We start from the raw sequence: 144179 nt of genomic DNA on the forward strand, positions 1-144179 counted from the left end.
GTTAAAAAGCACATCTCAGAACAAAATACGAAAATATTTCGTCCAAAAATTTAACATTCCACCCAAAGCGACATATAAAATTTGTTTTCCCTACGAATTATAATCATCAAACAAGCCCATTGCCCCAAGAAATGTAATAATTCAAGTAAATTGCTGGTATTAAATGAGCACCTATTTGTTACCTTACTCTTGAGGAGCCAGGATTTTTTGTTAAATTTCTTTCTTTTTGTTCGACTTTTGAGTAATTTTTACTTATACCAAATCTATCATCGCGCTTCCGATATTGCACAGAATTTTCATTTCAATCATGTACTCTATTTCAATTATAAAAATCATCAGGAGAGTAGAAACTGAGGGAAATCAAATCAACAGTAACATTTACCTGCCCGTTTGCCACCTGTTCTATAAAAAAAAAACGAATCTCGATTTATGAAACAATGTGAAGGCGGTATTCGAATTATTAGTAATTGCGGCACTTGGCTTTCCTCTCGACCTTCATCCGTCCTTCCTTTAACACATCTACGTTCCACACCATACAACGTATAGTAAGATCATATAACTTTAGATAAATAGGCCCAAACTTTGATCCCTTTTAGTAAACGATGCTTGAGAAAAATGTTTTGAAAAAAATAAAAGCATTTTTGTGTATTTACCGATACATTTGCTTGATCTGGATTATTGGTTCACGGACGTATCCAGAATATATTACAGGGATTATATTGAATATATAATAATATATTATTAGGTTTATTAAATAGTGTCTTAAAATAGCCCTTTTTCCAATCAGGTACAAAATACAGTTGACTTTAATTTTACAATTTTCTTCACTTTTCCTTAATTTCCTGTTCCTGTGTCTCTGGAATAAAAAAGTTATTTTTTATGTCAATAATTTTTTTTCTTAACACAAATATAGATTGAATATTCCTTCTATACCGACATACTTTTACTGATCTATTTTATTTACAGTTATTCATCGAATTACATCGAAAACTAAATGACAAATAATTGTGTATCTTATTTTTGTTATTACAATATTTAACTGATGCAGAGTACGTACCAATATCATTACTTTCCTCTTCGTTCCAAGATTGTCTTTCTGATGTCGCAAATAAGATAAAGAACAAATTGGTGAAGAAGTAGACAGCTGATGCCAAGAAGAATACTTTACGCCATTCGCCCGGGTCAGACTATGAAAAATATAATGTTTTTAATTTTTAATTAATTGTAATAATATAGTATCTATGACACAGTTTGCTTTATTTTAAGAACTGTTTAATTCGAGTACTGTTATTAAAGGATTTAATTCCTAGCAATATTAAAACGAAAATATGTTACGACGCGCTGTAGGTAATAGTACGCTAATATAAAAGTATAAAGTAAATGTAAATGTCAAATTAGATTCATTTTATATTTCTTTTATTTTTTTGACGTTCATAAGTGTATATTATGTTACCTATATGAATAAATTATTTTTGTCTTGTCTTGTCTATATTCTATAGGTATTATAATCAAATTTAGTTCAATAGTTGACAACTATACACTGCATTAGAGTTTACGTGATTAAGATAAACTTACCTCATCTTGAACGATGACCCCGCATACCAGAGGAGCGATGATTGAAATGATATTCGCGAAGAAGTTTGAAACGCCCATCAGATTTGCACTAAAGTTAGGCGCTAAATCGTTCAGTACCAACTGAAAATATACTTTATATATTGTAAAAATAATACATTTTCAGTTATAAAAAACATTACTTATGTGGTCACTACTTACCATATAACCGGTATATTGACCAGCATTAACACCAACTGTGACAGTAAGCATCACCACTGCCAATGTCATGTTTCCCTCGGGAATGTAAGACAGACCAATTAAAGCCACCGCTGGACCCCAAAGACCTGGAAAACAGCACCTATATATGTTTTCTCCTCAAGGGCTTAAAAATAGTAGACTAATTACATGATTATAAGACAAAACGAAAATAACTCTAAGAATGAAGTCTTACTTTCTTACGTCGTATCTCTCGATGAAATCCAATTTCTATAGTAGTTCTTTCAATGCCTGAAACTTACTAGGATTCAGGTTATACTACTCGGCAGTGATATTATATGGTATGAAGGGGAAGCTATATTGTTAATTATTGGGTTTTGTATGTTAAAGAGATGGAAAGAGAAAGAGAGGTAGACCACAAAAACGTGGGACGACATTAGACAAGTCGCGGGAACAACATGGGGTAGAGTGGCCAAAGGCCAGAATGGAGAAGATTGGAGGAGGCCTTTGCCACCTGGCAAACGGACACGCAAAAGTGGAAGAAAATAACAATCTACGAAAAAAAATAATAATAATGTTATGTCCGAAAAAATGTTATTATAAATATATATGTCAAAACACTTTGTTAACTATTAAAAATTTTGCCTTACCTATTGTATTTGAAAGTTTCCTTGTATTGGAAACACTTAGCCATTTCTTCCGCACGATAACGTCGGTCATGATCCCCATAGGGAAGCTTAAGGCGTACATCGCTAAATATGGCAGCGAAGATAGTTCTCCGTTCTAAAAATGTTGAGATCAGTCAGAATTATCAACGCAAATAAAAAATCGGCTCGAGATTTTGTTTTGTTCATTTTTTTAGGTTATTCGTAAAAAACTATGAATATAATGAAAACGTTACATATTAAGATTCGTTTGTAGCTAAGAAAGTATAAATTTGTGTAGTAAGTAAAGATAGAGTTAACTAATCCAGCCAAAAGCTAATTGTAGACAAATACCTGTTTTAAATTCATGCCAAGAACTTTGGCCATATACGTTGGCATTTCAGTCATCAGAGTAAAGAAACCCCAGTTTTGACCACAATGACCGACTACCGCTGCCCAGAAGGGTAAACAAAGTAGAATCTTGGACCAAGGTGTTTTTAATACCTAAAAGAATATATATACTATAAACATTTTGTTACTGTCAATTTCTACTATGCTATGAAAATATTACCTACCTTTGGTTCTCCCACTCTTCCTAATGAAGACCTTATGTAATGTGACTCTTCTTCTGATATGCATTTCGAATCTTCGGGCCCACTTGCCCCAATAAACAAATAAACAATAGTCCATATTAGTCCTAGCGCTCCATCAGTATAAAAGATCGCCTGCCAACCCCAGGCTTCTGCGAGGAATCCAGCTGCAATAAGCTGCAGGGCGATACCAAGTTGGGCTCCTGTAATACACACACATTCACTTAATACTTTGCTTTCTAATAATATAAGGAAGTATTTTTAGATTGAACCATACCAGCATAAATAATAGTTGTCAGCGTTCCCTTTTCTTCTAGAGGCACCCACTGACTAACTAGATGGTGCATAGATGGAAAGACAAACGCTTGAGTAAGACCTTGCAGAGTTCTGCATACTATAACCATCTGCCATCCACCCTACAAACAATAAGTAATCTTTAGTGTAGCCAAAAAAGTTAGAACAACATTAGAAATTAAAGTGATATGATCATTCAATTGTTGACTTAAGAATTTAGTAGCAAATTACTCTAATGACATCACCTAACGAAGTAACGCGATATCCCAATATCTGATACATATATATGTCCCATAGCAGAAATTCAGAATTTATTTAGAAAAAAATATATTGAATTTAATAGCACTAACTGCTTGTCGTGGTAGCCACTGGTTTTTTTTTTATTGGAACAGAGTAACTGGTTGAGATTTGAAATAATTTTTCCTACTTACTGCTTTAGCCAGAATTGGCATGAGAAGAGAGATCAAAGAGTTGACGGATACAGATATCGTTATAAGCACTTTTCCTCCAAACCTTCTAGCTAGAATACCACCAGGAATTTGCAGCACCACGTAGCCCCAGAAAAACGATGAAAGGATCATCGATTGTATGCTGTAACTCCAGTCGAAATACTGAAATTAAATTATTTTGTTCTCCTTGAATCAATAATTACATAGTTATCGATTATCATGCAAGAAGACCGGATCTTTCGTAAATATTTAAGTTTTTTTTTTTAAATTATATTACACATTTTCAATTTATTAGTAATAACCTTAAAACATGTAGGTAATTCTTTAACAATTTTTATGCATCACACTTGAAAAGTATCATACCTATATTTATCTATTCATAATGTATTCATATTAATTACATATACCGCTAAAAATGAGATGCATTATGTTTGCAATGTAATTAAGTTTTTACACATAGTTACTTAGAACCAAGGTAAAGGCAGCGGTTTCTTGATTGTGTGTATATATAGCCTTATTTAATTATATTTTAAACACTTTTTATACTTTACGTTAGGCTCCCGTATGTCCTATGCGATTTTGACATATGGGAGTCATACTTAGTTTTATGTCTTAACTTTGAATCTTACCAGTATGGTACAGTATGAGACGATCTCAATGTTTACTAAAAAAGAGATTGTAATCATAGAAAAGGATTGCTTTTTGATATGTGACTTAAATATTATACTTAAACATCTAGATCGTCATGAAGAAGTATAAAGAAAAAGAAGAAAAGTTTGTTTATTGGTAGCACTTATGTCAGGAATATTTTTTATAGCAAACTGATACACTGTGTACTGGATATGTTACCCATTTGTATGCTTTTAATCGAGAGAAATTACGAGACCTACCTAGTACAGCCCCAACTTAGAAAAACAGATAAGGGAATGTTAAATGATATTACTTATTTTTCTATACCACTATGTCATAGTTAACTTTAAGCATTCATTGTCACATTAATTAACCTGCACAGATGGCTCTAATGGTCATGGTTACCCGTCTTGTTAACCTTTAGTGTTGCCAATCTTTTACAATATTATTGTATAACGTATATAGCTGCTTTATTTATATATACATTGTTAAGGTAATAAATGTACAATAACATGTATATAATGCACAATATTATCGGGCATCGGGATGAAACTTTGCTTAGTTCATCCTGAAGGTAGTATATAAGTTATACAACTTCAGCCTTCTACCTTCGCCGGGAATCGAGATTCAATATCTGTATTAAAAATTGTTATATACACATAATCCAATTGCAATCAAATTTATTTTTTCACTTCGTGCTAGAATAATTCACATAGACAGTTTAAGTTTAAACTACTTTAATTTCTTAGTAATTCTAAAGCAGTTTTTAACTCCATTGGAATAAATTGAGTAAATTAGCGAACTAATTCGCATCACGTCAGTACGTCTAGTCTGTTAACTATTAAAAGTTTGAATAAAAGTAACTAACCAAGTTCTATAACAAGAATTCATTGATTAGTTTTCCAATTGCTTTTCGCAAAACGTCACCACAATGAAAACAACAGATATGTTTAATTGGTGATTTTTGAATTGGCGAAAAAAATACGTGTGTGTTAATGTACACGAGTTAGAAGTTATACTTCTTTGTCGTAACAAGATAACAATATTTTCACAAATTTTATTTTTCGCCTTATTCTCCGATTGTAGTAAAGATTATACTCACAATACTAAAAAAACTAAAATGTTGACTAAACCTAACTTCAGGGTGTTGGTTCTTTAAGACAATGTGCGCGCGGATCGTAAAAAATTACTCACATTATTTTTCTCAAACGCGCCAAAAAACAATATAACTTCAAATATTAATTTTATAAAATGACGTCTTGTTCTTAGTAGTTGTATAAAATTTTCCGATCCCTAAGGTCTATATTTTAATGTCCCGAGAACTGCCACACCCATTTTGATAACCTCAATAAATTAAACTTAACCCTACATATTATCTAATTTATCAACGACTTAATGAGTATGTTACGATTAAAAAGTATTTTCATGAGAGAACAAGACACATCTGGTCAACTGAGAACCAGCGAAATAAGATTTTGTGTTGAGAAGATAAAACTATTTCATAGTCAAACACAGTAGTTTTTTTACATATGGGAGTCAAACTTAGCCCTAAATCTAGACTCTGTATGGGATAAAAAAAGGTGTTAGTAGACTGTGGCTTTCGGGAAAATAAGTTTTTGGTAGAACATAAGGCCCTGATATTGAGCGGAGAAGAAACTTCTCATCCACTTAGGAAAAACCTGAATACGTCCTCTGTGCATTACAAATTCATTTGTTAGACTCTTAAATATCAAATTAGTATACAATAAAATATAATCATAACATACAACTTCTTATTTATCTTTAATAAAGAAGTTAAAAAAAATTGTTTATAGTTTAATATTGACCTCTAATTATCTGTATTTTGGTTTTATTTTATGTTGTTTTAATCTGAGTACATGTGGCATTGAACTATGAGATAAGCGTTTCTTGCACAAAAATGTGAAATTCTATAACAATTTTATGCGCACAAAACTTAGTCAATTTAATTAAAAATCATTTGGTGTTTCTAGGGTTGACTTGTGTTCGATTTAAAACCTGTCTAGTTTGTTATTAATTTCTGTATGTTAAAATAATATCTAATTGGAATTACTTCAAACTTTTTTGATCGATTTCAGGTTATTTAACGAAATTGAATTTACTGACGTAGTTTGCATTCTTTCAATCGTGTAAATTAATGTGCGTGAAGGCAATTCTGACATTTTTCAAATTTTTTTTTAGTTCTACCGATGTACACGGCTAAACAATAAGAAACGGTCTGCAATAAAAACAAAAGGACTATTTTATTAAATACAGTAAATAAAATAAAAAAAATAAAAAATATCCTTTACGTATAAAATATTGTAGGAATTATCTCTAGCAGCGGCGCTTGCAATATTTATTCTAATATTTATAGGTTTTAAGTTAATTAAATGTATAATTATAAAACCATTTTAGGGGTTGAAAATAATAAACTAACGCAGTCAAGTCAACTCCAGTCATGTGTTTCTAAATTCATATATTCGCGTAAAAAGAAGATAGTATTATCATCATACAAAATAAGCTAAATGGACATTTTTATCATTTATCACATCTGTCTAAGGATAACTTTCGATAATTTGTATTATGTCAACTTACCGTGTCATTTTTCTCATTTGTCATATCTACTATGGCCATACTGATATTTACGCGCATACTATAAGCTAAAAACATAGCCATGAAAAGTAGAAGTGTTTGGACATGACGAACCCCAAGACCTTCTGAAAATAAAAGAAATAAAATTCACATTCAAATTTTGTATATATATTTTATACAAGATTTGAATCATAATAAAATATATATTCATAGAAGATTTGAAAGTAAAATGTGTTTTTTTGTCCAAAGAAATATATTTTCCGTCATAATCAATTTCCAATAAAGTAATTAAAATAAAAAAAAAACACGTGGTAGAAGTGAAACCTCCAAAAATTTTGTTTTCAAGATAATCAAACAAATGTTATTTTAATTTTTAAATACATCATTAATTTCGTTAAAAACTTATGTCTGTCGCTTTTGCGTTTCATCGACTTTCAAATTTTAATTATTTTAGTATTTATCAAAATTCACACACAATGACAACGATGCTAAAGATGTTTTCATTTCAAAAACAACGCGACTAAACATTATTACGTAAGCCTTCTTTTGTTTTCATTTCATAATTAGTTTTTAAATTTATAACAAGTGACGTTTATTACTGCCAACTATATATTATATAATTAGTTTTAGCCAACAGTATCTACGTCAAAAATCCAATGTTTGTTTTACACCTTAATAGAGGAAAACATTATTTGAATAAGTGTATTCATATAAAAAAAATAGTTTTCAAGTTCGCGTTTTTTAAAAATTTAAGTGCGTAAAATTGTCTTACGTTTTTCATACATACAACGTACAATTACTACAGCGAAAATTATTTTGGTATTTTTTTCTTTGTGCACAGCTAAAAAGACGACAGTTTGCAAAATTTTTGAATACTGGTAGTTATTAAATTAATTTTTTGATGTTACGTGGGTCTAAAATATTTTTCTATTCAAACTCCCTTTACTATTATGAAAAACATTCAACTTACTCGGTCGAAGGCTTATGCTATCCACAATGGCAACCATTATTTTATAATATCCAATTTGTCATAGCACAAGAAAACACGGCCAACACCAGGCCGGTTTATAAATAAACTGATCGAGACAGTATGTATGATATTATTATACTTGTATTATCTTTAAGCAATAAAAATTGTATAATCGTAGTTGTTGTATCACAATTAAGCATTTAATTGGATAATCAGTAAGTATTGACTAATTAAAACGTATTAATATCGACAAGCTTTTAATTAAAGTACTGTCTCTTTAAAATAAATTTAAACTGATTCACAAAATCAAATTACTTTTAAAATATTAATTACAATATTCACAGTAAGCCCGTCGCGACGGGTGGCCGAGTGGGGCGTGCCCCACTCAAGTAGGTATATTCTAGTGTACGGGTCAGGCTGTTGTTCTGCATTTCTTTGCAGTATAAAAAATTTAACTAGCTACGCTAATGATCAATCATCTATAAGGCCAAAGTTATCAGAGAAATTACACTAACCCCACTAAACTTTTCGTAAATTGGCATCGAGGAAATTCCAGTATTTTGAGAATGAATTGTATACATGTTAGTTGAAAAGCAAAATTTTAGTACAAAATAATTAGAAATAAACTTTTGAACTTAACAAGATTCGAGTGCTCTTAAACGACTTTTTATATAAATGTTTTATAAATATTTATTTCAAGATACCAAAGTGCATAAGTTTATCAACGAGTTTAATAACGAATATTACCAGACAGACATATTGCTAATGAAAAAAACGTCTGAGATAGGGAATTTGTGTAACTTATGTTTTTATAATTATTCAGAATATTAAAGAATGTTCTGTACGAAAAAGTCTCACTGTTGGGTCATTAAGAAATAATAAAATTTTTGTATAATAGTTTTGTTCGCTACTTTGATATACAGCATTAACATAAACTTTGTACACATTTTTTTTTTAAATTCATTTTAGCATTAAGATTAGATGAAAACTATTCTATTATTATTGTTGTGTTCCATTTTTATTTAATTTTTTTCTTAATTTTTCTTAAGGCCGGCAACGCACTCGCGAGCCCTCTAGCATCGAGAGTGTCTATAGGCGGCGGTATCACTTAACATCAGGTGAGCCTCCTGCCCGTTTGCCCCCTGTTCTATAGAATAAAAAAAAAATATTTTGCTCTTTAAATACTTGCTTTAACAATACATAAATAATCATATTAATACCCATTCCATTCTAATAAAATGTAGGGTTATTTTAGGAAAGTGTAACTTAAGTAAAGGGATAAGAACCCACTTGATCCCTTTTCCTAAAGACGCGTATTATACCCACATGTAATGAAAGTGTGTGAATCTCATACTGTGTATAAAAATGTCCTTAAAGGACAAGAAGCAATCGATATTTTTTCAAATACATCTAAAAATGGATGAAATTCTATAAGACCGAAAAAAATATTACTTACTTCATTGGCGCAGAAACCCAAAGTCAATCTTGGCCTCCAAGGTAAGGTAAGGTAAGGTAGGTGGGCTCAGTTTCCGCAACTAGACTCGAAATTGGTCCGTTTTGCGTAAAGCCCTGGCTACTTAAGCCAGCCCAGCTCCTTCCAGAAGCACAGAAGTCTCCTGGGCACTTCACAGGCTTCTCGGAGCGACCTCACTGTTCCGAGGATTTCTTTACGTTGTTTAGCCACAGCCTCGCATTCCAGGACTACGTGGGTGACTGATTCCTCTGCACTGAAACAGCCTCTGCACAAGGGGCTGTCTGTCGCGCCTAGGACAAATAGATGTTTATTAAGGAGACAATGGCCCGTTATTGTCCCTATCATTGTTTTGAGATCGGTTCTGTTTAGGTTTAGAAGTCGCTTAGTCAGTTGTGGGTTCACCGCTGGCAGAGCCATTTTGGACTGCCTGTAGTCTGAACTATGCGACCATCGTTGATTCTGGATTTCGACGGATTTCCGGATAATCCACGTTCGAACTAGCGAGAAGGGCAAGGGAAGGAGCGGATACGGGCCATCCGGCGTCATTCCGGAGCCTCTTCTCGCAAGTTCGTCGGCAGCATCATTGCCGAGAGAGCCACTGTGTCCTTTTATCCACTGCAAGGTAACCCTATTGGTTAGTGTTAAAGCCTCCAGTGCTTCATGACACTCCAGTATTAGTTTGCTGTTTATCTTTTTGTTTCCGAGCGCCATCAGCACGGATGCACAGTCGGATACGAGCTTAATGCAAAAGTCATTAACTCCTAACCGCTGCACGGCTCTGGCTGCCTCCGTTAAGGCGACACATTCACATTGAAAGATCGAGCTCTGTGTGCCTAGGGGTAGGTGTATGTTGATGTTGAGATCAAGAGAGAATATACCAGCGCCAGAGCCACACCCTGTCTTTGAACCATCTGTATATATACGTAGCTCATTCAGGGTAGACTGATCACGTTCCTCTTCTCTCAATTGTATGTGATAGTTCCTGTTGAAAATAAGTTGACTAGTGATTCTGTCACATGGTGCAGCTATAAGAGGTTGGTACTCTATTGCCTTGTTCAGAATCGCTGTGTGTGCACTATAGTGATTCTTTCCCCACAGGTCCAATACCATAAGCCTGATGGCAGCTAGTGCTGCCTCCTGCTGTATGTGTAGGTCCAGAGGTACGATTCCTAGGGCTATCTCCATTGCTGCAGTTGGTGTAGTTCTCATGCAACCGCTAGCAGCGGACAAGGCAAGCCTTTGGAAGCGTCTGAGTTTCGTGATTGCCGTTTGAAGCTCTGTTCTTGGCCACCAAACTAGGGCTCCATAGACCAGCATTGGCCTGATAATGGCAGTGTATAGCCATATAGTTATCTTCGGCGATAAGCCCCATTTCACGCCCATCAACTTTTTGCATTGATAGAAGGCGATCGTTGCTTTGTTTAGTTTGTGTTCTAGGTGTTTGTTCCAGAGCAGTTTACTATCCAGAATCACACCTAGGTACTTGATTTCATTCTTTAGTATGAGTTCTGTGTTGAAGAGTTTTGGTAGTCTGTACGGTCCAAGAACTCTTTTGTTTGTGAAGAGTATTAATTCTGTTTTTGAGGGGTTGACGGAAAGCTCGTGCTTGTTGCACCATCTCTCAATCACTTTGAAAGCCTTTCTCATGAGGTCGCATAAGGTGCTTTCAAAGGTACCCGATATTAGAATAGCTATATCATCCGCATAACCCACTGTATAAAGATTGTCAGCATTTAGTTCCGTAATAAGTTCGTTTACAACTAGGTTCCACAATAGCGGCGACAAGACTCCGCCTTGTGGACACCCTCTGCCGACAATGCCTCGTGTTGTGGAGTTAACGGTGAACTGTATAGCTCGTTGTTTTAACATGTTGTTTGTCCATTCTATCAGGGTTGATGGTACTCCACATTTACCTAGTGCTCTGGTTATACTCGTAAAGTTAGTTTTGTCAAAGGCGCCTTCGATGTCAATAAATGCACCAAGGGTTGACTGCTTTAGCTTTAGAGAGTTGCCAATGCGAGACACGACGTTGTGGAGTGATGAGTCTGTTGATTTACCTGAGCTGTAGGCATGTTGATTCGGGTGTAGGAATTTGGATAGCGATACCTGGCTGCGTATCTCCAGGTCTCCTAGCCTCTCCATCGTTTTTAAGAAGAAGGAGGTGAGGCTTATTGGCCTGAAGGATTTCGCTTGGGTATAGTCCTCCTTACCCGGCTTCGGAATGAATATGATCTTTACTTCCCTCCATTGCAAGGGTATGTACCGATGTGCAATACAGGCTCGGAAGATAGAGACAAGATAGTCTACTATTGCGTTCCCACTCCATCTTAGTAGACCTGGGAAGATGCCGTCTAAGCCAGCCGCTTTGAATGGTAGGAAGGAGTTGATTGCCCACGTTACTTTTTCTCTAGTGATTATTTTGTGAGCTACATGCCAGTCTGAGTTAGCAGTGGCTCTTTCTGAGTATGGTTGCCAAGCCTGGTCATTGGCAATCGTACAACCCGGAAAGTGTGTTGCCAGTAGTAGTTCACAGGTTTCTGTGTCTGTTTTTGTAAATGAGTTATCAGGTTTTCTAAGACAACCGATCGAGTGATGGGGCTCTCTGGAAAGGCATGATTTCACCCTGGTTGCCTGGTTGTTGCTTTCAATACTGGTGCAGAAGTGTCTCCAGCACTCTTGCTTCCTAGTACGTAAGAGTTTTTTGAATCGCCTTCTTGCGACTGTGTACTTGTCCCAGTCGGTAGGTAACCGTGTGTTCCATGCTCTATTGAACAACTTCCTGACCTTCCTACGGTGTCTCTCCAGTTCGGGGCACCACCAGTTATGCCTACCCCCCCACCTTGGTGTGGTAAGGGGACACGACTGTTCATAGCAAGTCAGGAGTAGGGACGTTACGTTGTTTACATGTTTGTCTATATCTAGTATGTCTATGGTGGTTGGTATCGTTATTTTGTCTACCTCAGAACTAATTAGTCTGTTGAATTTTACCGAATCGGTTCTGTGAGGTATACGTCTTGGTTGTGGTTTAGGTAGCTCCCCTTTAATTGCAAAGCGGATCCACCTATGATCCGAACATGATAGCTCACTGGAGACGTGCCAGTCCTGTATGTGATCTGACAGACCAGCGGTTACCATGGTTAAATCTATTATGGTTTGTGAGCGTGCGTTGATAAAAGTTGGTTCTGAGCCGCTGTTTGCTAAGATAAGATTATTGCTAAGTATAAAATTAAGCATATCCTCACCTCGAGCGTTGGTATTAGCATTACCCCATAGGGTGTGGTGCGCGTTGGAGTCTGCCGCGATGATTAGCTCCAGCTTCTTGGCCTCCAAATAAACCTTTGCCAATGGCAGCGTGCTACTGGAAACAAGGAGGTCGAGGCCTTCGTAAGCGAGCCTATCATAAAAGCTAAAGCATAGAGTCTGAGTAGGTCTAGTCATCGTTAAAAAATCCTTTCATACCTTTTTGTATATCTGCTTGCTACGTCCGGTTATTCACTTTTTTATTACTGATTTCATTGTCATTTCATATTAATTGAAGCTTTTAGTTTAAAACCGATTATTAATAGAAGTAACTTAATATATATTATGAAAAAGTGATAAAATTAAAGTTTTTTAGTAAAATTATTCATCTGCAGTAAACTGCTCAGGTTGTTTTAAAAGCATCTATTTGTACATAGTTTTCAAGTTACAACAGTTACGAATAATTCAACAATTTGCAATCATTTTTCCAATACATGTATCATGTGATATATGCACCAACATGCCTACAGGCTTTTGGCATAACGTTTACAAATAAAGTCTTTAAACCTATGTATCATGCAGGTTTATGTTGGCTAGGACATTGTGCATGTAAGGCATGTTGTATTTCATTTTAGTTAATTCTAATATACCAAATAACTAATTATTTATTATTATTTAATCAATTACCATCTCAAATTCGCAATATTGGAGTGTTTGACAAATTCAAAAAGGCAGTAAAGATGCATGTTAGAATGAACATAGTTGACTAAAATTGTGACGGCTAATGGCGACGTGTATTTCGCTCGTATATAACTATATATACATATTAATATTAAGTTTCTCATGTAAATAAAATATTTCTGTTTTGTAATGAGAAATAAAGTTCTTTAAACATACTAACCTTGTAAATGTAATAATTAAATTATATTCCAGAGTCCATTTAGGCAGGGTTCCGACGATACTGGCAGCGTTCCCCCTTTAAATAGCTAGACTTATTCTTTGTCCGAGGTATCTGCCAGCTCTTCGGTTAATTTAATTAATTGAATTTTTATTGATTTATGTAAGGCAGTTTATGTTAAGAGAAAGTATTAGAGAAAACCTTTTTGTTACGTTCAATGTGTACGGATAATGCAAAAGGATAAACGAAATATCAACGTAATTTTTGCTGCTTCACTGAATTTAATAGATAAAAATAATGCAGTGGCATAGTGATAGCATATTTTACCTTAAATTTAGTTATGATGCATGCTAGAGTGTACGTAAAATCAGTGAAGTGACTTATAGTAAATCAAGTCTTCATTGGAGTGTTTAATTTCGTACCCTAAGAACTGGATAAACTAGCCTTTAAAATAGTCACAAAAATAACGACTATTGCATAATGATAATACACAATTAAAAACCGTTTTTAATATAGGATAATTCATGTACTAATAAAGTCAGATGACTTCGATTTTTGGATTTGATTTATTAATAATATAATAATTTGCTAATATAAATAAAAACTTATCTAATTTGAATAGTACATGATTAATATAATTGTACGTATGCCCTAAAATCATTGGTTAATTCTTTTATAACAGAGTAGTTGACAAAAACTAGTCTTATACTGTCAGAAACGTACACGCAAAATGTTGAGGATACATATTTTTAACATCCATTATTCACGTTTGGTGCAAAGTGAAAATAATTTCCACTTTAGTTTAAAGTATACTTTCTCTAGGGAGTTTAAATTTATTTTCTTGCTTCGTTTGCGGCTCTAATATCTTCTACCATCTGCGTTTTCTTTACTGTGAATCATGTACAAGCCTGTCGGGCATCGTAGTATATACGTATATATATTGTACATATATTCTTACAGAGATCTACATTCTACGGAGAAATTTATATATATTTCTACCGGTTTTTTAAATGTAATTATCTATTTTTCATAATAAAGTTTTTGATATACTTAAGGTATATTTTTGAAAACCAAACTAAAATAGTTGCATACAAGTGTACAAATAAGCCTCGATGATGCCTTGAAAAGAAGATATAAATTAATAACAAAGTCAAAGTCAAAAATCCTTTATTCATATAGGTAACGTAATGTATACTTATGAACGTCAAAAAAAAGAAATATCCATTAAATGCATCTAATTTTACATTTACAGCCAGTTCTCAAATCAATAAAGGAAAACAAATACTTTATATACAATTGTATATTATTTTCAAGTGTGCGTAGTTATTAGTTTAGCTTAATATAAAACAATTGTAGTATTTATTTTACAGTAACATATGCTATATACAATCAAAACCGTTGACGACATCGTTTTGATCAACATATCGGTTATATTGACCAAAATTAAAGGTCCAGGTTGAATTCTATTCTATTAGGTACTTAATAACAACGTCATTGGCTGTTACGACTGTCGGTTTTAACGATCAAATATGTGTAGTCCGTTCGATGTCGTTATAACAGATTTTGACTGTATTCTTAATATTATAAAACTAATAACAATGTTTGTTATTTCCCCTGTAACAAGTCAGTCATGTACAAAATACTATTTAAAATACTCATAGCCTCTTCATTTTTCTTTTACTTCCGGTTTGGTTTCTGAAAACAAAATGTTGTTTCATCTTCTGCACTCAAAAACTCGGAACCTCTAAGAACTCACGAGGTCTGATCGAATGAAGTATTTCCGATGGGATAGTAGTTGGTTCATAATGGTAGGACATAGAAAATAGTGCCTTAAACGTGTGTACTTAACAAAATAGTTGAGTAAAGAGTGCTGACTAAATATTTGCTCCAAAAAATTTTGTGGGCAAAGACAAGAAAATATATTATTTATTATACTATATATATGAGTCAAATACAATTAAGTTGCCTCCCTGGCAGAGGAGCAATAGACACTCGAGCCATCGGCGCATAACAATAAACATGCCAGGGATTTAATCAGCTATATGCCAATTTTTAGTGTTCAACACAACTTTGTGAACGTAAAATGAAAAAATAACATAAGATGGTAAAAGTATGAGACAATCAAAGAGTTGAAAGTGTGAAAAATTACAAGCTTTAATAAAAAATATGCTTACTTACCAATATCATTTTCCTCCGATTCGTTCCAAGGTTGTTTTTCAGATGTTGTGAATAAAATAAAGAAGAGATTGGTAAAGAAGTACACAGCTGACGCTAAGAAGAATACTTTACGCCATTCAGTTGGGTCCGACTGAAAAGTGACATTATGTACAAACAACTTTTTCTATGAAGACAGTGACATTCTCTTACAGCTATATTTTAATAAGTACGTACCCGCTGTAGGTACTTTCAACCGATGCGTAAACCCTATAACCGGCTCTTTTTGCTTTTAAATTTAATTTGATGTATGACATGGCTATTTACACACTTAGTTAATCATAATGTATAAATACGCGCCCTTGCGATGTAAATAAAAAAAACGTGGCTTTTACCTTTAGATCATGTTCAGATGGCCAAATTGTATTTTTTCATTAAATTATCGCGACTAGACATCGTGGTATTACGTACCACCGCACACAGAGATAAAGTCTCAAGACGCAGGCGAACGCGCGTTTATACACATTAAGTGCTCTTTTCTCGGATTCGAGTGGAGCGGAGTCATAGTAACGGTGCCGCCCACTCGGATCCATGCAAAAACATTCATATTTACTTAATCAAAATTAGCCATAAAAAGTTTTGGTGTCCGGCTATTACTTTGTATCTATTGTTTAAGCATTCCATGTCTTAATAGATATGTAACGTCCGTTTTTCTGTTGAGCGCGCGCTTCCATTGTGGATGCACTTTTTTGTTGCGACTTGTATCGTATTCGACTCTGAATATATGTAATATAACCACAAAATAATAGCTTTTTCTACGTTCATTTTCTAAGTACTATCGAAACAGACTGCGAGCTCACGCGCTGTAGATATTGTCATGTTACATACAAGGCCATATATTCTGTGATGAATTTTGAATGTGAATTTGAAGATCCATATAATTCCTACTCATCACATATTTAATTATTAAGTGCTTATAAATATATAAATAAAGATAATTTGTGTCAATTTATTTGTCTTTTGAAATTACCTCATCCTGAATGATGACACCACAAATTAGTGGAGCAATGATTGAAATTATATTAGCAATGCAATTTGAGACGCCCATAAGATTTGCACTGAAGTTTGGAGCCAAGTCGTTAAGTACCAGCTGAAAAGTAAGTATTATTATTTTCTTATTCTCTTATTACATTATTATATTACATCGCTGTATTTTAATACTTGTAGTGAAGAAATTGTCATATCTCCATATTTATGATATAAAATCAATATAAGAAATTTAATTCGTAACAAACACTCAATAAATAGTTAATTTAGATACTCCTTCGTGTATTTTTTTAAAGGATTTTATCGTCTTACCATGTATCCCGTGTAGGTTCCAGCATTGATGCCCACAGATACTGTAAGCATCACTACTGCCAATGTCAAGTTTCCTTCTGGGATATAGGATAAGCCAATCAGAGCTACTGCGGGACCCCAAAGACCTGTCGAAGAAAATTACTTGAGCGTCGCAATTCAGGGCTTGTACATGTTTTTAATTGCATAACTTAAGTAGATATTTTTTGTGCTTATTAGGCGGGTCCAAACAAAGCAAGCAGCTTCACGAGGCATTTGCGCAAAGCAGTTCGGTAAGTGTGGATGTGCTTCGGCTGAGTGCGCGCGAGCTGCCATGGGCGAACTACCAAGCGCCCGAGCTATCGAATGTCGCCTTTTTGATTTGTTCAAAGGCGCCTTATTCGTTTGCAGCGCGTAATCTGGAGGCTCGGACTTACCGCGCGCGGCCGCCTCGCGATGAGCCTGATCCTCCGCCTAATCATGATTAGTAAGACCTTATATCCAATTATACTTTTGACTCACTTTCAAATAGGTAATTGTTTTATTATGGAACAATATAGTGCACGTGAGTATTCAGTGCTGAACAGTGAGTGAAAAACAACAGAACACAAGACCAGTGTCTTCCCTCTAATAGACTGTAAGTAGTGGTAATTGACACTTTCTTATGTTAAAAATGCTTATAAATAAATTATTTTAAATTACTTATTAGTCTTGAGTTAGATTAGCTCATATTGCTCCATTATGTCTTAGTAAAGACATTTCATTCTTACCCTTAAACAACATAATTTTTTTATATATATTTATGTTTGTAGTATAGTATACCTATAGTATTTGACAGTTTTCTTGTATTGGAAACACTCAACCATTTTTTCCTGACTATAATATCAGTCATAATTCCCATAGGAAAGCTTAGTGCATACATAGCAAGATATGGAAGCGAAGATAGTACTCCGTTCTGAAAAGAAAAAGACATTATGTACAGATTTGGTTGACACGAATGATGTAAACTTGTTAATCAGTCAAAAGTCCAAATTAAAATAAACTTCATTTATTTTTGTTTAGTGGAAATTTTCTTGAAGGTGGAAAAATAAAAACATTACATTTTTGCAAATTGCATAAAGTTCCGGATCACGTATGAGGTTGCAAACTTTGTAAATCCATCAGAATAGATGTTTTCGAAGTTTGCAACCAAGTTTCAAAACTTTTGTAATTATTCCGAGACCACCTTACTCGAAAAAATGACCACGAATTAAAAATAATTATAAATAAACATGTTCCGGTCAACGTAAAAGGTTGCAAATTTATACAATCGTTCGGTATATTTTTCCGATATATGTGTCAAATTTGCAGAACTTTTGGAACGTTTTCATTCAGTTTAATTAAAAAAACCATTAATTTTCGATAACAAAAAATGTTCCGTACACTTAGATTGGTTGCAAATTTAATAAGTTAAATTTATATATTATTATTATATTAATAAATTCCAAGTTTGCAGAACTTTTGGAATTTTTTTCACGACCATACAGCAAAAATTAATTTAATTGCAATTAAATTAATTCCGCAGTTAACGTACCTGAGTCAAATTCATGCCAAGTACTTTGGCCATGTACGTTGGCATTTCAGTCATTAGGGTAAAGAAACCCCAGTTTTGACCACAGTGCCCGATGACAGCGGCCCAGAGTGGTAAGCATAGTAGAATCTTGGACCAAGGAGTTTTAACTCGCTGGAAGGTAATTTAAAAACATTAACTTAGTCTGCCAAATAGAACTTTTAAGTTGAAATAAAGTTTCAAAATTTGTTACGCTTCTACACTTAATATAGGGTGTTTTGATGATATTTTAGAAATATGGCATACTCTTCGCTAACTTTATGATAATTTATAAGTTAAAAATATAAATTACCTTTGGTTCTTGCACTCTTCCCAAAGAGGTGCGAATGTATAAAGACTCTTCCTTAGATATATATTTTGAATCCTCAGGTCTTCCAGCGCCGATAAATAAGTATATAATTGTCCAAATGATCCCGAGTGCTCCATTAGTGTAAAATATTGCCTGCCAACCCCAAGCCTCTGCCAGGAAACCCGCTGCCATAAGTTGTAGGGCGATACCAAGTTGAGCCCCTGGAATTTAAAATCTATGAAAATTTTTTTAATTAAAACCGATTGATTTTCATTACTATTATTAAAAGAGAGGTTTTTAAAATTTAGTGTAATTAAATTATTCTAATAATATTCATGTCATGATAGGTATAAATATTTTTACCAGCATAAATAATTGTTGTCAATGTTCCCTTCTCTTCTATTGGTATCCATTGACTGACTAGATGATGCATAGAGGGATACACAAAAGCTTGCGTCAGACCTTGAAGAGTTCTGCATACAATGACCATTTGCCATCCACCCTAAAAATAATGAATGTATATAAATATACATTTAAATTAAGAAGTTATCTGAATAACCTTATATGATTCTATATAGCATCACATTCCAATAAATATTGGTTTAGAAAATAAAATTAGTGTATGATAAATATGTGTTAAAATAATAATTTATTAATGTTACGCTATGAACAGCTCCTGCTTTGATGATTGAAAGAACAGAAGAACGGAGTATATAATTGCCCTAATAAGTTACAACTTACGATCTGCGCCAAAATTGGCATAAACAATGAGATCAGAGAGTTCACAGAAACTGAGATGGTGATCAGCACTTTCCCTCCAAATCTCCTCGCTAGTTCACCTCCAGGAACCTGCAGAAACACGTAGCCCCAGAAGAATGATGATAGGATCATAGACTGGATACTATAGCTCCAGTCGAAATACTGAAAGAGAACCATACAGTTTGCATGTAATCGAAGAATATAGCAAAAAGGTTTTACGGCCAATAGTATATCAGGGAATAACAGTAACAGATTGCATTCGGATATTATTTTACTTTTTTTTATTTTTTTTCATTGAGGGGAATGCATTTCCGCACAGAGTGTGGGGCTCGCTCTAAAAACCCTACCCACTAAACCCCTCCCACCAATCACGTCACTGTTGGGGTAACTTGGGGTCGCGTAAGCAGAGCACAGTGAGTGTGAGGAACGTCCTTGAGTTGTTATGGAACTGACCTCTGTGATCAACCCTTTGGTTAAGGCCATCGTGCGATATTTTTAAACTAATCTTTATATATTTACAATCTGTTCAAAAAATTAACTAAATTGAGGTCAATCGATGTTCATATGTTTAATTCAACATCATAATAAAATTATGCATAAACATGTCTTCTAGAGTTATATAGTGAGGACCAGTATAGCTGGGTCGAACACGTTATTATGTGAAAAGGTCAAAACAAGTTAGCTTGTAAAAAAAAATCTTGTTGATAAACAATTGACTAACTCCTTTAGAAGGCACGAGGATTGCAGAGTTGTCTCGTTAACCTCCATAAAATACTCGATTTATACTTTGCAAAGAGATAAATTAAGAAATGGTAATATGGTAAATTTATATGTTTGAAATAAAATTTGATTTTTATTATTACTAATAGCCAGCCAAGATGTGGGTTTCGTTTTTACTTTTGTTTGCAAATACGATTTTTTTTTACATTACGCCGATTCTGGTACAGGCTTTGTAGTGGTCATTCGAAGGTTTGTTTCTATTAAGGAAATATAAAATTAAATATGTTTGATATAAATTCTCTCTATTCGATTCTCGGTGTATAATAATAAACGCCTGCTTTGTTACAACAATAACTAAGTATATTTCCAACACTTCTTATCCTTAAACAACCACACAGCTTACAATTTAACGTCCGTCTTCGTCAAGCGGATCGGTCCGAATAACCTCACTTATTTTAGATCGTATCAAGACTACCCTTCATTATGTTTGTCACTGTCGGTATCGAGTCAATCAACTAACTTACATCGAGTAAAACATATTAAACAAATACAATCATCAAATAATCTATACTGTAAATTATAAATATTAATTATAAACATAATAAAATTGTAAAGTAATAACATATCATCATAAATTCGTTACATCGTGAATCAAGTACAATCATCAAAATAAAGTAGCTTGTAAATTGAATATAAATATTATTTAAAAATAAACGTGATTTAAATAATAAATTTGTAAAATAATAACAAGTAATCTTAAATTCATTACATTCGGCCGTCCGACTACGTGCGATCTCCTGACGCACGGTATATAATCATGGTAAGGTTTTATAAATTCAAATAAGTACACTAACAAAATATTTTAGTTTCATGTGACCTAATTGTAACCTATCTATACATTTGGTTTTTATCAATTATTCATTACATTCATATAATCATGGTAAGCTTTTATAAATTCAAATAAGTACACTAACAAAATATTTTAGTTTCATGTGACCTAATTGTAACGTATCTATACATTTGGTTTTTATCAATTATTCATTACATTCGGCTATTATTTTCTTATTTTGGACGTTGGGGGGAGAAGCTGGAAGACTGCTTGCGTTTCTTCTTTGATCACTTTTTGTGTCTCTTAGACTTAGTTGCTGCTTTGGTGGACGATCGTGAACGCTTTCTCTGAAGTTCGTCATTACGAGTAGGCGAGCCTTCGGGAGTCATCGCTTCATCAGTATTCATAACTCAAAAATAAAATATCATTTTATCATGTTAGTATATCAATTCATTGTCTAAACGTACTGAAACTATATGGATATTTTTAAAACATTTCAAAATTAAGTATTTAAAGAAATAAACTTCATTTATTTGAAATTAATCCTTGACTGAAAACAAAATACAATAATGATCCTTTAACGTTGAAGCGCCCTAAGGGGCACGAAGTATTCTATAGGCATACTTAACTTCTTATTTCAGCACGTTTTTCTTCTTCTAGGTACACATGACCTCTACTCCAACATACTACACGCTCACAGAGACATACATAGCCTCGAGTATCTAAAGCACACATGGCTCGATAGGCATACATAGCCTCTAGTAGCTGAAGCACACTTGGCTTCCTATTGTAGGCACACATAACCTCTAACAACTGAGCACACATGGCTCGATAGGCATACATAGCCCCTCGTAGCTGAAGCACACTTGGCTTCCTATTGTAGGTACACATAACCTCTCACGACTAAGCACACATGGCTCGATAGGCATACATAGCCCCTAGTAGCTGAAGCACACTTGGCTTCCTATTGTAGGTACACATAACCTCTAACGACTAAGCGCACGTGGCTCGATAGGCATACATAGCCTCTAGTAGCTAAATTACACTTGGTTTCCTATTGTAGGCACACATAACCTCTAACTAATAAGCACATATGGCTTGCTATTGTAGGCACACATAGCCTCTAACTCAAATCAAAATTTATTTATTCAATTTAGATACGACTTAGGGTATGCTTATGAATATCAAAAACGTTTACAAAATTCGCGAAAGAGCAAAACTATGCCATTCGTTCGCCAAACTAAGAGGAGGCCTTGTTCTAAGGAGAACGGGCAAGAAACTCAGCAAGTTTTACCCTCCCTCTATCTACATACAATAATTCAAAGGAAAATGTCATAAACTACAACGTCATTTAAGTTACATAAGTGAAAAAAATTAAATACAAATCTGTTCTGTGATTTACCACATTCACCATTACATACATGTTCACAACACTTCCAAGATTACAAAACAAATTATAACAATATAATTAGAACTATTTCCAAGCGTTTTTATCTTCTAGATAGTCATTAACTGTGTAACGTAATTATAGGTGTTTGTGAAGAAAAAAAAAAAATATCCGCAATCTCTGAGCTTCTTATCATCTACCTTTAAAAATAATGAATTATTAAGGGATTTAAGGTTTTCCAGTTTCTCTATAAATTATGATATTCCAAGTAGTTTTAATTTTATTACTTGAATTCTTAATTTTCTTACGTATATGCAAGGCCTTTTTATATTTACAGACTTTTCTAAAAGTTTTGGAATAATTTCTGACATATTTTATAAACACTGCGTTGTGATTATATTTTTTTTTGAATGCATATAATTCATATAGCCTATTCCTACTCTTATAAATACCACTCGTGGCCCAGTCATCAAACTTGATATTTTTGTTGCACTTTGCAGTCTAATGGGTAAACTAAATCAAACTCATTTTGAATAACATTTAAAAAAAATCTTTTGCATTGACTCTCCGAATTATTTAGAATTGAGTAATCTAACAACACAGCACAAACCTTGGAATTAACGTTATGCCTAAAACTTTCAATGCGACTTTTTGTGAAGGGTTGATATTTAACGTGCTTGCCTTAATCTAATATTTTATCAGAGAAGCCAACTATCAGACCACAATGGTCAGAAGTAAGGTTTGTTATTACTGATTTAGAAACACATTTGTCACTCAAAAATATGTTATCTAAACAAGTCGCTGAATGGGAGGTGATTCTAGTTGGTTCAGAGAATTGGTTTACAAAATTCAAACATTTAAAAATTGAAATAAATCTAGTGCTTACTGAAGTACTTTCAAGTATGTTTAGGTTAAGGTCTCCGTAAATATACATCTTCCATTACTGACTCAAATTTGTAGTAATCCCCGGAAGGGGGCCTGTACACGCATACTATAACATAATTCTCCAGTTCTACACAAGATAATTCAATAACACATTCAATTGATAGACTTACAATATCCTTACGATCTTTGTATTTGACACTACTATTTACTAATATTAATGAACCTCCACGAATAGTATACATATAATATACATACACAATTGAAAGTTGTCAATGACAACAGTTTCATAACTTCTTAGCTAATGTTCTGTCATGTAAATAACTTCAATTTCGCGACTTTTTGTAAACAGTTCTAATTCTAATTAATTGCCAGCCAAACCTTGTACATTTTGATAAACAATTCTTAATAAAACTGGCTTGGCTTTTGTCTTAGGTCCTAGTTTAAATTTGTAAAAAGTACATTTTTCGTGGCAGTTTTACTATGTGTCACGGATACCTTTTTATTATAATCACAATCATATTTCTTTACCAATTTGACAGTTTCTTTAAAATTATATGCTATAACAGCTTAGCAATTTGTTCTTTTTTATTTTATAAGAAAGATACAATGTATATCTTTGGTCAGTGTAAATTTAGTATTTAGTAGTTTAATAAGAAACTTGTTTCAATCAAAATATAAAAAAATACGTCACTATGAAGACATGTCAGATGGTGCATAAATTGATTTAAATTATAAATCTGTCGATTAAATTTATAATCTTGCATATAGAAAGAACACAGTGTTATTTTACATTTTTTTTTCTGCCAAACTCCAAAAGTTAGTGATTGTTTGAGTAATGTGGGTTTTTTTATTCCCCATACTGTCAACACACAATAATATTAATTAAGAGCTGCTACCTACACAATGATAATTTAATATTTTATCTACAATCCCTTGGTAAGACATTCCAGGTAAACAAATAATGACATTTTGAGGTAACTCATACCCCAGTAACTGTCCCAGCCCATGCCCTAAGGCCTAACCTATCTGAAAATATGTAGGTATTATTATTTCTTTGAGTGTTTGAACTGCTTGTAGGATAAAACTCTGGCACGTGGGACTTTGGTGATGAATTATCTCTATTCAGCTGTGAAGGAACTTGGTCATTATAAATTAACTTATTACCTTGCTCAACAGCACAAGTACAATGCTTACTGGTGAGAGATGCATACCTCTCAGTACTATAATTACATAAATCAATGATGTCATGCCTTGCAGATACTTGGTAATCTATTTTTTTTTAACATGACATGATGATTATGACATTATTATTTATACATTGCTCCAGTTGATTAATTTTAATATTTAATTGTTTACTTATGCTCACATATGAACATTGACTTTCAATTACATTTTCTTTACAAGTTTTCCATTTCTGTTTTAATAATGTATGTTGTTGTCTTAGTAATAAGTGATGTTTCAAATAATTTTTCCTTTTAATTAATTTGTTGGTTTTTTTTTTTAATAAATTTACTAAGCCGGACATAATTTTTTTTAATTCTTTTCCTACTTGTAAATAGGGAACCGATTGGGTATGACTTATTGCACCCACAGATCAATATTGTTACATAGTTCATTTACAATACCTGGATCACAGCTTTTTAACTTACTGAACAAGCTCTGAGAGGCATTAGCTTCTATGGCAACCTTATTTTCAAGTATTTGGACAGTTTTATGTGCCTCTGACAAAGTTAATTCCAAGTCACTGGTGCAATTCAAAGCCTGTTCCTGAGTATCATAGCACTGTTTATAAGAGTCAATCCTGTAAATGCACACACTGATCCACAATATATTTATATTTCATATGTATTTCAGATAGTTCACATTTAAGTTCACTGTTTTTCCTAACAATATTCTGAATTCCCGTTCACTGTCCTCGCGTTCTTGCAGCAATCTATTATTGAGATCCTGCAATTTCTTCTGCTCCAACAAAGCCTGTTTCAGTCTCATTTCAATATCTTTAGTTGTGGCTTTGCGAGTCATTATTTGTGGTGTTATTGTTTTCTAGACTTAGATTGGGTCTTATGCCACTTCTGAATTGATATAAATTCTCTCTATTCGATTCTCGGTGTATAATAATAAACGCCTGCTTTGTTACAACAATAACTAAGTATATTTCCAACACTTCTTATCCTTAAACAACCACACAGCTTACAATTTAACGTCCGTCTTCGTCAAGCGGATCGGTCCGAATAACCTCACTTATTTTAGATCGTATCAAGACTACCCTTCATTATGTTTGTCACTGTCGGTATCGAGTCAATCAACTAACTTACATCGAGTAAAACATATTAAACAAATACAATCATCAAATAATCTATACTGTAAATTATAAATATTAATTATAAACATAATAAAATTGTAAAGTAATAACATATCATCATAAATTCGTTACATCGTGAATCAAGTACAATCATCAAAATAAAGTAGCTTGTAAATTGAATATAAATATTATTTAAAAATAAACGTGATTTAAATAATAAATTTGTAAAATAATAACAAGTAATCTTAAATTCATTACATGTTGATGTATAAAACTCACTTGTTTAAGTTCTAATTAAAATTTGGCTTTATTTTTTGAAAGTATATACTATTATAATATAATATTCGCTTAGCTCCTTCTCTATCTTCCTTTACATTTCTTCTGTACAAACATTATTTGTCCACATCGTATCCCTAACATTCGTACCTAACTTCTAACTGAAGTGAGACTGATCTTGATTTAGATATTCGTGATTCATGTGCCCTTTTTACTTATTGTTTTTCAGGGTCCCAGTATCAGTTTAGTATATTTTTTTTGTACCTGTTTAGTTTTTTCTTAATAACTATATGTAATATGTATTGTTGTACTTCTTGCCTACTACCTACCCTATGTAATAAGTACTATAATTTTTTTTTTGATTGTGTTCAATTTTTGTATTGTAATGTAACGAATAAATAAAATAAATATTTTTCACGGAGATCATGCAGCATGTTTCGTTAGTCATCTATTCCGTTCTTGGTGTCAAAAATGCGTATGTTATTATAGAATCAGAATCAAATACAATTACAGTTATGTTTACAACTCCGCATCTTTCAATTAGCTGTCAGGCGCTTTAATATCAACTTAAGTAGTCCACGTAAACACATGTTAAATACTAACGAATTTGTTGTATTACTGATAACGTATGTTTTTGAATCGTTGAGAGAACACTTATATCTACTCGCAACAATGCAATGCTTCAATATCCCACAAATCTTAACTATTTGCACGTTCAGACATGATCCAGATTCATAAAAAGCCATGCTGGCCTTTAATGAATCAGGATCAGGTCATACAGGAATTTTGTTAACATCAAAGACTTCTGTTTCCAATGTATGAGATATTTCATTTACATAGTACCTCTATTAATTTATTGTGTAGTTCGATGTTTTAATTACATTTTCTTTTTTACGTACGGTTTTATATTGTGCTTTAAAGTTTCTCGTTTTTTTCTTTTAACATAATGTATGCTTACATGCTAATATTAATAATGACCAAAAAATATAAATTTATTCCATTGGACGCTTAACCACTAACGTTACCGAAAGAAAGATATTGCAAAGTGCAAATTTTTATGGAATTACAACTTCCAACCCTTAGATAAATTGAAGATTCACTGTCATACTAATATCTCAAAATTGTACGTTTGTTCCAATCCACGTGATGTTCATAATATACTTTATATTATCTGAATGATGTTTTGATATTATATCAGCTCTTGAGAATACCTCTAATCTGATATTTTCAAGTCTTTTAGGCAGGAGACCATTGATAAAATAATCTTCAACTCTATATTGTCAATGTTTTTTTAAACGCGTAATAGTAAGATTGTCTCATTATTTTTCGATTATATGCCAATAATGAATCGAGGTAATAACTTAATTAAATAACGTCATCAATATTAAATTAGTAGTGCTTGAAGTTATATACCTAGGTTATATTATGTGTATAGATGACAAAGTGTAACAATACCCATGCCGGCCAAGACCGACTCTTAAACTCGTTAACTCCATCCTTTTACACAGAACTCCACCGTCAGCACGTAGCATTAAAAACCAAAGTGACACAAAAATGTGTCTTAAGACAAGGATAACCTCAGGCACTTTTAATATATAAATGTCAAATCCATATACACAAAGCCATTATTAACTTTCACCAAAGAACGAAACATGTGAAAGAATTTAGCGTCAAGCTTCAAGTTTTGCTTACGCCTGTTTGTGGCCAACCGCCATATTATCAAAGATAAAAGTCAATAATTAAGAATATATTTTCATTTATCAATGGAAATTTTGCAGTTAATACTTGAGATCGTAAAATGCCCACTTATAATTTTAAAATGATAACCTTTGATTTTACCACGCTTAACCTATTGATATCTAATGTGTGAACGTCGTAATAGAATAGATAAAAGCTATTTTGTTTGTAAATTTTGTATACTATTATTAAACTAATTTTATAATTACTTTGACTCTTATAATCACAGTTAGTTTTTTTTGTATTTAGTAAAAATATATAGGTTCATAACTCAATAAACAATGAACTAAAATTCGAAAGAGAAAGGATATTTGATTAGCTCAAAGCAAACTTTCGATATAAGAACAAGTTTAACATGGATGCGATTTTTGACAATAATAGTTGCGACAATATTATGTAGTCTTGCTTTCATGTCAATGGTGCAGATGTATTCCCTATGTATAGTGTGGGTCTACAGAACTAACTTACCGTAGCATTTTTGGAATCGGTCATGTCAACAATTGCCATACTGATGTTGACACGCATACTGAATGCCAGCAGCATAGCCAAGAATAGAAGGAAAGTCTGAACATGGCGTACACCTAGACCCCCTAAAAAAATTCTCGATATTAAAACATATAATCACATTTATTGCATCAAGGACATTTTTGACGTACGGATCAGACTTAGTGGTAGGATTAATTATAGTTTCTGAAAGCGCGAAGTGTGACTCCCGAATGTCAAAATTTTTATTTATATATATATACATACATACTAAGGACTAAACCATGATTCTGAATCTGTGGGTAAGATACGCCGTTTTTATGTCCACAATTTTTCTTGTTCGTCTGGTGCGAACAAAAATTCCTAAAAAAATCTAATCAACCTAAAGCTATATAAAGCAAATGCCGTGGGCAGTAGGAAAAGAAAATACTTCGATACAACTATGTATTTGTTATCGACATCGTTCCTTATATTTTACATTTTCCTCAATTAAAAAACTAAAGAGGAAATAAGAACAAAAGGAAATGTATTTATTGAATTCTTACAATTTCCAATAGTTTTGCAAAAATAAAATACTGATTTAATTACAAAGTAGTACTTGTTTTACAATGTGCTATCGGCTAATAAAATGATCTGCGATCTGTATGTTTGTAACGAAATTAGTCAAAAACTACTGGACTGATATAAAACTCTCACCATTAGTGGCCACTAACCCTGAGTAACCTAGTAATATTTATTTCCATAATATTTTAAAACATAACAGTATATTATTCATTTCATAATATTACCATAGTTATCTAAACAAATTTATGATAGATTTAATGGACTTAAAACAAGAAAATAACAGAATAACGTAAATAAATATTTAAGCGTTAATGTTATATTGTATGTTTGGCTATTGTAGTATTATGACAATATAATGATAGTCACTCAGGCAATTCTACTTAAGTAAATGCCGTCTGTGTGGTGGTCTTCCTTTGCATTTAGTTGTTTTATAAAGAATACGTAATGCTATAAAACAAACAATCAAATACCATATACCTTAGTTTTTTATTGTTAAACAAGTTTTTTAAAATTTATAGTTAGTGAAAGTAACGTTGACAAAGATGTAGGTACAAAACTCCTTAAAAACGATTTAGCAACTTACGGGGTCTAAGATTTTCGCCTTCTGATTTAACAGCCATTTTTTTTTATCTTATTTAATTTTTATCATGGCACGCGCACGACCGATACTAAACCGATCTTTATGTCAACTGGCAAAACAATGTGATGATAAAATTTAATACATCTAAAACTGGTATTTAAAGTTACTAACGATTAGTTAATTTCCGACATGCGAATATCGACTTTGTCGCTAGTGTCTGTTAATGTTATGATAACGTGAGAAAATGTAATGTTTAGTTGGTATTGTGTTAGCTGAACCTACACAGTTCGGTGTTTGAGAATTATTTTTTGGTATACTTTTAGGTTAGGATTTTTCGGTTGAGTGCATAGGTGACGTCATCATGAGCCAATGTAATAATATTAATAATTCTAAATATGTTGAAAATTTAAATACCTCAATATGTACCTATGGTACCTATGGAATGGAATAAATTGTATTTTTGCATATCCTTAAATCTTTGCAAAACTAGGAGCTATCGAATAGATAATAACCTTATACTTGTGTATACTTATTGTTGAATCAAGCTTAAGCAATATCTTAAATACTTTGCAAAAGTTGCTTTCTCAGGGTCAGTCTGTTCAACAGCTGATATCAATATTTATACCTTATAAATATAGGCCTCGGGTTAACACGATTGCATAGCCACAGTAATTTTTTACTTCTTTTTACATACAAATTTTTTTCGTAATAATATATTATTTATACAAATTACTTATTATGTTTACTTATCGACGTCGTCACGGTGGCTGAACGGTGGATAAGATTAGAAGAATGCTCAAGACAGAGAGAGAGATGGGCCTCTTAAAAAACTAAATAACTACCTAAAATACTCTTAAAAAAAAAATTAATAATATTAAGTGTGTGTATATTTTGTACATGTTTCAAGGAATATCATATAATTTCACCAACATCACCTTGACACCTTGATGGCTGGAAGTCAGTCCGTTTACAAGGCATTTTCTTTTGCGAACTAGTGAAATGTGGAATCGAATCGCAGTGGGAGTCTTCCCGGAGAGATACGACCGCCAAATATTCAAATTCGAGGGTCCCTCCCTCCCTCTAAGGCCGGCAAAGAACCCACTAAAAATAGGTGTGTATGGGCTGCGATTACTGCCCTTTTTGGGCGTCCCGCAGGCTCGCTTAATTATTATTATATTTTATCCTAAGGAATACCTTAACTAAACAAATGTATACTGTTTAATCGCTGAGGCAATGTACCTTAAGAGTTATAACACCAACAATTGCTGACTGTATTGAGATAGGTGATATAGCGAACATCTGCCCTGCGATCACCGGTACACTATCTTTTAGTAGTTCTGTGCACTTAAAACCCGCGGCGTAAATGTTTCAAATCCAAACAGAACAACATCAAAGTTGGAGCATTGAAGTTATGGAGCAAACATGCTTAATTGTGTTCACTTTATGAGGCAAAGTTTCATGTATAGACATTGATTTCTATTTAAATAAAATAACGTAAAACTAGCGAAGTCTGAATTCAAGCTTCGGGTTTACGGGTCTTGTCCATGCGCGTTATATGCTATATGGTCCATCTCCATTCATTTGGATTTTTTTAATATTTAAGTAACAATATTTTCCAAAAATAATATAAGTAGGTTAGCTTTAAAATATATTCAATGATAAAATTAAAAAAAATATATAACAATATTCTTCCGCACACATCACCGGAACAAAACCACACACATACTCACTCATCAGAAATTTTTGATGTTTGTATAAAATAAATTTTTCTCGTATTTTAGAACATGTATTATGTTTTTAGAACTTTTAATAAGAACGAGCAACAGGAAACTATCCTTTTCGAGTTAAAGTTAAACTTAAGTAACTAATGAACCTAATTGATTAGCCAAGTCAAGCTTCATCTCACTTTAACTGTAGTTTTGGATACTGCAATTTGGTATGTTAAGGTTCGTCTCCACTGTCAATATAATACTTAAACAACAAACTCAAAATATATTTATTCAAATAGGTAAACAAGTACGCTTAAGTTAACTTAAAATTAATTGTAAATTTACATTTACAACCAGTTCGCAAGTCAAGGGCGTTGAGCGGGCAAGTAGAACTGGCAAGAAACTTTGCGCCACTCTTTTTAATCGCAAGTTTTGAGTCATACAAAATGTTTGAATTGGAGGAAATCAATCCCAAGGATTGGGATCATTTAAGTATTTGTCACATTTCTAAACAGCTTTATTGATTAATTTACTTTTAACGAGGGCTTTGAATTTTTTTAGTGATAAGCCTTTACTAGGTTGACATGCTTCCGGTTATTTTAAGTATGATTTGATTCTTCGCACGGATGCTACGCTTTCAAATCCTACATATACTGTTATTCTTGGTAAGTGAGCATATAAAGAAAGCAGTGTAAGGAAACATACTAGTATTTATTAATAATTGATTCTTAGGGCAGAACATCAATGTCAAGTGGCCAAAATGAAGGCTGGCTGTTATTAAAAGTGGACGATTAATACAGGTTACTAAAGCTTTCTTACAAATTACGTATATTCCGCAAGGAGTTTACGTCAAAAATTATCGTCAAAGTTACGATATTTTATAAGTAACCAAGTTCTCGTAGTAGTACAGTAGGTATATCTTTAAATAACTAATTTAATGCTTTGCAGTAGTCATTTATTTATATACCATTTTTAACTTATAGTCTCTCAAAAAAACATATCTAACATAGAATCTGAAATAAATATATTAAATTCTGTAATGAAAATACCAGCTTTAAATTTAGCATCTATATGGTTTTAATGCACCTAATTTAACCATATTACTAAAGCGTGGGAATAGCTACAATATAAAGGAACTTAAACAATTTTAGTTCGACTGCGCTCTGCAATATACTCGTATAACTTAAGTACTTACCACATTTTAATTAAAACATATTGTTTCATATAAGGGAACTGCAAGTTATTGTGATGACATATGATTTGCTTTTTTAAAAAAGTTCCGAGAGTTTTTTACGCCGGCTTTATGGCTTTATGGCAGGGATGCCTACAGATTCGAATTTAATGACGTGGAATAAGTGATACCTTGATGATCTTTTGTTCCAAAATAAACCAATAACGTATTTTATTTTTATTAAAATATTAGCCTGATCTAGAGGGCTTATAAAATATCAAAATGCGATGAGCCTGATGAGAGATGATTTTCGTATACATATATAATTATCTGTTTCTCACATATCGCATACGTAGACTGTTTCATAATCTGTATGTTCATGTTTTCATTGAGTTCTAAACAGGCTCACCGACCTGTGCTCAAGTAGTTTATAGTTAATTTATGGTGCTGGTCAAGCCAGTCGTCAGGCCGCTATATCGTTCTTATATAAAGGATATAAATAAAATATGTAAAATATTACAATTGTTGATAGGTGTTAGAATATGTATTTTATTTCACCAAGTATTTTCATTTTGCGGACAGTGATATACGAGTTTAATTCCAAATGTCCCTGGGACGTATGTAAACGACATTTCAGTAGAAAACCTTATATTTATTCAGACACTTGTTATTCCCCGCGGATTCTACTCTCTTGATAACCTTACAGGCTTTTCTTAGCGTATAAAAGATTGGTAAAGTTATTGTTATACAATCATTTTACTCTCACTTATATTCAATAAATATTTATATATTACAGGATGCGTAATTAACAAATCAAATTTAAAATCATTTAATCATATAGGTAACATAATTTACACTTATGAACGTCAAAAAAAATACATTAAATGATTCTAATTTTACATTTACTGCCAGTTCTCAAATTAAGGGCGTAGAACGGAAGAGAAGAACTGGCAATAAACTCTCCGCCACTCTTTTTAATCGCGAAGTTTTTTTACACAATGTTTGTAAGCAGCAGGAGCTGCAATACTTCCACGATACGACATAAACACGATTTGTGATATGCCAGTTTTGTGCATAGACAAAAATACCGTTGGTGAACGGTGTACAGCCGGGTATCGAAGCTACATCAGGTAAGATACCCGGCTGTGCAGTACCGGCTTCATGATGACTAATCCGTTTTTTTTTTCTCTTATATATTTTATTACAAAAATCAAAACTACAAAAAAAACGAATATCGCGTATTTTCCAACAACAAAAAAGTTCCTTGTTGGCTAGCTTAGGTTTTGCTTGCACTCTAGATTCCGAAATAAGACGGAAAGGCAAAGATGTTAGATCACCTATATTACACATTTGTATCCAAATTTAAAAATCCATTTGATACATTTCACGAAAAATATCATATCTACCATAACAATAAAATACATTTTATTTTAATTAACACGACGTGAATACCTAAATAAGGTCAGTGTTTGTCTAAATGTAGTAATGATTAGACGTGTTTAGTATTTTAAAAAAGTTGCTTAAACCCAACAACATTCATTAAGAATTTAATATAAAACCTTTATGACACACAAATAATACAAGAACTATGCCCGAAGAATACACAGAAGTACAAAGTCATGAAATTTGTGGTGGTATGTTAATTTGTATTTGTATTTTTAGGATTCATTTTTATAAACCTAAGGCTGTCTTGGTTTCAATTCCCAGCGAAATACTTAATATTTTAAGTTTACTGAGTGGAAATACAAATTATCTTTATTTTGCTCAAAATGTCCTTGGAACTGTCCCGGACATGCACCCGCCCTATGGCCGAATGCTGATTTTAATTGCCCAATCCACATGAAGTTTGGTATAATATCTGTTTTTTTTTTAAAGTAACGTTTAAATTACTCAGGTGCATGTATTGTCTGTCTGATTAAACAATACAACATTATTTACAATTATTTATAAACGTTACTTGCAATTTAATCTCTTTGGTCATATTCATGAAAGTATTTTAAGGCACAATTTATTCCGAAGAATTCCAAGTTTAGATAATTAATAGTCAGATTCATTAAACTCGATCAGGATAGTTGTGCGTTGTAAATCACCGGTCCATAATAAAGATACATATTACTGAAAAAACCCACTAGAGAAAGCGTGTTTATTTTTTCAAACATGTTATTTCCAGTCAGTCTGATAATATAGACTTACAATTTTCATCGAAATCTTTACCATTAAGTAGATTTTAATCAAATTCAAATAAATACACCACAGCCGCAGGAGCGTCAAATGTCACTATCGAGACTCGAGAGTTATGTGTCAAGAAAAGTTTGACGCCATTTTGTGTTCGCACAATACATGGGGCAGAAAAGTAACATAAATAAGTGCGTAATAAAACTAATGATAATTTTTTTTTCAGATGAGAGAGTGATTCCACTAAAATATGGGTTCGGAGTTCGACACGTTCAAGCTCTCGTTATTTTTACCACACACACACTAGCATTTTTGGCTAGAGGACATTTAGGTGCGACTATTGTATCGATGACAAATAAAATTGAAACTGCAGGTATAACACCAAACATTACAGACATTAATCAAGTAAATACAACATTAGATCATCTGATTATAAATTCTGAAGAAACAATTTATAGAGTAAGTATATATCTTACAGTAGGTATCTAAAAGTACGATCTAACATGTTATAGTTTGACAAAAAGATAATGACTAATTACCTTAATTTAAATACAGTAACATGAAAAATATTTACGTAATAAGGCTAAACGCGTTATAACTAATTATTTTAGCTAACCTTGTACTTAAATAAGTACATTCAATGATAAGAAACATTTTTAATAAAATTTAAATGAAAGCAGACTAAAGAAGAAAAGAGTCAGTTTTATATTATTAAAAGTAAAAAAATAGCTAAAATTTTTGAAAATTGAATTGAAAAATTATTTTTTTCAAAAATCCCAATCGAAACTCCTAAGAAGGCATAAAATAGATATGATTTACTTAGCTTTGAGGAATATTAATAAACAATAATACAAAAAGGTTAAAAAATAAATGAAAAGTACATTTTCATTCCTAGGTGTAAGATGTGGATATCCTTTTAAGTAAATAATATATCTTCCATACACAAAATTAATTCTAAATTCCATAAAATAATTACACTTGTTAACCTTTATTTCAACTGTTACCAACACGCCTGCGTGCATGAGTAAGTGTATGGGTGCAAATGGGTGAGTGAGTGAATGAGTGAGTCAGTGAGTGAATGAATAAAATTACATACTAGGTTTCAGAAGCAGCTCTAACACTGCATAGGGCGTGTTCAGTGTGTTAAGCCAGTCCTTTAGTCGTGTTTTTAGATTGTAGACAATGAGCGGGTATATATTAAGCAGCCTATTTAATTAATTATAAATATAGTCTGCTTGCATATTGCGTCTGGCGAAGTCGGTCCTTACGGTCTGACCGACGACAACATATAATAATTGTAAATTGGAATTGTTGAACTAAACAAGAATAGTTAGAGTAGTAGAACTCTCTTACATTAAAATAGCGTAACCATTATAATTTTGGAATTATTTGTTTTGAATTTTTCGTTTCGCAAACATTTTAATGGTCATCTTTATTTTCTAACAAAACGTGATAGTTCATTATAAGCCAATAATAAATATTCCTATGATTTTTAGACCTACCAATGGCCAAAATCGACGCAAGAAGTGGTTCTATCCTCATTTTTCCTTGGATACTCAATTATGACGTTTGTTAGTGGTATAATTTGTCAAAAGTGGGGCGGCAAAATTCCTATACAAATCTCCATGTTTGTGAATGGGATTGTGTCTCTACTGTCACCGTGGGTGGTGGCTTGGGTATGTCATTACTATCTGGTATTTACTTTAAGATAATAAGAGAATCTATAAGAACTTTTCGGTATACTATAGAACGGTAGATCGGAAGGCATTTTATTTAAAACTTTTGCTAAGTATGCTTTGTTATACAAGTAAAATAAAATGATTATGATAAGTTTTGTTATAACAGGGTGGTTGGAAAGCGTTATCAATATGTCGTATATTACAAGGTATTTCCCAGGGCGGCATGATGCCTGGCATACATACGCTTTTGGCTAACTGGGTTCCACTCAACGAGCGAGCCAGTCTTAGCAGCTATTCTTATACGGGTAAATTTATTTATTAGTCTCATAATTTAAATGAATTATATTAGATACATTATATTAGATATATGAATTGAACACAAAAAATATAATTACAAAAATTTCGTGACCATTGTTACTGTACCCCTGTCACAACCAGCCCCGGTCTCCCCTATGTAAAAACGTTAACTTCCAGGCTTTAGAAATACTTGGCTTCATTATTTTAATTGCACAAGCAACGAAATAGATATTTAGAATTTTTAATATGAAGTCATAGTAAATAAAAAAATCAGTGGCATACAACATTTTTAAGCCTGGGCCTCAGTTTTCTGTAGCTATTTCTTGATCATTTTTTAATCTAATAGCCAGTGCCTGACGCACGCCGTCGAATTTTAGGGTCTAGCCGGTTTCCATACGATGTTTTCCTTCACTGTTTAAGCGAATGTTAAATGCACACATAGAAATGAACTCCATTGGTGCACAGCCGGGAATCGAACCTACGACCTCAGGAGGTCGCAAACTGAAACCTCTTGGCCAATCTTGCTCTGTGGTCAATCATCACATGTCTAGAAAAAATGAATTTTCTTCCAATAGGCTGATTATAAAAGTAGATTCTAAATTAATTTTAGGTTCAGGATTAGGCACTGTAATGGGTTTCCAATTCAGTGGTGTTCTGGCTTACAGTCGTTACGGCTGGCCTTCAACCTTCTGGACTATAGGTGTGCTTTGCCTGCTTGGGTTCGCTCTCATAACCTTCTTTGGAGCTGCCACGCCGATGAAGCACAAGAGAATTTCAGAAGAAGAGCGAAACTATATTATTGGTGGTTCTGGGTACGGAACCCACACTGTAAGTAAATTTATTATATAAACGTCTTAAAGATACATTCAGAGTCTAGACTTGGCGCTTAGTATAATTGAACTACTGTCTACGTACGTGAAAATCTATTTGCGCCTAACACAGTCAGAAGGCAAAGTGCTCAACAACCACCATCTTCCAAAAATCGATGAAATATTCATTGATTAGTTTTGAGATGTTTTTATGTAATATTGCTACAGTTGTTTATATATTAGTATAAAATTGACTGTCCTGAGCTACTTTTTAAGGTGTTTTTTATAAGACGCTAAGAAAGATGCACCTAAAGTTAACACAGTTACAGACGGAACAGCTTTATGGTTAGGGCGCCGAATAAGTTTAAACTTATTCGCCGCCCTAACCATAAATAACTGTTAATAGTTCAAAGAATTATTAATAGCCTTAATAGAATATTATATTTATAATTTAAATAAAATACTGATTATTAAGTCTTTAATGAAAAAATCAGTGGAGCTACCACATTTTAGGTCTAGACCTCAGATTTCTGTAACTGCTTCGTAATCATACGTTATTATCTAGTAATACGCCATTGACTTTTTGGGCATGAAGCATGCCATGTTTTCTTAACCGTATGTATATGTTATATAATATAACATATAAGAACGAAAGAACAAGGTTAAAGCCACTAGGGAAACTAATGCTCAAATGTTTTAATGCTTTTTGCATTTTCAGCAACCCAAAGTTCCATGGAAAGCGATACTTACATCAACTCATGTTTTAGCGGCGATTTTAAGCCATATATGCAATATATTATGTTATACATTCTTATTCATGCAAATGCCAACATATATGTATGCCATCTTGAAAGTAAATATAAAAAATGTAAGTACTTTCTATCTAAAGAAAAACACTTTTTTAACGGATTATAGATATGTATTATTATATTTAAACTTATAATTATTTGTACATAATTTTAAATTTAAACCGACGTTTCGCGTGCTTTACAGCGTGCGTGGTCACGGTGACTGAAGACAAAGGTGTTAAATGTCAAAAAGTATTACAGCTGCAGAAAAATGTTGTGTACAACATTTTTCTGCAGCTGTAATGTGTCTTCAGTCTGTGTCTTCAGTCACCGTGACCACGCACGCTGTAAAGCACGCGAAACGTCGGTTTAAATTTAAAATTATGTACAAATAATTATAAGTTTAAATATAATAATACATATCTATAATCCGTTAAAAAAGTGTTTTTCTTTAAATGTGTAAAAGTTATGTAAATAAAAGACAATACTTTCTATCTAACATAAAATATATATTTACACACTCTAATTTATTATATTATTCACTTAAATTGAAGTTTCGAATGCAGTCAGTGAAAGACGGCAAAATTTAAGTAAATATTAATTCCACTAAAGAGTTTTATTTGAGCCGCTTAAAGTCAAAGACAATAATATTTTCTCTACAGGGATGTTTATTGACATCAAAGTCTCTTGATTAACTCAATTCTATATTATTATATACAATAATAATAATAATATTTATTTATTTTCTCACAAAAACTTACAAAACTTCATACATTATATTATGTTACAACTAATTATTAACGTATCATTATAAACAATTCAAACTATTACAACATCAAACTTAACGATTATCTTTTCAGAGCGGTATACTATCGTCTCTACCTTTCCTTGGCGTTATTATCATGTGCATTGTTACTGGATATTTATCAGATCTTTTGATAAATAAAAAGATTATAACAGTTAAAAATGCAAGACGGCTTGCAAATTCCGTAGGTAAGAATTATTACTTCTGTACCAGTCTCGTGTATGGATCCTTTACGATAGTTTCGATTCATGAAACGAATACTAACTAATAACAAGTTTTGATAGCTCTAAAGTATCTACTTTGTATACAACATGTATCTACACGTAATACATTCGATTAATGAATGCACCAGCTTCCGTCTAGTTACATAAAATGCGTTCACGATTTTCCCAAAACCGTTAGTTTTCTATCACTATCTTAATACACATATATATATATATATATATATATGTGTTATATATAGTATATATATATGTGTTATATATAGTATATATATATATATATATATATATATATATATATATCACGTGTCACGTTGTTTGTCCGTGATGGACTCCTAAACTAAAGAACCGATATCAATCAAATTTGCCCACGGTGTGCAGTTAGATCTAACTTAAAAGATAGGATAGCTTACATCTCAATTTATACCCGCAATATTATTTCATTGCAAATTTCACATAAGTTCTCCTACCGTTTCCCTAGTCAACGCTTGGCCGAGTCAGCTAATATAGTATATTATCCTATATATTTAATTGATTTTTATTTGTTGATAATGTCCGCAGAAATTAAAAGCATTGTTTTTTTTAAAGCATCAGATGGCTCGGTAGTCTCCATACAAGCTAATAAAACAACTAAGTAATATACGAGTTATCGCATGTAAGCGTCTCAACGCGTACGCATCGGCTTTTCATATAATTTGTATAATTTGCTACAAAAATTTGTTCAGAAAGCTATAAAGTCTGACGTCCATTATGGTATTTTTTCTAGCTTCAATCGTACCAGCTATAGCACTTTGCTTTGTATCCTACACCAAGTCTGTGACTGTCGCCGTTATATTGTTTGTCATAGCTATAGGTGTGCAAGCTACTATGCATTCCGGGTGGTTGGTAAGATTATTAAAAATAATTAAATATCCCAGTTTTGTGTTTATACGTAGGTAGACAAATCAAATTATTTTGGTAAGTTTATGTATTGGTTTGGTTGCTATATGCTTTTATGAACGTGAATATTAACAATACAACGTGAATATTTACATAACATTATCACAACCAATATCCATATCAAAGGACTCGCAAGAAGAACAGGCAAGAAACTCCGACACTCTTTTTAAGCGCCATATTTTCGGTTTAGAAGGAAATTGTAGGTATGCTTCATTTGACATATTAAGGGCCTGTTTCACAATGTATGGATAAGTTCTAAATAAGCTATTTATTACTTATTGGTAGGATAAACACTTTTGTTGCGTTTCACGACTGTGAGATAGCGCTATTCGTCATGAAACGCGAAGTATTTTATTCGGAACTTTTATCGTTCGAGTAATATATGTGTTGCATAGCTATTTGGTACTTTATCCATAATTGTGAAAAAGGCTCTACATGTCTTAATAATAAAGTAAAAGTAATTATCAGCGGGCATAATAGAAACACGCACTTACGTAACAAATTTACAAAATTAATACAAAACATAATATACCTACGCAGCTTTAATGCAAGATTAATTGAGAGATATTTTCTACTTTTGGGCATGTTAAATATGGATCTAATTTTGTTGGTAAAATAAATACCTAATACTGAAACATACCAGAAACATTATTTAGTATTTCAGGTGAACTACATAGATCTATCTCCGAACTACAGTGGAATTCTAATGGCCATTGGAAATGGTTCAGCGAATTTAATGTGTGTCCTAATATTGCCTGTAATGGTCTCAAATATCGTGAAGGATGTCGTAAGTATACTAAAACTTGTCATATATATATCTTAATATATATATTTCTTGTGTGCGTGTGTATGTGACTGAACTCCTCCTAAACGACTGGACCAATTTTGATGAAATTTTTTGTGTGTGTTCAAGGGGATCTGGGAATGGTTTAGATTTACAATTTTGTCCGCTGGACAATGTTTTTTTAATTAATTTTCAATTTATTAGTTGTTGTTGATAGCATTATTCTTTAGGAGCGCGACATATACATATAAAAGTATTTTTTTAATTTAGCGTTTATGTTGGTTAATGTTAGGCTACCATCATTTAATTTTAGTATGTTTTCTGGGTTAATAAACTTTAACACGTTTGACTGTCCACTGTGATATTTGGTTCGCTGGAAATAAGCACATATGTATGTGCAAATTTAATTTAGTTTGTTATGTTCAACGCCAGACTCCGACTACCGAATGTGACATTTTTTTAATGTAATTTTGATACATATATCTCAATATATCCGTATCCCTGATGTCGGAAACCCTGGGATCGGGCAGCTCAAAATGTCATATCTAAGTCGGATTAGCTATCTCTATTACGAGTTACAGAGAACTGATAGAACCCATTTTAAGAATTAAAAATTCAGTAGCGCCAGTAGTTGTAACAGTACCCAGGGTTTTTTTTTAGATTTCCATGTGTGTGTTATTTATACAGTATATAGATCACCTGTATAGACTGATTTTTAATTAAGACTAAAAAGAAGATTTAATGTTAAAATGTTGTTTTAGACAAATCAGATAGAATGGAGAATTATGATGTATTTAATGGCTGCAATCAATCTTTTTGGCAATATAATTTTTGTTATACTTATATCAACTGAAGTACAGCCATGGAATGAAGAAAAGTGCAAAGGTTCGTTTAAATTATTAAATAAAAAATGTCATAAGAACATGCCTAAACTCACAACCCTGCCTTTGTTTTATACAAAGCGATCTAAAAATCTGTCTTCTGAAATTCGAAAACATAAATAAATTAAACGTTTGGAAGTTATCTTTAAATCTACGTTCATCTGCCGCTAAATATCTTGGTGGGGCACGGGGCAGCCATTTCTTTTATCTTTAATAAATGGCATTATCAAACCAAAACAGTTACTGTTTTTGTCATCTGTGTTAAGAAGTATGGAAACCTAGATTACTAAAAGTTTTTATTTTTAGGTGATCCTCGCACTCAAGATGAAACAATTGCTCTACAGGGTTAATTATATTTATATTTGTTATAACAAAATAAATTAAAGTATACTAGTACAATTGTTTCCTATTCTTTTTTCTTAGACATATCGTCATAATTTAAATATCGTTATAATAAGAATAATTTATTGCTGTATTTACATATTAGGTCCATAAAAGTGTGAAACACTAAAAAAAGTTATCACTAAAAAAATACTAATAATTAATCGGCAAGTCGGTTTATTTTATTATTCAGCTTGTCCTTAGACATAAGGCTCATCTAAGGACGTCCACTCTTCTCTGTTTCGGGCTTTACTGCTAATTTACCTAAATATAGTTAGGTTTTTCATAATAAAAAATTGAAAATGAATAAATGGAAAGACAAATTGATAAAGTCACTGCCAGTGACATTAACGCTGGCAGCATTTCCCCGTACTATTACATGTTTGTTGTGCAAAGAAACCACCAGTTCTGGTGGTCTCCGGTACTATTTACCAGGCGAGAACATTAATCTTAAATTGTCGCCTGTGCAAATGTACCTCGCGGCCCAAGAGTCTATTCCAAAGGGAACTAAATCAAAATTCGTTGAAAGACCTATTTTTAGCCAGTTATTCCGCCTGTTCTGTAACCGCAACACGTTTTGTCCCAGAAGGATGAGACGGGACTAAGGTGTCTTTACAAGTAGATATATATTTGCTTCTATATTTGGGTGTACAGATTTTATTTTTAATTTAAATGTATGTTTAAAATGAGCTATATTTTGGTTTGTTAAACTAACTATTAATAAAGAAGTAATAATAATAACATATATCATTTAGGGTCCGTAGCTCGTCAATCGTTTTTTAAATTAATCTTTACACGTGTATTTAATGAATTTTCTAAAGTACCTTATATTTTTGTATCAAAGGTCGACCCTTTTAGCCCAAATGAAATTTCGTATCCTTATTCAACGTTGTCTGTATTTTACATTCCGGTGTCATCAGTAATTACTGATGTAGATGTAATATAAATATTAAATACAAAGATGTTCTCAAAAAGCGATCATTAAAAGCCAGTATTAACCTATGAGGCGTTAATATAAGTACGTTACAATATACTTCATTCAATAGTGCTTTAATAAAAAACAGTTACAGCCGAAATTAGTTTTTAAGCCATTGTATAGATTTTATCGCGGGCTTTGAGCGCAGCGACTGAATCAAGAAATTCCGGAACGAAAAAAAACCTAACACACGATGACGTTATATAGGTGCGGCCAATACGCGTTAAAGCGGGACAGAACGCATTCTGCATATTCAACAAGGCTCTCTGACGAGATCAGTGACAGCGAAAGCGCGGCCTGCGCGCTGCAGCCTATACGCGTTAGAGTGAGACAAACTATATAGGCGTGGTAGTCTGAGTCTGGTAGAGTGGTAGATTCATTGTAGAATGTGTGGTAGGTCATTGTAGTATATCAAATAATAATAAGAAAAAAAACTTCATACATAAAAAATTAATATAAGTTGACGAAAATGCTATGCAATAGCTTTACTTTTTTAGTTTTTTTTCTATATAGACATGTAGGTGATAGGCCATCTTCACAGCGACACGTGCCGTATTTGAGTTTAGGCATTGCCACAAGTTTTTCTTTACCACAAGTGAGTGTTAAATGCACACATTATGAAAAGTCTATTATTTGCTTGAGAAGTCGTTTTGAGCGGTCTTCCATAATCATGATTTTCAATGATCAACGATTTTTGTGGATAAAATACTTGATTCCGGTTTATAAATAATACAACGTATTGTAAACCGTATTTTATTTATAATAGATTACTTTGACTCACAAACACTCTTCTACAATAATTAGGAACTCAATTTTTTCTCTTCTTTTCCATTTGAGTTAAGCATGGCCACGGTTTCTTGAGGGTTCTCTGTATCTTTTTCGCTAGGAGGGTCATTCCAATCTGCCTTCTCTCCAGTTCCGAGAATCACATAAAATAGATTCGTGAAGAGGTAGAATCCAGCTGCCACAAAAAAGATTTTCCTCCACAGTAGTTCATCCGTCTGCAATAGAAAATAAATATTTTATACGTTTTTTCCAGGTAATTTTTAGTTAGTCAAGTAGTAGTCATCTTCAAGTTGATGAATCACAAGTGTGATGAATGTTTAGAGTTTTATTTTTTTATCAATATGCTTTATTATCTCTATTAAATAATTGGGGATGAGTGGTAAAATTGTGAAAATAAAGGGCTATATGTTGTTTGAATAGTATATAAAATATTGTGGTGTAAGTCAGCATTATTAAGGTAATTAATATTAATGTACATATATATATACATATATAGATATACATAGATAAATTTACATATATAGAATTAATATATGTTTATACATATACCACAAAATCTGTTATAACGACATCAAAGGGGCTACTCATATTTGGTCGTAAATACCAAATCGTAACAGCCGATGGCGTTATTATTAAGTACTTAATACAATAGAACTCAGCCGGGACATTTGATTTTGATCAATATAACCGGTATGTTGTACTAAACGATACCAGTTTTAACTGTATATATATAATAATACACAAAGGCGATTATGCCATTTTTAAACGCTTTCATAGGCTTATTTTAGTAAAGAATTTTCTTACTCAGCTGAAACAGAGTTTTAGAAATACGATTAACTTACATGAGATGAAAATGTTGTACGCTATTAAAAATAATTATGAAAATTGTATAATATAACCAGGTTTATAAAGCAAAAAAGTTCCTATTACAAAGAAAGTGTGTTCCGACATGTTAAAATGTGTGTTGCACTATAGTGGCATGTCAATCTTATATTTAAGTCTTTTCATCTAACTTTAGACAAAGTACTTGCTCATTTTGCAGTATCTCCTAGCACTCATTAAAACAGTACATGTTGTTCAAAAACCACGAATAATTATATAAAAGCATCATTAAATATTGAAGGAGAAATTGTCGCGTCAGCGGAACACTTCAAAGATAACAAAGAACGAAGATTGTATATCGACACGAACTAAATTGAACGTTTTCGTATTTGAGTTTATAATTATGTACTCGTAAATAAATTAAAGTACAAATTCAATCATTCTTAATAATTTTCAATAATTATGTTGACCACTTCAGTTAAAATGGGACTTTAGTATTTGGTTAATTATGGATGACCGAGACCTTTTTTTTAATAAATTGTGTTTTTTTTGGAAATAATATATTAAAGCACGAATTACATACTGATAAAATGATGGAATATGAATATAATTATCGAATAAAGAGAATTATATTCATATTTAAGTTTTTACTTGATTGACATCTTTAAACGAGCAATAATTCTATGTTTAAGTTGATAAAATACGTATAAAAATGTCATTTTCTAGAAATGATTCCTAGCTAGATAGATTTATTGCCCCCAAAGCCCCCGGTATAATAAATTTCATGAAAACGTTGGAGCCGATTCCGATATAGGCAGTAGTAGAACTGATAGTAAAACTGATATGGGGCAAACAAATTTCTGCCTTTTTTATATAACCAGGGGCAAACCGGCAGGAGGCATACCTGATATAAAGTGATGACGTCATGAACATTGTCATGCTAGAGGGCTCGCGAGTGCGTTGCCGAAGTTTTTAAGATTTGGTACGATCTTGCCAAGCCTCTGTTTTAACCTCTAATACTCTCTTGATAATTTTATTGTAAAGCAAGCTGTTTGGGCCGTACTGTTCATCCAAATATTTTATCGAAAATTGAAGGCGAGATCTGAGAGAGAGCTGTCTTAGTAAGATGATACTTTGTCATGTCATGCCACTTTATATGGTAACTAAATTTATTGTCTGGTAAATAAAAACCATAACATAATTATTTTACATTAATATGTAAAGTATTAGATTCTGTCCTTGTGTTAGAAAGACAAATTTGCAATGGCGGCGGGCAACTCGCTGAATAAACCAAAAAAATAAAAGTGTGAAATTATTTCGAGACGGCTTAGGAATGAAGATGACCGGTCCATAATATACAACTTTATCTTTTTAATTACTTAATTAATTGTGTCATATATGTTTTTACATTTTTTATGATAAGTAAGTATGATCTTACCACGTCCGTAAGTATGTAGCCTGCTACAAGAGGAGCAAGAGAGCCTACCAAATTGGATCCGAAGTTGCTGAGACTCATCATAGTGCCAGCGTAATTGCTTGAAATATCAATGTGGTTTACCTAAAAACAGTTATAATATTTAATTATGCATATTAATGCATAATTAATAAAATAAATTATAAACGCAAGGGATCTAATAAAATGATATTGCAAAAAACAAAAATTGATAAAAGAATTAAATTATTTAAATTAAGAATTCAATTATTAGTACTGTCCTGTGTTCCTTTCAGCCGACGCCGGAGAACCTGCTAAATGGTAGCGACATAACAGCATTGCACAGAGTTTTAATGAGGTGAAGAGTTAGAACGTAGAGAGAGAGAGAACGTTTGTTTAGTTGGGAGCACGTATAGCTGCTTTAAAAACTTACATGATAACCCAAACTAGCTGCACTTTTGAAACAACAGATAAAGATCAAAAGAGTCTCGACCACATATATATTCTTCGGTACGTAAGCTAGGGTAATTAACCCAATGGCCGCTGGAATAGATCCTGAAAAATCATATAATTAAAAAAATTGTTTTTTGTCTACCTTGATTAGTCAAAAACCAAGCACTGTAACAAAACAACCCGATATTATGTCATATATTACTTACATACTAAATTAAACTAAAAGTTTATGAGACTTAGGGCCTGTTTCACAATGTCCGGATAAGTTCCAAATAAGCTATTTGTTACTTATTTGTAGGATTAACAGTATTTTTGCGTTTCACGACTGTCAGATAGCGCTATTTGTCATGAAATGCCAAGTATCTTATTCGGAACTTTTATCTTTCGAATAATTTATGTGTTGCATAGCTATTTGGCACTTTATCCATACATTGTGAAACAGGCCCTTACACTAATAAAAGTTGTAGCTTAACCACTTAAGCGTGTGATTGTATAGTCGTGAGGTATACTAATATTATAAAGAGGTTATATTTGTCTGTTTATTTGAAAGGAATAATCTCGAAAACTGCTTCGACGATTTGAAAAATATCAGCATTGTTCCCGTGACATAGAATTATAATAAATTAAATTAAAATGTCGAGAATCGAAGGTAAATCGATAAGAATGGAAACATAAACAAATATCTACTTAGTTTAAACAATATAAAGCCAATGCTTAAACATAAGTATGATATATAGGAGAAGTAAGGTAAGCTATACTATATACTAACTATGATAACTCACCTAAACTATTAGCAAATTTTCTTGTGTGTGTGACATTTAATATCTTCTTAACAATTAGCATATCCGTCAGCCAACTGAAGAAAAAGTTAGCGAACCACATGCAAAGGAACGGAAGAGCTGTGAGAAGCCCATTCTGCAATTAATAAAAATCTAGCTTCATTTGTCTCTTGTCATCACAGCGTAAACACGACTTGGCGGATTGAGATGAAAGAGTACATAATTTAATAGAGAATTAAATGAGACAATATTTTTGAAGTGAAACTTCTTTATTCGTCACGTTTTTCGGTTACGCGCCATGTTGCTTTTTTTATCGAAGTTTAGTATAGTGACGTAAAGAATAAACAATATATGATAATAATAACAACAATATATTAATTTAAAAGTGATAAAATAAAAAGACTTGTTCAAATTTAAGTGAATTTACAAAAAAAGTGAGAGTACATTATACATTTCGTTTTATAAATTCAACACGTATGAGCATGATTTTAATATTTATTTGAGGTTATCCTCACTTTTTCATTGTAAGTATCTGTGAATGTATATAAATCTGTTAAAATAAACAAGTACTAATAAACATGACTGAAAAATTGTTTTTCTTAAGGCTTAAGCCTTATCTACCCCATTTTCGTGAAGTTGCAAATAGTAGAAAAATGATATGTCGTAAAGAAGTTTCACTTCTTACCTGTGTACTCTGGTACACACACATATTTTTTTTATAAATAACGAGTTAGTATATATACGTAATAAAGAAAGTGTAACTACCTGGAATACGGATGTATGACATTAGAAAACAACTAATCATATGGCATATTTATAGTTTGTAATGTAGGTTTAATTAATAGACCTAACCGCTTTTATGTTGACACCCATGACTTTGTCCATGAAGGCTGGAACTTCTGAGTATAATGTTAGCTGTCCCCACGCACTTCCTATATGCGCTATGATAATAGCATACATCCCACGACATGTTAAAATATTTTTCCATGGCACAGCACGTACTTTCTGAAATATATATATTAATTTAACAGTCACAGGTTTAAGTAATTTGATATGTAGCAGAAACCTTCATGATGAATTGAAGAGACGTACGTATCTTCTTTCTCTTTCTTCGTCTTTTGCTACCAAAAGATATTCATCTGGGTTATGAACTACCGAACCGAGCCATTTTGTATTACCTACATAATTTAATAACAGACCAAAAAACCGGACGTGTAACAGCTATGAAACACAAATTTATAAAAATACTAAAATGTAATTATTCCCCAGCTAAGAAACACAAACAGCAATGCATTTATAAAAATATTCATACATACTTTTTTGTCTTCAGGTCTTTGGCTGAGAGCTTCCTCAATGTAAGTGCGTTCTTCAAAAGAGATCTTCGGATGTTTACCCGGAGAATCTGCTGCGAGCCACCAAATAAAAATAGCTACAATGCCAGAAATGACACCATAAAATCTAAAGATACCAGGCCAGCCCAGGGAGGATGATGCAATGAATCCAGTTATCGGTAGTCCTAAAACTGTTCCGATTGCTTGACCTTAAAAATAAATAAATATGTTTGACTTTATTAATTAAACCCGACTGAAAAAAAAGGATACAAATTATGTGGAAAAAGTTGCAGTCAGCAATAACATGCCGCAAATTTCTGCATCTGTTTCGTGAATATATTTTGTTTTATCTAATGATCAGCCATTGTGCAAGTCATACCGGAGTCCTACCGATATTTTCTTTCACCTTACGAGCGATTTTTAGATGCACACATATGCGTTCTTGAACAGCTGGTTGGAACCTATGACTTCAGAGATGAGAGTCGCACGCCAAAGCCAGTAGGTCATCACTGATCTTTATACATAGTCATAAGATGATTTGATTTGTCCCACCTATTCAAATAATTATCACACCACTTTTTGAAATAACTATATTTTTACTAAAATTATGTTGAGGAATTGCATAATACGGAAATTCTTAATGGCCCATGGTAATGTATTATCAACCTAATTATTTCCTATTTTGTTATTCTATGATAAAATATTTTTCGTACCTCCAAAAGCAAATCCGGCCAATCGTCCCCTCTCTTCTAATGGAGCCCATTTTCCAAGGAACGTATGAAGACCAGGCATGATACATGCTTGGCTCAACCCTTGAAGAAACCTGCATAATGCTGTTACGATCCATCCGCCCTGAAAAATGAGTAATCAACCAACATCATCTCAGATGGCTCTTCACAATTGCAAACAATAAAATAAACAAAAGGAAAACAAGGATTCAGAAAACTTTCCAATTTTGTTACTCTAAAAACTGTTAGCATTTAATTACTAATTAAAAATACCACATTTTACGAGGTCAAAAGACTTTTAGAACAAAAAGAAAAAAAACGTTATTAATTATTCTGTTTAGTTTTCTTAATGAATGTGAAATATAATAGGGAAACACACAAATCGGACGCGACTACAGATAAAAAAATCTTTGTTACTAATAAAAATATGTATCACTTTCCAAACAAAATTCAGATAAAATATTAATTATCTTATCAAACCATACAGGTAAAAATTTAATGTCACGATGTTTTGAGTCACAAGGATTTTCGATTGTCATCACAGATGTTACCACGCCCTTTAGCGTAAATTCATATTATGCTCTCAAAGATACATTACATTGACCCCTTTACTTGTAATGTTCAACTTATAAAACTGTACTTACTTTAAACCTTAGTATGAAACCTCGGTGTGCATTAATATTAGCAACATATTCATATTATTAATATATATATTAGTAATATTACTTAACACCTGTTTTTTTTATAGAACAGGGGAAAACGGTCAGGAGATTTACCTGATGTTAAGTGATACCGCCGCCCATGGACACTCTCAATGCCAGAGGGCTCGCGGGTGCATTGCCGGCCTTTTAAGAATTGGTACGCTCTTTTCTTGAAGGACCCTAAGTCTGTTGATCTTTACTTACATAAAAAGCCGCCCAAGGAAAACAAAATGACACGAAACAGTTAATAAGCAAAGCGCCAAATAACATGTATTTCGCGCCAAAGAAATGTGCAATTTGTCCTGCGGGGATCTGTGTCAACATATAACCCCAGAAAAATGAGGATAGTACTGCATCTTGCGTTTTCTTAGGCCACTTGAATCGGGGATACTGTAAGAAAAAAAATGCAGTTAATACTGTAATAAACTTAATTTTACTTTATCAATTTCAATGTGAAGTGATTTTACACACATAACAGTGCCAGCGCAATAGGTAGAAATTCATATTTTACAAGGAAAACCCTAATTAGTTTTTAAATAAAAGGTGATAAAACATTTTAAAAAGAGGTTCTATTTTCTTATATTAAAGAGTCTGTTTTTTTAACATTTTTCGAATAAAAATGATTTCTGCTAATCGTCACGAATTTTTTCCAAAATTAAATTTTGATATTTTCACTCACCGGTGGTACGAGTAACCAACTATGAAGTAGGTTAGACTCTTCGTTTGAGTCAGTTGAGTTAGTGATAGTTCCATTTATTATATCCACATGGACTTGAGATTCCTGTACATCTGTCATCGCTACTAATGCTACTCCCATACATGATCGCATGCTATATGCTACTGTTAGTGTTAAAAATAATATGACACATTGCTGGTGTCGGTAACCCCATCCTGCAACTAAAAGTATCTTCAGCTACTTTTTGTCCATTGGACATAATGCTCCTTTATCCTTCTCCAACTCGACAGACATTGTGGTTTTTATATGTCAAAAGCTATAGATGATATCCACAAAAAATGTTGATTGAGATGAATATGTAGAAATTATATTACTCGATTGTTTACCAATATTGGAATATATTACTAAACATATGAATATCTAACTGCGCGTTTATATTATACGGCTTGTTGCGGTACTTTGAAATAGTTAAGGTAATCGGTGTTTTATATTTCTTGATTTTGTAAATAAATAAGCTGAGGTACATTATTTGAATTGGCGATTCCAAAACGAGACGTAAATAATGTATTCGCGTTTATTCCGATTTTAATTACCTTTCTTCTTAGCTTAGCCGCACAATGTATTTCCGCAGTAGTCAAATTACTAACTAAAATTGTTAAGTTATTTCTATAGCTCTTATACACACCACATAATCTAACAAAATGTACATACATTTAGGGCATGGAAGAAGCAACATAAAGTCGAATCAAGTGTAGCTGAAATATTATAATTAATATAAAAATAAAGTCCTGCAAATTCTAAAAAAATCAAAATTTAGTAAAACTAATGTATCGCATAAATTAAAACTGATTTAAATCGAATGAAAACAGTTGAGAAATATTTAAAATAATATACCTTTGAATTCTTTGGTTACCGAAATTTCCATTTTTCGAACTTCCAAATCAGTTTTCTCGTTATTATCATTCTTTTCCATCGCTCGGTCTATTAAATGAATGATAATTCAATGTTATTTGATGTTGATAAATGTTTGTTACATCTATTTAAATGATAATGCTATCTTGATCAAATAAAAGCTACCGCACTTTACGTCCTACGTTTAGGAAAGGTTTCAGGAACTAAATTAAACATCTTATATAACTGACAAACCTTAAAATGGGTGAGTGTATAGTTGCATCATTCTTTTAATTATTTAAAAGTCAAATATACGGCTTTATTTTTTACCTATTTTAAAACCATTTAATAAACTCCTTTTTGATATCACACAGGAAAAATAGATATGCAAATGTAAATGTGTAAGCAAATAGCCTTTATCTTCCAATAACCTTGTAATTATATAAAATATTTAAATATGATGAAAGTAATTGAGTGCACAAGACAATGATTAATAAGTACATTATACACACAAGGTCTCACCTAATTTATGCGTAAGTACCTAGGCATAAATCACCAAAAGCTTTTTAGAACATTTATTTTACTATGACATCTCAACTCTACATAAATAATTATTTAATATAAGAGACAGAACCTAGACGTTCTACCGTGAATTGGACAAAGTAATTTTTAAACCACCACTGGCGGTTCGCACTGATCAGGTAGTAATCAACAATCACTTTCTAACGAAATAAGCCATCGATGTGTCTTTTGTATTACAATCTCATGTTTGAGAACCAAAATTCGACTTTACCTGATCATCTAGCAGTGGCGGCTGTAGTGTTGCGACTGCACCGTGCGCTGACAAGAAGGAGGCGGAACCCAACCAAAACGTCACATCAGGAATAAAGTTGGTTTAGCAATATTTGTTTATTTAGAGCGACGCCAATTCATACCAGGTCTCACGTGACATTATTAATAGTGCCGAATTAATTTTCGAACAAAAAGGTACAGTTTATATATACATAACATGCTATGATGAACCTATTGCTCGTTGCTTTAAAGGGTATATCTTCTTTTGGTATAGGTAATAAAATCACACAACTATCATTCACAGTAATTTATTACAAATTATAACAATTACTTTTGTAAATAATATTTTCACCGTTTACGTACTCTACGTATCATAAAAAAGTCTTTATGATATAGGAATAGGAATGTTTCTAGTTAAATAAGTTACCTGCCATTGATTCCTATACAAAGCATCTATATTCAGGCAGGTGCAAATACGTTTAAGCATAAAATGAATATTCAAGTAAATTTTAATTATTGTTTTTCGTTACACGCGGTAATCTCAACGACAAGTTTGAATTTATTTAGTCAGAAAAAGTATTTATTTATTTAGGAACATTTAAAACAAAACATAGGCGCGTAATTTGATGCGCCTCTTATTATATATTATTAAACAAAAGTACCAAGTCGTCGTTTAAAATGTTGAGCTTTGAATATTGCTGAATAAATAGATATATATAACCATATAGAGTTTATAAAAATAAGCCTAATGTGAATATTGCTTAAAAATATAAAGGGTATTAAATAAATCTGAACTCTAACTGGTTATGTATTTAAATTTGCATAGAACTCGCTCTTGGCTCGCAAATCCCTACGAATATTTATTTCAGGGAAAAGAGGCTTGTTTTGAGAAAGCGTCTTTATTCAAAACGGATGTCAGATTATATTTTATGCAAAATTTGATTTTGCCTGCTACTTACATTTGTACAATCGTTGGGAAAACTGTTATTTCCAAAAGCTGTTAATGGATTTCTTTACATAATGTCTTAATTAAGTATCTTTAAGTTACATTTGCTTCATGTGACTGTTTTTCAATTGTTTCAAATGTTTCCGCTAAGGCGACGTTTTTCTTAAAATCACATTCAACGACGCACTATAATATAGTAATAAATGGTTATTCAACCAGCTTTTAACCAAACTATTAAACAAATCAAGCGCCAAACCTGGCGAAACTTGGAAATCTCTCTACAATATTAATTTAGTCATTAGCCTAGTGTGAAACAAATTTTCTTTAGCTAATAAGACTTAGGGTTTGTTTCACAATGTCCGGATACGTTCTAAATAAGCTATTTATTACTTATTAGGATAAGGATAATATAGGATAAATAGTATTTTTGCGTTTCACGACTGTCAGATAGCGCTATTTGTCATGAAACACGAAGTATCTTATTTGGAACTTTTATCTTTCGAATAATTTAAGTGTTGCGTAGCTCAACTTGCTATGCAACACTTAAATTATTCGTACTTTATCCATACATTGTGAAACAGGCCCTTAAACTTATAATAATCTATTATGACTTCGTAATATTTACCATGAAATACAAATTGAAATAATTGATTGATTAATTTAATTATCAGGTACAGGTAAAAACTTTTAAATTATTTTCGTTATGTAGGTTAAGATTAAAAATAAATTCTTCTCTCTATGGATTTTTTTAATAATGCATTAATGGAATACACAAATTATCCGGAGTATTAGTTAATAAGCAATTCCATAACTATTAATTCAGTTCGAGCGGAGAAACTTATAATTAATTAATATAAAAAATAATAATAATATTTTTAAATAATGTACGTTTCAAGTATCAACATAAAATATTGTAAAATCTAAATATTTTACAATACAAATACATTTTTAACGATGCAATCGATGCAACCTCCAAGCCCCTAAACATTATGATTTACTTTTGAGTGCTTCCTTTTCGTTCTCCATTTTGTTATCTTTAGAATCTGAAACATATACGAATAAAATTTATATTATCTCCACTTACCATAAGGAATCAGTTGTAACACGTTTAAGGAAGACAGCAGCAGTATGGTATGACTTATATTTATTATTTTTATACTTACGATAGTCTCGAAGGAATTTAGATAAGTCGCAAATACATTGAGATTGATGTGAGGTAGCGAGGGAAAACATGGAAATGGATTTTATTTATCTACTGACCCTTTCCCACTTAACTCGGTATAGGGTACTTGCAATTGATGTAAAAGATACTATTTCAAAGTAATTCGCTTTAGTTAGTACAAAATAAGCTACAGAATATAATATATTTTTTCATCAATACCTTCACTCTTCAGTTAAATCATACATTTGGTCATTTAACAAACTGTTTAAATCGAAAACACATACTGGCTTCATATTATACGACTTGGCCAAAATATTTATAAGGATATAAAAACCCGTGCCTACGATACCGTGACCCGTGGTTCCAATTGGAAGGAAATAGAATTATGTTCAGAGCATAAAAATTTTACGTGATGACAGGACAGGACAGTTCGACAGTTTGGTCGAAAAAAACAGCAAGACTGCTATAAGTCTTACTGAGAATCAAGGTTGATTGATCCTTGAAATAAAGAAAAGGGCTTTAGACTATGTTGACTCAGCTCTTGGCTGGCAAGATTAATGTTAACACCGAACTTTTTACTCCAATTATTATAAAATCATTCATCGCTTGAATCGCCTGAGGAAGTTCATCCAATGTAGATTGAACATAAATTACCTGTATATGCTCTTTCGTTCCAGGGTTGTACATCTGTCGAAAGGAAGATAACAAATATGATGTTTCCAAGGACCATAACGCTTCCTATTAAAAACATCGTAAGCCTCCACTGAATTTGATTTGTCTGAAATTCGGGATAATAAATTATATAAATAAAGTAGTGCTAATTAATCTTGACAATTTATGAGATTTTTATGGTTAGTCAAACTATGATATTCATAATTATCATAATACAATCTTGTCATGGTTTCGATGTGCTCATTAATTGGCGTCTGACTGCTTTATGTAGAATTATATAGAGAACAAGGCTTTCATTATTTCTTATTAGTAAACTAAAAGTACATAGACACAAAAAAACTCTAAGAATCTAAATTGATGCTTGAGGTAGTGCAATACATAATAACAAGTAGGTAAACATATAAAAATGTATATAGTATACGACTAACTAAATAAGCCAAGATCTATTCGAAAGTCACTACATTAATAATTACTTACCACGTCTTTAACAATATTAGAAACCAGTATTGGTAGTACCAAGACACAAAAGTTGGCTAAACCATTTCCGATAGCCATCAGTGCACCACTATAATTAGGCGATAGATCGATGTAATTAACCTGAAATATAATTAGGTATTAAATCTGAAAGGATAGTATTGTGTATATTAATAATAATGAGGCAAAATGATGAGAAATAAGTAAAAATCACTTTCCTTTTTTTTAATATATATGTTCTCAAGACTGATGAGTCTACACAATACACATCAGCGTGCGATAATGCGAAATTATAGGGAAAAAAGCAGACTATTTCATAACTTAGAATCCAATGTGATTAGCTCTCGTGAAAGTAAACAAGTGTCTATTTTTTTAAATTATTTGTATAAAGGTCCTATTACTACATAAATACACCACTTCTTGATATACATACAACATAAGGTGTACTTTATGTTCTATGTATCCTAAACAGTGGGAACAAAAATATAATATATTAAAAAGTAAAAACTAGAATATGTCTGTACAAATAAAAAGGTGATAGCGACAGTTTTTAATGTGAGTTGTAACTCTAAGCCTTCTGTAATGAACTTGGTTAATATTACCCAATATCATACTTAGAATATTTGTATGTACTTACAACCCAACCAGTATGCATCGCAGATTGCGCTCCAAGACCAGCCACGAAGCAGACGACGGCCAACGTCACGTTTTCAGTATACGATACTAATACTATACATAGTCCTGGGCCCAGAGTTCCTGTGTAAGAAGAAATGTTTAACTTTTTATCTTATATCTTTAAACGAGCAATTCTTGTATATATATATATATAATTGGAATCTCGGAATCGGCTCCAACGATTTTCATGAAATTTAGTATACAGAGGGTTTCGGGGGCGATAAATCGATCTAGCTAGGAATCATTTCTAGAAAATGACATTTTATTTGTGTTTTATCAACTTAAACATAGAATTGCTCGTTTAAAGATGTCAGTCAAATAAAAACTTAAATATGAATATAATTATCTTTATTCGATAATTATATTCATATTTCATAATTTTATAAGTATGTAATTCGTACTTAAATAAAATTTCCAAAAAACACGATTTATAAAAAAAAATACCGAGCTAAGCTCGGTCATCCAGGTCCTAGGATTTATATGACGATACTTAATTTAGTTTACAAAAGTTACCTAAGGTGTTAATTCGGTCCTTTAGGTTAGTTAGTCGTGGGTTTCTGTGCCTTGCAACCTACGACAATTATTATTTGCCAAGATTCCAATAAATAAATAAAAATAAACTTTCTATTCAATAATTAAACTAAATATTACGCTTATTTTGAAAGTACCCTCATTTTATGTAAATTTCAAAATACCAATGAAGAACATTTATTTGGCAAGTATTGGAGAAATTACATTTTAGGACGACGATTATTTATAAACTATTCTGCAGACATCAAGTCAAGTATCTATACATTATGTTTAAAATATCGAAAATCGTTACTTTTATGTATAGACTTTTAAGTTAGTTAGTCGTGATATAGACACTTCACTTCACTAACTATAGTAAAGATGCAAAGTCGAGCTAACTTGGTGACTTCCGAAATAGATTTTTTATTGGATTTGACATATTGGATTTATAGGTCGTCTCTTTTCATTCATGACCCAACTGGCAAAGTTACCTAAGTTACTAGCTACTTTTAATTTGAAGGCAATTAATATTTACTTAAAGATCGCGCAAAAAGACATTAACAATCCAGGCATGTTTTAAAAAAAATATAATACATTTCATTGCCAAATGCCAACAGTAAAAAAACCTCCTGCAACCTAACAAACATTTAGTATTTTACTCACCCACAGAGTTACTAAGTCTTCTAACATTTTTCATTGTCAGTATATTCTTATTTACAAGAACGTCAGATATATATCCAAAGAAGATGCAACAGATAACAAATGACACATAAGGTAGAGATGAAAGAAGACCACTCTGAAATATTAAAAACAATATTTATGCTACACAAGCATAAAAAATCGAACACAGCAAAAACATGTACTCAATTTCAATTACACGAGTATCACACATTTATAAAAATAAATTTTAAAGCTGCTTAGAATTTATAAACTATCAAAATTTTCAAGGCCAAGTACTCTCTTGTGTAAATGGCATAACTTAAAAAATCTACTTACATTTTTAACATTTACTTTGAGTATCGCATGCATATAAGTCGGCACTTGCATGAAGAAGAAAGTATAGCCAACCGCGACCCCAATGTGAGTTATGATTGCACTCCAAACAGGTTTTGAAGTGAAAATCGCTTTCCATGGTATTGTAGGTTGCTGAAAAAGGGATAAGCTATAAAAAACATGTAGACTATAAATCTATCTCTATCCTTAGGTCCAATATAGCGAATTATACAAGACTAGTGACCCGCCCCAGCTTCGCACGGGTGCAATGCTGATGAAAAGCATTTTTTTATTATGTAAATGCTGTATTGGTTAAAATCGCTTCGAAAATAAGCCATTATTTGTCGTAAAAAGTAAAGGACAAAAAAAGTTTTTGTGGGTTATCCATAAGAGATAGACATATACCATCACGGACTTTTCTGTAGACCTTTTCAATGTGTACGATACTTAGTACATTATTTTGATAAAACTCGTAGGGTTCAGCCTGCGTTTGCAATGTAAGCGGAAAAATGTAATTATTTACGACATCACATTAGAAACCTCAAAAATAACAGTACTTCTCCACTATTTAATGGATGATATTATACATATAAACCTTTCTCTTGAAACTTCCTCTTCCTCACTCTATCTATAAAAACAAGCATCAAAATTCGTTGCGTAGTTTCAAAGATATAGCATACAAAGGGACATAGGGACAGAGAAAGCGACTTTGTTTTATACTATGTAGTGATGATGAGATGGGAACAACACTATATTATCTATTAAAATATTCATCAAAAAATCTTAGTTTAACAATATGATGACCTAACTTTTGAATGTTTTAACGAAGAACTGTTAATTGCGGTGAGTCTAGAACGTTCTAGTGTAAGTAACATATACACGGTATGTTCAATTCGAATTTCGAGAGATCGAATATTAGATATTGAATATAAAAAATATTAAATTGAATATTTCTTGTAATCATTCGTTTCGTGGTCAATCAGATTTATTTTTTATTTGTCCTATATAAGTTAGCCACTACATGTATGTAATCTAAGATGTGATTGTCTTTGCTATAGTCTATATTATTATACAGTACTTACAGTGTGCGTTCCTTCTCCGGAATCACCAATAATATAATTCTTTTCTGCCTCCGTAATAGTTTTATGATCATATGGAGTAGCTGAACTGTATATTGTCATAAGAGTGAACCCAAGCAAACAGAGCACGCCTATGGTCCAGAAGGTTGACGGCCAGCCAAAGCGACTGTATGCCAGGAGACCACTGATTTGGAAGCCCAGTACTGTACCTAATCCAGAACCTAAATATTGGTAAAAATAAGTATTCCGTTAAAATAATAAATTTCATTTAGTTAAAAGAATTTTTGTAATAATACGAAAAATTTCGAGAACGCAAATTAGGAATTTCCGTTATTTATAAGTCGTTCTTGAAACGAAATTCTCCCCTACCTATAAATTCCTTAAAAAATATATTTTATTTTAAGTAATATTTTTCATTGTTATCATGAAAACAAAATGAAATTTAGCCGCCGCGCCGCGCGCGACAAAAGGCGAACCGCTGAAATGTGTATTTGAAAATTACAGCCGTCTCAAAGTCGTTTACGTAAATTAAAATGAGGCTCAAGAAAAGTCTATATCTCTCTTCAGTTACCTAAAATGTTAGATATCAGCTCGATTAGTAAATTATTGATTAAAGGTAGCAGACAAAAGTTAATAGTTTCCTAAAGTTAAGTTAATGGTAGTTAAAATTTAATGTAAATCCTGAATACAGCTGTTAGTCGTTAGAATTTCTAAACATACTAGACAATTTACTCAAAAACTTGTTAAACCTGTATAAACATAGCTGCTTAAACTGCCGCGCTCACTTATTGGAACCCAATTAGCCAATAACGTGTGTATCCCTGGAAGCATACCACCTTGCGATAATCCTTGCAGTATGCGGCAGACTGATAGTGCCTTCCAGCCTCCCTGAAATAGTAGTATAGTTTTTTAATTAGTAAAAAAATATAGTAAATAATATATTTTATAAATGAAACTAATTAATGTTTGACAATTTGTTTGCGCAACCACCAGGGGCACGAGGGCTGTGAGATTGCATACAAATATTTTTCACATATATTTTACGTTCGCGTTGAATACAGTATAAAACTTTTAGTAGAGGACTTTTTACGTCGTAAATAAATTTGATACTATGAGAATTAATATTTACAGCTAAATTTACGACAAAATGTGACAAGCCTTATAGTTAGCTTATTAATCTACTGAGATATAAAATAATATTTAATTAAATAAAAAATTTAAAATTTACTTACCCAAGCAACAATCCATGGCGACAGAATCGATAATATTCCATTGACAAACATAGCAATTTGTAGTGGTATCTTACCACCCCATTTTTGACAGATTATCCCACTAGCAAATGTCATAACGGCATAGCCCAAGAAAAATGAAGACAGCACCATTTCCTGCGTCGATTTTGGCCATTGGTACGTCTGTAATATGGCAGTACAGTTATGGTAGCCAGATGAATATTTGGTTAAAATATTTAATAAGACTACCACATTAAACATTTCATAGAATTCATTAATTCGACACCATATGTTCGTCTATTTTTCTTAAAAATCGCCAAGCGCTATTTTAATATACAATGTGAGATAAGACTAGTGAAGAATGACCTAATATATCACATCATACATGCCCAACTAATGCTAAACCAATAATGGCCTACCGTTGATCGTCATCACGTATTCTAATGCGTCTCAGGGCATGGACAAGATTTCGTTGTTACCGTGTCCCGTGTAGAGCGATTTTTGGTTGCGAGTCCTCATCAACCCTCCGCTATTATTTGCTAGCCATTGTTAATATGTGAATGCTTATATGTACGCTAAATGAGTATTTGCATCAGTACGGAAATTCACTAATGTAGAGTTTGCATAACTATGGCTTGCTAATTAGTTTAGAGAGATTACAAGGCGCATAACTATGCAACATTAATCGTAATGTTCCTCGACATTGGTGGTATACTTGTAGTGAAATGTAATTTTACTATTATACTATTTTAGACACGGTACAATTAATAACTATTAAATATTATATGTGCCAAGATTATCAGTTTCGTTACATAATTAACATGGTTGTAGCTAAAGTATTCGTCTCTTCCTGTGTCATATTCATGTTGTAGATCAAGACAGTCAGAACAGCTTGCGACTATTAACCCTGAACTTGGCAATAAACATTCTGAGGAAACTGGCATGTTTGAGATCAAAAATCGACATCATCTAAAGAAAACACTTTTTTAACGGATTAAAGTTATGTATTATTGTAAACTTATAATTATTTAAACATAATTTAAATTTAACCGACGTTTCGCGTGCTTTATAGCGTGCGTGGTCACGGTGACAGAAGACGAAGGTGTTAAATGTAAAAAAAGTATCACAGCAGTAGAAAATGTTGTATTATCTGTACTATTTATTTCCCCGGAGTTGGTATCGACTAAAATAATAAATGTAATAAAATAATATAAATACAGATAATACAATTACGCATAACAAATACATTCGGTCGGTCACATATAAATTATTAAATAATTATAAGTTTACAGTAATACATAACTTTAATCCGTTAAAAAGTGTTTTCTTTAAATGTGTAAAAGTTATGTTAACAAAAGACAATACTATCGATAATATATGTTATTTTGTCCTATGTTAAATTAGAAGCCCAAGTGGTAGTGGTAATGCACCTAGATTAGGTAAAACACTTCTCACTCTATAAATATTCCATACACTCTCTTCAGTTATGCTGCTATTTAATGCACTGTTTAAAGTGAAGTTCAATCCATTGGCTATTGTAGTATTTTCTTTAATGTTCTTAACTTCATCGGTCATTGCTACCACGGTGACACCCAAATGCGCACGTGCGAGGTAGGCCAATGCATATGTGACAAAAATAAAAAAAGCCTGCACATGTCGCACTCCATAACCATACACAGGTGGCACCGTTTTCTTTTCTGTAATACACAAAAAATATTGGATAGAATTATTAATAAGAAATTGACATATGATAATTTATTTACATTTGTTTTTCATATTCTTCTTCTTGAGATAAGAGAACTTCACTGGTATAAGTTATAACGATAAAGCGAGAATGATTTTGTATTATAATGTTATAATAATTTTGGAACTTTAACAGATCTAGCCTACTACTATATACTACTATAACTACGTTAACAATTCTGATCACTATATATTCGTACCACGTTATTTCAATAAAGATGTCAGCGATAAAGATATGATTATGAGAACACATCGCAAATGGATTCCGACGTGACATGTCGTCAAAATTATTCGAATTGGGTGTTGTTAGAAAGTACCACTTCCAGTCAAATATTGAATTTGTATCTGCTTTTTCGTGTAGCCTTATAGCCCATTATCAAAAGAATGATTTCTACCTTATACTGCCTACTTGAACTCGTAATAAAACATTTTTACTGTTATTTAAACTTGTACATAACATGAATTTAGTTACTACGAGTAACTTTTTCCACCCTGAATCTTATCCTTAGAAATATGGACTTCTAAGCAACTCTTGACGAATACCGTTTATTGATATATCACGTATTATTGAGAATTGACGTCTTTGGGTTTAGTCTTTAAAATTAAATACAGTGAAATGAACACCTACCTGCACCATTTTCCAGTAACTCTTTTGTAGGGACTTTTTCATACTCCTCGTGCGTCATCTTTGTATGTATAAATAGTTGTATCGAATTCTAGCTATGTCACTGTTATTTAATGTCTTCTACAGTATATGTTTAATATTATGATATTGTTTAAGTTGTGCTCTTTAGATCAAGAAAGTGTCAAAGATTAGAAAATGTAGATGCACTCATGTAACAAAGAAATTAGAAAATATATTTCAGATAAAAATCAGCAGCAAAAAGGCAATTTGCGAACTTAGACGCCCATTTGGTATGTAGTGCGTAAACGCAAAAGGTGTATTTGGTTACTTTTTGATTTAAATACAGTTTTGTATTTATTTGCAGTTTTTATAAGACGTGGACCGGCATCTCATTTCCTGAGGATACCCGATAGTCAGGACGAAGTTTTTACTTTTTTGTTAAATTCTGTTACAGTTAAAGTATATAAAATTCCAGAAAACATTTTTTAAATATTAAAATTATTCTTCTATCCTTTTAAACATAATATAATTTGCTACTATTACAGTTTTAATACAATAGCCGCATCTGTGCTAACTCATCTTTATAACTAGTCAAATAAAATTATCAATGAACACATAAGCTGATATAAATTTCTTAATATTCTGTAAAGTGAATTACGTTATCATTAAACACTATATAAGTTTAGGTTTGACACGTCTTATTCAATGGTATTTATGTTCCAATACAATTTATGTTTTAATAAGGTACTAATTAATTTAACTCAGTAATTTTACACATCTGCGTAGTACGAGTAAGAGTTTAGTTATTAAATATCTTGGATACTGACTTTTCCATTAATAAAGTTTGGTAGAATGGCAACGTGTCTAACTTTGGACCGTTTAGGGAGTTTATTTTCGGCCTAAAGCGGATAAAATTTGTTATTCAATGTCTTACTTTATCTCTTTATTATTAGATAATTTTTATGTAATGCTTTTAACTTGGAGGCTTGCGTTCCTGTGTCAATGTTTAATATAGTGCACAGTTAAAGGCTTCAGGAAATTCGTAATCTTACTACTAAGCTATTATGGAAAAGCAGCAGCATTGCTGGTAAATTCTCATCATCTCTAAGCATGTGCTTACTGAATGCAGCTTAGATATGCGGCTCACAAAGCCGCCCATTCTTAAGGATCAGTCATTAAAACTTCAAAGCCCAAAGACGTTAATCTTAAGTTAGCTATTCAATTAAATCGAAAACCAATGAGTCTGGGATTTTTTATTCTTTCTAGTTTTCTTACATTTTTTAGTCTTTTATTAGAACGCCAAAGAAATGATCAAATGATATGCACAAGATAATATACATAGAGCGGAGATGAAACGACACTGATTAATTTGCGTCAGTTAGTTTTAGTAATTAATGCAAATAATTACATTTTATGTTTTATACCAAATCCTGTTAATAATTAAAAAAATATATACAAATATATTATAAGGTATGGCACTAAATACTAAAGCCTCTAAAGGTAAAAACTAAAAATGTTGATATCTAAAAATATTATAAAGTCGGATAAAAAGATACCTTGGTCCTAATTATCTTATGACATTAGTACGAAGAGAAATAAATACATCTTGAATATTAACTTTAAATATTGCAAAGTCGGCACTTGCATGAAGAAAGTGAGGGTCACAGCAATCCAAACATTACTTATGATTGCACTCAGAACGTGTGTTGAAGTGAAAATTGCTTTCCACAGCACTTTAGCTTGCTGTAAAATTATATATTTTGACCGTACTACTTGTACGTAGAGCACAATATTTTGAAACCTGTAGCTCGAATTTGTACATGTAATGCAGATAGAAAAATTCCGCATACGGTCTGCCAATATTGAATTTAGATTTACTGATACTGTAAATTTCTGTTTTCATAATGATTTAAAGTCCAAGGCCAGCCAAATCGTCTGTTAGGAAGGAATCTACTGACGCGTCTAGACATTACAGTACCTAATCCTAAAGCTGCAATTGTTTTTGAAGTTATATTTCTTTTGGCGCGATGGAGAAAAATGATGAGAATGAATTTTTACGATGCGCGGCCACACCGACACCTAAATTCAACATCGTTAAGTCGTTAGGTCTAGGTGGCATGATAATCGATAACTATGTTTAATTTGTATATTCTAGTTTTTTTTATATTTAGAGCACGTGTTTCGTAACAGTACAATTAAACAGTGTGAATAAATAAATATTATTTTGGTGTTTTTAAATCAATTTCATATACGACGGTGTTAGTATTTACTAATAATTTATTTATTTAAATAAAATATAATCTTTTTAATTAATTTTAATATTTATCGTTAATAACTACTACATTTAAGTTATTTTCTTTACACACGCCAAAGAAAGAACTTCTAACGCGTGTACATAAGTATTTTACTAGTTTTGCTTATTTAACTTAACACTTAATGGTTTAATTTGTTGTTGTATGCTATATTTGTTAGGTCAATAAATCATGTATGGCTTATCTATCTATATCTATATGGCTATCTTACAATAATGGCTAAAATACTAACAATATGTATATCCAAGTATCTATCTACCGCGTACATAATATTTACGCCAATATCAAATATATATAACGCAGTCTACATATTAAAAATATAGAGAAATATACTGGCGCTCGGTCAACGGTATGGATTACAGCCATTAGGAGAGCTTTTCCCTGCATTAACATTTACAATGAAGACTACCTGTATAAACATGGTTAGATTCCCGAGCTCACTGAGTGGCACCCAATTAGCTAATAATGTAGGTATTCCAGGTAGAATACCACCCTGAGGTATACCTTGTAGTCTCCTGTAGTATTTATGTTTATATGGGTGCAGCATTTGTTCTTGTATGGATTAAATACTGAGGGTATTGAGGTAATATGTATATAGAAGTTTTTAAATGTGTTTTGTGAGTGCTCACTCTTTCTTGGCTTCAGCGTGCAACTCTCATACCTGAGGTCGTAGTATTAATAATAAAAAAAACCCAAATGACAAAGCACGGCGGAAAGTTCGTGTGTAAGGGCGCACAACACACAATTACACTTTTTTTATACAAATTGTGTGTATTAAATATTCTATTCGATACCTTACTCAATAAGTCCATGAATAGTACAACAAGAATCGTTTTAATTTGGTAGTGAATTTGAATACAAATTAATTTACAAATGCAAACAGTATTTCAAACATAGAATTATTAATAGGGCTGTCACGTTCTACGTACTATTTACCAATTAATTATTTATTAATCCAGAAAACCGCAAATGTTCTTAGTTTAATACGCTTACGACTATTGCAGTTTAACACCATTAACTAATACAATAATTTATGCAATCAATTGTATTTTTTCTCAATAATAATGTGTAAAGAGGAAAAAAATATTTGAAGCGATCATGTGCATCAAGTGAGGGCATTGAAGTGTCGTATCAGCACACTTATTCATAAATTAACTATAATCGTTATAATGGAATGATGTTCTCTATTACGGGTTTAATATTTTTATATATCTATATGAATTACTCGTTATAATTTTTTTATAATAATAAACGCATAGCGACAACCCTAATTATATGGGTATTGATAAAATAATTCATTGAATATGAGGCATTGTTGCGTTTAAGCTCCGTAACAGACCCGAAATGTTTAGTTATTAAAATAATATATAGCAGCCTGTCTCGGATTCGAAGGCTTTGGTAGTTATTTGTAAAAATATTTTGGATATTAATTATTATTCATTCCAGATTTTAAGAATTAATAAGTAAGTAGGATATTTCAGCATAATATAAGGGGAGGTAACTGATGTTTATGTGTATTACGTTAATATTTATTATTATTGTTAATTGTTTAAGGATGTGATGAGGAGTATGACGCATTGCTTGCATCCTTACACACATTTTGTTAAACAAAAGTTTTTACGATTTATAAGAGTGCTTCTCTTCCATTCTACGCCTTAATTTGAGTATTAGCAGTAAATGTAAATTAAGAAACATTTACATTTTATAATTAATTTTCTTATTGGCGTTGTTATATGAATAAGTGAAATTTTAATTTACTTAAATAGAAAAGAGTGAGTGTGTTGTACAGCTAGATCAAGCTCCTAGAGCTTTATAGAAGAGATTCTGAAAGAGTTGTGGAAAGTGTTTTTTTTTTTACGAAAGTTATGGGAGATACAAAGGTAACACTGACAATGTTTAGAAATTGAAAAACGGCTTATTTTAGAAAGTTGCGAATACTTTTATTGTTTTTCTAAGTAATCTCAATTCCTCTCTACAGATCGTCACATTCGATGCAACCATTCAGATAAGCACTGCTTTGCCCATTCTTTCTTAAGATACCCCATCTTGTATGGCATTTTTGTATGCTTTCAACACTCCTTCAGGGGTAGTAAAATGAATACCGCGAATTCTTTAGTTCTTGGGAATAAATGAAAGTCGCAGGGCCCCAATTAAACTCGTCAAACCAATTGTAAATAGTGGCTCGAGATAGGGCTTAATTAAGACATGCTAATCGCAGGCTCGTTCGTTGTTGATCAAGCCCACAATAAGAGTTATAATAAATCATTGACTAAATATTTTCTCGCGTTACGTTCATTTTCATTTCAGATTTGCCGCCAATTCACAAAAACTGATGACAAATGAATTCAATATACTACATGAGGTTACCAAATAATTCCAAAATTAAATTTCAAAAAAAAGTTTTCTTTAGCGATGTTTCTAACTGGCCAGTTTTAAACATTTTCAGTGTTACCCTCATGAAGGAAAATATATAAATACGCAATCAATGAGCATAACAAAAGTATAGCGACCCCGTATACCACAATCATATTAGTTTGTGATAACATAGTAATTAGACTTTTGGTATTCATTTTATATGTGTTTCATATTTCAGTTTTAAGCTACATTTTATGTCAAACAAAAGTTCATGTTCTTCAACAGATGGCAGAGTTTTTATTCCCAAACTCGACTGTACGAAAATATTACTACATTTAAAGAAAATTACTCGGAAAGATACGTATAATGTTTGTTTAGTGATAGCAGAACTATTAAATATTTTTTTTACATATGTTTCTAACTTTAGTTTAAACTAATATTGGTCTTATAGAATACACATGTTTATCTTACACGAACATATTTTGTCGCATGTTTAACATAACGCATCCTTTGTATGCATGTTTGTCTCTATAACAATTTAGTTTACTGTTTTATTTAGCAGTCATATTAACTTTTACTACTTCTATATAAACCTCTAAGTATTTCTGTGTCTATTTATTTAAAAGTCAAAGGGGGAACGCTGCTAGTATCTTCGGAACCTTGCCTAAAGGGACTCCTTTTAATAATATTTTTTAATAATTAAATTTTAAGGTTAGTTATTAGATATATTTTTAGTTTGTAATTGTATATTAACCTATATGAATAAATTATTTTTTGTTTAATGCTTAATATTGCGTTGTTGAATATGACATCTGTTTAGAAGCTGTAACTTTTCTATTTTTGTTGTTTGTTACTAGTATAAAAGATGTAGTTTCTGAAAGTCAGGTAAAGTAGGTGTTCAAACTTCTGTGCTTAACGCACGCCTTGGAAGACCTACTTAGGTTTTTTTGGTGAGACTCTTTGGAGAGACATTCAAGGCGAGCTACTGCTTTTCATGCTTACAATTTTTACAACGCAAAACAAAAGTTACAATTGTTTGTAATTTATAATGATAATGTAATATTAATAGTCTAGTCTCCGATAACGCTTAAAACAGTGATATCAGAAAACATTTATGTAATACATGAATTTGCCACGTATATACTTGCGTAAAACTGTTATTAGTGATAAAAAAAGAGAAAAGTTAAATTATGTGATACGCCTCGGTAGATAAACCCTTAGCTGAATCAATCTGTAAATCATCAAATCTCTTATTTCAGTAAATTTTGCTAATCCTTCATTTAAAACAAAAAAATATCCAGAGTTCCAGTGATATACAATAATTGTATGATTACCAATTATTGGTACTTTAGCGTAGCTGGAAATCTTAATAATTCCAATAAGTAGCAACTGTAATTATGAGTTTCATAGAAGGATAATTAACATCTAAAAATACTTGTTACCTTAAAATATATATTTTAATACTTTCCGACGTTGTTATATATCAGAGGGTAGGTTTACCTACAAATACCAGCTCCGTTTCTAATTTGTATAAGATTTTCTGAAATATACTAGAACTAAGTATTTTTGTTTATGAGAGGGCGTAAGTTAGATTAATTGTTTATATTATATGTACAATATCGTGTATGGCTCGTTTTGATTGTTCATGTAAAAGGTCATGTCTATGAATTAAAATATATAAGAAATCTAAAGCAGGAGCCGTTTTAGTCTAAGGGCTTAGGCGAATAGGAAAAAACCGCAGAAGTAGTTTAAACTACGACTTTGCAGTGTGTACCAATCTCAATCAACTATGTATTGCGCATCTAACACTCAGACGTACTGTGAAGGAAAATGTCGTGAGGAAGACAAATCCTTAGAAATGTGGACGGTGTCAAATACATGATGAAAAAAAAAGATCACGAAACAGATACTGATCTGAGATCTAAAAGTTTGTAGCGCCTTTTTAATTATAAATCTTAATTAGTAAATTACTCCAATTAGGTACATTGCGTATTATCTTCCAAAACGCAGATTTGTTCAATGTGTTGTTCTAGCTATGTAGTTTATGTAATCATTATTGATAACGACTAGATTACTCCTACGTTATCAAAAATAACGCAAATCATAACCAAGCATATGTGTAGCCCACCGAACAAGGGCATTTATCAGCTTCGTAGCCCAACTTGTTCAGAGCTTCATTAGAAATTAGTTAGATGTCGAGGGGTTCTCACAAAGTCGGTTTTGATTAAATTTTGTTAGTTTGTGAGGCTTCTGAGACATAGGCACTTGTTACTAACTTCCGATGGATTTAGCTTCAAATTAAAGGGATTTGTTTGAAGACCTTAAATAGGCAAGTACAAATTAATAGATGATTTAAGTAATTGGGAGCACTGGACAATCAATATTGATTTAAAATTACTTTTTAAATGAAAATAATTAAAAAAAGGGAATTCATTTCAAACAAAATTTGTTTGTTTATTTATGTTCTACAGGCTGTTCTTAAGAACTATCAATAATACTAAGGCTTAGTATTCATTGGGTTTCGAAATTACAAACACAACAGTTCAATGTGTTACGTCTTAAAACAATAGAATAACCACACTAATAAATATAGTAAACACGTTTATAATCTCCATATACTATACGTAGATCCTTGCCAAAGCTTCATTCCTCATCTCGACGTAGTGTCAATGGTTATAATCAAAACATCAAAGCCAATATTTTGGTATATTAAAGCATTCGTACAATTCTAACTTTGACCCAATAATTGATAGCCCAATGAGGATTCCTTAGAAGTGTATCTTGGAATGATTTCTTGGGTTCAATGAATTTCTCTTTGTTGGCAAATATCCGGGTGGTTCGACTATACAACTTTCCTACGAGATATTTACATTTCATTTCAAATATTTTCATTTAGATGTTGCTATTGATTATAAGAAACTTGTATTCAAATAATTTTACAGAAAGTAATTTACAAAAAGTAACTATTATAGAGTTACTTAATACATTCAACATAGTAAATTAAATATTCAAAACAGCGACACCTAATTTATAGTTCCCGTCGGTATTCTTCAACTGATAGTGATACCAACTCAAATCTTGAGTTTTGTAATTGACCTGTATTCTATTTAACTAAAAAAATAGGGGGAAAAACCTCGCGATTGGAAGTTACAAAGAACCTGTACGCGGGGTTAGGCAAAAAGTTTAAGACAATACTTAATAATGAGGTATCCTTAAAACAGAAACAGCATTTGAGTGTTGTTGTACCACCTCCAATATCTTCATAAACCGATCTCAGAAACATATGCAATGTCAATAAAATCTGATGTTAAACTGTAGAGATACCTGAAAACAGTTATTCCAGCCGTTAAAGGAATATACAACTTCTCCGCTACATATTATGGCCCATACACCAGTATGTAGGATATGTCTAGGATTCTCGTTATTAATCTCAGGAATATCAGCAGCCTCTACAGAACATAAATCTATTGCAGTTTTGGAAACAAGTCGCACATTAAATCTACTATTACGAGCTAGGGGATGGGATTAAAAATGCCGCAGAATCTCTTCAAGGGTTTAATTATAAATAAATCGATAAGTCTTAGTTATGTGTAAGTTATGAGATTAGTTACAATGTACACAAAAAATGTTAAGGAGCGTTTAAACATTTCTTAGTAATCTATCTAACTAAATTATTATTATTATTATTTAGATCTACTACAAAATTATGTTAATAATACACGTTACACAACTACCCTCATAACAGCTCCTTTGGGTTTTCTTTTAAAAAATAAAAATTAGATAATAGGTTGAGGAAAAAGTTTCTTCGCATTTTTTCGCTTCGATTTTTCAAAAATGGCATCCAATTTATCCGTAATAGAGCCAGAGCGACGTGCGTCTTTGACATCAAAATTTCCAGATTGAAAACGCTTAAACCAAATTTGTGCTTCTCCCACAGACACTGCACTAGGTCCATAAAAATCTTTTTTGCAGCTTGCGTTGCCTTTTTTGTAGTAAAATTTTAAAATCTATCGAATTTCTTCATAAGATTCACTCATCTTGATGATACGAAAAACAAATAGAATCACACATTTTCCTCATTTGAATTTGGAATTATCTTCTATAAAATCTACCAACTTTACCAACCCTTTTTTTAATGATACCAAAACCAGCCAGACATAAATAGTATATCCAAACAGATTTGATTACAAGTTAATATATTGCGAAATTGCGAAAAGACTTTTTACCCAACCTAATTATATATAACATCTAAAAATATACATAAAAAGGAAAAATTAAGTTAAGACCAAATAAAATTAGATGCAACTGGACATGGTCACCACAGCAGCTGTTCGAACTAACTTTTGCTTGCGGTTTTGCCTTCGCAACTGCACCATGTGTGCAGTTATAATGTTGTAAAGTTCTTCTAATTTGAACTTTAGCATTTCTATATAGATAAAACCAAGACTCCAAATTTTAAAACTCCTTCATAAACACATTACGAGTATTAAACCACAAGCATTGGCATATAGAGAATACCTTACGTCAATATGTTACAGTCAATTTTTGAAACCTAATTAATAATAAACAAAATCGCATTCATTTTGTGTACAATTGTAGTTATTACACGAATTGAAAAATGTGAAATGGGGCACTGATCGCTGCTCAATCTTACGAACTAAGTTATTATAGGCATAGCACAGCGTTGACATAATTTAACAATGAGATGAATGTGTTTCAAAAGTAGAATTATTTAAAGCAACTAAGAACATATCGATTTAAAATTTCCATGAAACATTTTTTTATTATGCACGTAATATTTTACAATATATTGTCATAGCTAGTGACTTATGCGAGCACTCTGAACTCTGAGCGCTGCCACTGGCTACACTTGAACGATAGTGTGTTTTTGTTACTTATCTTAACTTGCATAAAGAAACCAACAGCGTATCTAACGGCAAACTACGGGTTCGTATGTAAAATTCATACTTACATAACATACACCCAACAATGGATGATGCGAAAAGTTTGATCACCTAATTATGTTAAAAATTACCTGCGGCATATTAATATCATATTTTGTCCATTAATAAATTCGTTCCCAAAATATACGTTAAATATAAATATTTTCAGACAGAAGTGTAAATATGCGCCGAATAACCCTGTTTTTATTAAAACATACCCTTTTATTGCGTGTCGGAACAATTTGTTCATTGGCTCTCTTTTCATTTTCGCACGAAATTTTTACACTTGTTTGTAATGAACACAATTGTTTTCGTAATGAAACAGTGTTGCCATTGCTTTCAGAGGTCATATCGAAAAATAAATTTGTATATTTTATAATAATACCTATTACTAACTGTAGTAACATTCTGGACTAAATGTTTAAATTGAGCTATATATAGATATATGATTATAACAAGTTAACAGAATATAGGGAATTAGAAAAAGAAAGGAAGAAACCTACCCCTTTGTATATAATAGATACATTGGTCTTAGTAAATATATAAGTATCTAATTAAATAATGAAGGATTATTATCTATCACTTTTAATTACAGCGTAACCACAGATTAAGTGAAGGAGACGAAGTGACAGTGTGCAATATACTATTTATTTGCTGCAATTTCCAGATGTATGATATTGTAATTAACACCTGGTTGGTTAATGCTAGTTGCACTTATAATAACGTATGGAAGTAGTATCGAATTTCGTTAGTTTTGTTACGATAAAGACGGCTTTAAAAAATGCAGAAATATGTCTGCCCAGATAATGGATTATTGGAGAAAAGTGCAGATTTGTGTTGTGTATCTCTTATAAATCGTATAAATAAAATATATTTATAATACGATCTTTGTTTCACGCGACTACACTAAAAAAAGAAATTTAAAGATCTATTTAAATATTTCTTCAGTAACATTTAGTTACATTACGGTATATTAAGTTACCTGCCTCGTTGACCTAAGCCATCCAATTTTTCTTTGATACCTCGTTCCAACTAGATTTATGAGGGTTGTCCAGAGCACGTTTATCAAGACTTAAGGATAAGCTAACAAAATATTGACCTACAAGATTGCCAGAGATATATTACAAAGATTTTGGGCTTTCAAGTGTTAGGATTAAATTAGCTTTAGGTTAAAACTGATAAGTGATTTTTTAGTAAATTTTACCTAGATTATTGCGTGGATTTGATCATATTGTTTAAAGCATTATTAAGTCCACTACTAACAACCGTTAATTAGTTTCGCCTGCAAAATATACAATGAAATAAAAATGCGATTTAAATATACGGTAGTCATACTAAGCGTTTCGACTTTCTATCATACCTTTTTTCATATAATTGATATTTTTTATAAACAGTATGAACTGTTCTGTGATTCACGTTAGTGATTTGAATAAAGGGAACTTAACTGTGTACATATAAAGAAGGCAATCTGTTTCTTAACAGGGCTTCGAAAAGTCTTTTAAAAGGATGTTCTTTTGTCACTGTAGAAGATGAATTATTAATTTATTATTCGAATAAGTTAAACATACTTTTAAATCTTTTGGTAAAATTAATTTTAAGTCTTCATTTTTGTTCTTTAATCAATTTCAGTAAATATGAAATAGGCGGTTATTGCTACTGTATGTCCACCTATAAACGTCGTATAGGAAAGTACCATCCTAAATTGACCTATTCGCCTCAAGTGTGGCGTCGGCAAGGAGAGCTATAACATCTGAGCTCCTTAATGAAAAAAAAGTGAATAGATAGAATAAATACTTACTAGACTACTATATAGAATAAGTACTATATGTAAATATTTGTTAATGGCATAAATAGTATATTATATTTAGTAAGTTAGTGATAAGCTATAAATCTTTCGAAATAAATAAAATAAATTTCTTTCAGAAATGCATTGTCTATTTAAATTTAAATGGTCAGACATTTTCAAATATTACTTTAAAATAACGCCAGTAACCTGACCAGTACAAAAATATATATGCAGATAATCTACACCTGTACTCATTGAGTACCTGAACGATATTATAAATAAAGTACCATGAATAAATAAATTTAATATAAATGTTTTAGAACCATAATTCGGCACTGTTACGAAACATTGATAAATTGAGGTACCATTACATAGGCTTATCATCAGACCCAGACTAAATAATCTCAGAATCCAGATTCTAAATACGGGGCTGAATTACCAATTTGTCTGGTTTGCCGTTTATATCTAAGCTATGACATCGCTTCTCATTAGCGTTTCATACTATGTGTGGGTTGGGATTTCGGAGCTTATTTCATTTTCATATGTCATCATAAAATTTCCCGTTCGATATATTAAATTAATCGTTAATAAATAAACATCGGCCAGTTCTGTCAAATCTCCTGCTGGTGGTGTGGCCTTCGCGTCCTGTTGATTCAGGAATCAGGATGGCACTGGAACGGTCAAATAGCCCGTATACGTAGGGTTTGACTCGCCCCAGTAATCTTATTCTGGCGTTAATATATCGGTAGTATATCCTTAACGGCCGGAATACGTTTGGTAGTGACGTCAGCGCAGTGAAGTAGGTCTCGGTTTCGATGACGATTTCGAAACATTCGATGACAATTTTGATGTAAATTGTCATCGAATGTTTAGTCGGGAACTTTACTCCCGTCAACATTATCTAAGCTATTTGTCATCAATTCTTGATTTTTTCTAGTGTGTGTCACAAATACAAACAAAAAATCCTATATATTATATACCAAATACGATTTGGCCACAACATACACAAAATATAATACTAGAAATGTATAAAAACGGATTTATTGACAATAAGTCTCTATATTATAAAACATTTTAAAATAATTTAATAAAATAGAATAAAATGTATCCTTATTTTTTATTTTTTTTAAGTAAAAAATAATTAGCATGTATCCTCTATAGTAGTATCCGCTTGCCCATATTCATATTGTTGATTCAAATTCATCCAACTCTAAATTGGTTGTCTCTGAAAGAATATTATTATATTATTATACAAACTTGCAGAGCAGCTTTGGCCTAATGGCTTAGGCATTAGACTGTCGAATCACGAAAGTTTATCAATATTTCCTTTCAAGGTGCACAAATAACACTTGCATCTATGGCATACAATATACATCGTCGATCTAAAGAAATGTTCGTCATCTGAATGCACCGTTGAATTATTTTTATAACTATCATGAAGAATACTTCCATTTATAACTTGTAAAAATTGTATATTTTTTTATCGAGATATGAAAAAAATTCAGAGGTGGAACAGATCACAATAGATAAGTGCATCTTCAAAATAATGTGTTTTCAAATCATTAAGACATTTGAATTAGCTAGAGAATTTAAAAATAACAAAACTAGTTTACCATTAGTGTATCCATATTTAATTTTCGGACCGTCATCCCAAAACTGTCGATCACTTTCGCCAAAGGCGGTGTAAAAGACGCCAGACACAATGACAAGAGCAGACAAAATAAAGTACATTATTCTCCAACATGTTTGATCCGTCTGAAACACAAAGGAAAGTTAATTCCGTCGCGTTACAAACAGGAGATAAGGTGCCATTAGGTAAATTAATTCTGAACTAAGCTGGCTCAATTAGGTTTTCCTTGAAAGTTCCATCCAGAGAAACGATTGGATATATGTTTAATTGAAATCACGATTTACACATAGTTCCAATAACAGACCATTCAAACGATACTGAAATTTTAATTAAATAAAAAAAAATACGTTTATTTTGGAACATAAGATCATCAAGATATCACTTATTCCACGTCATCAAATTCGAACCTGTAGGCATCCCTACTCAACAACAAGCAAAGGAGAGAGATGGTGCAGACCGAGAGAAAAAGCCGGCGTAAAAAATTGTAAAATAAAATAAGTAAAATTGTTAATAATTAAGATTTTGGTTTAGTGTACGATTCTAAACATAATTTAAATTATATGCCTTTAAATATATCTACTAAGTACCAATAGATTTTACCACGGTAAAAACATCGTTAGCAAGCCGGAATGTTTTAGACCAAATAGAGGTTGTAAGTAAGTCACTAATAGTTATTCTTCAAATATATGTAGGGTTATGAGGCGGTGGAAATTTTAATACGAAAACTTAGGTTATAGTGCGACTTGTATTTTTAAATCACATACAAAATCATAACCTCTGTACCACACAAAACAAATAACAAGTGAAACCTTCGACTCTTATTTTATTTAAGAATATAAAATTAAAAAGTTCATAAACTCACGCACTTCTAAATAATTTATAACTTCATCGTAAGCATATAATTAGCGAATGAAGAGCTTTTTTAACTCAAAGCCCCGGAATTTCAACCTTGCCCAAGTTTTGTGGTAGATTATTATTAATAAAAGTTAAAGCTTTTACGTGTAATGAAATAACAAAGTTTATGTAATTTCAAAGTGCTTTTGAAACAAAACCTTTCATATTTTATAGTTCAAAAGGTGTTACAGAAGTACTGGCACTTACTGTAAATAAAACTTATTTAATGGATTAAAATACGAATTACTTAAAATTATATTAGGTTTTTCCTATTATAATTTATAAAATCGTTCCAACAGCAAAAAAACTGTAGAAATAAATTAGAACTAAATAATTTGCCACTGACCAACCAGCTACACTAATTTAAATTTCAAAGCAGTGGAGAGGAAAATTAGCAGTGAACTTCCTCCTACATCGCCCAAAGGCACAATACAAAACTGTAAATATTCCGGTCTCGACGTTCTTACAAATAGCTTAGTGTCAGATAAGTGCTTCTTCAAAGTCTTTGAAAAATATTACCCGTATTAAGAGAATTTAAATTAACACACACTAGTGCGAAATATTATATAAACACATACATTTTAATCTGCAATAATAAGTATAACACAGAAGTTAATAAAAGTAACTTATTCAATCTCATACCCACATATTTGATGAACGTCAACGATTCTATATAGACTTACTATCACAATAAGAAACGTTACGACGAGCTTTTAAACTATTAATTTAAATATTGGCGCCAAAACATAGGTTTCAAATACTCACTGCATCGACAACAATGATCCCAGTCATCAATGGCACAAAGGCACCAACAACGCTTGCGACAGTGCTTGTCATTACTAGTAATGTTCCCGAAAAGTTCTGGCTCATGTCTTTATGGTTTTCCTAAAAAGACATTCTCGTACATAGAATCGCTATTCATACCGTATATCATTAATTCAAATAAAATTCTTGAACCTAACAAAAGTATTGCATTGGCTAGTAACTTGCGGTGACTGGTCGTACTTGAATTCGTGTATGCGGTGATGTCAGTTATTTCGCCTATAAATTTGTGTGTTTTTCCCACGAGAATTTAAGTGTGTTTGATAAGTATTTAACCATTCCTGATAGAGGATCTTTGACAATCTGAGATAAATACATATTTGTTTTTAATTTATCTTATAATTATTTTTTACTTTTGATGTCACGTAAGACATGGAGTAATGGTTGTAGCTTCTTACGAACATTATGTAAAACAAAACAAAAACTTGACGATTAAAAAGAGTTGCGGAGAGTTTATTGCCAGTTCTCCTCCGTTCTATGCCCTTTATTTGAGAACTGGCAGTAAATTAGAAGTATATTATAATCTATATTTCTTTTATTGACGTTCATAAGTGTACATTGTGTTATCTATAAGAATATCTATAAGAATAAATGATTTATGACTTTGACTTTGAGTAATGCCTGTAAATAGATTCGAACCCCGTCTATTACAGAACTTTCTGTCTATGTGCATATTTTACACACGCTCTTAAAGTGAAGGCAAAACTCGTGAGGAACCGGCATGCCTGAGATATGTCTGAAGCCCCAACCTAGAAAGTTGTTGCGTCACCGAGTTTCATTTTCGTAGTTGCTAATGATTATTTACATTTATTTACATCGGTTTAATTTAACATTTATTAATTAATTACATTATTATGTAAAATAAAAAAAATGATTCCTGAAAAATTTTGTCATTTCAAGAAGTAATACTTATATATGTTGATTACAATTCTATATATTATTAATATCTTATTTTGTTGTAAGATATTAATATGATAGTCATAGATGTAAGTGCTCTTTAACTTACAAGGAATCCAGAAAACTGTAGACTAAGTGAGCTCAATATTATCATCATAAGAAATACAGTCCCATGGTCTCCAGGAATGAAATTTGGTAATAGTATTAGGCCAGTGGCCAAACCTATCACACCTGAAAAATTCAAAGGTTTTTCTAAATTACGTTATAAAGATTTAATTTAAAGAGTGCAGATACATTTCACTGTAAACGTAGTGCGACCCAGGCCTGTAGCATTTGCATTAAAGTGCAAACTTTATTATGAAAACGTGTAAATTTTCCCTCAGTGTAATCAACACTCCTGCGGATAGCCGCAACTCACTCTGAGGTATAATTAATTAACTGGATAATTTTATGCATACAATTACTTGGTAGAAATAAAATTTTGTACTTTTATATTAAATAGTTGATGCCTAAGTCTTCCTCTTTGTATAATACAGATAAGCAAAAAAATGTTTATCTGGCATATTATATCAAATTTATTATAGCAGTTTAAAATTTTATTAGTTTTATTTTTATTATCTATAAAAATATTATATGAAGAACTTTTTTTAAAATTAATAACAACTTGAATAACCAGCACAGAATTCTACAATATACCTCAGTAACAAAGCCTATGTATATTTATTGCAGAAACAATTAAAAAATAGGCAATATTTCAGTTAAAATTATTTTAAAATTTCTTATACAGAACATTGCTAATCGCTTCAATCAATGACTGATATCGTCATGCAAGGGAATAAACTTAATATATAATCGCTCGAAATCAAATTTCGAACGAAAATAGCATCTCACCTAAACCATTGATAAGTTTTCTAAGGTATCTGATATCGAAGAAGTGGTCTACGATCCCAATGCGATAAGCCCAGTCCAGAGAAGGGGCCGTTAAAATGTACACCAAAGATAGCGATACAAAAGCCAGCATTACTTGAAACGTTGCCTGTAATATATTATTAATGTATTTTTATTTGCAATGGATTGAAAAAACGGACGTGTTTGCTCGCGCTCGAGTGTTTTTTAAATAAATATATGTGTAATTAAATTAAATTAATAATTTATAATACCAGCTATAGTGGCGATCGATTTTCGAAGCTTGGAGATAGATAATCCGCCAGCAGTATTCGTAAGAATACTCGTACGCGTGGGTGTTTCTAGCTATATATTCTACATACCCTTTGTGATTATTTACATAGTATGTAACAAAAATAATACTGTTTTTGATTCGCTTCCTCATACTTTTCTTCTGTTACTCATTTAGAGTTTGACTGACAAAAATTTTGCCGGGGGAAAATATTCTATATACTTTGCATTCTTAGTTCTTCGAACACAGAAAATTACAGAATAAAATAAGGCCTCTTTTCCATTACACGGTATCTCGCCGTGAAAATCTACGGTTAATTCGCCGCGTGTAGGCACGGTCGTCAGTGTGGTATGGATCACTATATGAGCTTGTCGACATGCACGGTGGCGCCAAGGCACGGCGCCGCGGCCGCGTGCGCCGTGACTGCCCCTCGGCGCGCCGCGTCTACGCACGGCGTGATTTTCACCAGTGTTGTATGGCAGTCTATCGGGGTGTGTCGACGGTGCCGGACGTACGCACGGATTCGTGACCGCTTATATACGCTGTTTCGCGATTTTATTATAAAATGAATGAAGTATCTTGATGTTTTAGTTCCTGGGATAATTTTTGGAGCAAGTTGTCGAATGTAGTTTTCTGCATTCTAAAATAATTGTAAAACTTGTCTTCATCTTCTCTCAATTGATTCTGGACAAGTGTATGAAACGCGCCATATTCCTCCCTTTTTTCTAAAATCGGATGTATCCAAAACCTTACTTCCCTTTTTTTTCTATTTTCTTTTTCCTATATATGTAATAAGCAACTATAATCTTTTTTTTCGTAAGAAAATTCATGACGCAGCACGTCCTACACAGCCCGAGTAAAAAGCGCTACTAGCCAGTACTTACCAATGTCTCGCGCGGTGATTTTGCCGTATCATGTACAAGCTAGCACGTTTTTTCAACCGTACGGCTTACACACCGTACGTTTGAACAACCGTGTAATGGAAAAGATGCCTAATTCAGTAATACATTTACGCAACGGGCGATCTTATCGCTTATAAACGATGGCTAACTGGATGGGTAACTTAGGCTAAAAGAGAGCAGAAAGTAACAGAGAAGTGTACTTTAAAATTTATCTAAAGATCGCTTAATATTTACAACATTTTTGTCATAAGATAAGCGTAACGCTTTTAAACTTACCTCGTACAAGGGCAGTTGAAAACTCTTCAAATAAGCAGGAATGTTGACGAGGAAAAAAATAAAGATGGCGTTGGATACAGCGTGGGAGCCGGCGATGGCCCAAAATTGTCGTGTTCTCAATACACGGCGCCAAGGGTTCTTTATAGTTTTCTGAAATTTTATAATGTATCATAATAATATAATAATGATACCAATAAAAAATAACTTTAAAACCCAATAATGTTCATAAAATCGAATTGATATTTGTGGTAGTTGTTTACTTTTCAATGAATAATGTTTCCATGATGTACCGAATGTTCAAATGCAGATCGTAAGGTTAGGGTCAAAAATTATAAATATGTATATATTTTTAAAAATCCAAAACTTTAATGGTCTACATGGCTGATCCAACAACAGTATAATGGTTCAAGCAGATTCGGCGACAACATAAATCTCTACTCTATAATCTATGCGTCGGAGAGCTATAGACCTGCTCATCATCAGATACGGGGGCGTGTAAATACCACCTTTCTAATTTAGGGCTACAATTAATTAAAGTAAATGTCGACTAGAATTGAAATATACCTTACGATAATATTTTGAAGTTTCCTTAATAAACTCGCTTTCCCAATCACCAACAGCCTTATGTTTATCTGGTCTGCTGGCGGTAAGAAGACCCCAAATAACAGCCATGGAGAACGTCATCATTGCTTGGGAATAGAAAACCAGCTCCCAACCTAGTCTGGCCTCGGATATTAATCCCGATATTGGAAGGCCTATAATGATGCCTAAAAAGAGACCTGCAAATAATGACGAATTTATTTTAGGAGAAAGATGCGAATTAACATGCTAGCTAACAATAATGCTATTACTTTAATGTACGGGCAATAGCTTACCAATTTTATTACGTTTAGATTTAATATTCAAGAATATTCTTTAATAATTATATTGGAGAAGCATTGCTTCCCACACAACTACTGCGACACATCGTTAGTGGTTGGATACCGTTCAAGCATAAAAAATCCCTCCTCATACTATTTTGTTTAGATTAAATAATTTCACAATTATTTTAATAAATAACCATTAAACCTAAGCAATAGACCAACACTGTACAACAGTTACTAGGTCAATCGTCTGCATCCCACGTAAAGTGACAGACTTAGAACATTACATATTAAATAACTCGTTCATGCATTATAAAGATCCACCTTTTTCTTGATTATGATTTTCCACAGAAGCACTGCGATCAAAAGCAAATCTTAGGATATCTTAACTTCGTAATCATTTCTTTTGATACGTTTAATCTTGAACTTTAGTGGAAGAGTCTACCTAATTATATAAGGGTAATACTTAGAGTTGTTGTATTTTAGACTGACATTTATTTAGGTAATTATTAAGACTTTAGACTTCGAAATTACACTTAGTCTCAGCTCTCAATATAATAGACATAAATATTTAATTACCTCCTTGAACTATACAGTTAAAAGTCGACCTCTCATGAGGTGGTAACCAATTTGTGATTAACTTCTGGTTCACTGGCGTAATACAAGCTTGAGTCATTCCCAAAAGAAACTGCGCATTGCACGTTGCAATCCATCCACCCTGTAATATAATGTTGAAAATCTATTAAACTATTACACATTACACTTTTCTTACATATCTTGACATTGAGAGGGAATCAAAAAAGAAGATTAGCTGTAGGTTTGCGAGATAAAACAATTGTAAATAGTGGCACGAGATGGGGCTTCATTAAAAAATGTTAATCGCAGCCTATTATAGCTTTGTTGTTAAGTAAGCCCACAACGAAAGTCATAATAAATCATTGACCGAAAATTCCCTCGCATCAGGTTCATTTTCACGTGTAACAAGAGTTTTAGATTTGCCGAGAATTTTCAAAAACAAATGACAAATGAATGCAATATACTATATAACTTATTAAAAAGTTTTACACACGTATAATATAAACAGGAAAGGACTATTTTTGTACATTTATAACTAGTAAATTAAAAAACTGCTTGAACGAAAATTCTTAACAATTGCATCTCTTTTCACCCATGGAAAGTTTCAATCGAGTGCTGCATATTCAAAACAAAACACAAATTTGTTGAAGTAAGACAAATCACCCGGCATATTCCAGAATAATTTGTTCAAAGTTAAAGTGAAACTCGGTGTCGAAATTGATTTAAAATTAATTAAGCCGATTAGATTACAGCTGCTAAAGTTAAATTAATAAAGTAACATTAGACGATCGTTCATGTTTCATTTGTGGAATTAACGAAAATAAGATTGTACGATTATTTCTAAAAACAGACCTTAGGGTTAAATTGCTGTAATAATTTGATACAAAATTATAGGCTGCCTAGCCTGTAGTTATAGTAAGAAAGTGTATATATAGATTGAGATTAGAGTTGAATCCATATACGGCAAATGTGAATTAACAATATTGAAGACGACGCGAAGACTAAAAACATTCATATTTTTTTGTCAAAAAGATAGAATATAGACCGACCTACCTAGAATACTGTCTAGAATATAGTTAATTAAATAGATGCGAAACGTGTATGCAACATAATGAGGATTACAGTACTGCATAGTCAGTACCTTATTAACAATCGTAGGCATTGCAGCAGACATAGATCCATTTATAAGTAAGACAGCCGTCAAAACTAACTTCTCGCCAAATTGGGCCAAATAAATCTCAGCTGGTATCAAAAAAAGTGCGTAGCCGAAAAAGTATGACGATAATATTGTTCCTTGGATTCGTTGACTCCAGTTATGCATCTGAAAAGGTAACAAATAATAGTCAACAACTTAATTAGTTATGATTATTACAAACATATTGGTTGGTTTTATTGTCGCGTCGTAATTTGCAAACATTACAATATTTTTCAATCGATATTCTTTTTCAAAAGGATTTTGAATTAAAATTATAAGTTTAAAACAAATAATACCTTACTCTTGGTACGATGTAGATAAAATTTTTCTAGCTCTGAACAATTAAATGTTAAATTACCTCAATATAGGAACTATTATGATCCATATCGGATATAGCTAATATCCCTACTCCTGTACTTCCCCTCATTGCGCCCATAACAACCGAACACAAGAACATATAAATGATTTGTATATGTCGTATGCCGATTTTGAATTCTGTAAAATGTATCATAACATGTTAGCACAAATTGTATCGAATATACGAAACAATCGCGCGAATCAAAAATCGTATAAATAATTGTACAGACTTTTCGATGTTACTTGTATATTTTAGTTTCCATTTTGTTTGTAAAAACTTAAGCAAAATAAAACTATATCGTTGAAAGCTTAATAAATTCTGCCAAAATGAAGCAGTTATGGTACCAAACAGAGGCGCTTACAAAAAGTAAGCAAGACGCGTCGTATTCACAAAATAGGAATACAAATTATGCGCGGTGCTACAATTCGAATTTGTGAAATAATATTATAGACAGAGAGAAGAGCGGCTCGAACCGTCGAAGACCAATCTCTCTCCGAGCGGCTGGATCCTTTGGCGTTGCGTACCGCATTTACCATGGACAGTGTTCAGAAGAGTTTTTCGGATTAATACCAGCAGCTGAGTTTCATGATCGGACGTCGAGGCAGAATACGAAATTCCACCCGTATCACCTTGACGTCCGCCGTTCCACAACTGCGCGTTTTTGCCACAGTAAACAAAACAGTTTTTGCCACGCACTGCCACTCTGTGGAACCCAGCTGCCCACAGAAGTATTTCCGAACCAATTCGACTTAGGGCCTTTCAAGAAAAGACCGTACCAATTTTTAAAAGGCAGGCAATGCACTCGCGAGCTCTTTGGCATTGATAATAATTATAAATCTATAATTTTTTTTTTATGAATAAAACCAAAGTTTAAGATGTTAAACCACTCCAACATTATTATTACATTAATTTACAATTAAATTAATATATAAAATAATTAAACATTAATATAATATTGCGATTCGTATTTTTATAGGTAGAAGTTAAATATAATAAAGCAATATTTGAAATAAGAATACTTACTTGTTTTAGTAATAACACCATCATGGCTGTCTTCAAATTTAAATCTCAAAAATTCTGTGTCCATTTTTAATAACATTCATCCTTTGAGCACTCCTGTGTATTATTTCGATTCTATCAACACTACAATCGCTATCTAGAGAAGATTTTATTTACAAAATTTCAACCTTGCTTACATTAACTCTGTAAACTCCATTTACATTATTTACACTACATAAACTGTCTACAACATATTGTTTTTATGGTAAATGAAACTTTATCTAATGTAATTAAAGTCGAAATTGCCAAGGCTAAAATTTCATCTAATTTTGTCCAAGATACAAATGCGTCGGTAATAATCACATATCGCATATAGTCAGTGTCTTTTTAGTATCTGATAACGATCACGTATGCTAGACTATAATTAAGATAATATAAAACAAATAACAATAAAAAATCTTATTTCAATCATCTGAGACATGAATAAAAAATGTAGTATATAGGAGACTGGATACATTTGTTGAGACCTAGTCCCCGCATCTTTATACGCGAAAACAGCATGAAAACCGGGATCGAGGCGGCCTTTGTCGCAGCATAAGCCCATTTACAAATAGACTTCTTTGATCATAGATTAACGGTAAACAGGTTGCCACAGACTTAATGATTAGTATGTAAAATAAAGCTGCAGTTTATCTATTTTTTGCCTATAACTTTTTCTTTATTAGATTAGTGAATAGAACCTATTTGTTTCTTTGTATAAAGCTGAGAATACATACTTATCACCAGCCGGTTTTTTGATAAATAAATTTATTGAAAAACTTACGTTTCTTAAATCTAATCAAAAGCTACGAGTACACTTTCTACGTACACATTCGTCTCTTACTCTTATTTGTATTATTTGCACACAGTAAAAACTTGTACTTGGTTAACTATTTTGATGTAACCATGATGCCTCTTAATAATGTATAAAATTATTTATTTCATATAAAACTTTTACGATCACGCAAATATGTATATAGGTTTCAAGAAAGCTTAACTTCTGCAATTTCATAGTTTATTCACGATGAATTTCACTACTCAAACACCATCTAACACTTTAAATACCATTTTTCTAAGCGTGACAAAGTCCAGTGTTATTAAGTATGACGTCATAGGTAAGGCATTAAATAAAATGCTCAGTATTTCATTCTAATTATTCCCTTGATTGATAATATTCTCATATATATAATAGCCTATAGAAAAAGAAATGATACAAAAGACACACTTGTATAGATTTTGTCAAGTCGGTCGGTTGAATGTACTTTAGCCAATTTTTATATGTTATATATTAAGTAGTAGATTCGACACGTCAGCTTAGCATTTCCATTCGAACATTCTTAATCGCTTCATTACCCTAACCCAGAGTTTAAATATAACCTCCCTCCGGTGAGGTATATTCGTTAATTAAACGAACGGGTTCATAATTTATCGTCACTTGTTCATTCCGGCCTGTCATTTACGAGGTATTAATAAATTAATATTTGATATTGAAACATTTTCGTGATAAATTATGTAGAATAATAAAATTCTCAGGACACGGGGTATGATATTGTCATTAGAAACTTTAATTTTACATTACATTTTACAAAAAGAGATGGTATTTAGAGATCCATCCATAGTTGTTATAACACCTCTCAATGTTTTGATAAAACTGTATTTTGGGACTTAATTCACTATCTTTTAACATAATCTGAGGCCAAAGCTTATTTAGAGTGGTATCGCTACTTGACTGTTTTGTTATCAGTAAAAACAATAGTTTGTGTGGTGTACTTACTAACCAGAATTAGATAAACTATTTTATTTAATAAAAAAATTCTCTATGACACTACTTACGAGCATTGTGATATTTTTCACCTCACAAAAGAGGATGTGAGAAGAGGCGGGAAGACTGACATTGTTTAGCAGTAACATCCTAGTTGTTCCTTGTCGTTTGTTTTAGGTTAATTTAGTTTTCATTCATTCACATTATTGTCTATTAATGTACTCATGCTTTATGTTACATGTTGTATGTTTATCTATGTAATTTGTTTTTCCTTTGTATATTGTGTAAGTACTTTTTTTATTCTATTATGTATGATAGCTAATTACTAAGAAATAAATTGAAGGAACATCGATCCAATTCCATGAGTCTATGTGGGGCCATATTTTTCTATGCAGAGTAACACACATATATACAATGAAACGAATTAATTGAGAATTGCAGAAATTTATACTTAATCTATAGGTAAAGGAACAGAAAGAGAACCGTTACTATTTTGAGTTTATTATAAATAAATATGTCAGATCTTCTACAGTCCATTATCGTCGTTCGAGTTGTTTCATTTCAATTTCTTTTGAATTCAATGCTGGTTGTGTTTCCTCTGTAAGAAAGTTGAGTTAAATTAATTGCTGAGAATTATTTAATTGGTGATATTAACAATAATTATAAACACGAAACTTTACTTCGAAATTCAGTCATTTGGAATTACCTCCAGCTCATACCGCAACTTGGGAATGGTACCGGGTCATTATAGAAGTCACGTGATAAATAGGACTGAATTCTAAAAAATAAATGAATGAATTACCTGGGTCAGCCTTTTGTTTATCCAAGTAGTTGGGGTCGTCCCATTCCTGTCTATCTGCGCTCACAAGCAGCACATAAACAACGTTGCAAATTACACCCACTACAGCTGTTCCGAAGAATACGACACGCCATCGGCCTACATCTGTCTGTGAACAAAAACAGCAATATTACCTTATCTGATAATTATGCTTCTTTATATAGTCTCTATTTACACTGTTAATAGGAGTTGGAGGCTCGAACACTGGCTGGGCAACACGAACAACGATTTTCCCGCCAACCCACCAATTGAATTCCTGAGCGCATTTAAAACGCATTTTACAGCTTGTACAGAAAACATAGTGACATGCCATAGACCCAAGAAGACGACGATATATCAGGTACAGAAGGCTGATCATCTACGAAACAAGTGATTTTTAAATATCATTATACAGATCTTTAAGTTTACGCCAATTTTACACCAATATGCAAATTTTTTTTAGGTTATTTTATAATTACGTTTAAAAAGTTCTTTAACTCCTGGATTAATTTTAAAACCCCTTTAAAATTAACATGCACAAGAATTAGTCACAGCACACATAGTCATGTGTTAAATAAATGAATGTTCCAAACAAAAAGAGGTTTTATGTAACAGTTTACCTAAATAATAATTTGTCTAAAGAGGCTATAAGTAATAGGTTAATATTTAAATAACAATATTTCTTTGATATTATTATTTTCGTGTGTAATTTATGTTGGAAGACAAAGTGTCGATATAGGTTCTACTATAAGCAACCATCAACGAAATCTATTTTGTGGTGGTGGTTTTCAATATCACCTTTAAGTGTTTAACTTAACAAAGTGGCAACTCCCGAGGCGCTGTTAATACTTACAGGGTCGTTTCTTAAGATGAAACTATTAGTGATCGGTATCGCAACGGCACCAATGGATGTGATGCAATTGGTAACGGACAACATCACTCCCCCGTAATTTGGGGAAAGATCTAGATGACTCATCTGAAAATATAATCTTGGTAATGACTCGTTCTTGCGTGCCTACTAAATTAAATATTTTAATTGTGACTGAGTGATTCCAGTTGTAAATGTATAAATATTGCATCTATCGATGACATAAAATTCAAATCAAATCAAGTTTTTTTTTATAGAACAGCGGACAAATGGGCAGCAGGCTCATCTGATGATAAGTTATACCACTCGTGGACATTCAATGCCAGAGGGTTCGCGAGTACGTTGCCGTCCTTCTAAGAATTGGTATTTTACTTTTATTGTACGGTTTGTGATTAGATTTTATCTCATGCTTTCGAAACGAATATTATTTAACTCATAATTTCCTAAACTTACCATAAATCCAGCGGATACAAACCCACATAGAGAGAGGGTAACAGTTAGCATCCCGACAGCTAAAGCCTTGCTGTCTGACTTCGCAAACGAGAGAGCTAAGAGACCTACGGTCACTCCAGCCACACCTAAAATGAAATGTAGGAATATCACAAATATTGACAGAAATAAGTGGAAAGAGCTAGAAGTTCTTTAAAAAAATATATGGCCCCAGAAGCAAGCGATTTGACTATTCATTATTTTAAGTCGCTGTTTAAAAAAATAAATCAGTGGCGCTACAACCTCTTTAGGTCTTGGCCTTACTAGTCGTCGACTTTTTGGGTCTAAGACATGTCGGTTTCCTCACCATGTTTTCCTTCACCGTTCGAGCAAATGTTAAATACGCCTGGGATCGAACCTACGACCTTAGGTATGAGAGTCGCACGCTGAAGCCAAAAGGCCAACACTGCTCCTATGTTTCTGTTTATATTCATATTAATTTAGCCAGAAGCATGCCTACGTATAGACATCACAGCCTTAAATATTCGATAGATATATATTTTTTTTATGTAAAAAAATTCTTTATTGGAATATATATGAATTTAAATTAAATATAGAATAATAATTCAATATCGGAATCGATTATTAAAAGCCACCTACCAATACTATTGAACAGTCTTCGTAATGTGACTAATCTGAAAACGCCCTTGTTGTACATTTTCTCACACAAAATAGAGGATACCACGTTGCCAACAACCATTCCTATGTATGGTAGAGCTGATAAGAATGCACTCTGAAATAAAATAAAGATGATTCAAAAAAATTCAATGTTTTTATTAAAACTGCTTTAACTTAAATGCACTCCTATTGTGTTTTAAACAAGTAAGCTAAACATTTATTTAACAAGTACGCAACAACACAAGCTTTTTAAATTATACTAGCGACATCTATTAAAAATATTGCGCAGAACTTTAATAGTCGTATCAGTGCAGTTCTACGAGTAAAAAAATGCTAATTTTGAATAATATATGATAAATTTCAAAATGGGACACCTGCTCAGAGGCCAGAGAGCAAAATGGTCGAAAAAAGTCACTCAATGGACACCTCGCTACAATACCAAGCGAAGGAAAGGAAGACCATATGCGCGGTGAGCTGATGACTTCAAAAAGCCACCGGTCCTCTATGGCAAAGGCTTTCCAGGGATAGGAGGCACTGAAAACAGCTGGAGGAGGCATTTGTGCTACAAAGGCGAGCTGTACAAGAGGACAGCTGTGCAACAAAACCTTCTTAAAGAACTTTTTTTATAAATGTTTATACAAGAGAAAGTTTACAAAATATATATGGTATATATTGTTGTAATTTTACTCTCAAGTTGAAGTAAAGGCTTTGAAATTTGAAGTTTAATTTGATTTTTTTTTTTTGATTTGGTTTGATTTGAAATAAAGTAAAAGAAAACAATCCGTTAAAACTTACGCTGGTTAAACTGATCTGCAAGCCTTTTTCTAGGTAAGTAGGCATATCCACGAAAAACAGCAGGTAAACAACAGATGAACCAATATGCCCAGCAAGAACTCCCCAAAATCCACGGGTCTTCAAAATATTTAACCAGGGAGTGCGGAGATTCTAAAACAATTGTCAAATAAAAATCAAATGGTTTGCGTACTGAAGTATGTTAAACCGTAGATAGATATATTATGTTCATAATAGTACAGGATTCTACCACTTAATTATAACTATCAGTTTGATAAAATTAATTTGAAATTCCGTAATCTAAGCGATAGGTTGCCTATAAAAAATAGCTGCACGTGGTAAATTTATGTATAATTAATTTTCTGATTAAAATTGCTACTGCGTATATGTCTTTTTGAGGAATTTCACGTTATTTTAAAGGAAATAATGTAAAGAATTGAAAATGAAATGGTTCCCACCTCTCAGTCAGTGACAAAGTTGAGGTGTAAAAAGATATTTTTGTTAATTATTACGTAATTCTTTTTAATTGTTATAGAATATTTAAATTTTATAATTCCTGTTTACAAAATCCATGGTTGCCTATTAGGAATTGGGAAGCAGAGGTCTCTAGTTCTAAGAGCCTTAAATGACTTATTAAATACCTTTCAGAAGATGTCACTAGAAAATATAACTGTTTCATCAGGGATCCAGACTAGGCCTTGTCGTTTTTTATTAACTAAGGGACATCATTTAGGTATACCGAAAGTTTAATAGAATGATTTTAATGTCTCTATCGTATAGATAATGGCGCAGAGAAGAACAAATATACGTTAATTATTATCTTAGTATACATATAGAGTCATCTATATATTCATTTATGTCTACAATGTACATAATGATATTGTAGACTTAAAATATAAAGCAAAGTACTATATTATGAACCAAACATTATCTTCGTAATCCCTAAACAATTTGAGGTGATGCTTAAGATTTATTAGTAGCTGTTTTGTATCAAGTACAAGTATAAGTAAACAATATAAGAGGTGCAAAAAACGAGGAAAATATTTTTTGTATGATATGTTTTTCTTATTACGAAGCTAATATTCCAATATTACTAAGAGACAGTAACTAAAATAATTCAATGCAAAACATTACCAGTCGTTTTTAACGCTAATATCTCGTACTCTTGATAATTTTGAAAATTCATAGATAAAGATATAAAACTATTTGATCAATCTCATAAGAATAAAAACTTCCTTCGGCTTCCCAGGCGTAATAAAAGCTATTTAATTTAATTTAATAACTAACATATGACTTCCTATATACTTACACTTGGACCACCGGAATTCAAATCACTCTCAATGTACTCTCTTTCCTTATAAGTTATAAGTCTATGTTCTCCCGGAGAGCTGGCAGCAAAAAAGTGCCATATAAACGCTTCCATGAACATGAGAGTTGATTTACCGTAAAATATTAACTTCCAGCCTAAATCCGTAGCTGCGAGTAGGCCAGATACAGGCATCGCTATGACGATTCCTAATTGACATCCTAAAAGTATGATAATAATAATCAAATCTAATCAAAATATCTTTATTCATATAGGTAAACATGTACACTTATGAACGTCAACAAAAACCAATTAAATTAATTGTAAATTTACATTTACAACCAGTTCGCAAGTCAAGGGCGTAGAGCGGGTAAGAAGAACTGGCAAAAAACTTTCCGCCGCACAGGATCATTTAAGTATTCGTCACATTTATATAAGGATTTATTAATCAATGTACTTGTAACAAGGGCTTTGAATTTATTTAATGATAGTTCTCTAATTTCGCTTGGGAGTTTGTTGTAAAAACGAATGCAATTTCCATATAGGGAGTGGTTTATCTTCTGGAGCCTGGTTGGTCACACACTCAAATTAGTTCTATTACTAATCTGATCTACTCCTTTCTAACTAATCTAACTAACACTAACTAATCTAATCCTTTTAGCCAAATGTATGATTATGACCGCTTTCCAGTAAATTTATACCATAACCAACCAAATATTGCAAACGAATGTTACAATGTTATAAACATATACAGACTTTAACAAATATAATTATGAATTAAAATATACCTCCATAAACAAGACCAGTGTAAGAAGTACGTTCGTGCGCAGGCAGCCATTTTCCCAGGAGAGTATGACTGGCCGGAAAGAGACAGGCTTGAGTGAGCCCCATTAGCATTCTACAAACACATACTATCTGCCAGCCACCCTGGAGAATATCACATCATTAATAATAAAACTTAATACCTCTCAAGTTACCCTTTTCCATGAATACTTAAGAAATATCCATAATTTCTGGATTTTTCTTTAAAAACTGGACAAGAGAAGATATGTATGCCACTGCCAGTCTTCAGCCGTTAAGATTATAGCAAGTTTAACTTCCCGTCTAATGTTAAAAATTCTGATAATCAAACTATAAAGAGCGAAACTACGAAATTGATAAACATTTTATTTATATAAGGGTAAATAGTAATTTTAACATCACAAGCGTACCGAAGGAAGCAAGCCGAATGATTCATCGTTTGCCTCTATTACATAAAACATCTTATAACAGAATAGAAAAAAAACCCAAACGCAGTTAGATGTGCGTTAAATAATACTTACAATGCTCACAATTGAAGGAAGTAGTCCACATATAAAACCATTCACAATCAGGGCTACAAGTATGACGAGTTTTCCACCAAATTTCTTTGACAGAAGACCAGCTGGTATTTGCATCACCATGTATCCCCAGAAGAAAGATGATAAGATAAGACCTTGGGTCTTTTTATCCCAGTCGTATATCTGCAAGAGACAAAATATAAATGGTAAAGTGAAGCGATAAGTGCTTTGTTCGTAAACAATTGTCTGAAATATCCCACCGTTCGTCCAGTCCGTAGTTTTAGAACTTACGAAATAATAATCAAGATGATAGAAGGAAATGAGGTAGACTTAATCTACAGTAGATATTAAAAATACACTGTCTTTTTCTATCTATCTATAACTACGCTTAATTGTACGTTATTTTAAATGATGTTTTATGACTTTGTAGGTAGTTGTAACCTAATTTTTTTACGTTATGGAAACTAGCTATGATATAAAACTTAAAACGTTACCCAGAAATATAATCTATTTGTTATACTTCTCAAAACTTTTTTTGGAATTTATTAGTAGTTGCATTAGTAATAACACACATAATTAAAAATGCTTTCATGTGTATAACTTTTTCAAGCTTCAAAAATTTACCAGTTTATAATTTACCAGTATAAACAATCCCCTAAAATAATACCGCGTTATAAATGCAACAATTGCCATCTAGTGATCAGCATTGAACACATTAAAGTGTATGTTTATACCTCAACTTTTGAATCCCGCCGTCTGCTGGTATCCGTCATAGCCAATACTGCAACTCCCATACTGCTTCTCACGATGAATAGTGTAATCATGTTGAGTCCCATACACAACATTTGGAGATGGCGAATACCGATGCCATATTCTACTATAAGTTATAATTTTACTTATAGAGTCTGGAAAAGGAACTCGGGTGGCGGGAAGTAATGTAAGCTAATTCATCGATGGATCGTTTTGCATTAATTAAGAATTATTAATATGAATAAAACATTACATTAACAAAAATAATAAAAAAGTGTTAACTGCATGAAATAAATTAAAAATAAAATTTTGACCAAACACTTTATATTAATACAATATATTAAAATCACAAAAATATATATTATATTTCTTTAATTCATTCATAAGTATACATTGTGTTACCAAAATGAATTATTTATTTTGACTTTGACTTTTACTTTATATAATTCTGGCGGACCCAGTCTTGTACACACAAAGAAAATAAAAATTCGCACACACAGAACATTTTTATATGTAAAGATATACTTACGCTTTTCCTTTTTAAAGTCAGTTTTTTCCATATTTAGTATTTCTTAATTATTTATATTTATAACATAATAGAAATCACAGTCTTCTGTTTTCTACTATCAAACAATGTGAACAATAAAATGTCTTACTTACTAACAAAGCATACTAGTTATTTTTCTTTATTATATAATCATTAAGATAAATTATTAGATAATGATGATGATTCCTATGCTAATAAAGTAGCACGTTTAATACATTTGTCAATACTAAATGAACAATTAACTTACTCAAACCAATTTAAGAAGGCTCGTTTGGCAAAAATAATAATTTTTCGTAGGATAAGAACAAACATTTCAAGTAAAAAGCGTAATATTTCCTGAAAGGTCGGCAACACACCGGCTACCTAGGGCGTTGCAAGTCTCCATTCGCGGTGGTTATCACTTTATTCATTGTGTCGGTTGTCCCAATCCTTCTAAAAACAACCATAGAAACCGGATGCCAAAGTTATCTGTAAATGTATTGTGTGTGTAAACATACATTACATACGCGACGCATTATAGTTACGACCATCCCCTTTTTTGTGGAGGTAAAAAAATTATATAGGTCTGTCTAAATTATTAAAAATTAACGATTATATAGGTATTAATTTTTACGAAATACAGAATATTGAAATCATTTAACCAAAATCTGAAAACTCAGATGGATGCTGGTGAAGTCTTTTTGTTTATTACTGTGAACAAAACAAACGAAACAACTTGATTATTTACGAAATAATTAAAAAAAGGGTTTAGTTAGAATTCAAAATTAAATAAGTATAATCTTTAGGTATAAATAAGATGAGGTTGTTTTCTTGTTTTATTTCATGTTAATTAAATTAAACCTTTTTTTTAAATCCACACAAAATACTCAATGAAAAAAATCTTCGCTATTTAAAAAATATAATATGTAACCTATCAGGAGTTTTACGATAAATAGGTTTTTTTAATAAAGCAGAGGGCGAACGGGAGGTAAGGTGCATCTGATGTTAAGTGATACTGCCCCATCGCCCATGGACACTCTCAATGCCAGATAGCTAGCGACTGTGTTGCCGCTTTTAAGATTTTTAAAGAAACTGTGTAAAAGACGCTCAAAAGATTTTGTTTGCTAATTTTAACAAAAATTCACAGGCGATGTTATGTTTGATGTATGATTACTGTGATAAAGTTTATACAGCTCAGAATTAAAATATCGGAGATAGTAAAAACAAAGTAAAATCTTATACCAAATTATCATAATGCACAGTTAATAACACAAATTACATTTTCTAAGAATTTTTCCTGTCTAAATATTAAAGAAATGTGCGTAATATACTTATCTTCTTTAATACCGTTTTTAAATTAGAAAGGTACACTACATTTATTTAGGTATGTAAAGTAACAGAACATAATACTGATGTTAAATAGAGATGAAACTAATTGCTGAACTTTATGAAAAAGATTCAAAATATGTACTGTGAACTTTAACAGATGACATCACTCTATAGATCGATTCTATAGCTTTTTTGTTTTTGTCACTCTATAGATTATTTGTTCATCGTCGTTGCACCGTTCATTTAGTTTATATTATTATAGTATCCTAGTACCACAATTGGTGGTGTAAAAACGTTCCCTTAACGCTAAGGTTTGTTTACACTTTAAATCAACTAAGATTAAACTGTAGTTTATATTGTACAATATTTCCATGCAGTGCTTTATATTGTAAAGTATTTGTGAAGAGTAATTCTTGAAGTGGTTATATAAAGCTTGCTGCAGGTATCAGAGCCATAATACCTTTTTTTAAGTGTTAATAAGCCTTAAAGCGAGCTGTGTTGGCTTAGTGGCTTCAGCGTGCGGCTCTCATACCTCAGGTCGTAGGTTCGATCCCCGGCTATGTACCAATGGAGTTTATTTCTATGTGCGTATTTAAAATTTGCTCGAACGGTGAAGGAAAACATCGTGAGGGAACCGACATGTCTTAGACCCAAAAAGTCGATGACGTGTGTCAGGCACTGGAGGCTGATCACCTACTTGCCTATTACTTTTATAAATGATCATGAAACAGATTCAGATATCTGAGGCCAAGGCCTAGACCAAATCTTTCATGTTTCATCGATGTATCAAGTTCGACAACAAACCATCATTGAACTCAGGTGATTAACAGATTTGATTACTGTTTGTTGTTATAAATCACGTTGTTAACTCGATAGTGCCATAGACTACTTTTTTCTTTAAAAAGTTTTGCAAAAACGATTATATTTACGTATTAATTTATCATATTTCTGAACGGTACTATATTCGTCCATCGTTCAAGATAATCACTAAAAATATTGCTGCAAGCCGTTGTAGTACAAATATTAAGATTAAATTAAATTTAGGAACTAGACACTTGTAATAAAATACCACAGATACATGATAAAACAATCTTTTTATTATCATATATTACTAATATTATAACTTTGTATTAAATTCGTCGTTTTCTTCTACACTATCATCATGGGTCCGAGAACGCCTTGTCTTCTTGCCTGTAATCCGGTTTTTATTAATTATAATATAGTGCTATTGTATTTAAAGGACACCCTTATCATCTTAATGTTTATATTATTGAATAACACAGAAAGAGACGAAACATCACTATTATTAAAAAATCAATGCAATTAGATTAATTGATAATCTCAATTAAAAAACCCAAAAATAATGCCTACAATTGATTAGTTCAATCATGGAGCGAATATTTGATATCGCATGTTGATTTTCATCAAATTTATAAAAAATATTTTTATTACCAATTATCACAATACTCGCTATGTTCATAATGGCTATGGGCTTTAATGATTAACTGTTTACATACAACAATACATATACAATAGAAACTGTATTTTACGTTTACGTAACATACGTCTAGAGTTCAATGCGTAAGTGCAATCTTCTAAATAAGAAATAAATCAGTATTTTCGATATAATATACGTATATACTTATTTAAAAATCATAAGGTACAGTACCAAACAACATTTTGAGGAGCGTAGATGCAGGGCTGTCCACCAATACGGACAAAATGCAGCCACACATAAGAGATAATAAAATGTAGTTCGATGCGTAGTATATCTATAAATAAATAACCATTATGTGCTTTCTTTCATTATGTACACAATATGAGGTCCTTGCCGAAGAGGAACTATATAGATATTAGTATTAATAAATAATTAGGACAATATAAGCTAAATGGTGTACATTCTTACAATAATCTACTAAGCTAAATTATTGTAAGAATGTACACCAAATTAATTAACAACAAAATAATAAAATATGTATGTAATGTTAAAAGCATGAAAAAAAGGCTTTCATTTTTAAAAAATGACTTTAAAAAATACTCACTCACGCGAGCAATACAGATAATCAACAAAATTTCTATTGAGGTAGACCTATTTGTTTGTACACTGGCTGAGTTTAGAAGAGTTGCTTGTTATTTATAAGATTTAGGAATATAAGTTAATTTTTTTAATGTTTTTATGTAGGACAATTGGTGTGGGAATTATTTTGGAATTCTATTAGTAGTAACTGTTAAGATAGAAAAATGTAGTGGAATAAATAAATAAATAAATGCAAAAAAAATGCAACCCATGCTTGTGCGACTCTACACACGTAAAAATATATGTACTGTATAGCATTAATACTGTTAAAATAATGATTATAAAATAAAAAAAACTATATCATGGTTTGTATTTAGAATATGAGCAGTTTAGAGCTAAAAGAAGAAATAATTTTTGCTTATAGATACATTATAATAGAGATATAGAACTTACTGTATTAATTTCGGTAAAATATCGCGTCTTCACTGCACCGCTGGTACTGATCATAATCACTTGTAAGTGTATCATATACACTCCGTATGATACTCGTGAAGGTAGCTTCCACATTTGTAATGATAAAAACCAATTGATAATACCTGGAAACAATTAATTTTTAAATTAATTGCTTCGTTAATAAATTGTTAAAGAAAACTTTATTTATCAATTTATCTATTAATCAATTTTAATGTATTAAATTAAAATTGTAATTGAACTAAACTATTTTTTAAAATTTTCTGCTGGTGTCTCAAGTATGAAGTTCATCATCAAGACTTAAACAAAAGTGAATACAATGTAATGGAAATTAAAGAAGAGATATTTCCTAGAAAAACTTTACATACTTACATAGTAAAAATGTATGCGCGCTCTCAGGGTAACGATAATTATAACTACCGTATGTTTATTAACCTTACCTCCATAACCGAGTTTACATGCCAATACGATCCAGCCTACGATGGCGGCCCATATAGCTCTCATCACAATGTTGAAGAAAAGATCGTAGTATGTGAACTTGTAAGGGAGTTGTACCATCATGTATATTGTAAGATACAAATATGCTAATCCTACGAAAGATATTGTCCAGCAAATTGTGACAAATTTCTGTAATTACAAAAAGTTGTAGCAATATTAAATATTAAAAGAGCAATGTTGGCAGTGTGCGACCTCAGGTCGTAGGTTCGAACTCCAGCGGTGCACCAATGGACTTTGTATGTACGCATGTAAGAAAAACATTGTGAAGGAACCGGTATGTCACAGATTAAAAAAGTCAACGGTGTGTACCAAGCACAAAAAGCTGACCCTAATTAAAAATACAAAATACTCAGAATCCCAGGGTATCACCACGTTAAATATTTAATCATATGTAAACTATAAAGACAAAGACTCTGAGACAGTTAAGGTAAGTCGACTTAAGTAAATAATGCGGTCCAATATTAAAAGTCTGGTAAATTTAACATAATCCTCTATTTAGCGTCCTTTACCAGCGAAAAGTGAATTATTAATAATATAATGTACCTTTGATAATTGTAATCCTTTCTCTCTATGTAACCAGAGTATGTAGCCAAACATCATACCGACAATAAAAGGTGCACCTCTTGTAGGTGTATTCATGTAAAAGTCTATGTAATAATCCGCAAAGTTTTGAGACTGCCTATAAAAAAATAAAAACATATATATACTCTCAGTGGCCAATCTATATAGATATATTTTATAAAAATATAAATATGAGCATTTCTTTAAGGAATAGTAAAAATTTAGCTTACCATAGACCATTTAATACAGAGGGATACTTGTAGTAGGTGGCGTAGTAAGCCAGAGAAGCCAATGATGCTATGAAACTTATACTTAGTGCACACCAGGCAGCGGTCTTGGATATAAGCAGGAAGATAATCACTAAAGGGCTCATGAAATATAGTTGGGTATCTACAGTCAGATACCAGGATTGCAGAAGGCACTGAAAACATATTTTATGGTCAGTTCAGTTTAAAAAACGCAGAGTTTATTTTTCAAATTCTCGGTTTGTTTATTACTTGTCCTGTTTACTTGTATTTTAGTTCTTTACTTTTCCCAGCTATTTTTGATTTTAGTTTTGTTAGTATGCATTGTTAGAGTTACGTAGTTGCAATTGTATGTGGATATGAATTTCAGTTATAATACATTTTGAACGTTCTAAGAAACATTGCAGCTGTAGCTTCTTTAAAGTTAATTTTAAAGAAAATTGGCTTTTTGACATGATGAAGGGGTAATTTATTTCAATTTTTTTTATAGAACAGGGGGCAAACGGCCAGGAGACTCACCTGATGTTAAGTGATACCGCCGCCCATGGACACTCTCAATGCCAGAGGGCTCGCGAGTGGTTTGCCGGCCTTTTAAGAATTGGTACGCTCTTTTCTTGAAGGACTCTAAGTCGAATTGATTTATTCATTTATCATTCATTGGTATTGGAAGGATCTAAATTAACATTCGAAGATTGTAATCATTAAAAGTAATATGTATTAAATCTTATAGGTTTTTCATTAGTGTTCATTAATACACGAAATAACAGAGGTATGTTATAAAAAGGTGCAAATCTTAATTAATTTGATATAGTGTACATGACATGATATAAAAGTCATTTGTTTCACGTATTAAATACAAGATGAAAGTCTCAGGTGCAATAGTGTTCAGAGTGCGCAAGAAGCGCAGATGTGTTGCTTTATAAGTAAATGTATATAAGTTATTAATAAATCTTTAATAAACAATTTATGATACTGTTTTTATTGTTTTTTTTTAATAATATTAATTGCCTTACCACGCCAGCTGGTCGTATATAATTTTGTATATGCAGCAAAGTCGCCCACCATCTGGTTCTGCAGGCTTCAACACAAAACGCCATACGATCCCAGTCAGGCCCATCAGTTATCCAATGAAAAATTGAAGCTTGGAGAAGGACTGCCGTCCCAAGGATCGGAAACATCCTTAGAATTCGGTAGAAATAGAAGATGTGAATCGATTTAAGGAAGCGTACTGGAAAAATTAATAGTTCTGAACGCTGTTTATCGGAATCTTTTCAATATTTATATATATTATATATGAAAGTTTGTACTGGTTTGAAAAAAAAGCTATATTTAAATATTATAAACATTAATTTATTAACAGTTATATATATATAATAAGTATTATCGTATCGTAACACGAATACGTTGTTATAAATTAACCAAGAAAGAAATTTAATTATATATTATTTTTAGTCACACGGCAATGTGTTTAAAGTTATACTTTGTGTTCTCTTAAAACATAGTATGTATGTCTTAAAATCTAAACCTCATTGACTAATTACTTATATAACTATACGTTTCAGTTCTTTATAGTCGTGGTCAGTGACTGCCACATCAATTTGATATTATTGATGTAAACTTATACAATATTTAATTTTGATAAAATATTGAAATCTAAGTTTAAGTAAATTAGTTTTAGAATCTTTTCCACGCAGATCTCGTTATGACTCAATTGAAATGCAATGTTAAGAGAACATTAATTGTTGTATTTAATCCGTCATCACAAGTTTATGACACCAAAAACACGGTATTTCTGAACCCTTACCACCTTTGAAAGAAAAGCTAACGTTGCCTTGACAACGCACTTGCAAGCTTCCTGGTGTCGCTGGTGTCCACAGGTGGCGATTGCGTGTGTATGTAACTTTAAGCGGAAATTAATTAGTTAACCTTATATCATAAATGCTGACTTACATGGTGAAATTTTATTAGGTAAGGCATAAACACAGAACAGTCCACTCAACATAAAGAATGTATCTACAACCAATGGTGCCGTGTTTATCCATGTACTTGTAAATAGCATCGTCCACTGTAAAATTATAAAGTATCATTAAAGGCATAGAGTAGTAAGACAGTGTTATAATTAATAATTCAAAATTAGCAAAGTCATATTACTCGACTAAATCTTTGTAGGCGTCCAATTTGTTTAAAACATATCTAGTAGTAAAATTATAATTATTAGAAAGAAGACTAAATAGGACATTATTAGATTAACAGAATGAAGGATGAAATTAACAGAAAAACGCTTAAAATACTGGTAGACTTGTTTAGCATGTGTATTTTTTAACACAAACTTAACCGAAGACTTATTTTAATACTTCTTTATATAATAAAATAAATTTTATTTATATATATACCTTTATTTTATATTTTTCAATAATTTTAGCTTTTTTTTGTTAAAATACCAATATATTTTATTCATAGTTACATTTATATATTTACAGCCTAAAATTTTACTTAATTTTTTTTATGAAATTACCAGAAATCATGTTGCTATCCATTAATCTTTTAATTTAATAAGTCTCGCATTATTTATATTACATACCTGGATCAAATCCAATATATTATGAGCGGGAGATAATATTTGGAATGCATAAGTGTGACCATATATCACCCATAACATCGATAGCGATCTAATTCCGTCAACGCAATCAATCGTAAATTGCGAAGATTCAAAATTTAGTAATCGTTTGGTATTTGTGTAAACTGATAGCGATGATAAAAGCATGTGTTTGGAACGAGCTACAATAGTAAAGTTAAAATAAATATTTTAAATATACTTAAGTGTATCAAAGTTATAACCATAAAACTTACATGGCACAAGGTGACTACATTTTTATAAATTATAGTACGAAAGTGTAGTGAAAGAATAGTACTTACATTTTTTAATAAACCTGTTATAAAGATCGAAGCTGGTGCTGAGAAACGTCAACAAGAATAGCATACCAAATACGCCTCTAAAACCACACAATATTATGGTAATATTATTGATGTAAGTACATGAAATGTAGTAGACCTTATTATTTAAAAATTAATAATAACACAATTGTTGATTGAATATAAGAAGATAGAGGGATAGACATTTTTGTGTATAAGCTTAATACCTTACTTGAAATAATAATAAATCGTTTATTTGCCTAGATAGTGGTACAATTAGATACTATTATACAATTATACAATTAGAACTACAAAAATACGCACAAACAGCCATACATAAATAGGCATGCAATGTTATATTAACTTATATAAACTCATATAATAAGAACATAAATAAAATAAAATTATAATAAGGTTTTTTTATTATATATATTTAAGAGTTTTTGATTTATAGATATTAGGATGGATATTTTTTTTTAAATAGTAAAATATTCTTCTGACATCAAGACACCCAAGTGAATCAGATTTAAATCTAATGACAACCATATATAGATAACTTACAATGCGACATAATCAGATGTAGTAGTCATTTTGTCGCCGGGCAGACGACAGGCGCCCTCTATATATTCCACCTTTGGCATACGCACTGACGAACTTATGTAGTCCCCCACCTGCTTCAACGTACACACTTTTGGTATACACATACCTAGTCGTACAGAAATCAGTGAAGTATCCCTGTAAATTTATGTTTTTTCAGTGAGAAGTATGTTTCGTGCGTTACGCCTTTTACAAAGTTTGGTTCGGATAAATTATACGTTTTATTCAGTGGGACGAACTATACATAAGTGATGATCCCGGTGAGTTTCACATGAAGAAAAACACGATTATTAAAGAACAGAAACTTTAAGTAGACAAACATGTAAAGTACTAAAATTTTATAATTTCAATCACCAACCATATGACGTACGCCTAAAAAACAGGATTGAGCGAGCTCAAAATGTCAATCGGAATACTGAAGGAATTAAACTGTACTTGTAAGCGTTAACTAATTTCATCATCATTTCATTGGTTTTCTTACATACACAAATTTACTTACTTAATTTCTATGGCTTCCATCAAATCACTTACAAAACCTTCGGAGTTTGTAAGCTCCGCAATGGAGAAGTTAGGCATATTCATCAATTTATACACTAATGGCATGGTGAGATTTTGTATAGACGGCACACTTAAAAAGCAGTATTTTCCTTGAATGTGCATGTCCTCTGCCTGCTTGTTTATGTTAAGACATTCAAAATAATCTCCATACTCAATATGGTTTAATTTTAAAATGCCACTAGGCATTTTCGCACTGGCATCAATGACTACAACAAAATACACCCATTATTCCTTGAAAATTTCCATTCCTTACCGTCCACATCCCTTTATAAAATAAAAACAAAATAAAATATGTTTATTATGGAACAGATGGTATCACTTATTCCACGTCGTTAAATTTGAACCTGTAGACATCCCTACTCTTCGGCAAAGAAGACAGAGGGTATAGGCCGAGAGAAAAAACCGGCGTAAAAAACTCTCGGTTTGTTAAGTTGTAAGTAGTAAGTTGTTTCCCATTTTACCAATGTAAACTTACCTATCTCGAATTATTTCCAGTGCGTCGTTCTAATAAAGTGTAATAAGCAAAATACACAGATAAATACGATCAGTGTTTATTAAAATAAAAAGTATGACCAAGCATAGTTGACATAACAGTAAATATTGACATGATTTAAATGCGACATTAATACTTACAGGGGAGTAACATTGAACTATCTGAAAGAAAATTCAATTGTTTCTCACACTCCGCGAAGTCCAAAGCATCTCTGTACATCTGCTTATTGTATGCATTGAATGGGTTAGCTGACTGTAGAAATGTCGTCATTGTGTTGATGTTCTGCAATTTACGATTTATTTATGCCACAATAATGGAATATAAGCGCTTGCGCATTAGTTTTGATTGATTTTGATTTGCATCTCTAGTCCAATACGAGTTGACAAGTGACATGAGAAGTGATGCTATTACGTCCCTTTGTCATATTTCACCAGAACGATATCAAAATCGTGCAAGATCTTACATTCCCATAACTCAGATCTATCTTCTCTTAACAGTGAAGACAAAAGATAAATGAGTGGACTCGTCCTTTTACCATATGCAAACAAAGAATGGTGCTATAATGTACATAAATTGGACTATAGCGATGCGAAGTCGAAGGAACCAATCTTAATTGATACAGAAGGCAAATAATCGTGCGACTATTCACCAATCTGGTTGCAAACGATCATTGATTGATCGTGATCATCGTCTACAAATCTCGTCGCTCCAGGTATTTGAGACAGAGAGTACGTTATTAATGCACGTGCCTAGTAATTAATAAGCCTATTGGATAATTACTGTTAGCCTATCATATAAGTCGTGAAATTTAGCATAAACAAAACGGCCGTATCAAAATTGGTGTGATGTATAATTAGAGAAAGGAATAGATCGCGGTGAACAATTGTTGTAATTTCGAAAAACAAGCTGTAAATTAAAGTGAAATTTAGTTCTTAAATTAATTTTCTTCGGCAATTAGAAAAGTTTGCGGGCTGTTAGAAAGACATTTTCGCGAAAATATAGAATTGGGTTAAGAGCTTGTTATAACTTCGCTTGTTAAGAAACCCTTGTTTAAATGAAGTTATTAGTTAATTTGTACGGGTGTCTATCAAATGCAATCCTTAAACTTTTGAGACCTGTACTATGTAATGCATAAAACTGTTTATAACATTTAAAAGCGTACATTAATTGCGCCTTTATATCTACATTTTTTTATCAACTGTAATTTTTCGACTTTAAATCAGCTGGATAAAAATAATAAAATTTAAATGACAAATAAAGGAAATCGCTTAAATTAAATAACGTAGTATATAAATAACTTAATTAATCTGAAAGTTTCTGAAAGTTTCACATACCTGAAACAATTTTATTTGATAAAAGAATTCACTCCGATCTCCATAATACAATAATATTAATAACACATTTGATATTTTTTTAGTTCACCTAATTAGAACAAGCCACGTATTTCATATCAATTAAACATTTACACATATCCTTTAACTATCCACGATTTATTTAAAAATCGTGATTTATATTCACGTGGTAACAGGTATTATTCTGATAAGGATTCACTTTGTGTGCGTTTGCTTACAATAGCACACGAGCCTGACACGCTTCTACCTCTAACTATTTTAACTAAATGTTTTCTTCCAGCTTAATACAAATATTTTTATTTGAAAATCAAAATTAGAACATTTATAATATGCATTGTTACCAACTTAGCCGATTGACTGACATAGTCTATACTTTGCTAGACTACAAGCCCGTAGTAAAAAAATAACCTGCCAAATATAAAAATACTAGCGACCCGCCCCGGCTTCGCACGGGTGCAATGCTGATATTAAATACACTACAGAAAATCTGTGAACGTTGTATATAAAAATGTGGGTTATCCGTAAGAGATAGACATATACCATCATGAACTTTTCTGTAGACCTTTTCAATGTGTACAATACCTAGTACATTATTTTGATAAAACTCGTAGGGTTCAGCCTGCGTTTGCAATGTAAGCGGAAAAAATGTAATTATTTAAGACATCACATTAGAAACCTCAAAAATAACAGTACTTCTCCACTATTTAATGGATGATTATACATATAAATAAAACTTTCTCTTGAATCACTCTATCTATTAAAAAAAACCGCATCAAAATCCGTTGCGTAGTTTCAAAGATTTAAGCATACAAAGGGACATAGGGACAGAGAAAGCGACTTTGTTTTATACTATGTAGTGATATGGCACTACTTGCTCCAGTATAATGCCCGCCTTCCACTGCGTAAGTGTTGAACGAGAACTAGTGGACCGGCGTAACGCAGTTTGAAATGATAATAGGTTTTGCCTTCGCTTTGGTGGAAGCACACGTATGAAAATCAACTTTACTAGTATAGCGGAGTCCGTAATGGGTCCGTTCCGCTCGCAGTGGATGGATGGCATAATACCTTGCTATGGCGTTTAAGGGTAAAGTGTATGTATATGCGGTCAAAAATAATACCTATATTGCTTCTACAATTATCGGCGAATTAAAAATTTGCACTGACTTCCGGCACCACCTCTTTACTACGGCACTAGGTTTTTCGACATTTATTTTTCACTATAACCAAGCCGTACATTAATTGTACGTAAATTTAATTGTTCGTAATTCCTCATTTGTACCTAAGAAATTCCATTCACTCAGTCACCTGTACGGCTCAGAAATGACGGCATAGTGCTCAGAGTTACTAACAGCATTGGTTCAACTCAGTGAATAATTTTTTTCATGGGCTTGTAGTCTAGTACTTTAAACTTCAATGAATGTTTGCCTTTCGCACTTATATCACTGGGATTAGACTTATAATAATCGAGTCAAAAAATTAAAAAATCATTTATTTATGTAGGAAAGATAATGTACACTTATGAAAGTCAAAAAAAGAAATATACATTGCTTCTAAGTTATCTTCTGAGTTATCGAAAAGCCTTTATTATTTTAACAAATACTGGACGCATAGATTGATTTTTACTATTTTATTCATTACGAAAAAACTATTTAAGTAAAGTGTAATTGATTTTATAAATATAAAGCTAAATATCAAGGTAATGAAGCTAATAGAAACTTGCGTTTTTAGTTAGTTAGTCGTATTATTTTGTAATGATTTATAGCAATATAGTATTTTATTATAATTACCTCAAAAATTTTTAATTAGCTAAATAAATAACTCAGCAATCATAAAAAAATAAGCTGATTGAATTTATACAGAGATTCAATATAAGTAGCGGTTCATTCGTTTATTTAAAATACCTTATATACTCTGGTTTTAATGAATTGATTAATATGAATACGAAAATAAAATGAAACGAAATACTTCAAAAATATTTATTAGTATTTTACAATTTTGTTCGATGTTCGTTATTTTCTTCCTCTGCTGTGTTTGTATTTTTGTCGAATCGGGGACGTTTTCGTACTGAAAAGAAAGATTAGTGATAAATAAATTTGATTATACCGGTTTTATTTTAAATTTGTGTGACCTAGGTTCCACTACTGAAATAAAGAGATGTATCCGGCATATTGATCACTATATCACACTGGCTATCACATATACAATATAATGCCAGCTGTCATCTACGGATTCCATCGTAGCTTAATTTTATAATAGCTAGCTTTCATAAAGAGGTCATGAAACATAATTTATTTCCTTAATTCGACTCTGTTGTTTCTGAGATTTAAACGATAGAGCGTTTAAACCAACAGAGTTAAGCCTAATGTTTCAGAGGATTCAAAGGCGAGATTTGAAATTGAAATACCACATTAGAACACCAAAAACAACAAAATTAAAATATTTTAACATAAATGAAACTGATTGTTTGTAGGATCTTGAAATTGACACCTCAATGCTGGAATTATTTTAAAGTTCGCAATTACTAGGTATTTTTTTTTTGCGACATGCTGTGTAATCGGTATTGGTGAGGAGATAGACCTCCAGGTATTGAAAAAAAAAATTGACTTCCTCAAATACCAATTGCATTCACTAAATGTGTGTCAGTGGGCTGTGGAAGCTGCTCTTTATGGGGACAACCATAGTAGACTCGTTTATCCCTTTTCATATAAATTTCAAAATTTAGCTTATGATTATAATTAAGAATATAATTTAAACTTTACCCATAGCAAGCTTTAGTAGCGTAGCACATGGTTCGTCAATTAACAAACAAATGACAAAACCAAGAGCCAAAGACAACAAAGTATATCCTGCAGCAAAATATAACTGAAATGTAAAAAATAAAATTTATTTAATAAAAATGCATTTTTAATAAAATTATTAAATTGTATAACAGATAATGAAAGAATCCCTTACAGGTTTAAAATCATAAGTTATAGAGAGTACGACCTCACAACTTTTAAGGGCAGTACAACTAAGTTTAACCAATTCGACTTAGGTTCCTTCAAGAAAAGAGCCTACCAATTCTTAAAAGGTCGGCAACGCACTCGCGAGCCCTCTGGCATTGAGAGTGTCCATAGGCGGCGGTATCACTTAACATCAGGTGAGCCTTCTGCCCGTTTGCCCCCTGTTCTATAAAAAAGAAAAGTTGCGAGACGAGTATTTTTTTACTTTTTTATGTTTTTGATGGCATAATATATTTCAGAATTGTTATCATATTTCTAAACGTAAATGAGCTAAATTAGTTAAACATAACAAAAAAAAACATTCAATAACTATTGAAGTATAACAATGTATGATATAATTATACAGGGGTATGTATGTAACAAGGGCAGTGTTAGCCTAGTGGCTTCAGCGTGCGACTCTCATACCTGAGGTCGTAGGTTCGAACCCGGCTGTGCCCCAATAGAGTTTCTTTCTATGTGCGTATTTAAAATTTGCTCGAACGGTGAAGGGAAACATCGTGAGGAAACCGACATGTCTTTGACCCAAAAAGTCGACGACGTGTGTTAGGCACTGGAGGCTGATCACCTACTTGTCTATTAGATTTAAAAATGATCATGAAACACATTCAGAAATCTGAGGCCAATACTTAAAGAGATTGTACACTGATTTTTTGTTATATGTTGCAATCCTTTACGGTATTAATTTAAAAACGTACGGTATCAATCTCAGTGAAATACCGGGTCGCCAAAACACTATTAGTGTTTGTCATGATAACTTGTACGTGTGTTAGATATACGGCGTATGATAATCTAGAAGGCAATCTCCACATTGGAAGAGATAAAAACCAGTTCAGTGGACCTGCAAAAGAAAACAATGATTAAATTTATACTATTACACTCAAGGTTGATTCATATTGAAATGACTTATTTACAAGACTATATCTATACTATATCACAAGAATTATTTTAAACTTTTTACAATGTTTTTATTATAAATACATCATATGATTTTTATGCATGTAACATACATACATTTTCGACACACAGTGCCTTGTTGTACACAGTCCGCAAGCATTTTAAACTTACGTGCAGCACTAGTAGTAATAACTTACCCCCATATCCGTGAGTGCATGCCAAAATTATCCAGCCCACTGAAGCTGCCCATATTGCTCTCATAATTGAGTTATATAAATTGTTATGAAAACTAAACTCATAAGGCAATTGGGCGAACGGGTATATCATAAATATGCAATAAGCCATTGCTATGAATGCCACTGTCCAGTAGGCTATGATGCGTTGCTAAAATAAAATAAATAAATAGATGACACGAAAATACTAAACTGATTTATCATTAAATGTATGTAGAAGTCTGAATAGATCCAAATTAAGAAATAAAGTTGCAAGGAACATCTTTGGTAGAAAATTGCATCGACGCTTTGACTTGTGCCATTTTCTTACACTTGCAAAACATATTAAAGCAATTTATAATAAATGATAATGAAGAATGTTTCTGTTCTTGCGGTATCAACATTAATACATTTCATTGTTTATCTATGCAATTAGGTGTTTAGATATCTATTGATCGTGTTTCGTGTTTTTTGTTCATATGTCAGTAAATAATATATACATAATATATATGAATAATCCTGGGAAGTATAATTTACCATAGTAAATATTATTCGTTTCCCACGGTGCTTCCAGAGAATGTAGCCAAATATCAAACCAACGATAAAAGGCGATGCTCGCGTTGCAGTATTTACGTAGAAGGTTTTGTAATAATCGTAAAATTTATTTGTATACCTGTAAAAGAGAAATTTCTTCTATTATTTTTGGTTGTAAATCGTGCTTTGCTTGCGCAACCACTTATGGAAAAGTAAACATTTTAAATTTTAATTTTAAACTAAGTAATGTATGTTTTAATAAGATAGTGTTTTTCTTTTTTTCTATTTTTAACTAAACCACAATTATTCGATCAATTTCAGTTTCCTTAATTTTAGTTTATGTATTAAAAATTATATTTATATTTTTAAACAATTGTGATGTCGAAAAAATAGCCTTGTCAACGGAGACAAGTCATGGGTTATTTCTGTTTATCTTTATCATGGAGGTATATAAAAATAAAAGCACTCACCATAGACTGTTTATAATTGAAGGAAATTCATATGTGAAGCAATAATAGGCCATGACAACAATGGACATCAGAAAAGAGAATGCAAGGGCAAACCAAGCCACGCTCTCAGACCATAAGAGAAAGAAAATGATAACGGGACTGAGGAAGTACAGCTGCATGTCCACTGTCAAGTACCACGATTGAAATACGCACTAGGAATGAAAAGTCATACAAAAAATTAGAGTAATATAAAATTCCATTCAGTTAAAGACGAATAAGGTATGGCACAGTATATATAGTAATGGTTTAGTACAGAACTGCGTAGGTAATTAATACATATAACGAATCGATCGTCTTATTATTTTTGGCGAAATAATAACGTTTTCGTCACGTCACGGCTGCTACATGCAGTCCGTCTATGACCAGCGTTAGTGTCTTCTATAAATAATTAATGCAAGACCAAAAAAAAGTTTTAATATATAATATTAAAACATTTTAATATATGATTTACCTTTCAGTTATTGACTTTATTATATAAGTGTATATTATAAAATACTTACCACTCCAACTGGTGATAAATAATTCTGGACATGCAACAACGTAGCCCACCATTTGCTTCTACAGGCTTCAGTGCCATATGCAATGCGGTCCCAATCTGGACCATCATTTATCCAAAAGAAGAATGATGCTTGTAGAAGTACAGCTATTGCCAGAATGGGTAAGGTCCGTAAGTATCGGTAGAGGTAAAATATGTGAAGGGTTTTCGTGAAGCGCACTGAAAATTATTAATTATGGTAGCAAACTGTTGCTCAAATACAGTCAGGAATTGTACCTATATAAAAATAGTTATATTACATATGATATACATTGAAAGCTTGAGCTGAGCTTTTTTAAAATACTAATATGTATATCTTTACATGAGGATGATTTTCAAATCGTTTTAAAATAATCACCATACATTTCATAATTATTTTGAAACAGCAAACGGGCTCACCTGATGTTAAGTGATTCCGCCACCAATGGACACTCAATGCCAGAGGGCGAGTGCGTTGTCGGCCTTTTAAGAATTAATTATTATTCATATTTCTAAAACAATTTATTAAATTTGTTTGTGCTTTAGTCATTACCTTTATTCTACGAATTGGGCTAATATTCTCACTGCCGTTAGAAGACGGTCAGGTAAAACGTAAATAACAAAACTTACATGGTGTCAGACTTTTAGGTAAAATGTACACGCAAAATAATCCACTCAACATGAAAAATGTATCCACAACTAAGGGTGCAGCATTTATCCATGTACTTTTAAAATAAGTCGTCCACTGAAATGTTGAAAAACAAATTGAATTTGCATAATATCGGAATACTTTTTGCTATCAACTTAGATTGGATGTCGAGAATAGTGCAGTTTACTTGTAAAAGTATTCTAGTCATAGAATACAAGTTTCATTCAAATCACTGGATTTTTATATTAGTTTGTGTATAGTTGTTTAGAAGAGGCTTCAAATGTTGAAGTTAATTTTTGTACTATTGTAAGTTAAATGGCCTCTGTGCATTGGTTAATGCAAGGCATGGTCCTGTGTACGATAACCGGTAAATTAAAACCGTATTATCACAGGAGAATTATAGCCTAATTTTACAATAAAATACGGAAACGCGTAATTGTGCCTTTTTCTTTGCACAGAGTTACAAAGCTTCAAATAACTAAGTAAACTGAAAATAAATTCAGATTTTTAAACTTTTAGGAAAATTACACGTTTACATTACACGTCACATTATTGTATTAAATATATACAAGAGTGTATTTTTATGTGTATATTCTTCTTTTTATTCTTCGTCTTACTAGTCTTGAAATTACGAAACAAATTATACAATTCCAATTTGTTTTTGCTTCCTTAAAGACTGTTATGAAAGTAGTGTATAAATATTATTAAAAAAAAATACCTCTCTCATATCCATTAAATTGTGGGCTGGAGACAACAACTCAAAGACATATGCATGACCCACAATCACCCATAACATGGATATTGCACGAATACCATCAACACAGTGCATCGCATACTTTGGAGACTTGAAAGTAAGTAATTTAATTGTGTTCGTGTATACTGACATGCATGACAATAGCCGATTGGACCGAGCTGTAGAAAACAATTAACAGAAATAAGTCAGATAGAAGTCGCAAACTCTAAAGTTTGCGACTTCTATCTTGTTATACATTTTTCTAATTATTATTCTGAGAATTACCTACTAGATTACGAGGTTTTTATAACCTATGGTTCTGCGTTCGAAATGTGAACACTATAAAGAAATATATCAAAATCGAGTATAGTCTACGTATTCGTTACGTTGAGCTTACGCCATGGAAGCCTTTTACATATTCCTGTTTGTTTTCTTATAGAACAGAGGGCAAACAGGCAGGAGGCTTACCTGATGTTGAGTGATACCGCCGTCCATAGCAATGCTACTCTCTCTCAAACACTCTCAATGCCAAAGGGCAAATTAAATGGTTTAGTCTATTATCGGAGAAACAAAAATATGTAAAAGGCTTCCGGTATATACTACCAAGAGAAAGTAAAGTTCTGTTTTATTTATTATCAAAAGAAAATAATAGTAACGTAGATTTACAAATAATTTTAATTATTTTTAAATAATTAATATAAAAGAATAAGACCGATTAAATATTATTTACTTACATTTTTTCCTTATAAATACTTGAAAAAGATCGTAACAAGTACTGAGAATCGTTAAGAGAATTACTGTCCCAAGTACTCCGCTGAAACATGAAAATGCAGCCGCTTTAATCAAGATAAAATATTAAAATACTTTCAGAACAAAAATGTATCTATTTACATTATTAGATTGGTTTAAACTTTAAATCATTTTATCACTTGTGATGGAATTATATTCTATAATTAAAATTTGCAACATTATGTTTGACCAGTATCAGATGTACTAAAACCTTTTTATTTTACACTCCTTTTCCATGTTTAGTCAACAGTTCCTTCCTTGAACAACCTACATAGTATACCTATTTAAGTACATGTTAAATAGATTGTACATTATAAGATATTCCATTACATTATAAGTTTTTCCAATGAATTATGTACTTGATGCTAGATATATTTAAGGGGTCGCCGCAAGCTGAAATAGGTTCACACCTAGTTTATCTGACCAATTTTGTTTATATAACTAGCGCAATTAGATATAAGCATTTCGTGTGAAACAAACGAAATCAATAATAATTATTATTATAGTATTAAAAGTTACTTACAACGCAATATAATCAGCTGTACTGAACATTTTATCACCAGGCAATCGACAAATGGTTTCCTGGAACTCAACTTGTGGTAGCTGAATGGGAGGAGTGATAAAGTCCGCAACCTGATTGACAGTACAAACTTTTGGAATACATACAGCCAGCTTAAGTGACATCCTATTTGTAGTTTGAGAACTATCCATGAATGATCTGAAAAATTAAATTACAACTTATATAAATATTAAGTAATGTAAAAGAGTAAAAATGTTAAAAATTTGAGTGTAAACTAAATACTTCTTTTAAAGAAAAAAACTTTTTTAATGGATTGAAGTAGGCATAAGTTTACATAATTATTTTTTTTAATAATTATACATAACTTCAATCCGTTAAAAAAGTGTTTTTCTTTAAATGTGTACAAGATGATAATAAAAGACAATACTAAACTTTCTTAACAGATTTATAAATTCAAAGGTGTATTTATATTTTACTGTTGCAATTTTCAGTACAGTTTGACATTTTAATTAATATTTTAAAACATATGTAAGGGGGAAAATAGACGATCTGGAAATGTGGTGTGGAGGTAGATACCTAAGAGCCATACTAAGACGATTACAGGTAAAAACTCATCTTTCCACTTTAAGTTTTCAATTGTTCCTGTGTTTCCCTTTGTATTTTTAAATGTAACACGTATACTATCTATTTCAATTTCAATTTCGTGCGGACTTATGAGATGAATTAATATTTAAGGTTGGTCCCTTAAATATTAAATGGGCATTGGTAATTCTAATTGAACTGAATGTATCAAAACTTACTGCATTTCAGGAGCATCCTTAAAACTCTTGGCAAGCTTTTCGACTTTAACGAGTCCATCAATTGCACTTGGTCCGCTAAAAGACCTGGCCATCTTAGACACAGTGTACCAAGTTGGCATGGTTACAGTCTGCATGAGTGGTATTCTGATGAAGCAGTATTTGCCTTCCAAATGTATATCATGTCTAACCTTATTTATGTCGAGACATTCGTAGTAATCACCATAATCGTTGATATTCGTGGACAAAATTCCGCTGGGTATTTTGCCACTCGCATCGATAACTATGGAATAATAATCATCATGTCTCTTAAGAACAACTATATAATTCCAAATTCAATTATATCTCTTTATAGAATTCATGAAAAACTATCTATAAGATATTATATACATCTTAAAAAGTACTACATATTTTTTTAACTTTATATTTACCTATTTATATAAACATACACAAATAGGTCAATTCTAAGGAGGTTCCTCTACCTCGACACTTGACACAGGCATCAATAACAGGTTCTTAGTATCTTACTTTGAACCTAAGACTTAAGAATATAAACCAATGCTTTGTTTTAATTTCGTTTAGTTTAATTAAAATAACTTAGTATTTTATTAATTCAAATGCTTAGTTGTATTTTCAACTGAGCAGATCATTTGAAGGGTGCGAGACGAGAATATTATGATTTTGGGGTGCAATTTCTTTGTGTTTGTCAAAGCATAGACCCTCCATCAGCAAACCGATCGACTTCCAATAAATAAGACAAATATAATCTCCATACCCCGTGTAATGTGAAATAATAAAGTTAATTAAATGAAGCGAGTAATATCTAAATTAATTATATTTAAATACATATATTTAATACTCTTATATATATACTAATACATGGCCAAACAATAGAAATAAGAACTTTTGCTACTTAAAATTTAAAATGCTCAAATATAACTTTTAGACGATTTAGTAGTTTTTATATTTTATAAGGAATTTATAATCTATACGCTTCAGAGCAATTACACTGTAACTTTCAATAGAAATACCGATCCTCACAATGAGCTTTTGTTCCGCGCGTTGCCATGGTTGCCGTTTACCAACATTAGCAAGGATATTGAGAGAACAAAAACGTCGCCATCAGTATCGGTTTCGTTATTGGAAGTTACAGAGAACGGGTACTGTTCAATTCTTGTATGAAATCCTTAATATACTTACATGGGAGTGCCAAAGAGCTATTGGATAGATATTTCAATTGCCTCTCGCATTCTGTATAATTCAGTACACGTTTATACAACTCCTGGTCGAAAGACTTCCGCGGATCCGCCAACAATTGAAATGACATGACACCGTTGTATACTAATCATACAAAATATTCAAAGTATAAAGCCAAGTAAATATTCAGTACTCGCTCAGTTTCGGTTCACTTTCGGTTAGGTTAGGTTCGTTTTTCTTTAATATTTTGTTAATATTAGAATAAAAAGATATAAATTATCTAATGTATCTAGTGAGACTCACTCCCTTAATCTACGTCAAGAAATACACTGGTTTAAATTATTCTGGATTGTGGTATTTAAAGAAGAAAGTCACTAATGCAATACAATATAGTAATACTATTTTTATTTACTCTAATTATCACGTAATAAAAATAAATATAAATATTACCTCTACTCCTTGTGAATGCTTCATTAAAAATAATTTAAAATTAATATCTCTCAATAATTATATTTTAATTGTTCACGATGTGTTTTATTATTTTATCGTCACGATGAATTTGTAAGTAGGCTTTTGCTGTCGTTTATTTGATAACCGAGGAGGAAATTATATTCATTCATTTCCACTATTTCGATAAGTCTGAAGATATCTGGGACTCGACTGACACCAGGTATTATTTGCTACTCAAAAAACGGTAAATCCATTAAAACACTCCTCAAATGCATCCTGACTTAGCGCATCAGAATATATATAAAAGTATTGGGTAAACTGGAAACACACAAACGGAAAACTATATTATTCCCTGAAGCAGTACGTCTAGGAATGAACGTTCAAAGGATGCAAAATTATACTCACACCCATGAGTCGCCATAGATAAATAGATAATATGTCGGAGCAATGGTGCATGTGTCAACTTATATATCACAGAGATCCTAAATTAGCAGCGTCAAAGTCTAATCAGTTTATGACCGTTAAAACTTGTTTATTGTAATTTATCTGCAGGTTCTGTTTTTGATCATTCAGGTCGTGCTTTCTCGATATTGTTATAAATCTCCTTCCCAAACTACTTTGTTTGTTTTACCCCTTTTTCCGTCATCATCATTCGTAAATCTTTAAAAGATTTACATGTTTAAAATAAATAACGCATGCAAAATTAGAATTTGATGTTTTATGTTATTATTTAGTATTCATGAAAAATCTGGTGATTGAACTTGATAAAGATGAAAGAGAGAAGTTCTAAAATGGATTCATCACAATCAACTATGTTAACCTGGAATTGTGTCACACACACCCCTTTCACCCATATTTGGTCGTTTGTTTTTGACGTATCAAAGCTGAGCCCTTGCCTTTGTTTGATTTGTGTTTAATTGTGTATTAACATGGTTCGTCAATTCGCATAACAAAAGATATTGTTCCGTGAATGATCTATGTCGTCTATAACTCTATATTAAACAGAAACAACAGAACAGAACAGAAAAATTTAATCAATAAATAAATATGTTTTTCTTTGAAAACATTTGAATGGTCTAAGTAAAAACTGCCTAGTTGAACACTGCCGTGCCTTGAACGAAGTTTAGGTCGTATCGCATCTGAGCCCTCGATCTGTGAGCTCTAACGATAACGATTCCGATCTCAATACTGGATTTTTTGTACGGCGCTAGGTTGCGACGTAAGAGCTATGGATACTAAGCGAATGAGATCAAACTTCCACAAACATATCACACATGGGATCTATATATCACGTCCACATTGTGTTTTTTTGCGCACATACATGTACATCGGTTATTAAATAGTCGTTCTAATTGCCGATTTTTCCTATAATCTATGTTGAGACTTGTCATTTACGCATTTATATAGAGACAATACTTATTTTATCTTCCACATTTTATTGTTATTTCATTATTTGTTCGGACGGATATCACTTGAAAACCTTCGCCTATTCATAAAACACACAACTACGAGTTGTACAAAGTTTAATAGAATATAAAACCAATATAACTTTTATGACCACCAAGAGAATCAAGACTTGAATGACTATTAAATGTGGAATTTCCCAACACCCACACATTCCCAAAATAGAATACATTAGATCTCAATATTCGATGATAAATAACCCTATCAAATTCAAAACAAGCGTCAAGTGGGCACTAGAATGAACATTACATTAAGAGACACACTGGGAACAAAGTTTTCAACTTGAACATATCGGCTCAAGTAAGTTAAGAAAGGCTTAACCAGCTAAGCCAATGCGCTCTTGGTACACCAGCCAACGTAGTTGATGGGCCTGGTATTCACCTATAATGTTGGGCTGGGCTAACTCTTCTTAGTTTATTGTGTATGAATGGCTTATTCTAAACGGAAAGCTGAATTATTGAAAGATATTGTAACTTTCATATACAGAAACCAAACAAATCAAATGTTTCAAAACAAATTTATATAACATTCGGTGTGTCTTCAACTTAACTTTACTAACTTAACTAAAGATGGCGATCATATATCCGAAGCTTTCAATACATGCACGATATATTAACTAGACAAAAACATCTAAGTAAATAACAATAATATTGATTTTTGTCTTTCGAGTAAGTATATACTTTGCTCTTCGTATACAATTATTATTTCGCCGATAACTGAACCTTTGTGTTATTTGCTTCATGGCTTGATCACAAGGACCTTTAATTTAATACGGTCTGAATTGTAATTTAAAATATACATTAATATATAAAATCGCGGCTAGTTTCTATATCGAGTTATTTCAGTCGTATGTGGCTAATTTCATTGTTTAAATAAAACATGAAAGACCCAGAAGTTAGCAGTTATCGTCGAGCTATTTCCCTAATGGCAAAATCGATAACTCAATCGGATGTAAATCTCAGCACATTAGACAGTTTGAATTAAATATATTTCATAGCAAATGCCCTCAATATTGTTGCAATAATTTTAAAGGTTTTTTAATTTTTATGCGTTCGAGGTTGGACACAGGGAACACTATAAACAAGTGCACTACTGATCTTTGAGGAACTATGCTCTTCTCTTGAAAGCACCCAAGTCGTAACAGAACAAATACTATAAGAACACATCTATTTAATTTATTTATGGAAGTAATAGACAACGTTAAGTCGTTAACGAAGTAATCAAGTATTGTTTGTTAAAACGTATAGATAAGAATAATTTATTCTGTACTCTCGTAACTTAGAGAATTCGATTTCAGCTTAATTGAGTTTGGCGTAAAGCTATAAATTTAAGATATGCATAGCTCGGTCAGACCCGATCCGTATCTTGTTAGATGGCGACGGATAAGCATCAGTATACAAGCGATATTCTTACGCCATTTCATTTTCACAAATTTACGTAAACTTTAAAAACGAACATGGCGTATGAGTCGGAGTATTTTTGCATTTGGTGAAATAGACTGACTTCTTGATCTTAAAAAATGAGATAGCTTAGCTATTAATATTTATTTACTTAAATGCTTAACATATTTTGTTTAGCCGTTTATTTCTTTCCTTTTAATAATATATTTTAATTATTACATTTTAAGGTTAGTTATAAGGATATTTTATTAATTCAAAACAATTAACATAATACATAAAAATATATCTAATAACTCACCTTAAAAGTTCATTATTAAAAAATATTATTAAAAGGAGTCCCTTTAGTATTGTCTTTTATTAACATAACTTTTACACATTTAAAGAAAAACACTTTTAACGGATTATAGTTATGTATTATTGTATTTAAACTTATAATTATTTGTACATAATTTTAAATTTAAACCGACGTTTCGCGTACTTTACAGCGTGCGTGGTCACGGTGACTGAAGACAAAGGTGTTAAATGTCAAAAAGTATTACAGCTGCAGAAAATGTTGTGTTATCTGTATTTATTTCCCCGGAGTTGGTATCGACTAAAAGATGTAGGGTTTTTGCAGAAATTGCTCACGGTGTCCTCCATTTTCGCGGATTGTTTATTTTGAGATTTTAATTTGGATATTATTGGATCCCAGGTGTTTGATAATTTTAGGCCGTCCTCTCTATTCTGTGTGTTAGTCCCTTTAGGCAAGGTTCCGAAGATACTAGCAGCGTTCCCCCTTTGAATAGCTAGACTAATTCTTTGTGCGAGGTAGCTGCCAGCTCTTCGTTCTCCTGTGATGTCGACTAACCTTTTTGATAATTCCCTAAAAAGCCTTAACGCGCTAGGACCACACGGACCAAGGGTCTCAACACCGAATGGGACAAAATCATATTCAGAGCCTAGACCCCTGTATTTGCAGACTTTAGCTTTTTCAGCCGCATCACAAGCCGCACCAGCTCTCTTGTTGGTTCCATGAAGATTGGAAGGGGCCAGTGTGTCTGAACAGGTGGCATCCCATACCAAAACCCGACCCATCTTCCATGGAATCAAACCCATACCGTCCGGTCTCTTGCCATCGTCTCTAGCAATTCCAGTCGGCTCAAGTAGATTTGGCACGTTGACGGTGGCAAGTTATAAGGTATATTAGAATTAACTACAATTAATGTAATTGGTTTAACGTATTGAAATGATTGCAACGTGACTCTGGCGGGACGGCGACGGGGCGTGGATGTCACACTGCAGACGTGTTGATCCTGCAAGTGTCGCGTTGGCCGACCCGCCACACTCGGCATGATGATTTTTCGATAATTTTGAAACAAACTTTTTGAGCTCTTTTCCTCTTTATTCCAAAATTTTTGTACTAGGGATAGCCCAAATAATACAAAAATGTAGCCTCGATTTTCGATTACTTAGTACATTACAACTGCTGACGTCGCGCCAGCGTTGCGTTGCCGTCCCGCCCCATGCGCTGTTTGACCAAACCATTACTCAATATACCACTTCTGCTGCTTGTATTCTCATATAACTGAATATAGAATCACTTACACCAGAGACAATTTTAAGAAGTAACATCATAATAAATCTACCAGCTTGTGTGTAAAAAACTTGTTTCTTGTCAGTTTTGCACTAAAGTAATTGTTGAACTTTTGAAGACAAAGAAAATTTGGCGAAATTTCCTTTGACTTCCTTGTTGACAAAGGTAAAAGTTTGATAAACTTGGAATCTTCCGGACCCATTAAATTTATCAAGAATTTGATTTTTCCCTTTCCGATGGTGTATTCCCAATGGTTCAATAAACAGAATAAACTGTTGTCTTTACCATTTCCAAGCATCGGCCTGAATGACTTGTCTGCCTATTCTAGGGTAATTTCAGAAGACTAATACACCAATATTTACGATATACTTCCCAGTATCTTGTAGTTGGCAATGTTGGCAATCGGGTTAAACTATTTAAACTACAACACCGTGTTACTTTCATTGTAACGACGCGATTAGATGACAAATGATTTATTATCAGCAACCTATTAGTACACAAATAATATTATTAAAAAAAATATTAAAGTAATTTTACCTCAATTAAAATACGGATCGTTAGAACAATTACAAGTAATCCTAGCTATTGAATATAAGTATATTATAAATATAATATAATTCAGTCAGTGAAATACAATGCAACGCCTCATTTACTAATTTTGTGCAAACATAAAGCGTGACGTTTTAATTATCTCGATGTTTGCCTATTATTAGGATACGTGTACAATTAATTTTAAATCTTATATATAAAATTCTCGTGTCGCGGTGTTTGTGGTTAAACTCCTCCGAAACGGCTTTCGCGATTCTCATGAAATTTTTCATCCCCCTAAATGTTAAGGGTAATCCCCCTAATTTTATTTTTAATTTTAGATAAAAAAATTTTTTTATCTTTTTTATGATACAGTATTAGTAAATACACATAATCCTGAATTTTCAACCCTTTACAATCAACCCCTATTTTTTATTTCATTATTAAAAACTGATGTTGTTAACTCTGAGGTTTATACAGAAAAAAATTCACAGAACGACCTAAAAAGATTTCATTCCGGAAAACCGAACAGTCTCTGGGATAGCATAGCAAAATGTTACATGTTGGTATGTACTAAACAGGTAGGCTCTGTAAAAACTCATTAAGCAGAAACGAAGTTCGCGGGGGCAGCTAGCATTTTATATTATTGTAAACCTGTTACGGTATTGCACATATTTCGTTAAAGGTGCAATTATTAAGTCAATGCAAGGGGTGAAAAAAAATAACAATACTATATGTAACTTGTAAAAAGTTAAAGAAATTAACACTTTTCTATTTAATTTAATAATAAAATATAGATTTCATGTAACATACAAACATACATACATAGATAAAACAGAAATATTACATATCAAATTGCAAATAACTGGTGCATACAAATCACGACTCCCAATACTCGCGACTTTATAACACTGGCAGGAGCTTTTCAAGATTTGACATCTTATACGTCAAAAGGAGAAAGATGTATTACATTTGGTACAGTTTTCAACGCAGATTTTTTATTTATGTATTTATTTATAATATGTTGTTCACGCTCACGAGCGCTGCTCAAGTTTTGGATACTACAAATAATTTCGGTATTAGAATTTATTAATCGACAGATAGGATTCTGAATCTCTCTCTGATCGCACTAATTTATAAAGGATCCCGATTTTCTAAAGTATATAGTTTTAACAAAACTCGGGATAGTACTGGTATACATATATATACTGGGATACATATATTCCAAGGACAGGTTATCATTACGTAAAATTAAATATAAGTGTGTATAATGCTTTATGTGAACTGCTATGACAATGAATTGGAACTTTTGCAAATATGCAACTGAATTTTGTATTATTACTTGCATTAATTCCACACGACATAATTTAATGAAGTTTTCGTTTACGCGAATATTAAGAGACAACGTATCTTATTGACAATGAAAATTGAAATACATCTTATACGTCAAAAGGAGAAAGATGTATTACATTTGGTACAGTTTTCAACGCAGATTTTTTATTTATGTATTTATTTATAATATGTTGTTCACGCTCACGAGCGCTGCTCAAGTTTTGGATACTACAAATAATTTCGGTATTAGAATTTATTAATCGACAGATAGGATTCTGAATCTCTCTCTGATCGCACTAATTTATAAAGGATCCCGATTTTCTAAAGTATATAGTTTTAACAAAACTCGGGATAGTACTGGTATACATATATATACTGGGATACATATATTCCAAGGACAGGTTATCATTACGTAAAATTAAATATAAGTGTGTATAATGCTTTATGTGAACTGCTATGACAATGAATTGGAACTTTTGCAAATATGCAACTGAATTTTGTATTATTACTTGCATTAATTCCACACGACATAATTTAATGAAGTTTTCGTTTACGCGAATATTAAGAGACAACGTATCTTATTGACCACAACAGCTAGTAAAGTTAATACACCGTATATCAATATATCTCTCATTATCTTGCACGTAAAATCTAATGATGTATGGCTGTCTAATACTACATTTAGATAGTGAAAAATCATAATTTTGAGCCATATTTATTTATTAATTAATAGAATCGCTACTTTATTAGCGATTCTATTACACCTAATAAAACACATAATAAAATAGAATCAAGAAAGAACATAATGCTTCACCACAATGTTGACACATAACAAAAATTACAAAACAAAAGATCTGAAATTACAAAACAGAAAAAAACCAAACGATACGAACTCAGTGATGACCTTACTGAGGTCAGATGAGCGGTCTGAGAAGATATCGGAGAGTTCCGACCCTGCAGCCAAATGCAGTCTAGCCAAACTGCATTCGGGTTCTGTTTAGTGGAGCGTAGAACCCTTAATTAGAGCGCTTAGCGAAGATTTAAAATGTATCCGCTCGCTTGCAAGGTCTCAAACCTCTAGAAACATAATCTCATAAGACATACAGCAGATCTCTGTGACTACGAAGTGGTATTAAATTGTTATGCTCTAGGCGATCCCTATACGATTTTTTTTTTCATGTTTATCTTTCAAAGACAATTGCCAAACAAAACGCTTTTTACGCTCTCCATCCTTTTTCTGTGGACTACATATTTCCCCTCCACTCCACATGACATATATATATATATATATGTATTATTTTGATATTAACTTTTAAACATATTTAATAATGAACATTCAAAACATTACCTTTTAAATAAAATATTGCCAGTATTGAGTGAACTAACGACTAGCAATCAGTTTGGCCAAGCATTTTTTTAAACCAATTTATTAAATACGAAAGACCAAAATCCATTGTAAAAATAATTCCAGACATAATTGAATTCTCTAATAATGCAGATGGCGAGCTCTCCAGAACTTATTAATCCTGAAGTAAAAAATCAATTCATTTCTCTTTGCTGCATTTAAATTAGTTCTAAGCGTCGTTCTAAGTTTCTATTTAAAACTCATAAAAAATACTCATGCTTAATACGAAGCACTATTTTAAGTGAATAACTAAAATATATACATACATTTTTTCGGGAACCTTTTATAACTTTTTTACCCGATACTTTTTATATATGTAACAGAATCAATAAAAAATGCGAAAAGCGTAGATTTTGTGTTTGGCCGTCAAAAATTACACGGCTATTCAGCTCCAATCTGAATTTCAGCAGGTCCAGTCAATATTGACTGAATCGCGTACACATTCGATTAAAAACCAGCACCGACCGGCCACTTTTCAATTTATTATGCAGCGTCATATCTTACTTACAAATACGTTAAACTAAACGAAGGTTTAACGAACTGGCTGTGTTCATTGTATGCATATTGTTTTAGTCAACCTAACTGCAGTGAATACATAAAAATAGGGATTCTAAAATGTGTTAGTTGTCTCACCCCATAATATAAAACTGGTTTATAGTAGTCGTAATAAAGACAAAATTAGCGCACCAACCACAAGGCTGCATAAAACAAGTAATTCTTTCCAAGGCAATTGCATAATATGTTTTTTCAACAAAATCCCTAGTGAGATACAAACATTGTCAATAAATAAATTTAAATCGTACATTAAAGTAAACCTGTTTGCTAAGGCCTATTATAATATAAATGAATACTTAAACGATCATAGTGCTTGGATATGAATTGCTTCAGACTGAATCTCTCGGCTGCTATTCATTCACACATTAAAATCCGTCAAAAATTGATTAATTAAATGTATTAATATTTCCGTTTTGAAACAATTCTTTATTTTAAACACAACACTATACCAAAGCGGTTTACATGATATCTTACGCTGAAAGCTCGGATGGAATTTAAGGACTTGATTCTACGTAGATGCCGGATTGGAGCGTCGATAAAGACCATTTACTTTTATCGCTCCGAGGTGCTGACTTGGTATGGGTTTTAGGCTGTTTTATAGTTTTACTTGAATATAAAACTTAATAGTTTATTAGGTTACTAATTTTCACGTATGTTAAAGTGTCATTCAAATTATAATATCAACAATATAATGGGTAGAAACAATATGAAAATGTATTAATACAATTTGTTTACAACCTTTTTAGACGTATACATATTATATATGATAAGTAATCCTAGATATCAGAAGAAGCATCTGTTTGTTATAATTGTTTATCTTACTAATATTTAAATACATAAACCCTTATTGAGAGGTTCTGTCGCGTTCACTGCGTAAACGTTTAAGTTGCGAAAAATGTTCCTTTCATAGAATTGTTTCCTTTTAAATTTATTATATGGCATTTTTTTAAGATTGAGTTATTTTCTGGTTTGTTGTTAAATAAAGCTTTTTGTAAGCATAATATTACTATTAACAAAATAAAACAAGTGCATGTATGATGTGCGAGTTTAAACACATGCGGTTCAAATCGTAGAAAATATCTAGCAAGTTCACAATCTTCGTTAAAAAATACTACTTGTATTCGAAATGACACATTTTTAATTAATTAATTATTGCGATTGCTTAGTATAACTATAATATTATTTAATTATATTAACATAATAGGCCGAGATATCATTGCAATGAAAGGTATTTTTGTCTGTCGAATTTAATTTGTCGAACCAAAGTTTTTTTTTTATAATTATTTATATTCAATTAATCAAATATTTTTATAATAAATAAAACTTGTATTATTGATGTTTTGGTAGGCCAAAGATTAATACAAGTTGTGAACTCCCTAGTCCAGATATAAGTTCTATTACAAGTCTATGAGGTTAAGGTCGGAGCTAGATGGAAGTGGAACGTCGCTTTCAAGTTTGGCTATTGTTCTGGCTTGGGTATTTCGTGACTTGTCACCAGGTGGACCATCCATAGAAGTTCCTCGGGTCGGGAGTCGTTTAAACAATGGAAGATGTTTTCACATCCCACATTGTCGAACAAAAGTTGGCAGAAACTCTCCAAGTCGCCACCATAATGATATTGACACAGAGTTTTGACATTTTTCATGGTTCGCTGGCCTCAGCTAAGAGTAGAATTATGACACAATACCGATAATTTCTTTTCTTGGTTCTATAATTTATTTAGAGTTTTATATTAAAGTATAATATTTTATTAAAGTTTAATTCTTTATATTTTTATTTTTAAATTTATGGTTGTTTTGTATTAACACTGTTTATTGTGTTTACCTGATTTCGCTGGTCGTATCCACATGTTTTAGGGACGACACCGCTTTTAATATTTTCGTATGTATGTTAATTTTGACATGTGTTTGTCCTAACTTTGTGGTCCAAATAAATAAAAAAGTTGCAGAATTCTGCTGGAAAGTCCACGGTATATTTTTAAGAAAGTGTATTGCTGAGAGGTTTGAGAACATGATCCAAGACTGCATCGTAAACTCTTCACTCCTTTTCACAAAAATTTAGTTTTGTGACTCCTTGATAAGACACGGCCCACGAAACCATTACTGATGCAGGATGATGACCACGTTGTATCTTTCCGACCACTCAAGCAGCTTCTTAGAAAACTGTGAATGTATACATTTTGCTTTTTGTAGTCAGTCAGTCGTGAATTTTTTTTTATCGGTAAAGAGGATTTTTCTGTGCTTTTTGCCTGCGTATCGAGAGAGAAGGCGTTTGGGTCGATCCCCTCTCTTTTACTGTTAAGGTTGATTTAGGACATACATATTATATTAGATTTAGGTCTTGTTCTATTATACGCGACAGAGTCCTAACGAGAATCTTCATTTTTCCGATAACATTTTTTGCTTCTTAATGAATTCAATGAATTGATTCTTCCACGAATTCTGACTTATCAGCATTAAAAGGCCTTTGCAGTTCTAAAAGAACGCGGTCGCCTCTATTTCTAGTTTTCGACATAATATGAAGTGTCGTTGTATGTGTTGATATACGACTGATACCAAGGTTTTTAAGTATCTGGAATATAACCGACGACTCCATACCAATTTTGTGGAAGGCGATCACTGCAATCTTATTTTCTATAACCATAACTATTGTAATTTGATAATGAACACGAAAAAATATGCGAATTGGTGCTAAATCGAAAGAAGTTTTTAAAATAATATACGTGTTCCAAATAAAATAAAAAAATAAAGCTCTTATACAAGCTAAATAATATAATTTATGGCCAGACTAGTTATATTTACGAATCAGAGACCTTTACAGCGCCGGATGCGACACGATGTGTATTATTTACATTGAAATTAAAGTAGACAATAATCTTAAATAAAAAAAAACCTTATACATAAACTATTTTATGACTATTATTATTTGTATTATTAGTTTATAATAAGTAAAGTTATTTTTGAATCAAAATACATACATTCAAAAAGTATCTTGCATTTTGTATGCATGAGCTCACTGAAGCAAAAAATTCTCATAGTCGTGTTATATAAACAACTCTCTATAGACTTTATTAATTAATTTACAAGCAAAAGAGAATTACTTTTTAACTTCGTTAGTGCAAAATGTTACATAATTTAATGTCGTTAACTGCTAAAGGTTGCCGTAAGTAGGTTGCTTTAAATAAATGTTCTCCATAATTAAAATAATTACAAGTTATTTTTACTATAAAGTAATGAGGAAGGGTAATTAAAGTGAATGAAGGTAATCATCGTATGGTATGCCAAAACAGTCAACGGCGTGTCTCGGGCTTTGAAGATTTATTTTCCACTAGAAAAATGCACACAAATCCAAACATAAAAGCACAACTGCATTTTTTAGTATTAACGTAATCGGTCGTAAATTAATTAATATATCTACCATATATGTCCATACTACGTTTCACTTAGTTTGTTTCCGTTTATTTCCGTCTATTTACGTATTTACTCGTCTATTTCCGTTTATTTCCGTCTATTTCCGTATTTACTCGTCTATTTCCGTTTATTTCCGTCTATTTTCGTTTATTTCCGTATATTTCCGTATATACTCTTCTATTTCCGTTTATTTCCGTCTATTTCCGTTTATTTCCGTCTATGTTCGTTTATTTCCGTCTATTTTCGTTTATTTCCGTATATTTCCGTATTTACTCGTCTATTTCCGTTTATTTTCATTTATATCCGTCTATTTCATATTCGTTTCGTTTCACTTTTCATTCAAAGAAAAGAAACTTACATAATTTTTCAGATTGCAAACCCGCACTGAGGTAACAAATGCTTGTTGAAACCTAAAAATACGAGCTTACTGCATTGCTGCTTGTTCTCATGTAGCGTAAAAATAAATAGCCGTGCAAAAATATAATGCCGTTTCACATCGTATTAAAACGCCTCGTGTAAATTTACAGAAGTGTCTAAATTTTATTTCTATATATATATATAGCATTTTATATGCTTTAATCTGCCTTACTGTGTATTCTAAACATATATGATGATTACAAAGACATAAAATTCACAGTTATATTAAAGAAGGTTTCTCTTCTTCAAAAAACATGTAAAGTATCTTTCAACTTCAGAAATTGTCTCACCGTCGAACCTTGGACAAGCATAATAAACGCTGTACTTTACGGATGCATAGTTTAGATCTATAAAGTTTTACCACTTTATAGATCTAAACTATGTTTTATAGTTATTTCATTCAAATGGTTCAAGATCGTTCAAGATTGGCACGTTACAAGATTTGTGGTGTGACATGGTGGAATGGATTGGAGTCGTAATTATTTTAAATACGCATTGAGTCGATACCTGCGCGAGTGACCGTTTAGGATAAGCTTTGTGATATAAATAATTAATTTAATATAATAATAATAATTGTAATATAATAATTAATTTGTAATATAAAAAAAATATAATCATTTAATGATTTTTTTTTTGACATTCATAAGTGTACATTATGTTACCTATATGAATAAATGATTTTAGTTTGTTTGTTTGTTTGTTATTATATTCAGTGAAATCCTGGTCTTTATCTCTTATTAAACCTTAAATACTTCTGGGTATCTAACACACGCCGGTTATTTTGCGGTTGCAGAGCAGTATCTCAACACCAGTCGCCAATATGAAGTGCCACTTCACAGAAGGTAAACTCACATCTGCAGTCACCTTTTAATAAATTCATAATATCTGGGTGGCGCAGCAGGCGACGTGCATTTTCACGGTTATGCACTCCGTAAGCTTTTTAGGTGTGAATAACGAGCTTGGACTTCACAACTGACTTTGGAAGAATTTTCGCGATACCTTCACAAGATTAAGTAACATCTTGTTTATTTTAAGTTCAGAAAGTTCCTTCCTATTTTTTTACAGTAAACGCGTGGTTTATGAGGGATAAAGTAGATTGCAGTGAACTTTGTAACGTAAACTCATGACGTACGCGTACGTGCTTATATTTTGTTGTTATAACTTTTTTAATATCATGTTTTATTACTTTTGTTGCCACCGTTAACGTGCCAAGTCTATTTTAGCCGACTGGAATTGCTAGAGACGATGGCAAGAGATCATGAGTTTGATTCGATGGAAAATGGGCCGGGTGTTGGTATGGGATGCCACCTGTTCAGACACACTGGCCCCTTCCCATCTTCATGGAACCAACAACAAAGCTGGTGCGGCTGAAAAAGCTAAAGCCTGCAAATACAGGGGTCTAGGCTGGCTTTTTAGGGAATTATCAAAAAGGTTAGTCGACATCACAGGAGAACGAAGAGCTGGCAGCTACCTCGCACAAAGAATTAGTCTAGCTATGAAAAGGGGAACGCTGCCAGTATCTTCGGAACCTTGCCTAAAAGCACTCCTTTTAATAAAAAATTTTAATAATTAAATTTTAAGGGTAGTTATCTATATATATAAAAGAAAGTCGTGTTAGTTACACCACTTATAACTCAAGAACGAAAGAACAGATTTGAGTGAAAATTGGTATGGAGGTAGCTTAGAGCCAGGAGACGGACATAGGATACTTTTTATCCCGTTCGACAGCGTTCCCGTGGGACTTGACATGAAACGTCAGTCACTATAAAAAGTGGTATAACAAATAAGAATCAGACTTGGAATAATAAAACGCAAATGATAGCTATGTAATTGACGTATAATGACAGCTGTGTAATGACGTATATATGACAATTTGATATTTGTAAGAAATCAATATTCAAAATATTTCTATTAAATAAATACGTTTAATTATTTTTACAATTTACAATTTAATTATAATGATAGTGCTATTGCCCATTCGTATAAACAGTGAAGAGAACTATAAAACTCGGTATTGTCGTATGTATACAGTTCATCCAAAGAATGATGAATGTTTCTATTTGTTGTTGTTGTCGAATGACGCATTTAATCGAGTATTGGAACGGGAACGTGAATATGATCACCAGGAATTAGATTTAGTAGTTCAAACGAATGTACCCCTGTTGAAATACCAACAAAAGGAAGTTTATGATACTTTAATGAAGGCAAACGATGATGAAAATGGTGGTTTATATTTCCTAGATGCCCTTGGTGGAACTGGCAAGACATTCCTCATGTCATTAGTTTTAGCAACTGTTCGGGCGAGATCCAACATAGCGGTTGCAGTTGCTTCTTCTGAAATAGCAGCCACATTGTTAGAAGGATGCCGTACGGCTCATTCAGAATTAAAATTACCGTTAAATCTTCAAACTTTTGGAGAACCAACGTGTAATATTGCAAAACACTCAGCAATGGCCAAAGTTTTAGCGGCATCGAAAATCATCATCTGGGACGAATGCACAATGGCGCATATACGTGCATTGGAAGCACTTAACCGAACATTAAAAGATTTACGCAATGAATCGAGATGTTTTGGAGGAGCAATGATTTTACTGTCTGGCGATTTCCGCCAAATACTGCCAGTAATTCCAAGATCTACGGCTGTCGACGAAATAAACGCTTGCCTCAAATCGTCAAATCTATGGCGCTATGTGACGAAACTGCAGCTGACAACAAACATGAGAGTTACATTGCTTACTGATAAAAAAGAAGAAAAAGAATAAAGATGTAGATGACCTGAACTACATAATGGTATGCGTTTGGTGGTTAGAAAATTGAAGAACAATGTAATTTACGCTACGATAATGATAGGAAAATTCAAAGGTGAGGAAGTTCTTATTCCGAGGATCCCGATGATCCCAACCGATATGCCGTTTGAATTTAAAAGACTTCAATTTCCGATACGTCTTGCATTTGCCATGACCATCAACAAATCACAAGGCCAATCCTTAAAAGTTTGTGGTTTAAATCTAGAACATTCATGTTTTTCCCATGGTCAATTATACGTGGCATGTTCACGGGTCGGAAGACCATCAGCGTTGTTTGTTTTTGCGCCTGATAATAAAACAAAAAATGAAAAAATGTGTATCACAAGGTACTTAAGTGAAGAGCAACCTATGTACTAAAATACAGAAATAATAATGAATGATTAATGTAGGTATTTAATTTTTTTGTATTTTTCCAATAAAAAAACCCAAACTGCTTATTTATTGCCATTAAGGCGGAACAAAGTTCGCCAGGTCAGCTAGTTAGATATATTTTTGTGTATTGTGTTATTTGTTAATAATAAAAAATTATGTTTGTTGTATTATTATAGACGTTATTTGAAATGTTGCTGCGGTATATGTATTTTGGTAATATTTATTGGAAATAAAACGATTTTTAGAAAGGTCTATTAGGTTAAAGCATCGACATCAGTTCACCAAGAGTTCATCCAAAAACATATTATGAAAATATATCTCGCGAGCCCTCTGGCATTGAGAGTTTCCATGAGGCGGTATTACTTAACATCAGGTGATACTCCTGCCCGTTTGCCCCCTGTTCTATAAAAAAAGGACGGGACTGTAACTTTAGTCAAGTATCCAAATTAAGTGTTAGTAAATTATGAACATATTTTACGTTATTCCAAGAATCTGATACTGACCTCGTGATGTGAATTATTATTTTACTATAGTAATAACTAATAGAACCATCATTATTATCACCCTTTTCAAAAGAAACAGATTCCATCAATACTTGTAAAAATCAAGTCTCGCAACTCAATTCTTCTACCGTCCTTCTATCATAGGTTGTTAACATGCAAACAATATCTCACAAATACATAATTATTATATTTAAGAAGATTGCTTACTCCGATTTCCAAGTCAGTTATTTATTTAAATTATTAAACATTTAATATTGATATGATCACTGTAAGATTTTATCAAGCTAATTAGCTAATAAAGTAATAACTTAAGACTGAAGGACCCTTAAGTAGGGCCATGTTATGTTTTTGATGGCATCTAATTTTTTTAGCTAGTCTACATTTACCTTTCCGGTTTTCATTGCTTCAAAAATTTTGCATTGTATTCATTATACATTACAAATGTAATTTTGTAATCCTATAATATATTTAAATTGGATTATTTACGTAGTTGGTGTATTTAGAAAATTGGACCAAAATTTCCAGAATTTATACCTACACTAAACTGTAATTGTAAGTTTGAAGCTTGCTTGCTAGAATTTCTTGACAGTTTTGATCATCGGTCAGTTAGAGTGAGTCAGTGTCAAAAATTATTAAAAAAAATTATTAAAAAACCAAAGACATTATTACATAAATTTATTTTAGATAAAATTACAATTGTTTTACGGTGATTTGTTTTAATAGCAGCAGCTGCTAGCAGCTTAACCCTTCAGTTAAGTGTTCCATTCGTGCGAGGTTGAATCGAATCGATCGATCTTTGCCCTTTGACTGGTTTTAATAAGAATGCCAGTCGTGCACACTTTGCGAAATAACTTAATAATATTCAAGTATTTGAAATCATAGAACTTTGTATTAAATTATTATAACTTACCTATGATAATGTGGCTAACTAAATTGGTAACACATTTTTCATATAATACTCGTTAATGGCTTTTTTCTTTTTTTTGGCAATGTTGCAGTATCACCAAGCAAATCAATAAATTTGTGGCAAATCAAAAAGGATATTTTTCATTTAGTTCGTTATAAAAACTGATGGTAAATATAAATTTATTTTTTATTTCGAAATACTCAAATCTCCGAAAGAATTGCCGATTTTACGTTTAACAACAAACTTAAACGCAGGCCCACCCATTCGTCTACTCAGTAAAAAAAACAGCTGTAAACTTATAAAATGGTTTTACGCCAGCCATTTAACGACTTAATTCGTATTTCAGATGCATATAAAATCTTTTTCATTACACTTTTCATCGAGTAATGACCCACGTTGCCGCTAAAAAACTCTAATTACGTCATATTTGCTTAACGCGCTTCGGTGTCGTGGTTTTATACTGCTGAAAAATATTTGTATAACGTAGGATTTTTTTGCCTTTTGCCTAAAACTCATTAATTTTGACGTAAATAATTGTATTCATATATATGGTAGCATTCTGTCGGAAAAGAACCGCATCATTATACGCAGATGTATGAGAGAGCGAGACAGTAGGAACAGTCTCCCCAATACAATAGATAACGTAACTTTGTTAGGCAGTTTATGCGTTAGAACTCTTGTCTTTTATTTATTTATTTCATTTGATGTTTGTACTAAATTTAGTTCTCTAATTTAATTTTCAAAATAACGTTTAGTATTCATGTTCTATAAAGAACATGACGGATATAAATCCGTCATGAATGTACGTATTATACATTTCTGACACCGAAATTCATAGTTATGTTGCAACTTTCTTTGTGTATATAATTAATTTAGTCATCTACTATTTATGATAATTACTTTTACTTTTTCCTGTTTTATATTATTATTTTTATAATTATTAATGTATTTTCTGAGAAAATAATTTAATTCTTAGTAACATATATTAACTTCAACGAGTTTCAAATTTAATAATAGCTCAGTATAGTAATAACATTTAAGAAAAATAATTCAATTAACAATAACCTTCCTTAACAGCGGTGAAGATTTTATATATTTCTATTGTACATAATCATAGCAATGATAAGACGAAAAGAAATGAAATCCTAAAGTTTATAATACTTTGAATTTAATCTGGCACTAAGCCAGATCTGGAGAACATCTGGTGTATCGGTTGCAAATTATTAAAGACTAACGATCCAATCTGGCTTTGCTCAGTCTATGCTGACTGGGGTTTTGGACAGCGCTATACTAAATCTTATAACATAAAATGCCTGCTACTTTACGTTTCAGTCAATCAGTAAACAACCTGATAATATTTTTTTAAGTCACACTTATTTGTTTATTTATTGGGAAACCAAACAGAGACATCCTTTTAATAAAAACAAAGTCAAAAATAAAACACAATACAAATACACTGGATGCATCCACAACACTTATACAAAACACTTATACACTTACCAATATAGTGCGTGAAGTGAATTTAAACGTAAGAAATTGCTGGAGGTCTTGCGTTCTGTCATATCGAATCCTAAGGCTGGCAGCATACGTACGGTTTCCTCATTAGGTTTCCTGATCCGAAATTCCGATTCGGAGACACGAATGCATACCTTACATACAAAATATTCTACTCGGCGCAAAGGTTCTTAAATTTTTCGGACGGAAATTTCGGACCAATCAGGTTAACTTAATGAGGAAACCGTACGTATGCTGCCAGCCTTAATGTACACTGAGTAACAACTCACTTAAGTATGACGTAAGCAAAGTCACTCTCATATTAATTGGGTATGATTAAAATTTATTTCTATGTCGGTTACATTGCTAGGTTTTAGGTACGTAGACAACCAGATACCTGATGTTTTCTGTTCACGGCTTCCAATATTTTCTGGCCGAGAATGAAATTCTGCAGAAGTGGATTATAGAATGTGACTTATTAATAGCTAGTAAATTATACCAAATCTTGAATTATGTAATTCAAAAAGATACTTAACTAACCAAAACTTAAAATACAATATTTCATGTACAAGTAAACTTAGTCGATGCTATTGGAGTCACGTAGAACGAAACGAAATGTCTTGTTTCTGTTTTATATTATGGTGTATAGTTTTAAAAATGAATAATTTTTCATGTCATTAAAGCCAGCAAATGTATTGGTATTGTATTTTATTGGTATAATTTCTACAATCAAGGATTTTCAAATAAAATTCAACAATGAATCATACTATTTAAAGTATATTGAAATTATACTGTTAATAATGTCTAACATATTGCCAGACTTGGCAATATAGATGTCTTTCAACGTGAACACCGACGATTTAGCGAAAACTAAAACTAAACTTTTACCTTCAATGACAAAATAACGCCTAATTCCAATTTGTTATAAAGCAGTATAAAACGTAAAATTACAATAGTACTGTTTATGTAACTAAGCAGTTTCCGTGTGATATTGGTTTTAACTGAAATCGTTCTTAATTTATAAAATATATGTCTGACCAATGGGGCTGGTGTCAGCTGACACTAACACCATTGCCTCAACATATATAATAAAGGTAATTTAAACACTACAGTCTATCAAATAGTCGTTAATTTGTAGATTAATTGATATTGGAAATAAAATAAATCATATAACTGGTTGTAACTAAATTGACTGTGATTATTAAATTATAATGAAAATGGAAGCTGATATTACCGCCACTGCTCCGACGTATAGATAGTAATTCTTTATATTTTAATTTAATAATGTTATTCCAACATACAAAATGACTTCAAAATAAGGTAAAAAGACACAAAAGGCTTATAATATATTTTCCAATGCATTACTTTGTACTACATGTGTTAATTCTTAATACGCACTTCATCTTAAGACAAATCGTCAAGCAAGGTCTAGAGATTAATATTATAGAAATTATAATAAGATACCATACTTGCAAGTGTCTGTACTGCAATGAATAAATACAGACCTTATAATATTGTTTTAAAATCCAGTTTGGGTCGACGCTACAAATATTTTTCCTTCAGTGATGTAATAGAAATCTTGACATGACTTCTTAATATCCGCTTCCCCGTGTTCTTGTTTGAAGAACTTTGAATTCGTACTTCTAAAATAATCTCATAACTGCATGAACTGTTAAAATATAAAAGCTTTCTCATGAATAACTAATAACCTTTGTTCTAGAGTAATTAAAGATGCCGTGTTGGCCTAGTGGCTTCAGCATGAGAGTCTTATCTCTGGGGCTCGAACGTTCAATCCCCGGCTGTGCACCAATAGGCTTTTTGTCTATGTGCGCATTTAACACTCGCTCACATGGTGAAGGAAAACATTGTGAGGAAACCAGCACTTATAAAAATTCACCGGTGTGTCTCAGGCACAGAAGGTTGATACAAATATCTGAGCCCCAGTGCTAAAAGGTTATAGTGCCTTGGGTTTAAGCAGTTTGCTACCAACTAAGGCAATATTTGAATCGTTTCTTCGATCAGTGATTGTGAAGCAACTATGCATAAAAGTTAAGAATAAGCATTCTCTAACAGCCTTACCCACTAAACCCCTCCCCACCAATTACGTCAATGTTGGGGTAAGGTGAATTTATCCTAATAAATATATAAATTTCGGATATTTAGAAATTTAACTGCAAAAAACCACGCACTCGATATACTGCAACAATAAGACAATATTTTATGGTATGTACATCATATTTACCCTATGAATTTCTATATTTAAACTAGAATATTTATTTAGACCTAAACAACACAATAATTTTTAAATTAAAAAGCAAATGAAGAGTTTACAGACTAAATAATAATATTACAAGGAGAATGCGTGTAGGGTGTGTATTTGTTTATGTGTGTTGTGTGTATTGTTGTTATACTTCTTTTGGCGCGATGAAGAAAAATGATGAGAGTGAATTTTTACGATGCGCGCGCACACCAACACCTAAATTTGACATCGTAAAGGTCTTGGTGGCATGGAAATCGATAACTATGTTCAAGTTGTATATTCTAGTATTTTTATATTTAGAACACGTGTTTCGTAACAGTACAATTAAACAGTGTGAATAAATAAATATTATTTTGGTGTTTTGAATTTCAATTTCAAATTTCATATACGACGGTGATAGTTCTTTATTTATTTAAATAAAATATTTTTGATTAATTTTAATATTTATCGTTAATCACTACTGCATTTTAGTTATTTTGTTTTCATACGCCAAAGAAGTATAACTTCTAACTCGTGTACATAAGTACACACACTCTTTTTTGATTCAGTATCATTAAATGACTAACAATGTTCTAAGGATATGGATAATATATTATTACAGAAAATCTGCGTCTCGAATATTCTACAGCTGGAATTATCTTAAGCCTACCAATTACTCCACATTATTCATCGGGATTTGTGTAGTCGGAAACATCAACTGAAAGGATTATGAAATTTACATAGCGAAGTATATATTTGAGAGTTTAACTTACAGCTAGGGCTTTTTATCCCGCAGGGGACAAACAGGCATGTAGGCTTCCCTGTTGTTAAATGATAAGTGTGACCATTCAGATTATAAGAAGGCTCGCAAGTGCGTTGGCGACCTTTTAAGAATATGAGGAATGAAAGTAGTGGCGTACCCACTACCCAATTTTAGCATAAATTAGAATTTAATCGACATGTGAACGCTCAGTATTTCGAAGGATTCTGTGTTTCGAAAAGAGGCGTAGGAAGGGATGTATTTTTAGCGGAAAGCGATTTCAGTTTCAGTTTTCGAAACAATTATTGTGATATTGTTACATCGATGGGAATGGGTTTGATACTTACTCGTTATACGTCATGTATGTTCTGTGTTTTTGGCAAAGCTAAGTACTTTTCGTATGACCGTACTCAAATATTAAAAATCGTTCATCTGTTACTGCATTATTACAGGGAACTCTTTAGACATAACCATTTAATAAAAGGAATAATTTTAATACAACCAACTTTTCGAGGTGTTTCCAAGTAAAATATATTAAAGCTTCAGAAAGCTTTGTTTAATTTTTTCGCAACATCAAGTACCTAAATGAGGCGTTCGTTAAATATCAAGTCATTAATTAAAGAAATAATAAATGCAAGAACATTGTAGAAACATTGTACACAATCGCAAGTAGTTCTCATCTGCATTCACAGTAATTAATGTAATTTATGCGACGTTATTTATGAGTACGAATGTTAATTAATCCAAAGAAAAACAAGCACCGGTGCAGCTGGATGCTTACAAATTGGCTAAGGGTAGGTCGTTTTAACTATACGGGTTCCGTAGCATCATTGTGTTAAAGCCCAGTGGGGCAAAAATACCACAACTGTATAAGTACTTCAAATATCAAGTTTTTTTAATTTTTTTTATTGAACAGGGAGCAAACGGGCAGGTGGCTCACCTGATGTTAAGTTGTTTAAATAAAGTTTAAAAATTTGCTGTGAAGTTTAATTAAGTCTCTTTTGAGACACTTATATATAGGTGAGCCAACAGTTACTTTCAAATGCCAAAGATCCCGGCGTACTAAAGGAGAAGCTTGTATTAATTGATCGGTCATTACTTTCCAATCGAAATTATATTTTTTTGGACAGAAAATGCCAACATTAGACACTATACGTTTATAGAATATACACCAATCTGTATGAGATTTATATTACGTAACTGTATAACTGTTTAGAAATTAGCAAATGTATTTGCAAATACTACCTTATCTTGGAACTATTTAGCAAAATATATAATTGTTATGAAATATAAATTAAAATACAATAAACTATGGACCAAAGAAAATAATATATAAAGTTATATAAATTCGACATAGATAGGACGATAGACCATATGTGCTTCGATAAGTCATATTTAAAAGTTGATATAATATGTACATACATATAATAAGTACCATTAAGTTAAAAGTGAGTTATAAGTTACGAAAATAGATTGAAATTCTTATATAGGGAACTCTGAAATTTCACGTTGCTTACTCAAGCATTTGAATTTATATTTCTATTTAAAAATAATGCTTTTTTACTTTTTCTATATATTATACCAAAGCTACATAATATTGCATTTTTAACAAGACTGCTCTCGTTAAAATTTACCTATACTTTATCCTAGAATTTAAACAATCTGTGTAATGAATAAACATACATGTAATTAGTTGGTGATGGACAAATGGATCTTGGTTTTAATTTAGAACTTTATTAAAATAAATAAAATACGTTTATTTTCGGAACATAAGATCATCAAGGTATCACTTATTCCACGTTATTAAATTCGAACCTGTAGGCATCTCTACTAGTCGGCAAAGAAGACAGAGGGTGTAGGCCGAGAGAAAAAGCCGGCGTAAAAAACTCTCGGTACTCTTTTAAAAAAAGCAAATCATCAAACAATACAATATTTAAAACAAATATAGTAAAATTATTAGAAGTAGCCTGCCCAGCACTAGTCTCAGGCTCTTTTATCAACTAAATAATCGCTATAGTAAGCCTTTTTACACAGCTGTTCTTTAATACATTTCTTATATTTATTAAAAGGCGGAGATAAAAGAGCTTCTGGGATTTTATTATAGAAGAGTATCCCTTTTTCCAAAAAAGAATTAACATCAGGAGAGCCTCCTGCCCGTTTGCCCCCTGTTCTATAAAAAAAAAGAATTACTAACTTTAGATAGTCTAGTACGGGGAAATTGCAGCCTGCGTTTTTTCCGATTTAGACGTAACCTTTAATTGTTTTAACATAATTCAACAAAGTTGATGTAAAAATTTAAAAAATAGAATAGAAAAAAAAGTTGATAATCTTCGGATTTTCTAATTTTGTTAAAACTTCGCAGCGCCTATTTGATATAAAGTCCTTTTAACACGATTTATTTCATTTTTTATGGATTGTTAAGGAAGTTAGCAACTTGTTAAATAAGCCGTGAAATTGTTAGAGATCGGTGTCTCAGTAATGTTCAAAACGAGGCCTGGCGGTTAATTTAAGTTTTAAATGTTCAGCAATTTTAATTAAGCACTACATAAAATGTTAATATTACGGAATTAACTTTAATGATATCAACAGTACACTGCTACAGGACGAAGTTGTTATTTTATTTATTTATTAACACTGCGTACTTACAATATAAAAATTGAACATAATTAAATGAAAAGGAGGGCAACTGGCGGCTTCATCGCTTTTGAACGATTTCTTCCAGGAAACCACTGTGATTAAAGGAAAAAAATGTATTAGTTTACGTAAGGCAGGCAAGAAGTGCAAAATAAATCGGGATTTACTCCCATATATATATAAATTGATATAAATAAATGTAGTTTGGAGCTTAACTAGCTAATACGTTCTGCCTAATAAATGAATATGACAAAATATTTGATTGAAGAACGCTATTATCTATAGGCATTAGTTTTCCACTTGGCTAGTTTACAGAACATTTCCACAAAAGACGACATAAAAAGTTTTCGTATGAAGTATGAATTAATCATGAAATTACTTACTGACTTTTTTATTTTCCTTTGTAGAAAGTTTTTTTCACAAAGCACGCATTGTATACTTGAGGAAGTAGGCCCTTTTAGTATCTGTGTTTTGAAGTTTATTTCGTGTAGGCTTAGACCTCCTTGATATATGATCTATCCAACTTAAAAATAATCAATTTAATTAGCTCTATGATATTTGTATATTTTTAGTCTATGTAGTGTATTTATTGCTCTGAACTAAATTTAAAATATGCAATATATTGGCATAGTGTGTTTACGTAAATCTTATTACGGCGGCAATTATGGAAGAATAAAGTGGTTTAAAATATACAAATAAGTATTTATGCGTTACACACAAATTAAATTATGAATAAAATTTAATCGTACATAACTATGGAGAATGGCAGGAAAAAAGTTATATTCGCTTCATTGAACTCAGGCAAGAAGTGAATGATTTAAGAAGGTCCTAATCGCTGTTTCTTACACTTTTGTGGCACTGAATTATTTCAACCATTGCTGATTTACCCTTAAAAGTTGGAGTATACCTTTGAGTACTTTTTGGCTGAATTTTATTTGGCAAAATTGCGTCTAATGTCTTAACATAAGTACGTTTATGTACCCAACATACGTACGTAAACTTTTGTAGGGAATTTTCATTCATATAGAACTATCTAGTTCCGTTCAATTCAGTCATAAATATTGTTAGATGTCTTATATTAATCACTCTATTTGACATACAATAGGTTCTATTGTTTCTATTTTAATTAGTCATTATGATGTGTGTTGGCCTAAAGGCTTCATCGTGCGACCGGCAACCCCGGGATCGTATGTTCGATCCCCGATTATGCAAAAATGGACTTACTTTCTATGTACACTCAGGCCCAGACCTAAAAAGGTTGTACTTATTTAAGAAAAGTTTTATAGAACTAATTAGTAAGTCAAAATTTAACGGATAAGTTCTAATGCCGCTCGTATCCTTTAAAAACTTGACATGTTTTGACCATAGTCAATCTAGGTTCATCTGAGTCCTATAAATGTTTTAGGTACTGTTCTTAAAAGAAGAGTTATATCCCTTTGCTTAAGCAATAACTTCAGCTTAAATAGTAAATTGTGAATTGTTGACCCTTGTAAGTCATAAACACGAATATTCCTATCATACAACAGACGCTAAACTATGAACTAGTTTACTATAGTTATAAGTCTGGAAGTGCAGGTGAGAGCAGAATCGTGTCGAAAGGCGTGAAATCAAACAGAAATTCGGACACGAACTAATTTAACGCCAAACTAAGATCTAGTTGAGATTGCGTCTAACTTGCTTTAAGTACTTTGGTATTCAGATTAGATACCCGCAAACCAAGAATTAGTTGTATACGTACTTGTATATTACATCAAAATTTATTTACTGTACTATCTTAATATATATATTTCTTGTGTGCGTGTGTATGTGACTGAACTCCTCCTAAACGACTGGACCGATTTAGACGAAATTTTTTGTGTGTGTTCAAGGGGATCTGGGAATGGTTTAGATTCACAATTTTGTCCGCTGGACAAAGTTTTTTTAATTAATTTTCAATTTATTAGTTGTTGTTGATTTTGGAATGTTTTACATTGGATCCGACAGACGGCGCTACCATCGCAGTGTCAAATTTTAAATAATATTCGAATTTTAATTTTAGTCTGTCCCGAAATTTAAAAAAAGTTTTGTTATCATTGTGTTATATCGTGTGTGACCATGTGCTGGATCGTTAGATATTGTCATAACATTTGAATAATAATTTTCATCAAAATGGCTTATTAAAAATTGAAATTTTGAAATTAAAGATTTGTAGACAGGACAACGTCTGTCGGATCCGCTAGTATTACATATATTTTAGGATGCACTTCTATAGGTTAGTTTTCAAAAATTTTACTTTGTTCTATTCCTTATTTAATTGATATTTTTACAGCCAGTGCTGGCTATCCTGATTCTGTGTTAATTAATTTAATAAAAATAGCAAAGAATGATTGAAGACACGCTAGTGCACTTGTCTGCTCCAAGCCCCATTAACTGGTAGCTGATATTGTCATCTCAGGGCTAATAAATTAAAAATGTCATAGTTAAATCAGTAATAATGTTTTTGGGTCACAATTACTATCGACCATGCAATAGTTTTTAACTTATTGAATCAGCAGTATTAAATGCTGCTATTAATGAATTTGATGTTGTTTAAAAGGTTTGTGACATAAAATGACAATGGCAGCTGATAGATGCGATATATATGTATATTATGTTATTAAATTAATTATTTTTTTCTAATAATAATATTAATTTATATACTATGTCTATAAACTCTTTATACTTTGAATGTTTGTGAATGGCTGTTCTATTTTTTATTTATTGTAACAATATGCAAAATATTGATAAATAAAAACTTAAAAAAGAAATTACTTTCCATTGAAAATGTCCATGTTTCCATTTCATCGCAATGCTTGCGAGTCGCATCTTTCGACCGTTATTGAGTTCGCTGACTCGGAAATTTTGCACTGATTAATGTGCCTTATAGATTTTCCAAAATAACTTCGAAAGATTTTTTATTCGCTAAGCGGGCAGGATTTCGATATAGTTGTAATGACTTACATGACTTAAAGTAATATGTTCCCATGTGTTGCAGAGGGGACTAATAGCGTGGAATACCAGCCTGATCGCCTTTACAATGATGTTTCGATTCTGGTCTGTAGGTATGTTGTAGGCTGAGGCTAAGGTTGACGAGGTCTGATTTCAGAGCTCGTTTGGCTATGTGACTTGTGACCCATCCACTTCCATTCTCGGTGATTTATATATCGGTCAGTCACCTCTTTGCATAATAATTTTTCATTAGTCTATATTTGAGTAATTTAGTCTCATAATGTCAAAAATAATGAGACACATTTGAATGTTCAACGTTTAGGTTACCTCATAGAAAGTAATAAAAGAACCAACCACCAAATTTTAATAGCGGCGTTGGCCTAGTGGATTCAGTGTGACTGTCAACTCAGAGGATGTGCATTCGAATTACGGCTAGGCACCAATAAATTTTCTTTCTATATAACAAACCCAATGAACCTAACATCACATGAACATCGTGAGGAATCAAATATTTCTTAGATCCAAAAATCAACGTTATGCACGAGAATATAACATGATCAAAGAAAGGAATGGAATCTGAGAAGAATATCTACAAAGGATTGTTGCGCCACTGGATTATTATTAATAAAATTACTATTTTATACTGTTGAAAATGATTACTACATATTATAAATTGGGATTAAATTAATAGACTGCTTAATGCGATAAAATTTATGAATTGCGTCAAAGCTGTCAAAGCCACAGATTAATAAGGGTATATATTATGTCATTGACTGTAGAAATCGTGCGCTTCCAGGAAATAAATTTTGTTAGTAGTACTTATATTATGCTCCATCGTAATGAACCATTATTACTTAAATTATAACATTTATGTTGGATAGTGATCTTATAACGATGTTATTTAAATTTAATATTGTGTTACAAATACATCATTATACAAACGCTTTGACGTTCACATTGAAGCAAATACAAGATCTGATAAATATGATTATTAAATAACAAATTATTATCATTTTGTATGTTACTCACCAGTATTTTACCTCAGAATTGGCTTATTATCATATAAGCTTAGTGAGGTTTTTATGGTCTTGTAGGTATTTATGTGGTTTTATTGGTATTTTTAAACTAATTACTTGGGAGGGTGATTAATAATTATTCCAAAGATTTAAGAAGTTTATTATTATTACCAGACAGTCCTGAAGAGGGTAAGACGTGAAATTTTAAGCATTTTTGTCTTTAAACCATAAACAGTAAACTTTTTCCAGACTTCTTATATTAATTTTAACAGCGTTTACAATATACAACCTCTCTGGAATATATGACTTTTAATGTCTAAATAAACTTTAAATGTTGATTTAGAGTAACAAAGTTGAAGAATAAAGTTTTTGTAGGAACCAAAGAGCAATTTATTCGCATGGAACATTCGAGATGATAAATGCCGCTGAAGACTTTTTAATGACGTACAATTCTAAAATAGAAATATATTTTAGTATAAATTTATCTAGAAACGTTTAAAAATATCTAGGCCAGATATTTAACACACCACCTATTAAATTATTCCGCATGAACAATTAATGTTATTAAAACTTTTAATTTTATTTAGCGGATTAACTAGCATCTTTAGTAAATTCATTTTGACAGATAATTTAATGGATTAAAACATATTGAATAGCATAGTGGCCATATTTTAATAAAATAATAGATTCTTGGTTTGCTCGTTGTGACACAAAATG

At 32.0% G+C, this 144179-nt stretch overlaps 9 protein-coding genes across 10 annotated transcripts; 1 reads left to right on the forward strand and 8 right to left on the reverse strand.

Annotated features, from left to right (window-relative positions):
* Positions 1–731: 731 nt before the first annotated feature.
* LOC110998800 (putative inorganic phosphate cotransporter) lies at positions 732–8090 on the reverse strand. The gene is made up of 11 exons (XM_022267584.2): positions 7940–8090; positions 6973–7094; positions 3730–3909; positions 3282–3420; positions 2990–3207; positions 2769–2918; positions 2421–2553; positions 1774–1898; positions 1576–1695; positions 1058–1187; positions 732–856 (listed from the first exon to the last, which is right to left on the reverse strand). The coding sequence occupies exons 1-11, from the start codon at positions 7974–7976 to the stop codon at positions 825–827; spliced, it is 1386 nt and encodes a 461-aa protein (XP_022123276.2). The 5' UTR covers positions 7977–8090; the 3' UTR covers positions 732–824.
* Positions 8091–14836: 6746 nt separating this feature from the next.
* Positions 14837–29571, reverse strand: LOC110998788 (putative inorganic phosphate cotransporter). Its single transcript, XM_045634807.1, has 11 exons — positions 29464–29571; positions 28302–28423; positions 19680–19859; positions 19302–19440; positions 18942–19159; positions 18614–18763; positions 17863–17995; positions 17065–17189; positions 16736–16855; positions 15730–15859; positions 14837–15246 (listed from the first exon to the last, which is right to left on the reverse strand). Exons 1-11 carry the CDS (start codon positions 29498–29500, stop codon positions 15218–15220), a joined length of 1383 nt encoding a protein of 460 aa, XP_045490763.1. The 5' UTR covers positions 29501–29571; the 3' UTR covers positions 14837–15217.
* Positions 29572–33825: 4254 nt separating this feature from the next.
* Positions 33826–42102, forward strand: LOC110998783 (putative inorganic phosphate cotransporter). Of its 2 annotated transcripts, XM_022267563.2 has the most exons (11): positions 33826–33974; positions 34742–34974; positions 36012–36191; positions 36361–36499; positions 37102–37319; positions 38019–38168; positions 38949–39081; positions 39881–39999; positions 40718–40840; positions 41599–41722; positions 42025–42102. In XM_022267563.2, exons 1-11 carry the CDS (start codon positions 33929–33931, stop codon positions 42066–42068), a joined length of 1509 nt encoding a protein of 502 aa, XP_022123255.2. In that variant the 5' UTR covers positions 33826–33928; the 3' UTR covers positions 42069–42102. The 2 variants fall into 2 exon arrangements, with proteins under 2 accessions (XP_022123255.2, XP_045490762.1); XM_045634806.1 differs by lacking the exons at positions 41599–41722; positions 42025–42102 and having other exon boundaries at positions 40710–40783.
* A 1712-nt stretch (positions 42103–43814) lies between these two features.
* Positions 43815–52504, reverse strand: LOC110998787 (putative inorganic phosphate cotransporter). Its single transcript, XM_022267569.2, has 11 exons — positions 52468–52504; positions 51678–51764; positions 50787–51004; positions 50312–50497; positions 49392–49530; positions 48664–48887; positions 48200–48352; positions 47351–47483; positions 46549–46670; positions 46122–46241; positions 43815–44076 (listed from the first exon to the last, which is right to left on the reverse strand). The coding sequence occupies exons 2-11, from the start codon at positions 51754–51756 to the stop codon at positions 43876–43878; spliced, it is 1575 nt and encodes a 524-aa protein (XP_022123261.2). The 5' UTR covers positions 51757–51764; positions 52468–52504; the 3' UTR covers positions 43815–43875.
* A 1859-nt stretch (positions 52505–54363) lies between these two features.
* LOC110998791 (putative inorganic phosphate cotransporter) lies at positions 54364–62707 on the reverse strand. The gene is made up of 11 exons (XM_022267572.2): positions 62578–62707; positions 61662–61903; positions 60210–60389; positions 59727–59865; positions 58981–59198; positions 57902–58051; positions 57569–57701; positions 56358–56476; positions 55724–55843; positions 55229–55352; positions 54364–54455 (listed from the first exon to the last, which is right to left on the reverse strand). The coding sequence occupies exons 1-11, from the start codon at positions 62633–62635 to the stop codon at positions 54400–54402; spliced, it is 1539 nt and encodes a 512-aa protein (XP_022123264.2). The 5' UTR covers positions 62636–62707; the 3' UTR covers positions 54364–54399.
* Positions 62708–75023: 12316 nt separating this feature from the next.
* On the reverse strand, positions 75024–84749 carry LOC110998792 (putative inorganic phosphate cotransporter). Its single transcript, XM_022267573.2, has 11 exons — positions 84584–84749; positions 83561–83697; positions 83149–83328; positions 82011–82149; positions 81133–81347; positions 80569–80718; positions 79105–79249; positions 78323–78444; positions 77260–77379; positions 75584–75725; positions 75024–75195 (listed from the first exon to the last, which is right to left on the reverse strand). Exons 1-11 carry the CDS (start codon positions 84657–84659, stop codon positions 75152–75154), a joined length of 1470 nt encoding a protein of 489 aa, XP_022123265.2. The 5' UTR covers positions 84660–84749; the 3' UTR covers positions 75024–75151.
* Positions 84750–86788: 2039 nt separating this feature from the next.
* LOC110998793 (putative inorganic phosphate cotransporter) lies at positions 86789–93986 on the reverse strand. The gene is made up of 11 exons (XM_022267574.2): positions 93849–93986; positions 93304–93446; positions 92573–92752; positions 92039–92177; positions 91254–91471; positions 89948–90097; positions 89135–89267; positions 88499–88623; positions 88031–88153; positions 87163–87307; positions 86789–86958 (listed from the first exon to the last, which is right to left on the reverse strand). Exons 1-11 carry the CDS (start codon positions 93877–93879, stop codon positions 86897–86899), a joined length of 1449 nt encoding a protein of 482 aa, XP_022123266.2. The 5' UTR covers positions 93880–93986; the 3' UTR covers positions 86789–86896.
* Positions 93987–96249: 2263 nt separating this feature from the next.
* LOC110998784 (nose resistant to fluoxetine protein 6-like) lies at positions 96250–104998 on the reverse strand. The gene is made up of 14 exons (XM_045627976.1): positions 104862–104998; positions 103668–103809; positions 102976–103240; positions 102441–102614; positions 101883–101959; positions 101548–101744; positions 100917–101031; positions 99980–100194; positions 98952–99142; positions 98704–98839; positions 98103–98289; positions 97645–97787; positions 96844–96946; positions 96250–96365 (listed from the first exon to the last, which is right to left on the reverse strand). The coding sequence occupies exons 2-14, from the start codon at positions 103795–103797 to the stop codon at positions 96292–96294; spliced, it is 2007 nt and encodes a 668-aa protein (XP_045483932.1). The 5' UTR covers positions 103798–103809; positions 104862–104998; the 3' UTR covers positions 96250–96291.
* A 1843-nt stretch (positions 104999–106841) lies between these two features.
* Positions 106842–115702, reverse strand: LOC110998785 (nose resistant to fluoxetine protein 6-like). The gene is made up of 14 exons (XM_045627964.1): positions 115680–115702; positions 115233–115373; positions 114036–114315; positions 113239–113433; positions 112661–112740; positions 111912–112105; positions 111175–111289; positions 110531–110745; positions 109992–110182; positions 109525–109660; positions 108973–109159; positions 108577–108719; positions 107639–107741; positions 106842–106943 (listed from the first exon to the last, which is right to left on the reverse strand). Exons 2-14 carry the CDS (start codon positions 115357–115359, stop codon positions 106867–106869), a joined length of 2043 nt encoding a protein of 680 aa, XP_045483920.1. The 5' UTR covers positions 115360–115373; positions 115680–115702; the 3' UTR covers positions 106842–106866.
* Between the last annotated feature and the right edge of the window lie 28477 nt (positions 115703–144179).

Source organism: Pieris rapae, chromosome 4, assembly GCF_905147795.1.
Source record: "Pieris rapae chromosome 4, ilPieRapa1.1, whole genome shotgun sequence".
In the NCBI taxonomy this organism is placed as follows: domain Eukaryota; kingdom Metazoa; phylum Arthropoda; class Insecta; order Lepidoptera; family Pieridae; genus Pieris; species Pieris rapae.

Coding starts and splice junctions, on each gene's coding strand:
- LOC110998800 (XM_022267584.2), bottom strand. CDS start 7,976: ATGGTTGCCATTGTGGATAGCATAAGCCTTCGACCGA. Junction 2,919..2,989: donor GAAGAGTGGGAGAACCAAAG/GTAGGTAATATT, acceptor ATATTCTTTTAG/GTATTAAAAACACCTTGGTC. Junction 1,696..1,773: donor GTCAATATACCGGTTATATG/GTAAGTAGTGAC, acceptor GTATATTTTCAG/TTGGTACTGAACGATTTAGC.
- LOC110998788 (XM_045634807.1), bottom strand. CDS start 29,500: ATGGCTGTTAAATCAGAAGGCGAAAATCTTAGACCCC. Junction 28,424..29,463: donor AGGCGAAAATCTTAGACCCC/GTAAGTTGCTAA, acceptor GAATTTTTTTAG/GGGGTCTAGGTGTACGCCAT. Junction 17,996..18,613: donor TTGGCATGAATTTGACTCAG/GTACGTTAACTG, acceptor TTTTCTTTTCAG/AACGGAGTACTATCTTCGCT.
- LOC110998783 (XM_022267563.2), top strand. CDS start 33,929: ATGCCCGAAGAATACACAGAAGTACAAAGTCATGAAATTTGTGGTG. Junction 36,500..37,101: donor TAGCAGCTATTCTTATACGG/GTAAATTTATTT, acceptor AATTAATTTTAG/GTTCAGGATTAGGCACTGTA. Junction 41,723..42,024: donor GAATGAAGAAAAGTGCAAAG/GTTCGTTTAAAT, acceptor TTTTATTTTTAG/GTGATCCTCGCACTCAAGAT.
- LOC110998787 (XM_022267569.2), bottom strand. CDS start 51,756: ATGGAAAAGAATGATAATAACGAGAAAACTGATTTGGAAGTTCGAAAA. Junction 48,888..49,391: donor GGCCGGATTTGCTTTTGGAG/GTACGAAAAATA, acceptor TTTATTTTTAAG/GTCAAGCAATCGGAACAGTT. Junction 47,484..48,199: donor TGGGTGTCAACATAAAAGCG/GTTAGGTCTATT, acceptor TATTAATTGCAG/AATGGGCTTCTCACAGCTCT.
- LOC110998791 (XM_022267572.2), bottom strand. CDS start 62,635: ATGACGCACGAGGAGTATGAAAAAGTCCCTACAAAAGAGTTACTGGAA. Junction 55,844..56,357: donor CGATGCATACTGGTTGGGTT/GTAAGTACATAC, acceptor ATTATATTTCAG/GTTAATTACATCGATCTATC. Junction 54,456..55,228: donor GAACGAAAGAGCATATACAG/GTAATTTATGTT, acceptor TATATGTTTCAG/ATTCTAAAGATAACAAAATG.
- LOC110998792 (XM_022267573.2), bottom strand. CDS start 84,659: ATGTTATTAAAAATGGACACAGAATTTTTGAGATTTAAATTTGAAGAC. Junction 80,719..81,132: donor CTTCAAAATATTATCGTAAG/GTATATTTCAAT, acceptor ATAAAATTTCAG/AAAACTATAAAGAACCCTTG. Junction 75,726..77,259: donor GGATCATTGTTGTCGATGCA/GTGAGTATTTGA, acceptor TTTGTGTTTCAG/ACGGATCAAACATGTTGGAG.
- LOC110998793 (XM_022267574.2), bottom strand. CDS start 93,879: ATGGAAAAAACTGACTTTAAAAAGGAAAAGC. Junction 89,268..89,947: donor TGCAGATCAGTTTAACCAGC/GTAAGTTTTAAC, acceptor ATTTTATTTCAG/AGTGCATTCTTATCAGCTCT. Junction 86,959..87,162: donor TAAACAAAAGGCTGACCCAG/GTAATTCATTCA, acceptor ACTTTCTTACAG/AGGAAACACAACCAGCATTG.
- LOC110998784 (XM_045627976.1), bottom strand. CDS start 103,797: ATGACGACATTTCTACAGTCAGCTAACCCATTCAATGCATACAATAAG. Junction 101,960..102,440: donor ACATCTGATTATGTCGCATT/GTAAGTTATCTA, acceptor GTGTGGTTTTAG/AGGCGTATTTGGTATGCTAT. Junction 101,745..101,882: donor TAACAGGTTTATTAAAAAAT/GTAAGTACTATT, acceptor TTACTATTGTAG/CTCGTTCCAAACACATGCTT.
- LOC110998785 (XM_045627964.1), bottom strand. CDS start 115,359: ATGTCATTTCAATTGTTGGCGGATCCGCGGAAGTCTTTCGACCAGGAG. Junction 114,316..115,232: donor TAGCTCTTTGGCACTCCCAT/GTAAGTATATTA, acceptor ATTATTCCATAG/TTATCGATGCGAGTGGCAAA. Junction 112,741..113,238: donor ACAGCTGATTATATTGCGTT/GTAAGTAACTTT, acceptor TTCATGTTTCAG/CGGAGTACTTGGGACAGTAA.